Raw genomic sequence first — 125,773 nt, 5'->3', positions numbered from 1 at the left:
GGTTGGTTTGACCCTCTCCCACTCATTCCTGCCATGGTTTCCCCGTGTGTCCTCTCCCCGCAGCTTCACAAGCACCATGGCCCGGGTGTCTGGTGGCACAGCCAGGACTGCTGGTGTGTAAGACAGAGGATGATGGGCACCAGCAATGATGTCTCTGGGGTTGCTCTTGATGGACGATGACAACCCATTCATGGGCAGATGTGCTTCGACTTCTAGAGCCATCGGCTGGCACCAGGGTGGGTATGCCGCAGCTCATGCATCTTACTGAGCTCAGGTCACTCAAGGCAAGACGCTGGAGTCATGTCCAAGGTCAGCTAACAAACCTGGTGTCCCAGCCATGTCCGAGCAAACAGGTTGAGGAACGCGGGAGGAAGGTTTCAGCAAACGCCCGGTTGTCGCTGCTGGTCCCCAGGAGCCTCAGGGATGAGACAACAGGGAGATGCTGGGAAAAGCGCATCATCTCGGGGAAAAAAAATAGGCATGGTGGTTCTTCTATGTAACAGGTTTGGTGGTTTCTCCCAGAAGCTGCCTGTTTGCTGGTCTCCAGCCCTTGGAGCCAGGTGGGACGTAAGCACTGAAATTTTTGTTTCTAGCTCTCAAATTTATGCAAGATCTTGAAAACGCAACCTGAGGGCAACCTACAGAGGATTCATTAATAAACAAACCTACGGTTGCTTTTTGAAAAGATAGTTAAAAAGTGTGAAGAGGAAGCAGGTGAAGATTCAAATGAGTGAGCTGGCCACCTTCCCGGGAGGAGGGTTTTATATGGCCTCAGATTTTGCTGCAGTTTCATTTCTGCTGTGCAAGAGGAGTTTCCGACAACTCTACAAATCTGAAGCTGAGAGGCTGTATAAACTTACATAAATTTCAGTTTCTTTTGTAATGGACTTCTTTTGTGGTAATGCTTCTTCTTCCTACGTAGTTGACATTTCAATGACTGTAGTTTGTCTAAATAACATGCTCTCCGATTTTAGCCTGATTAATTAATTAACTCTGTACTTATTGACCGTAACTTTTGGGAAGATTTCCTTCCAAGGAAAAGGTTTAAGTCTCTCAGCACCTCTGTTGCAAATTGTTGCACTCGGTTTTCTTAGAGAAACTTTAGTCTGATTAAATCCAAGAAACTCTTTGAACTCTTGGAAAATTAAACTGACATCGTTCTCTCAAAACTCATGCTTTCAACCAAGGGTATGCTGCATTGAGTGTTTAGATTGGTGCTGTAAAATGGTGGATGCTGTTTTATATTTTCTCTGCAAATTCTCATGATTTTCTCTGCATAATTGTTTCACTGGAGTATCCACAGGTTCTACCTGAAGCATTTTAGGTGAAAAAATGCCAATCAAAATCACCAAAAAAAAATATGCATGGTATAAAAGAGCAAATATACCCTAATCCTAATTATATTTGTTCTCCTATACTTTTTTTAATAGTCCAGGTTTAAAGTGATTAATTGCCTGTTATCTCTAGGACTATTGTGATTAGCAGCACACATAGGGGTAGCAGCGTATCCAGGATGTGACAATTATAGAATCACAGAATCATAGAATTGTTTAGGTTGGAAAAGACCTTTAAGATCATCAAGTCCAACCGTTAACCCAGCACTGCCAAGTCCACCACTAAACCATGACCCTAAGCGCCACGTCTACACGCCTTTTAAATACCTCCAGGGATGGGGACTCCACCACTTCCCTGGGCAGCCTGGTCGAATGCTTGACAGCCCTTTTGGTGAAGAAATTTTTCCTCACGTCCAATCTAAACCTCCCCTGGCGCAACTTGAGGCCGTTTCCTCTCGTCCTGTCGCTTGTTCCTTGGGAGAAGAGACCGACCCCACCTCGCTACAACCTCCTTTCAGGTGGTTGTAGAGAGCGATGAGGTCTCCCCTCAGCCTCCTCTTCTCCAGGCTGAACAACCCCAGTTCCCTCAGCCGCTCCTCATCAGACTTGTTCTCCAGACCCCTCACCAGCCTCGTTGCCCTTCTCTGGACACGCTCCAGCCCCTCGACGTCCTTCTTGTAGTGAGGGGCCCAAAACTGAACACAGTATTCGAGGTGCGGCCTCACCAGGGCCGAGTACAGGGGCACGATCGCTTCCCTACTCCTGCTGGCCACACTATTGCTGATACAGGCCAGGATGCCATTGGCCTTCTTGGCCGCCTGGGCACACTGCCGGCTCATGTTCAGCCGGCTGTCGACCAGCACCCCCAGGTCCTTTTCCGCCAGGCAGCTTTCCAGCCACTCTTCCCCAAGCCTGTAGCGCTGCATGGGGTTGTTGTGGCCGAAGTGCAGGACCCGGCACTTGGCCTTGTTGAACCTCATACAGTTGGCCTGGGCCCATCGATCCAGCCTGTCCAGGTCCCTCTGCAGAGCCTTCCTACCCTCGAGCAGATCAACACTCCCGCCCAACTTGGTGTCATCTGCAAACTGACTGAGGATGCACTCGATCCCCTCATCCAGATCATCGATAAAGATATTGAACAAGACCGGCCCCAGCACTGAGCCCTGGGGAACACCGCTCGTGACCGGCCGCCAACTGGATGTAACTCCATTCACCACAACTCTTCAGGCCCGGCCGTCCAGCCAGTTTTTCCCCAGCGAGCGAAGAGTATAAAGTGGTTTATTTGGAACCCTAGAACAATTTAGTTTGGCAAAGACCCTTGGAGGGCTGCGGTGATGGCTAACACCGACACTAGGTTAGGCTGCTCTGGACCTTGTCCAGGTAATTTTGAAAATCTCCAAGGTGGGAGTCTCCACTGGGCTGGGTGGCATTGGTGCCCTAAAACCAGCCAGCTCAGCAGGATGCCTCCGATCCTGGCTGGCTGGAGAGAGGGCTGATACAGGAGATGGGTCACATCAGTACGCCAGTCCCTGAGTGACCTTGGACAGGTTGCTAAGATCTGTCCCAGACACACACAGGGGCACAGAGGGGACTGAAATGCTCTCGTTCCAGCAACAGATCCTCCACAGCCCCGTTCAGAGGCTGCCCAAGGCTGAAGGCACCGTTGTCCAACGGGAAAATGCCTCCCAGCGCTGAAAGTCTTCTCCTGCACATGCTCGCTTGTGCCTAAGCACCACCAAGTGGCATTTCTTTCCTTGTCCCTGTAGGAAGGCTTAGCTGGGTAGCAGCTGGCCCTGGCAGGAGCCGTGCTAGCCCCGGGAGCCCTTTACGGTGTCTTAGGGGTCTGCAGATGCGAAGATCTTGACTTGCTTTTTCCTTTCTGAATTGCCTGGAATTTGAATGCAAACTCAACCGCCTCGATGCATTTTGGATGCTCGTCCTCAGGGCTGGGATGTGGAGCTCTGCTCCCTCCTTGCAGAACTTCCTCTCGTTTGATGCGGTCGAGGATGACCCCCTCGAGCAGAGCAAGTGCAAGCCAGACTCTGTAACTTGGTGGCTAAAGCAGCGACCTGGAAGAGAGGGAAATGTGTTGCCTGATTAAAGCCCAATTCAGATGCAACAACCAGGGGATGAAACACTGCAAAAGCACGAGGCAGCTTTATGACTGTGGCCTTGTGGTGGCTGCTGCAGAACATGCTGAGACATGATGCTTCCTACACCCTTGCAAGGCAGCCCTGCATGCCGAGGCAGGGCGTTGCTTCCTCTGCAAGGCCAGATGCTAAACATCAGTGTTGCTTAACCTACGTTGTTGTTAAACCTACAGGTTTAACCCCTGCAGGCAGCTCAGCACCACCCAGCTCAGCTCACTCACCCCTGGCGGGATGGGGGAGAGAATCAGAAGTGTAAAAGTGCAAAAACTCCTGGACTGAGATAAAAACAGTTTAATAGGTAAAGCAAAAGCTGCGTGTGCAAGCAAAGCTGACTCAGGAATTCATTCGCTGCTTCCCATCGCAGGCAGGTGTTTGGCCATCCCCAGGAAAGCAGGGCTCCATCACGCGAAGCGGTGACTTGGGAAGACAAACGCCATCACCCCGAATGCCCCCCTTCCTCCTTCTTCCCCCAGGTTTATTGCTGAGCATGACGTCATATGGTCTGGGACATCCCTTGGGTCGGCAGTCCCCTCCTTGGGCACCCCCAGCCTCCTCGCTGGTGGGGCAGCATGAGAAGCAGAAAAGGTCTTGATGCTGTGCAAGCACTGCTCAGCAAGAACTAAAGCATCGCTGCGTTATCAACACCGTTTTCAGCACAAACACAAAACCCAGCCCCATACAAGCTGCTATGACGAAAACGAACTCCATCCCAGCCAAAACCAGTACAATCAGGCTATAAAAAGCTCGAGATACCTGGAGCTCAGGTCGCCTGGGCTTGCTGTGTAGTGCAGCTCATGGTTGGGCATCAGTCCTGTCCATGCCTTACTCCTCTGTGTTTCCCATCCTGCAGCGAGATCACGGGTACCAGGGTTGTCACAGGACGCTGAAAGTTGTGTGCCCGAACAAGGGGGTGTACGCGTCCCGGACCTTCTGCTGGATAGACATCAACGACTCCCTGGCTCAAACCATCTACGAACAAATTTAACACGAGTTTTGGAAGCATATTCAGGTGAGAGACTCCCTTCCCTGCGTGAAGTCAAAGGGTGCGGAAAGGGGCCTCGAGGTGCCACGGCGCATCCCCTGCCCCACAGCAGGATGGGGGGGTCCAGCCTGCTTCTGATGGGTTTTTGTCCAACCTCCAGTACTGAGGATCTCACACCCTCTCTAGGCAACCTACTCCATCACTCCATGAACCCTTGCACTAGAAAACTTCTCCTAACATCTAACCTTAATGCCCCAGCTCTTTTATTCCTCAGGGTTATGGCTGCTGCTTTCTGCTTCCCAGTGTCCTCTCCTGCATTGGAAGACTCCCGTGTTTCCCCTCAGCCTCCTCATGGTTGAACAAATCCCGGTTTTCAATCCTTCCTTGTAGGGCTTGACTTTTCATTGCCCATCCCCAGCCTGCCTCCAAGTTGTGTTTCCCTGAAGCACAGTGCAAAACCTGGCGTTGCTGCTCCGAGGAGAGAGGCTTGCGCAGTGGGATGCCCACCTCCAGGGTATCTTCCCACTTCGTACACACCCTGGGGCTGTCACCTATTTTTATATCCACGCAATATCCTTGACTTGCTGCTCTTTAAACCCTGCTGCTGCCGGTCAGCTCTTCCCCAGGCAGCATTTGCAGCTCTGGTGCGTGGCTCCATGTGTACCTGCCTGGCCAGAGAGTGCCCAGAGCTATTTGCTTTCCCACCACCTTATAGAAAATTGGATTTGCTTGTAGCCAAAGCCAAATTGGTTGGCGAGTAGCCCAATCCAGCCAGTCCAGCTTGGTGTTTGCTCGTGAATTACCCGTATTTACATGAGTACACACAGAGAGGATGGAGTGAGGTCGCACAGAGAGCAGTCAGGAGGAGGATTTAATGAGAAGAGGGGACAGACTGTGGTGCTCAGGTGCAGGGCTTGGCCAGACAAGTGTGTTGAGCAGCACCTTGCACTTGATCAGTCCCTTTTCTCCCCCTTTCTCCCCATTTTCTCTTGCTTGTTCTTCCCCATCCACCTCGATCCCTCCCAGACTCCTCCCAAATAAATTACTCACCCCAATTACGTTTTCCCTAATGATCCCAGTTTTGCTACCTGGGTATCCAAACTTGGTATTTCTGATGTCTTTACCTACGATATCTTGGCCTTGTACGGTGTTGCTGATATGGATACCTGGTCACTGCTGCCTTGCAAGACTCTGCTCCACCAACGGTCCCCCAGACTCCCTTGGGGTTCCCAGTGAAGTTTGACCGTCCCCCTCAACCACACATGAAATTTTAGGGTGCTCTCTAACTTTGGTCGGCTTCTCACCCTCTCAGGTGCCATGTTCAGCAGTCTCTCCTGCCGTGCCCAGCAGCTTCTCATGGTCTGTTCAGGCGGCAGAACCTCAGACCGTAGCTGTTTGCCCACATACGTTCACACCAAGCATTGTCAACAATGACATAAAACCAGAGACAGTTCATGCTTCAGGCAGCTTGAGATTTGCAGAAAAAGGTTAGCAGACAGGAAACGGGAAGATGGAGACAGAAAAGAGAGGCGCTAGAAGGAGGTGAATAACCAGTGAACAGAGCTAAATTGAAGACAAGTTTTCACCCGGTCGCTTGCTTAACCTGAAGAGCATTGTGCCTCCTGTGGCTCCTGACTGCCCGGTGTCCAGCAGACTTGGGGAGCAGGGAAATGCCACAGCACCCCAAAACCTGGACCCATTGCATGTTGCGAGTGACTTCAGGTACCATCAAGTGGGACGTGAACGTCATCCCAACCACTGTGTCTTGGAGGAGACCTGCTCAGGTCATTGCTGCAGGACCAGGAAAGCTTCCTCCAGCCAAGATGGACCAGGGTAGCATTTGTATCTTCAGGCTTTAGAAAGGGACGACTCATTGTGTCCAGCATTTGCTCCTTTTCAAAGAAAAAAAATTACTAAAGCCACATCCTCAGGCTGGACTATCTAAAGGAGGTTTCCCCTTTCTGGGACCGTGGAAATCATGCTGCTCTGCTTGCTTTGTCCCACCCTGCATTCCTGTGGCTTCCCCTTGGCTTCCTGCTCCATCAGGGTGGGGAGACGGTGGATGATACAACGCCTTTTTCTCTGTCCTCGATGAATTTATTACCCCAACAGGATCCAGACGGGCGCCTGCCCCACACTGAAAGCCTGCCTTGACACGTTCAAAGATGCCATGCAGCAGCAACTGCAGAAAGCCATGATGAAGTACCCGGTGGCTGACATAAAATAGAAGGTCAGGTTCCTTCAGCAGGAGGTGTGCTTGCCTTGCGAGGGGAGAGGGAGGATGCCTGCCAAGGGCTGTGCAAACAAGAATGAGCACTAAGAGAGGGGACAGGGGGAAAGCACAGTCTTTGTAGGACCTGTTAGAGTGATTAGCTCTGTTTCAAGGTCCTGTAGAGGTGAGAAAGGGAGATATGAGATGTTCCACCTTGTATTTAGCAAGCATGGTATTGAGGAGGGTGTGGACTCCATGCACTTGTTCTTGTATCCAGGCATAAAACTTCCCAGCTGGACATTAGAATAGAGTAGAATAGAATAGACAGAACAGAACAGAATAGAATATTTTCAGTCGGACATCTTCCATGTTAGGTCAGAGCACGATGGAGAGGTGATGCCCACCGGCACCAACTGTTCCAGTCATCTGTTGAATGCCACACTTTAATTTAGATCATCTTTATGAGATTATTATTATCAGGTTGTCAGCGTAGATCATTTTTTATGACCCAAGCGATGGTGGCAAGCATTTGAAGCTATTCTTGCAGACAGACTTCATCATCAGGGAGACTGAAAAAGTCATCCTCCAGAAGAAATCTACCACTCCCTTACCGTATCCATTCAAAACGACCTGCTGCCATGCTATGAAGGTATGACCAGGCACCTCATCTTTTCTTCATTTTATACTGAAGGTTCTTCTGATTTTTACAGGAAAAAAACCAATACAGGCTCAGAAGAAGAGTCCAGGCTTACAGTCTGCCTGTTGAAAGGCTGGGAAGAAATCCACAGGGCAATAGGATTACTTGGTCATCAACTCAGAGAGATTTCTGAAGTCCAAAGTAGATCACGCTCAAATACAGAAAATTAGCTGCCTGTTTTACTCTAATTCACTAATTCTCGCAAACTATGGATTTTTTCTAGAATTAATTCATTGTTATTTGTCTATCTTTGAAGGACATCCTTCATGTCTCCTTTAGCATCCTAAAGTAATAAGCTCATGAATTCATTACTGCCTTCTGTATTCATTACTGTATATTATTATTACATTATTATTATTGTTGTTGTTATTATTATTTTATTTCAATTATTAAACTGTTTTTATCTCAACCCACGAGTTTTTCTCACTTCTACTCTTCCAATTCTCTCCCCCATCCCACCGGGGCGGGGGGGGGAGTGAGCGAGCGGCTGGGTGGGGCTCAGCTGCCGGCTGAGGTGAAATCACGACACTTCCTTTCCCATCGGTAGGTGGCATACTCAGAAAATGAAAAAGCGAAAAACCCAGAATCCAGAAGTCACTCACGTTTGCTTTAGGAAGACACCTTAATTACTTGATTAGTTAATTCCGAAAATGGACCGCTGGGCCAGCCAGCCAAGCTTAAGCAGGAAAATGTCCTGGAGATGGGTGACCTCCAATACAGCAGTGTAAAGCACTGCATTTTCCTTTCCCAAACCACGCCACTTGCCCTCCTCCCCATGGGCATCTTGGGTCTGGATCTCAGTGTGGCAGTCGCCACTTTACCAACAGATGCTGCCAGGCAAAGCCGAGTACAAACCTACAACAGGATGCAAACCATCCTTAGCAAGGGTATAAAGAGAGAGTTGGAAAGGGGAATGTTTGAAAAAGCGTAGGTGAGCATGAGAAGGCACTTCCAGGACCCGAAGGTAAGTTGTGCACCTTCTTGTTCCTTGGGGACCTCTCTACAGCCTTGGGCAGTGTTTGGGGGTAGAGGGCAACTTCCCAAAAAAGGATCTGGTGAACACGTGTGTGGTAATGTGAAGGCATCTTCTTGCAAGGCGTTGGCATCAGGAGGCTCTCACGTACACTGGGAAGCCACCGCTGGCATTGCTTTTGCAGCAGGAGTCATCTCCAGTGGTGCCCAGAAGCATTATTAGTGTCATTAATGCATTACGGCTGCTCACCAGTGTTGACCCAACTTAGCTGAAGGCACTGATGTGTGTCTGAGCCCCGTACTCGAGGGTCTGCCCACAAACATCTAACTTGACCAGCAGTTGTCATCCGTAATTGGCACCTACATCACTCCTATCCTCAAATTAATAATGATTTGGGCTTTAGAGTAGCTCAAAGCTGCTGCCTCTGCATCTGAGAACTCCCCAGCCCCAGCAGGCAGTAACAGGGGGGGCTGGGGTGGGTGGCGGGGTGAGGGGCTCCAAGCCCTGTCCCCTGCTTATGTCCGTGTGATGGCTGCAGGTGGAGATCATCAAGAAGATGGAGAAGGACTTCTCTGACATGCTCAGCCTTGCCCTTTGCCCATGGGACCAACTCAACAGCAAGCTGCCAGGTACGGCCCCGGTGCACCAGCTTGGGGGGGGATGTTTTGTGCAGTGCCTGCAGCCCCAGGTCCTGCACCCTTGTTTTGGAGGTACGGCAGGGAAGGGCAACAGGACGACAGGACTCCCCAGCCGTGGCATTGCCCAAAAGCTGCCCGCTGTCATGCAGGTTGCCTTTCTCTTGCTGTGCTCCAATTCCGAAACCTTAAACACCAAATAACCAAACCCCATAGGAGAAATGAGCTCAGTGGATCATTTCAGGAGCAAGGAAAGGTGACAGATTTACCATGAACCAGGTATCTTTAATGGACTCCTCTTCTTTTTTGCAGAATGAGTTCTTCTTCATCCACACCATTCACGAGAACCTGCATTCAGCCAGAGATGCTTAGAGGGCTGCGGGGATCGTCTCAGATGATTCGGTTTTATTATTCATGTCGGTGGCTTGCTCTCTTTACTCTGTGGGTTCATAAGCAATTTTTTCCCCCTATCAAAGCATTTCCGAGGTATTTTGTATGCATTTTATGATACTGCACAAGTAAGAGTCCTGTGCAATCCCCAAGCACCTTTCCCCTGCATGCCATGATGAGTCCCACACCCTTTGGCAGTGACCCTCCATCCCAAGGTTGCTCTGACCTTGACTCTTGTGATGGGTATCACTCTGGACCGCAGGGTTGATGCTCTCCCAGGAGGAGAGGGATCGGGGTGTCTGTGTCTCTGACCAGGTTATTGGGGTCCCCCCAGCCATCACACCTCTGTGCTCCTTCATGCTTGTGGAGACGAGCCTTTCATCCCATAACTCACCATGCTTACATGCCAAACGGATCCCGATTTTACCTGTCATGCTTATATCTCTTTTGATACTTTGGATTTTGCTAGTAAAATAAAAACGTTCAGAACAAACTCACTTATACTTAGTGTGCCGCTGTGAGAGACGCGCTTGGATAAAACAGGTCCCAAAGAGCTGCTCGGGAAGCGCTTCCCTCTGCAAAATGACCCGATGAAATGGGTTTAACGTTTCCAGAGGAAAGCAAGGCAGAACCTCTGGGGTCTTCAACGGAGAAATGGCACCAGCAGACAACCAGGCTCGCAGGGGGGATTTAACAGCAAGGACAACACTTTTATGGCGAAGGAAAAGCTCACGAGAGATGGAGAAATATCTGGAGGGAGCACTGAGAAAAAAGCTAAGTGGGGAGGACAGGAGTCCAAAAGCAAACACGGGAAAAAGCTGTGCAGTACCCTGTGGGAAGCCCCTCGCTGTGCTGTGGGAAGCGTGTGCCCATTGATAATTAACCTGCTGCAGCATCGAGTTTCTTGTTTGAAATCCAGGGCGACTCTTGTACAAGCAAATTAATTAGCGCTAAGGCTGGTTATGGCCCTTTAGGCACGGCGGGATGCTGTGCCCCGGTACAGCGTGGGGATCCTGACCACAGCCCCCAGCCCCAGGGTTGCTTTGGAGAGGAGAGAGTTTAGCAGATCGGCCGTGGCTGGATGGGTGGGCTCTGGCCAAAGAGCAGCCCTGGGCAGGTTTAATTTAGCCCTAGAGCCCTTTCTACGGTGCAACGAGAAAGAAGGAGCCCATGAATGTCTTTTTTGGGGTGGGGGCACTGCTGCATGGCTCTTGTGTAGGGTGGGAACAAGTGATGGCCGAGCCCCCGTGAGCTGGTTTTGCTCCCCTGGATGTTTCCCAGGTGGGGAACCAGCCTGCCCCGGCTTTCTGCTCGCTGAAAGGAGCTCCAGGGCTGACCCTGCCTTTGCACCTCAGCCAAAAACCAAGCAGCCAGATTGCTGGGGGGGTGGGTCCAAGCTTCAAGCATCCCCAGGGTGGTCTTGGAGGCAGTGGGGATGCTTGGTCATGGGTCTTCTGGACCCCAGCCGAGCACACTCATCTCCTGGCTGGTCCACATCAAGGAGCAAGCCTTCTTCTGGCTTTTCACCCTCAAATCTTGCATATCTTTACCACCGCCCTGAATTTCATAGGGTATAAAATCATTTCCCCTGCTCTGCTGCTGATCCAGCACCCCGGGGCAGCTGTGCTGGAGGCTTCCTTGACTAACGAAGCTGTCCTGTGCCAGGACCAGCCATCAAAGGGGTGAGCGGTGAGCACCGGTCACGCTCCAGTGCCTGAGCGATGACACAAGTGACATCATCTGGAAAATGTCTTAATTATCTTCTTTTTCTCCCTCAAGCGGTTCTTGAAGCACAGATGTCTGAGGTCTCATCACCGCTCCTCTGAGCACAGTCTGGTTGTGGAAAACCAGGGACAGCCCAGGGATGATGAGGACTTTGGGACAGGTCAACTGAAATGGCAGAGGCTCAAGGCGAGAGGGCAACCTGTGCCATCATCTCCTCTGCTTCTGCAAGCATAGGAGGGGAACCTTCCCCAGGCTTCTGCTGACCTCCACCCTGTCCAGGAACAGTGTGGCCAGCAGGAGTAGGGAAGTGATCGTGCCCCTGTACTCGGCACTGGTGAGGCCGCACCTCAAATACTGTGTTCAGTTTTGGGCCCCTCACTACAAGAAGGACGTCGAGGTGCTGGAGCGTGTCCAGAGAAGGGCAACGAGGCTGGTGAGGGGTCTGGAGAACAAGTCTGATGAGGAGCGGCTGAGGGAACTGGGGTTGTTCAGCCTGGAGAAGAGGAGGCTGAGGGGAGACCTCATCGCTCTCTACAGCCACCTGAAAGGAGGTTGTAGCGAGGTGGGGGTCGGTCTCTTCTCCCAAGGAACAAGCGATAGGACGAGAGAAAACGGCCTCAAGTTGTGCCAGGGGAGGTTTAGATTGGACGTGAGGAAAAATGTCTTTACTGAAAGAGTGGTTAATCATTGGACCAGGCTGCCCAGGGAAGTGGTGGAGTCCCCATCCCTGGAGGTATTTAAAAGACGTGTAGATGCGGCGCTTAGGGACATGGTTTAGTGGGCATGGTGGTGTTGGGTCGACGGTTGGACTCGATGATCTTAGAGGTCTTTTCCAACCTCAATGATTCTATGATTCTGTGATTCTATCCTTCACACCAGCTCATGCCAAATTATTCTGCTTTCACTCACTTGCAGCTTTCTGAAGGATAAAGCTTTCCAAGTTTAACCAGATGCCAGGACCTGGGAAGTCACAGCATCTTTTAAACTGCATTTCCTAACAGAGGAATTGGCTTTTTAGAGTTTCTCCACTTTGCTCGGGGACAAAGCATGTGATCACTACAGGAGGAGCGGGGTTGGGATGCCTGCACGAAGGTTTCTTCACCCAAATATACCATCCATTTTAGGGAGCTACCCTTGTGGTAGCATGTCCATCGTGCCGATCTTGCTCTGCTCTTTCTGCTCTTTCCTTAAATGTCCAACAAAAGCCACAGCCAGGAGCAGTTTGCCTGGCTAAGGGGACTTTGGGGCTGATCCAAGGTTTGCTATAGTCTCTCCCCTTGAGCAAAGGCTGTCCTCAGGGATTTTGGAGACCTGAATTCAGGCCTGTGTCAAGGCTGATTAGAGAAAATGCCTCGGAAAAGACTTTCAAAGTGGAGGGATTTTGACACCCACGCATTTTGGGTGTGAAGAGCTGTGCTGGCCATCCCCAGCCCCTGGGATGCTCCTTGCAATTCCGGTAAGAATGGGCAGCAGAGTTTAGGCAGCTGCCTGCGCTGAAGTAGACATCTACCCCAGGTCAGGTGAGCCACCACCTAGACCTTACCTCCAGGGATTATGAGGGTAATGAGCTCAAATGTCCAAACCTGGGTGATTTGACTTTCATCCCTATACACCTTCAATTCAGGCTTCGGACACTGATTTCTCCCAACGTCAGTGATAAGAGAACTTAGATGATTTACTATGAGGCTTCGTAACTCTGTTCACACCTGGTGACCCTGTGATAATGAGGATGTCCTTTCAGCCTCCAGAGGCTGAGGGCTTCCGTGCCGGACACCCTAGAACTTCAATACGAACTGGATTCGAAGGCAGCCAAGTGGTATGCCACAACTGATATCGCTAATGCGTTCTTCTCAATCCCTTTGGCAGCAGAGTGCAGGCCACGGTCTGCTTTCACAGTCTGTTCCAGGTGTACTGGACAGGTACACCTGTAACCGACTGTCCCAGGGGTGGAAACACAGTCCCACCATTTGCCATGGACCGATCCAGACTGCACTGGAACAGGGTGGAGCTCCGGAACATCTGCAGTAGATTGATGACATCATCGTGTGGGGCAACACGGCAGGAGAAGTTTTTGAAAAAGGGAAGAAAATAGTCCAAATCCTGCTGAAGGCTGGTTCTGCCATAAAACAAAGTAAGGTCAAGGGACCTGCACAGGAGATCCAGTTTTTAGGAATAAAATGGCAAGATGGACATCGTCAGATCCCAATGGATGTGATCAACAAAATAACAGCCATGTCTCCACCAACTAGCAAAAAGGAAACACAAGCTTTCTTAGGCGTCGTGGGTTTTTGGAGAATGCACATTCCAAATTACAGTCTGATTGTAAACCCTCTCTATCAAGTGACCCGGAAGAAGAACGATTTCAAATGGGGCCCTGAGCAACGACAAGCCTTTGAACAAATTAAACGGGAGATAGTTCACGCAGTAGCCCTAGGGCCAGTCCGGGCAGGGCAAGATGTAGAAAATGTGCTCTATACCGCAGCCGGGGAGAATGGCCCTACCTGGAGCCTCTGGCAGAAAGCACCAGGGGAGACTCGAGGTCGACCCCTGGGGTTTTGGAGTCGGGGATACAGAGGATCCGAGGCCCGCTATACTCCAACTGAAAAAGAGATATTAGCAGCATATGAAGGGGTTCGAGCTGCTTCGGAAGTGGTTGGTACTGAAGCACAGCTCCTCCTGGCACCCCGACTGCCGGTGCTGGGCTGGATGTTCAGAGGGAGGGTCCCCTGTACACATCATGCAGCTGATGCTACATGGAGTAAGTGGGTCGCACTGATCACACAACGGGCTCGAATAGGAAACCCCAGTCGCCCAGGAATCCTGGAAGTGATCATGGACTGGCCAGAGGGCAAAGATTTTGGAATATCGCCAGAGGAGGAGGTAACGCGTGCTGAAGAGGCCCCAATGTGTAATGAACTACCAGAAAATGAGAAGCAATATGCCCTGTTCACTGATGGGTCCTGTCGTCTTGTGGGAAAACATCGGAGGTGGAAAGCTGCTGTATGGAGTCCTATGCGACAAGTTGTAGAAACTGCTGAAGGGGAAGGTGAATCGAGCCAATTTGCAGCAGTAAAGGCCATCCAGCTGGCTTTAGACATTGCTGACCGAGAAAAGTGGCCAGTGCTCTATCTCTGTACTGACTCATGGATGGTGGGAAATGCCCTGTGGGGGTGGTTGCAGCAATGGAAGCAGAGCAACTGGCAGCGCAGAGGCAAACCCATCTGGGCTGCCGCATTGTGGCAAGATATTGCTGCCCGGGTGGAGAACCTGGTTGTAAAAGTCCGTCACGTAGATGCTCACGTACCCAAGAGTCGGGCCACTGAAGAACATCAAAACAACCAGCAGGTGGGTCAGGCTGCTAAGATTGAAGTGGCTCAGGTGGATCTAGACTGGTAATATAAGGGTGAATTATTTCTAGCTCGGTGGGCCCATGACACCTCAGGCCACCAAGGAAGAGATGCAACATATAGATGGGCTCATGATCGAGGGGTGGACTTGACCATGGACACTATAGCCCAGGTTATCCATGAACGCGAAACATGCGCTGCAATCAAACAAGCCAAGCGGTTAAAGCCTCTCTGGTATGGAGGACGATGGTTGAAATATAAATATGGGGAGGCCTGGCAGATCGATTATATCACACTCCCACAAACCCGCCAAGGCAAGCGCCACGTGCTTACAATGGTGGAGGCAACCACCGGATGGCTGGAAACATATCCCGTGCCCCGTGCCACTGCCCGGAACACTGTCCTGCGCCTTGAAAAGCGTCCTATGGCGACATGGCACCCCAGAAAGAATTGAGTCAGACAACGGGACTCATTTCCGAAACAACCTCATAGACACCTGGGCCAAAGAGCACGGCATTGAGTGGGTGTATCACATCCCCTGTCATGCACCAGCCTCTGGGAAAATTGAACGATACAATGGACTGTTAAAGACTACGCTGAGAGCAATGGGTGGCGGGACGTTCAAACATTGGGACACACATTTAGCAAAGGCCACCTGGTTAGTCAACACTCGGGGATCTGCCAATCGAGCAGCCCCTGCCCAGTCAAAACTTTTACGTACTGTAGATGGGGATGAAGTCCCTGTAGTGCACATAAAAAATATGCTGGGGAAGCCAGTCTGGGTTATTCCGGCCTCGGGCAGAGGCAGACCCATCCGTGGGATTGCTTTTGCTCAAGGACCTGGGTGCACTTGGTGGGTGATGCGGGAAGATGGGGAAATCTGATGTGTACCTCAAGGGGATTTGATTTTGGGTGAGAATAGCCAATGAATTAAATTGTATGATGTTAACTGCTATATAATACTGTATAGCATCACTTCTATGGTGGCTATATGCCATATCAACGGTATTACAGTAAGAATCACCCAGATTAATGAAGAATGAACCTTGATGAAACTGAGCAAAGTGCAGCGATGATAGAACCGGACAAATGCAACGATAATGCAACCAAAACTGGCTTCAGCCTGCAACAATCCAATACCACACACCATCCCTCCTGCGCTGAAGGACTGTTATGACAGATGGAGCCCAAAGTCATGGACTAAATGAACTCAACGAACATTTTAGAGGGATGGCCCACAGACTAAGGGAATGATATCGGTGTGTATGTATCAAAAGACAGGAAAAGGGGTGGTGATTAATGGGAATGCATTGGAAAGTGGGGGACCTGGGCATGACATAGATGGTATAGAATAGGGGGTGGAAACTGTCCTGGTTTCGGCTGGGATAGAGTTAATTTTCTTCCTAGTAGCTGGCACAGTGCTGTGGTTTGGATTTAGGAGGAGAACAAAGTTGATAACGCACGGATGTTGTAGTTGTTGCTGAGCAGTGCTTACACTGGTCAAGGGCTTTTCAGCTCCCCATGCTCTGCCGACTGAGAAGGCTGGAGGTGCACAAGAAGCTGGGAGGGGGCACAGCCAGGACAGCTGACCCCAACTGGCCAAAGGGACGTTCCATACCATGGGACGTCATGCTCAGTACAGAAACTGGGGGGAGTTGGCTGGGGGGGCCGCTGCTCGGGGACTGGCTGGGCATCGGTCGGCGGGTGGTGAGCAACTGCATCGTGCATCACTTACTTTGTATATTCTTTTACCATTATTATTATTATTATTATTTTCCCTTCCTTTTCTGCCCTATTGAACTGTCTTTATCTCAACCCACAAATTTTACTTTTTTTTCCCCCCGATTCTCTCCCCATCCCACTGCGGGTGGGGGGGAGTGAGCGAACGGCTGTGCGGTGTTCAGCTGCCTGCCGGGTTAAACCACAACAGGTGCAGAAGGTGAAAATGCAGCTGAAATACCCCAAAAGCAATCGAGAATGCTGCAGGAGGAACAAGAGGCTCTTAAAAACTATGAGTACGAGAAGCCAGGAGTGCGTGCCAGCACCGGGGCAGGCCAGGGACGTGCCTAAAGCACGACAAGGTTTGCAGAGGGATCATAGCCCTGCCTGTAGCGGAGGGAAGAGAGGCAAGGAGGCTGCAGCAGCGTGCAGCCATGGCCATTTCTATGGAGAATCCGGTCCCCAGATCCCGACGGAGCGATCTCGGTGCTGTCCGAGTAGCCAGAGCATCCCATACTGGTCTCCCACGCCTGCAGCAAGTCATTCTGATTGCTCCCTGGGAAAAGAGCCCCTTGGCCCTGGGTATCTTCCCTACCAAACTGCAATGAGTAGAAATAATGGGAGCTTTGCAAATAATACAAATCTAGCTCCAAGGTTTAGCCGTGCTCGGAGGGTTTGGCGGAGGCTTGTTTCTAGAGAGAAAAAATAAAACCGGGAATTGCCTACTTGGATTGATCCAGAGGGGTGCATAAAGCAGATTTGGCTCTCCGACAGCTTCCTGCCATAAGGAAAATTAGTTGTCCTTCTTGGCATCCCATGGAAATATCAGAGGAGGGATTACAGCTTGCAGCAAAGTAGAGGGAAGTCTAACAGGGTCTCCTGGGACAGAAGCCAGGAGCGAGTGGAGAGCTGTGCGCCATCTCCTGCAGAGCTCCCTGGGAGCTTCTCCCACTTTGGAATAGGCCAGCCAGGGTTTGGAGCAGGGACACGAGGGAAGGGTAAGGATGTTAGAGAGCAGAGGCCGTGCTGCAGAAATAGCTCCTTTGGGAGGTGTTGATGGTGGAATTACTGTATCTAGCAGGGAGAGAACTCCCCTGATATTTGCATCTGCTACAGTGGTTTGCATTCAGACTAGATAGAAGGAAGCAATTGTTTACGCTGAGGGTGGTGAGACACTGGCCCAGGTTGCCCAGAGAGGTGGTGGATGCCCCGTCCCTGGAAACATTCCAGGTCAGGCTGGACGGGGCTCTGAGCAACCTGCTCTAGTTGCAGATGTCCCTGCCCATGGCAGGGGGGTTGGACTAGATGGCCTTTAGAGGTCTCTTCCAACCCAAACTATTCTATGGTTCTATGATTCTATGATGCCAAGAAGCTGGGTGTGCAATCCGGACGGCAAAGAGTTACCGGTGTGAACGGAGCGAGCGCTGTGTGCCCAACTGCCAAGGTCAATTTATGGCTCCCAGGCAAGAAGCGTATGTCGACTACTCGCTTTGCAATTAAAGATCATCATGAAAATATTTTAGGTCTTGATGTTTTAAACGGCCGAACCTGGCGCCTGCCGAATGGCAGCGTGTGGTCCTTCGGCTCAAACACCGATCCCAAGCCCGGTAGAAATCGGGGGGCCGCAGTGCGCGCACTTCGCACAGCCCCTGCCCTCCCCGAGTCAAAAATCACTAACGTACCGCAATACCCGATTTCTGCTGCGGCGCAAAATGGACTTTCTGAAGTTATAGCCTATTCGGAGAAATGACAAATCATCTCCAGAACCCACTCCCCAAACAACTCACCTGTCTGGCCAGGTCGGAAACCAGACGGGAGGTGGCGTTTAACAGTCGATTATGGGCGCCTGAATGCCAACAACAGCCCCGCAAACAGCTGCTGTACCAAACACTGCACGCGTAGCTGCTTTGCAAGCAGCTGCGCACCCATGGATGGCGACGCTAGACGTAAAGATGTTCTTTATGGTTCCCTTGAAGGAGATTCCACACGGAAAATGTCAGGGACCCAGTAAAGAAGTAGACTTTTTAGATACTTGGTGGATAGCAGGCAGTGCAGCGATTCCTCCAGATACCTTAAGAAAAATCGAAGAGCTGCAAATGCCCCAGTCGAGGAAGGAGTTGCAACAATTAATGGGAACTTTAGGATATTGTAGGGAGCATGTGCCTGGATTTTCTATCATTTCCCGTCCGTTATACTCACTCTTACGGAAAGGCAAACCCTGGGAGTGGAAATTAGAACATAAAGAAGTGGTCAAACCTCCAACTGAAGAATTAAAAACATACCAGTCACTGGGACCAGTACACCCCCGCGACCCTATTATAGCCGAATGGGGTTTTGCCGAACACGCTACTTACTGTACCCTGTTCCAAACTGGCCCCGATGGGCCAAAAAGACCTTTATTGTTTAGGTCACCCGCATTTAAAGAAACAGAACAACGATACTCTGAATGGGAAAAGTGACTTTTATCTTTAGTCCGAGCACTTAAACAAGTTGAGAAAATACATCAGGGACAACCTGTGCAAACTAGAGGACCATTTAATTTACTAGAAGCAATCCTAAAGGGGACTGCTCCCCCAGAAGGAGTTGCACAAAACCCCACTATCAGAAAATGGTATGCTTACCTAACAGGAGTTGCAGAAAACATGCAATTAACTGACGGACACACTAAGGTTTCCAAATTGCAGATGCCCGTAAGCACAGACCCTTTAGCGTTGCAACAACCTTTTAAACCTTCGCCCATTCTGGGTGCACCGCCCCTCACTGAGGGTGCACCGCCAGAAAACGTTTGGTTTAGGGATGCTTCAGCAAAAAGGGTAAACGGTAAATGGCAATACAAGGCCTTTGCATTAGATATTACCACCGGCAAACAAGCAATAGAAGAAGGTGAAGGCAGTGCACAAGTAGGAGAAATAAGAGTGGTTGTTTTGGCAGCACAGAACAGAGCCAAAATCATGTATGTAGACTCTTATGCTGCGTGGGCCAGTGCCACACAGTGGCTTTGTGTGGAAATGGCCTCAAGTTGCGCCAGGGGAGGTTTAGAATCATAGAATCATAGAATCATTAAGGTTGGAAAAGACCTCTAAGATCATCGAGTCCAACCATTGACCCAACACCACCATGCCCACTAAACCATGTCCTTAAGTGCCTCATCTACTCGTCTTTTAAATACCTCCAGGGATGGGGACTCCACCACGTCCCTGGGCAGCCTGGTCCAATGTTTAACCACTCTTTCAGTAAAGACATTTTTCTTCACGTCCAATCTAAACCTCCCCTGGCACAACTTGAGGCCGTTTCCTCTCGTCCTGTCGCTTGTTCCTTGGGAGAAGAGACCGACCCCCACCTCGCTACAACCTCCTTTCAGGTGGTTGTAGAGAGCGATGAGGTCTCCCCTCAGCCTCCTCTTCTCCAGGCTGAACAACCCCAGTTCCCTCAGCCGCTCCTCATCAGACTTGTTCTCCAGACCCCTCACCAGCCTCGTTGCCTTTCTCTGGACACGCTCCAGCCCCTCGACGTCCTTCTTGTAGTGAGGGGCCCAAAACTGAACACAGTATTCGAGGTGCGGCCTCACCAGGGCCGAGTACAGGGGCACGATCACTTCCCTACTCCTGCTGGCCACACTATTTCTGATACAGGCCAGGGTGCCATTGGCCTTCTTGGCCGCCTGGGCACACTGCCGGCTCATGTTCAGCCGGCTGTCGACCAGCACCCCCAGGTCCTTTTCCGCCGGGCAGCTTTCCAGCCACTCTTCCCCAAGCCTGTAGCGCTGCATGGGGTTGTTGTGACCCGAGTGCAGGACCCGGCACTTGGCCTTGTTGAACCTCATACAGTTGGCCTGGGCCCATCGATCCAGCCTGTCCAGGTCCCTCTGCAGAGCCTTCCTACCCTCGAGCAGATCAACACTCCCGCCCAACTTGGTGTCATCTGCAAACTGACTGAGGGTGCACTCGATCCCCTCATCCAGATCATCGATAAAGATATTGAACAAGACCGGACCCAAAACTGAGCCCTGGGGAACACCGCTCATGACCGGCCGCCAACTGGATTGAACTCCATTCACCACAACTCTCTGGGCCCGGCCGTCCAGCCAGTTTTTGACCCAGCGCAGAGTCCACCTGTCTAAGCCGTGAGCCGCCAGCTTCTCTAGGAGAATGCTGTGGGAGACGGTGTCAAAGGCCTTGCTGAAGTCCAGGTAGACCACATCCACAGCCTTTCCCTCATCCACTAGGCGGGTCACCTGGTCATAGAAGGAGATCAGGTTGGTCAAGCAGGACCTGCCTCTCATGAACCCCTGCTGGCTGGGCCTGATCCCCTGGTTGTCCTGCACATGCCTTGTGAGTGCCCTCAAGATGAACCGCTCCATCATCTTCCCCGGCACCGAGGTCAGGCTGACAGGCCTGTAGTTCCCCGGATCCTCCTTCCGGCCCTTCTTGTAGATGGGCGTCACATTGGCAAGCCTCCAGTCGCCCGGGACCTCCCCCGTTAACCAGGACTGCTGATAAATGATGGAGAGCGGCTTGGCGAGCTTCTCCGCCAGCTCCCTCAGCACCCTTGGGTGGATCCCATCCGGCCCCATAGACTTGTGAGCATCCAGGTGGCGTAGCAGGTCATTGACTGCTTCCTCTTGGATTATGGGGGGTTCATCCTGCTCGCCGTCCCTGTCTTCCAGCTCAGGGGGCTGAGTACCCTGAGGATAACTGGTCTGGCTGTTAAAGACTGAGGCAAAGAAGGCATTGAGTACCTCAGCCTTTTCCTCAGATTGGACATTGGTTTAGATTGGACATGAGGAAAAATTTCTTTACTGAAAGAGTGGTGAAACATTGGACCAGGCTGCCCAGGGAAGTGGTGGAGTCCCCATCCCTGGAGGTATTTAAAAGACGAGTAGATGTGGCACTTAGGGACATGGTTTAGTGGGCATGGTGGTGTTGGGTTAACGGTTGGACTCGATGATCTTAGAGGTCTTTTCCAACCTTAATGATTCTATGATTCTATGATTTGTCAATGGGAAACCTTGAATTGGGAAGTAAAGAGATCCCCAGTTTGGAGAAACAAAGATTGGCAATTATTTCTAGATATAGCCAGGAAAACACCTTTCAAGATGGGATGGGTAAAAGCTCATGCTAAGGATAATCAACCAGCCACAAAGTGGAATCAAAAGTAGATGAGCTAGCCAAAATTAGGAAGATCACCTTAAATCCTGAGTGGTATCGATTGGGAGAATGGCTACATCAAAACCTAGGCCACAGAGGTAAAGAAGCACTTTGCTTTGCTGCACAGAGAGAAGGCTGGCCTGTAAACAGGAAAACTCGTGAAACTGTTCTTACAGAACGTCCCCAGTGTAGATGGAAATTACAAACAGATCGCCCTGCTAAAGCACCACCCCTGCATATCAATGAAGGGAAAACTTTATGGTCTACATGGCGAATGAATTATATCGGACCATTCAAATCCTCTGCGGGATATCGATACATCCTCACAGGAGGGGAAGCAGTCTCCGGCTTGCTTATGGCGACTAAGTGTCGGAAAGCCGATGGGCGAAATACAGTGCGAGGGCGATCATTTTGGTTCTCAAATCTACCTACTCCTGATGTTATCGAAAGTGATAATGGCTCACATTTTTCGTGTAAGGAAGTGCAAGATTGGGCAAAACAAGAGGGAATTAAATGGGTGTTCCACACCCCATACTACCCTCAATCAAATGGGATGGTAGAAAGACCTAATGGCTTATTGAAAAGGAATCTCAAACCATACGAGGCTCAATGGGATACGTGACTTCCCAAAGTACTCCATCAATTAAATAATCGATGTGGGCCTATCGGAAGCCCTGTAAGCCGAGCACTCTTTGAAAAAACTGAGCTTAGCGTTCCACTTACTAGGAAAAGAGAATATCCGACGACATTACAGCCGGGACAGCCTGTGATGGTCAATCTACCATCCATCGGTACTGTGCCTATGACTTTAATTAAACCTCGTGGCCCATTTGCCTGAGAAGCTACCGATAACAGTGGTGCAAAACATGGAATTGGTGCAGGATGGACTTTTCCTTCTTTTTAACAGGGTAACCTGTTTGGACTCTCCCCACCGAAACAAGTCTCTGTTTTCTCTTACAGCACCCTGCAGGATGGCAAATGGAAATGCTGTGTTCATGTTACTATTCCAAACCCTAACAATGCCGCTTCTCCTTACCTGTGGTCAAAGAACCCTAGAGTGACCATGGTCTCAAGCTCGTGTTGAGTATACCGGGAGTATGGGAATACACTCTAGTAAGGGAGATTTAAAGCTTTCCACGGTGGTCGTGCACGGAACTGAAACATACTTAGAAAACGAATGGAGCTGGGATAAAGATGAAGCTGATGATAAAGTTCCCCGACTTCGGGGAACGGCAGGGAAAGAAATTAAAATAGGATGCCGGATGGTCAATGGGTCTACCCATGAGAAGGCATCTCAGATTTCTGTGTACAACATTACGTCAAACCCAATAGCAAAAGATACGAAACTTTGCGCCTCTGAACGATTGGGCTGTTGGTATGATGTTAGCTCAGTACAACCTATTTTTGTCATCTGCCTCTGGGCTCACCATAGCGTGGGACTATCATTTAAATTTAAAATAAACATTACTGAGCCTAGTATAACAACATCCACCCCGGTTGTAAAGGATAAGAAAACTCTATCCCCACAAATTTCTGCTCTATCCCCACAAATTTGTGAAATTGGACTGTGTGTGATCAAAAATAGAGGCCAACGACGAGTGTTACTTAATCCACCATGGTCTCTTAAACGAGTAGAACTATTGATGCAAATTAATAGCTCTACAATCAAACCGACCTGTTCACCATTCCTAAGTACGTCCTATGCAGGATGGTTAGCATGGTTACATGGGCGAACCCTCACCTCTCCAAGACGAACGAGGAGAGATGTGACCGGTATCATAGGGATGGGATTGGGAGTTTTAAACAGTAGAGATGCCGAAGTACTTGTAAATAACCTGAGCTCAACAAGTGATTTAAACAAATTAGAACACCCGTTGCAGCCTTCTGTATTAGCATTGGGAACTAACCAATGGCTCTTATCTGATACAGTGCCTCAGAAAGAATTAATGAAAGGGACAACCAACTGACTGCGGACGCCCTTGGTGCAGCCCAAAATAATGTTTCTCTAGCTCTTAGTTGTATCCAAGCTCAACTGTGGATGCAATGTATGGTAGCAATCTATGGTAGCAGCAATTATAAGAGGAGGTGAAGAGGGCACCTTACCCACTGAAATTCAAAAGGTAATTTGGGATAATGCAACTAAATTTGAAAAAGAATTTCAATCGTGGTGGTATTTAGTCAATTTTACTTATGACCCCATCAACAACAAGGCCACAGCTTTCGTCTTAACGATATGCAATACTTCGGTATACACCATATAGCCAATCATTGCGTTGGGATTAAATCACAATACTCTATCCCTTAGAACACAGAGTGTGGGCCCAACGAAACGGAAACAAATAGCAAACTGTTGATGTTAACGCATGCGTTGTACGGGGACAACAAGGATTTATTTGCGAGAGTAACACCGTCAAAGCCCAAGACATTTGTCTTGACACTGAACAAAATGTTTGTCATTTTGAAATACGTCCTGATAAAACCCCTGAAACTGTACTAGTGTATGTTGGAAGAGGATGTGTTTGTGTGAGAACCCTTTGTGATTTTATATTAGTAGATAACGTTACTGTAGATACACGCAATCACTCAAATATTTGTGTTTGTAACTTCACTAAAATTATGGGCTGCGACTTCAATTATTCAGCTGCTGTTACGTCTTATCAATTGCTACAATCTAATTATACACGGAGTCAAGATTTATTGCTTACCCCCATCGGAATGAATCTTACATTGGTGAAGAAACTACTACAACACGGTGACCTGTGTCAACTGCTAGAACGCGTCCGAAACAGTGGACACAAAACTCTAATCACCGTTCATCATGATACAGAAGAGATACGCCATGTCTTGGAAAGAGTGAAGAAGGATGGAGAACACCATCGGTGGGAAACTCTTCTTGGATGGTCACCGACAGCAACGGGAGCTTTTCATTTCATGCTTCACCCAGTTGTGATTTTACTAGTTCTAACTTTAATATGTCTATTGCTTATAGTTATATTGTATATGAAGGTTTGGTACATGATAAAACAAATTAGCCAACTTCAACCAGCCAAAACATACAAATTAACGCATAACAAGTAGCAGTGCTTCACTACCTACTCACCGCCGGTCTGTAAGCGCACAAACTATCAATATACTATTTATGGCACAGAGGCAAGAGGAGGCGGTACCACCACGCTGTGAGGGTAAGATGAATTGACTGTAGTCACGGGGTGGAGTGTGGCGGTGTGCGCTCCCTCCCCGGCTGGAGCAATAACCCCCGGTGGTGGTCGTGATGGCTGCATCCAGCTTAAGGCGGACGCTGGGGAGACAGACGGCAACACGGTAGCCACGGGCTGTCTGGCAAAGTGACCCAGACGTCTCGCTGGTATGCAGATATGACCGTAAGTCAACCATCTTACTCCACAGTGGACGGCCCAGGGCCCGTTGAGCTCTCCTGCGCGGCAGCGGGCTGTGCGGCGGGATCTCCCCTTGAGCAGGGACGCCTCTCAAGGTTACTCCTCAAGGCTGAGAGATTCCTTATTGCATCAGATACTAGGTAAGTGAATTGGGAATAAGCGCGCTGAAATTTGTATTCTTAGCTAAGTGATATAAAGGATTGATTGTGCATATATAAACCTTTAGACATAAACCTTTGGCCAAGTCTGGGACTAGGATTGGATCCAGCTGCACCCAGACTCCTCTCTGAGAAGGAGTCTAGAAAGCAGGAGGGTCCTCTCTGAACCTCATGGCTCAACGGGAGGGTCTCCCTGAGAGTTTTGTCTGACCCTGTCCTCTATGCAGTAAATAATCAAGCGTAGCTTGCCATCAAATCTTGTTAAACCGCTGCCGCATTTACCATTGAACTTTGTTAACTCCCTGTTTTATATCAATAAAATATATTGTTGCTTCTCTCTTGCGAGTGAAGTGCATCACTCTTTCCGCGACACCTGGTTGTCTCACCGTTTGCATACAGCGTAAATATTCACGCAGCCTTCCCATCGCCAAACAAACAAAAAGGCAAATAGGTCCCTAGAGCAAAGCCGATGGCAGAGGGCACAAAGGATGAGAACTGGAAACGTGAAGGAGGTTTGAAGCAGAGCAGGTCCATGCTGAAGCCCAGCAAGGTCCCTGGGAGGAGCAAGGTGGGCTGGAGGTGCACAGGCCGTAGCATCAATGCCCTCTGGTACCCGAGCTGCTGCGGTGATGTGCAGTGGCACGAGCATCCTCGCGCTACTTTAGGGACTGCTCCCTAAGTATTGCATGTTTCGTGTGCTTTAGAAGAGACTGCCCAGCAGCTCGGAGGTACTGAAGAAGTCAGACCTGCTTTCCACGGTCCAGTGCCCAAGAGTACTGGGACTCTGTGGCCCTCACGGAAGAGGAGACGGGTACCGCGGTGGCTGCGCACGCCCCGCAGCTCGGCTTCCCTGCTGCCGGTGCTCGCAGTGCCCTGTCTACTGTGGGCTTGTCTTTGCTTTCCGTTAGCGGCGGGAAAGTAATAAAAGTGCAGGAATTTGTTCCAAATCAGCGTGCTGTTATGAGGATGACTTGCCTGCCTGCCTGCCTGCCAGGAGGGTATTTATTCTTATTACTCAGACCCCTGTTAGATCGGGAGGCGTTAGCTGGATTCAGGGCTCTGGTGCGGGGCACGAGCCTGGCCCCTGAAGGTCTCAGGGTATGAATCAGTGTTTCTTAAATTCCTCAAGATCATGACCCCTGTGCGATTCATTTGTTCCTGCTCCCCGTCTCCTTCTCACCTACTTGCATGCAGCCGCCTGCCCCTTGCAGCGCACAGCACAGCCCGGAGGCGGGCAGACGGTGGGACACGCTGGGACCCCCCCCGTTTCCTACCAGTGACCCTCAGCAGCTCCCCTGGGGGTGTGTGAGCTCTTTGCTCCGTGCTCAAGAGGTGTCGAGCTCCTGCGGGGCTGCCCGAAGGGCCAAGGTGACTGGCTGAGATGCTGCAGTTTGCCCTTTGACCCCTCCACTCCTCCAAAAAGTGGATTTTCCCCACCAGCAACAAGATCAATTGTTTTATCATCTCATGAAGGTGTTGCCTGGCTCTCCCTCAAATTAATTGTGTGCATGACCTGGCTTACTGCCCTTTCCCAGCCAGCCAGGAGTAACTCCAGGTCGCTTTTCTCCATTTCTGTTCATTTTGGGGGTGTGCGGGTCTGGGAGGGTTGTCCATGGCCTCATCCATCCCCCTGCCCGAAGGCAGGAGCAGCTCTCGTCCCCAAGAGTCCTCTTCCCGAAGGCTTGTGGTGGGGACGACTCAGCCTCTCCCTCTCCCATAGCCTGATTGCTCTTGGCTGCGTTTTCAAGCTATGCTTTACTAGGAGAGCCGTCTCTTTTCTCCTAAAGAAATCTGGGATCTTGATACGGACAAAAAACCTGGAAGCTTTGGATCGCAAATAGGACCAATGTTCTCTCCTGTGCTCACCTACGGGGATGGAAAACCCTCCTCCCCAGTATTTGAAATGTCGCCTCTTTACTCCGTTTCGGAAATCTCCAGGCTGAGAGACCACGTCAGGAAGCTCTACCTGAACATGAAGAGAAACCCGATGCAAGATTATATGGAGGAAATTCGTGTCGTTTTCTCCTTGGTGGATGTTTACAACTGCATCCCGTATGACATGGTGTGGGTGGCTGTAGTCTCCAGCAGAGCAGTGCTCGTCCTGGCAGTTGCCCCTGCACGCTGCCGCCTTCTCAGTTCTTCTCTGATCATTGAGCTACGCAGCCAACACCCTCATCCTTCTCAGGAAACAAATGCAAAGCCATTCCCTGTACACTGGGTTGCGCTAAATAGGGATTTGGTGCATGAATAGGGATAATTCTATTGCTTTCCCCTCTGCGGTCCTGGTTTAACTTTGAGCTGCCCGGAAGTTTCCAGGGAGAAAAATGCCGGAGCACGCCGACGTCGCGCCAGGCAGCTGTGACAAGGGTTGTGTCGTCTCGCTCTTGCAGGACCAGCCCCTCCAGGAGGACGGGCTGGATGAGTAGGTGAAAGTCAAGATCCAGGAGCTGATGAAGTCAGGTCTTTGCCCAGATAGAAGTCCCTCTCTCTAAAGGGGTGAAGTCTGCAAGAGGTGCATCCGAGAGAATCCTGGACAAGATCTTCCTGGTGAGCAGCACAAGCCTGATGCTTTCTCTGAGGCTGGATAAGTTGATGTCATTTTCTGTCCTGCAATTGCCTTCACCATCAGCTCGGTTTCTGTCACTCATAGACATCACTGACAGATTCTTTGAGGTCTGTGAGTAAGAGATGGTATATTCTTGCTGCCTATTCAGGGTTACGTTAGCTGCACAATATGACTTTGATGTCCTGTAAAGCCCAGGGATGTTAAAGAGATGCCATGCCTAAAGCAGGTGGTCAGAGACCTGCCCAGGTTGCTCCACAGCTACATGCCGGCAGGATTAGCCAGGTCTTGGGAAGTCTTTAGGTAGTCCTGCGAGGAGCAGGCAGTTGGACTCGATGATCCTTATGGGTCCCTTCCAACCCGAGATATTGTAAAGTGCACTGGACAGGGATGGTGGTGAACAAGGTCATGCCATGGGCCAGAGCCTGATTTCCTCCCACCCAGTAGCAAGTTCTTCCAGGACTTGTCCTTCAGCAGGACTCCTGGAAAGAGAGCAAGAGTATTGCAATCCCGGGACGAGGCTGGAGAGGGGCATCGCATGTCCCCACAGCCGTACACTCTTCTTCAAGGAGATGGTGCTCAGCTGGGGGCAAGTATGAAAACGAAGGCAACCCTGCCCTTTTCCTCTGCGAGCTCCGCTGTGCCTGGGTTTTGTCGGGGATGGATGCTTGGCTTTCTCGCTAAGGCACTGGCTGGGGGCGTGGGGCAAGGCGTGGGAGACCCATCATCTGAGCTGAGCTGGTGGTTTGGGTTTCTCCTACAGCTGGTGAAGGGAGAGGCTCTACAGGCGGTAGTTTTAGCCCTACCTGTTTTAGGACAGGATGCATTATCCTGCGGAGATCTTTATTTTAGGCTCAGACAGGCTGCTAGCGGCCGCAGGAGGCTGCGGGGAGGACGAAGCAGGGGCAGAGGGTTTCTAGCCATCCTTTCCATACGTTCGGCTTTGCTGAAATCCCTGTGACAGCTGGACTGACCAAAGAGACCTGCAAGAAGAGTCTTCGCATTTTTTTCATCAATTTATTTTTTTTTGCCTTTTATCCTTAATTGCTTTTAACCGATCGGTTCATTGCTTTTCCGCGTTGACCATCATGCAAGTGGGAATTTTAGAGACGTTATGGGTTAGATTCAGTAGCTTAAGTGCGGGCTCGTAAGGACCCAGGAGGGTGTGGATCTCTTGTAGGTCCCACGTCACATCTGCCAGCCACTCGTGAAGGGGCTTTTCCCCACGCTGGCCTTGTTTGGTGAGCACTGGAGGTGCCTCAGCTGCTTTGTTGAATGCCTTGTAGGAAATAGGATGATAGATGGTGTGTGTGAGTTTAATTGCCTTTATACTAAAAGTTAGTCGTAGCTTGTGCATAGTTATTACACTCTTTTTATCAGGGTAAATCCCTATTTTCCCTCACGCATTTCAGTTTTCCAGTAGAAGCCAGCACAGCGAGACTCACCTATGCCTGAATCAAACCCAAAACCGTCCAATGGCAATTTTATTGCGTGGTGTATAAACAGAGAAGGCTGTAAAGATGCAAAAGCGCAACTCTGCTGGAAATTACCTGAAACCTAATAAAGTATTAACCTTTTTGGATTACATGTGACTGGTATTTTTTTTTTTTTTAATGCAAAAGAAGTAACCGGATTGCTTGGTCAGGTGTTTTGTATTAAGATGAAACCTTGGGAATACTCCACAATAATTCCCTTTATTTGCTGCAGCTTCAGTTCCATTGGGGCAACGTTTGCAGATGTTTGGCCAGGTCTGAACGGAGCACGCTTTGATGATGCTTTTGGCCTTTCTGAGAGGAAAGGCGGCTCAGCGGTCAGAGCCCTACCCCAAGCTGTTCAGACCTGGAGTTTGTTGTCTTTCCTTGTCCCAGACCTTCGGGGTGTCCTTGGTAGGCGTCCCAAGGAGAACCATAGAATAATAGAATCATTAAGGTTGGAAAAGACCTCTAAGATCATCGAGTCCAACCATTGACCCAACACCACCATGTCCACTAAACCATGTCCCTAAGTGCTGCATCTACTCGTCTTTTAAATACCTCCAGGGATGGGGACTCAACCACTTCCCTGGGCAGCCTGGTCCAATGTTTCACCACTCTGTCAGTAAAGACATTTTTCCTCACGTCCAACCTAAACCTCCCCTGGCCATGGGGAGGCCATTTTGGGCCAAATGCCACTTGAGGCCATTTCCTCTCGTCCTATCGCTTGTTCCTTGGGAGAAGAGACCGACCCCCACCTCGCTACAACCTCCTTTCAGGTGGTTGTAGAGAGCGATGAGGTCTCCCCTCAGCCTCCTCTTCTCCAGGCTGAACAACCCCAGTTCCCTCAGCCGCTCCTCATCAGACTTGTGCTCCAGACCCCTCACCAGCCTCGTTGCCCTTCTCTGGACACGCTCCAGCACCTCGACGTCCTTCTTGTAGTGAGGGGCCCAAAACTGAACACAGGGTTCGAGGTGCGGCCTCACCAGGGCCGAGTACAGGGGCACGATCACTTCCCTACTCCTGCTGGCCACACTATTTCTGATACAGGCCAGGATGCCATTGGCCTTCTTGGCCGCCTGGGCACACTGCCGGCTCATGTTCAGCCGGCTGTCGACCAGCACCCCCAGGTCCTTTTCCGACAGGCAGCTTTCCAGCCACTCTTCCCCAAGCCTGTAGCGCTGCATGGGGTTGTTGTGGCCCAAGTGCAGGACCCAAAGAAGCCTCGGTCAGGGGTGGCTGTAGGAGGCAGCTGCCATGCACTCACATTGCACCGTGGTGGGAGGAGACCTGCAGCCCGTGTGGTTGCACCCCTGGAGAGCTTTCCTCCTGATGGAAGAAGTGATGTGTGTTCTCAGGATGGCACCACGGCTGGAGATGCCTCTGGGCAAGGAGCACTTGCCCGTCTCCCCCCAGATCTTGCCATCCTTCTTCTGGGTCTAGGTCTTGGTCTCAGTATGTTTATGGCTTCCAAAAAGGTGTGTTGCCATGGCCTGTCTCCTCTCCAGAGGCTGCGGTTGCTCCTGCCCGCTGTGAGCTGAGCTGCTCGGGAATTGGGCAGCGGAGGGAGAGCGAAAGGCATGGAGACCCAAAAATGTCTTTACTGAAAGAGGGGTTAAACATTGGAACAGGCTGCCCAGGGAAGTGGTGGAGTCCCCATCCCTGGAGGTATTTAAAAGACGAGTAGATGAGGCGCTTAGGGACATGGCACCCGGGGGACCGAGCGGCTCATTGCGTGATGCAGCATGCTCAGCTCTCCTGGCCCCGTCATCCCTACGGGTGGTGAACCAGACATGAGCCAGCAGTGACCCCACCGTCCCAGTCCGCCCAGTGCTTGCTCAAGCGGCATTCCCAGAAAGGGAGCAGTACCCCCACGCGCACCCACCCCAACGGGACAGCAGTCACCCTCCCGATTGTGCCACCGGGCCAAGCCAGTCTCACCCACCCTGTAGAGATGTTGGAAGGTGCTTTGCTCCGCTCCAGGACTGGGGCCGGGGTGGGGGCATGGGGTCCTGGGGACTGGGCTATGAGCCCGAGTGGCCTGGGTTAGCTGCAAGCTGCAGTGGGGAGCGGGCAGCACCCCACAGGCAGCGAGGGACTTGCAGCAGCACCTTAAAGCTTCCTCCCCACCTTGCCCCCTGCCAGAGACCGATGGTAGCGGGTGCACGGCTTGCACGGCTCACGCCAAGGCTGAGAGCAGCGGTGGTCTGGGGTCAGCTCAGCTCCCTCTGGTCCTCCGTGCCTCTGTTTCCCCGTGAGCGCAGCAGGGGACAAGCACCTCTCTCCTCTCCAGAGGCTGCGGTTGCTCCTGCCCGCTGTGAGCTGAGCTGCTCGGGAATTGGGCAGCGGAGGGAGAGCGAAAGGCATGGAGACACAAAAATGTCTTTACTGAAAGAGTGGTTAAACATTGGACCAGGCTGCCCAGGGAAGTGGTTGAGTCCCCATCCCTGGAAGTATTTCAAAGACGTGCAGATGAGGCGCTTAGGGACATGGTTTAGTGGGCATGGGGGTGTTGGGTCGACGGTTGGACTCGATGATCTTAAGGGTCTGTTCCAACCTCAATGATTCGATGATTCTATTCTATGATTCTATGACCCACTGGAGCTGGGACACGGCCCCCCCCACGCACCCGCCTCCTGCCCCAGGGGCAGGACTTCCAGGGCTGTCCATCCCACCGCTGCATCCCCCCGTGCCCCCCGCCCCAAGCCGAGCGCAGCCGGGGGATGCTCCTGCTCCTGCCCCGGCCCCCCCCCCGGGGGATGCTCCTGCCCCGGCTCCCCCTGCCCCAGCTCCCCGCGGCCGGGGCGGCCCGAGGCCGGCGAATGGGCGGCGGGGGCGGCCCCGGGAGGTGTGTGCGGGGAGGGGGGGGGCGTGGGGAGCCCGGTTCCCCTCCCGTTCCCCGCCTACAAAACCCTCCCGGCCGAGCGGTCCTTGCTCACAGCCTCCCGGCTCCGCAGCCGCCCCGCCGGCTCCGCGCATCACCCACCCCCGGGGACCCCCCCCACCCACCCATGGGAGACGGCCGGGGAGCGGCGGTCCCTCTGCGCCCGTGGGGAGCTGGCGGTGAGGTCGGGGGCTCCCCTTGCCGTCCTCGCCCCCCTGTCCCGGCCACCATGGCACAGCCCGGGGACTGAGCGAGGCGGCGGGGGGAAAGGGCCACGGGAAACTCGCTCCCGCGTGGGTCGGCCCAGCAGGTGAGTGGCGTCGCGGCGGGGAGCGCGCAGGAAACTTTCCGTGGGGAAAGGGGACAGGCAGCTGCGGGAGAGGGGAGCGGGATGGGGTGCGGGGATGGACCGACACCCCCCCCACGTGGGATGGGCGCGGAGGGGCCGGTGTCTCCCCGAGCATCCCTGCGTGGGGACCCGCCACCCCCGGGCCTTGCTGCTGCGCCCGGAGTCCCGACTCCCCAGTGCTGAAAGACGCCCCGGTTACACGGGTGATGTCTCCCCCGTGGGAGTGGGACCGGGGGCTGGGGACGCTGCTCCCGGCCAGGGGGTTCCCTGCCCAGCCTGCTCCCAGCGGGGCTGGTTTTGGCTGGGGGTGGTGGGGTGGTGGTGGTGGTGGCAGGAGCTGGGGTTCCCCACGGAGCACAACGCCCGTGTGCTGACAGCGGGGGGCGGCTGGAGCTGGGGGAGTCGCAGGGGTGCAGGGGATGAGTTTGGGAGCGCTCAGCAGATCCCACTTAGCAGGTGATTTTAACTCCTTCAACACCAGAGCCGGGCTGGGGGCTGGGGGCTGATCCCCCCCCGGCCGGGTGCTGTGATAACACCTTGGCGGCAGAGGAGGCACAACCTCCCCAGGGCCGACTGTATTCACTGCGGGCATGGCCCTGTCCCTGGGACCAGCCCAACTCAAGCCTCCTGACCAGAGAGGCAGTGACAGCAGCATCAGGCCCGTGAGGAGAGCGGGTTTGGCTCACTGTCAGGGTGCTGGCGTAACTAGAGGTGGTGCGGGTGCAGGGGTGCCCCCAAGCCCTAGGGGTGAAACAGGTCCTGGGGGGCTCGCATGCATACACCGAGTCCTCATCTCCCCAGCCCTGGGGAAGGACAGACATCCAGGGCATGCCCGGAGCGGACACCAAGCAGGCTGGACATCCGCAGGGCATGTGGTCAAGCGCGGGTGGGTGGTAGGAGCCCCTCCTTGGCCAACAAGCAAGGGGTCTGTGTTGGTGGTGAGCATTTCACTGAGCTGCAAGCACGCAGGCAGGACTAGCCGGTGGTGGACCCGTGGTCGGGCTGAGCTTGCCCACCAGCTTCTCCCTGCCTTCGCTGAGAGGGTCTGGTCCTCGTTCAGGGCACTGCCGAGCCCAGCCTGGGCCACGGGCAAGTCAAGAAACCACATGCTGAGATGTGGTGGTCAGCTTTGCCAAGCGACCAAGCAGAGGGGTCCCTTGGCAGCAGGTCCATGTCCCCTGCACCAGCCCACACCATGTTGCGCTGCACCATGGTGCCAGAGCTGAGCAGGATTAGTCAGGATTGGGCCCCTGCCATGTCAGGATATACTGTAGCCACCAAGCACCATCTCATGTGCCTGTTCTGCTCCACCAGCAGCAGGAGGATGGAGAACAAGGCCATGTACCTTCACACCTTCAATGAGAGGGAGAACGGCTCCATCTTCGAGGAGCCCTTCGAGGGAAGGAACCTTTCCAAACTGAACCTCTGCGAGGACGGTGAGTCCAGGCTCCGTGTGTGGCTTGGTCTGGGGGGGCTTTGAACCTGGTGGCAGAAACCTGGAGAGCTTCTGAGGGGTACATGGGGATCACCCAGGGAGCAGCTCAGCAATTTGGCCCCCCACAGGCAAAGGTGGGGTCTGGCCTGAGTTAGGAGCTCAGCTCCAGCTGTGGGTCCCCGGGAACCAGAGCAGAGGAGCAGTCCCTGCCCCAGGAAAGGGGGGGGGGGGTGCCCAGGGTGAGGGTGCCTTGGTGGAAGTAGCACCATGATGAGTGTGTGTGTCCCAAACGGAGCAGGAAACTTCTCCTCTCCTGCTGGCACGGCCTCACTGGGAGAAACACTCAGGGAATCCCATTGCAAGGAGGTTTCTGTGCCTCCTCTCCTGTCCCCCCCTTTCTGGTCCGATGGGGGGATGACAGAGCCAGGGCACCATGGGCCTCTCGAGGTGCCCAGGATCTCATTTGGTTCTGCCACTGGCCAGGGTTGTGCTCCAGGGAAAGTCACTTTGCTTGCTAAAGGTTGATTTTCTGGGTTTTGGTTTGTTTTTGTTTTTCTCCTCCAAGCCTCTGGCTCTCTTGCATGTGGTCTTGTCCAGAGATGCTGTGCAGTGTGACGGTAGTACCGGGGCTGTGCAGCGGGGCACGGTGGGACCTGCTTGCATTTCCCACACACCTTAGCTAGCCTCTATCTCCGCTGTGGACCTGCTGAGCTCTTTTCCTTTGCTCTTGCCCCATGAAATGCTGCCCATCTTTCACCAGAACCAGGCTTGGTCCCCAAGCAAACAGCTCTGATAAATTTTTCCCGAGGCCTTTGCAGCCCCGGTGGGAGAGGCCAAGGTGGCAGAGGTGGGTGCTCAAGCAGAGATGTGAGGTCCCCTTTGCTGGCAGCTTCGCTTAGAGACCTGTGGGGCTGCTGGGGAAACTGGTCTTGTTCTGAGCAGGCTTCCCAGCACTGCTGTCCCCCACCACAAGCATGGGATCGGGGTGATAAGGGACTCACCTTCCCGGTTTTAGGCATGTGGGACATCCCTGGGATGTGATGGAGAGCCCTGGGCGTTTCCAGAGCACAGCCTGTGCGCCAGCATGGGCCGCATCCAGGCACTGAGTGAGCTGGGAACACCCAGCCCTGGCCAGATCGCTTTTGGATGCTTGCACTGTGCAGGTGGCTCGCGGTGGTTATTGCAAGAGGAGATGTGATGTTGCTGTGCGGGTGTCTTCTCCTGCCCTCCAGCCCCCGGGATGGGGACAGCTTTGAGTCCGGAGGGTGGATTTCCCATCCGGGTGAAAGCTGAGTCTTGATGCCATTCCCCAAACTTGATGTCACCCTGCAAGGGTCCCCCTGCTCTCAGCAGCGTGTCTGCTCCTGCCTCTGCCCACCTTCCTGCTGCCGGCTCGTAAAATCCAGCACCCACGCCACCTTCCTGCAGGAGAAAGAGGGGCAGGTCCTGCCCACGGGCTGTCCCCGTGCTCTGCCACACTGCAAACGTGGCAGGGAGGTGGTGGAGCCTAGAGGGAGCGATGGTGGAAGAGGTGGGAGGGGAGAGTTGGCGTCTTCTAGGGCCGAGGCCACCATCCCCAGCAGGGACCTTGCACTTGCATGGAGTGATGGCAGGGAGGGTTCAAGGTATCTCCCTGGCTTTGGCATTTTTGTGGCAGGTTGCCCTGGATCTCTCGGGGCAAATCTGCTCATCTGTAACTCACCCCGATGCAGAGCTGGCACTCCAAGGAACCTCATTCCCACGGGAGAGGTTGCTGGAAGGAGACTTGTGGGGCTGTGTCCGGGCTGCAGCCACACAGGACAGGGGCAAGGTCAACCCTGAGAGCTTCATCACGAGGATGAGACCACCCGAGTCCCTCCTGGGCTCATAGAAAATGCTTGGTGTGGGGCTGAGGACTAGCGCGGCAGCCTGCTGCTTGCCACGACCCACAGGACAGCAGCCCTGGAACCCCCCCAGGGCTCGGGGGACGACAAGTCCTGGCTGCTTTCAGCTCCCCCGCTGACTGGGCGGGCCACAGCTCCGGCTCCCCTGGGCATAGGCAGGGGGAAGAAATATTTGCTTTTCCCCTTGGTTACTGGCCGGAGCCCGCCTGTGGGCTCCTCGGAGCGGGCTGTTGTGAAAACCCTGCTTACGCAGCTGCGGTCCCTCCTGCTCTTCCGAGAGCAGCAAAGAGGAGTGGGTGGTTCAGGGCCCAGGGCCAGCTCCTCCAGGAGTCTCCCAGGACCTGATATAAGTGCTAATGTCAGAAAAATATTACAGCTTTCCTCATTCTGAAACTCTCGGCTCCATCTGTTTGGCCGGTGACAGCAAATGGGAACCGCGTGCGGGTAATGAATTGCAGATGGAGGGGTCCCGGAGGAGCAGCACCGCCTTTCGCACCTGAGCTGGGGCGCCTCGAGCACCCCACATCCCCGCGGGATCCCCTCTGGGTGTCAGCGAGCCTGACCTCAGCACTTTATCATTTCGGAGCCCCGAAATGGGGCTGAGTTAGGCGATACACCCAGCGTAACCCTTCACTGGCTGGAGGCTTTTGCAAGCCTCCCTGTCCTCCAGCAGGACAGACACACGGACCATCAGCTGGGGAAGGGCAAAGGTGCAGTGGGGAAGGGTCCCTGCCAGGCTAAGGACACCCCCAGCCTGTTGCACCTCCTCTCCATCTCTGGCACCCCAAGTGCCAGCTTGGTCTCACAGGGAGCTGAGCTCCTGCCCCATGGGATGGGGGGTGGGATGCGGTGAGGTCCCAAAGCCCAGCAGGGATGGTCTCGGCTGGAAGCGGGCATTGCTCATGGCCATGGATGAGTGTGGTCTCCTCCCCAGGAGGTTTGGCTTCGGGGCCATGATGCTTCACCTGCCTCACCCTTTCTGCTGGGTTGATGAAGGCTCTGGATCAGCGCTATGCTGTGCCTCGGGGCTTAAAGGGCAGAAAGCAATGGGTTGGAGCCACACAAATGTCAAGGGGGTAGGAGTTTTGGACTCTTCCTCCACCTTTTGTTGGTGTCTTCTTGGAGACATCTCGGATCTGGCAAGGGGCAAAACCAGGCAGCGCTTGTTGACCTGGCATGAAGTTGCTGGTTCCCAGCTGCTCTCAGAAACCTTGTGTTTCTGCAAGGGTCCAACACAAAAATGCAGGCACCCAATGCCCTGCACCCTGTCCCAGCAGCAGGGGGTCACCCAGAGAGCCAAGGCGTCAGGCTGAAGCCTCGCTGCAGCCTTGGGGCTGGGGACAGAGGGATGCGGGGTCTGTATCCAGATCAGGCTCCGGCTCTCACCTAAGACCACAACCTGGCCCAGATTTCAACATGGGCTCAAGCTCTGAGCACGTGCAAAGCCCCAAACCAGATGACTTCACTGCTGCTGGGTTCACGGCATGGAGCCTTTCCTTCCCTTTTCTTTCCTTGCATTTTCCTCCCGGCTATTTTATTCATAAAACCCCACCTCCTTGGCGCACAGCTCTTGCTGCTCGTGGCAGTGTCGAAGAGGAGCTGGATCGCAGCTAGTGCAAGAATGGGCAAGCAGGGGCTGGCAGGGACGTCAGGATCCAGGCATCTTAGAGTCATCGGACCACAGAACGGTTTGGGTTGGAAGGGACCTCTAAAGGCCATCTAGTCCAACCCCCCTGCCGTGGGCAGGGACATCTTCAACTAGAGCAGGTTGCTCAGAGCCCCATCCAGCCTGACCTGGAATGTTTCCAGGGATGGGGCATCCACCACCTCTCTGGGCAACCTGGGCCAGTGCTTCACCACCCTCAGCGTAAACAATTTCTTCCTTCTATCTAGTCTGAGTCTCCCCTCTTTTCGTTTAAGACCATTCGCCCTTGTCCTGTCTTCCTGCATCCCCTTATTGCTGCCTGCCTCCTGCCCGGCAGGGAGAGAGTCCCAGGGCTGCAGGCAGGGAAGGCAGGGGATGGGGTGAAGGGTGGGAGCTGGAGGGGTGACAAGGGTGGGTGATGCTGATGTTTTCCTACCCGAGATCTTCACCGGCCCCTTGGCACCCCAGCTCTGCCCGTGCAGGAGGGGAGATGTGTGCACGCTGAAACTGGGCTGCCTGCCCCCAACCCAGACCCGCAGGATCAGGCCTGCCCCTGCCTACTGCATTGCCGATGGTGTCCCGGCTGCATGTGAGCCTTTACCTGGGAGCGTGGGCTTGTGCCAGCATCGACGGTTCCCAACTCGGGGAAAGCCGTGCGGATCGACGCCAGGGCACGGAGAGCTGTGCCTGCACCCACGAGGCATTGCCTAAATTATACTTGCAACGTTTTCTCCTGGTGGGAGATGGAGCCCAGGCAGGGTGGGTGCATGATGCTCTCCCTGACACCCTGCTCTGTCCCCCAGGTCCTGGGCGGAGGATGAAGGCAGCAGGACGCTGCGGCCGGCTGGGCTCCTTGGCAGCATTGAAGTACGCCGTGGTGGGACTCTACCTCCTCGTCTTCCTCATCCTTGTCGGGGTCTTCATCCTCGCAGGTAAGGGCTGAGCCTGGGTCCTCCCTCCACGGTGCAGCGGTACCCTAGGGCGATGCTCCCCTGTGCAGGAGCTCAGAGAACCGAGTCTGGCTGTGGGCATGTTTCTGCTGCCTCTGCAGAGGTGTTCGGGAGGGTTTTCCATGCCATCCACGGGAGGAAAATACGGGATCCAGCAGAAGTGGGGCGCAGAGGCGACGCCTGCCTTGGTTTGCAGCCACCGCTGAAAGCCACAGCTCCTTGGGGACAACGACATGAGCCCACACCGGCTCCATACTGCACGTCTGGAGTGGTTTTGATTTAAGCTTTGAGGCTGGGATCGCTGCAGGGCCCAAGCATCATGTGCTGGGGATGGTGAGGCTCAGGAGAGGCTCAGGAGCCCCATGTTTGGGGCTCAAACTGTTTGCATCACTGGGTCATGGCTGTTGGGTTTGCACCGACCCCTGCCATTTTCCTTGGGTTAAGGATGAGCCCCGGCTCCATCAGCGATGGAGATGCAGGCAGCTCGCAGGCTGGGTGTTCTCCTTGCACAGCACATCCCGCATGTGCCAGCGGATGCACGTCCTCCTGCCTCCCCTCTCCGGCTTTCTGGTGAGCGCAGGGATGGGAAAGCTGCTCGCAAATGCCCGTAATTGCTCCCAGCCCCAGCTCATCCCCGCGTACACATCCCACGTGGTCCGCCTCGCCACCAGCTTGTTTTCCCCCTCGTCAGGCTGGAAGCAGTTTGGGAAGATGCCTGGTTTAACCCACGGTCCTAGTACCACCCCTCCTCGCACCCGTGCCACCCCTGCGTGGGGCCCTGCTGGAAGGGGGGGCTTGGATGGGTGCCGCAGCGGGCGCGGGTGGAAAACGCCACCACCAAGGATCAGCTCCTCAATTCCCACCCACCTCCTTCCCAGCTTTAACCCCAGCATCCATGGGGGGGGGGGAATATGGGGGCCCCCTCCCCCCGTTTCCAGCCCCAAATCCCCACTAGCTGCTGGGCAGGGCTGAGCGTTGCCCCCGCACCATCCCTTCGGGATGATTTTCTGTGCCTTGCCTGCCGCAGGCAGCTGCGGGGGTGACGGATTTCATGTTTAACTCCAGCTGCGGTAATGCCAGCACCGCGAAGGCAGCCTGTGTCTTTTGCAAAGGGCGGATTTAGCTTTTTCCTGGGCTGGGGAAGGGACAGAGAAGGTTTTGCTGGAATTTTGAAACCTCTCCCACTTATTTCTTGCATTACATTGTTTTAATGTTGTTGTTGGCCTGCGAAACCCTGAGCGAGGGATGCCATGAATTGTGCAAAGAGCTCGGGACAGGCGCTCTTGTCCTGGGCTGAGCTACAGCTGCTCACCCAAAAGCAGCTCCAGCAATAACAATAACATTATGGCATTGGCTGACAGCGGGGAGAGCTGGAGGCTCACGGTCACGGGCATCTTCAAAGCCCCACCTCCTGGAGTCCCGTGACTGGCAGGATTTCAGCTTTCAGTAAGACCCCAGTAAAAGCACCTTACCCCCCAGGTTGTGGACCACAATCTTGAAAAAGAAAGGCAAAATGAAGAGAAAAATCATCTCTTTCATTACTGCTTTCTGCATGTCTTGAACTTTAAGCCAAGCCTCTGGCTTTGGATGTAGCTGACTCAAGTGCTGGAGCCAGCCGTGCCGACCGCGGTTGCCCGGAGCTGTCTTATCACATCAAGGAAAACCACAGGCACAGGCTGATCTTGCAACATGGCGAAGAGCAGCTCATCAACCGGAGACCACATCCACGTGTAGCCCAGGGAGACGGCCCTGGTGGTCCCTGGCTTCAGGTGGCTGTGGCTGAAACGTTGGAGCTGATGGTCCTCGGATGGTGGGGACTGGGTAGTCATGCGCACCCTTAACCATGGAGGGCTTGGTTTTCCCATGGAAAATCCCACTCTCTGCTACTGGAGACCAGACACCAGCTTGCCAGAGCTGAGACCTTCTGCCCAGCATCCCTCATCTCCCATCAGAGGGGAAGGTGCACAGAAAGATACAGCATTTAGTGAAGTAGAATCATAGAATCATAGAATAGTTTGGGTTGGAAGGGACCTCTCAAGGCCATCTAGTCCAACCCCCCTGCCCTGGGCAGGGACATCTTCAACTAGAGCAGGTTGCTCAGAGCCCCGTCCAGCCTGACCTGGAATGTTTCCAGGGATGGGGCATCCACCACCTCTCTGGGCAACCTGGGCCAGTGTCTCACCACCCTCAGCGTAAACGTCTTCCTTCTATCTAGTCTATATCTACCCCCCTTTAGTTTAAAGCCATTCCCCCTTGTTTTGTCGCAACAGGCTAAAAAGTCTGTCCCCATCTTTTTTCTAAGCCCCCTTTAAGTACTGACAGGCTGCAGTAAGGTCTCCCCGGAGCCTTCTCTTCTCCAGGCTGAACAACCCCAACTCCCTCAGCCTTTCTTCATAGCAGAGGTGTTCCAGCCCTCTGGTCATCCTCGTGTCCCTCCTCTGGACCCGCTCCAACAGGTCCGTGTCTTTCCCGTGCTGAGGACCCCCGAGCTGGAGGCAGTGCTGCAGGGGGGGTCTCACCAGAGCAGAGCAGAGCAGAGGGGCAGAATCCCCTCCCTCGACCTGCTGGCCACGCTGCTGGTGGTGCAGCCCAGGGTACGATTGGCCTCCTGGGCTAAGTAGACTTGCTCTCACCTGCTCCTTGGGCTGGGGAGAGCCAACGGCGACGCTGTAAGAGGAACATCACTGTTTGATGCCATCCCTGTCCTCCCATGGCCGCGGTGAGGTCCCTGCTCAGAGCAGGTCCCACCTGGAGCGGACACCATCCCACCTGGGGCATACGAGTGCTGGGTGTCCAGCTCATTTCCAGACCTGATGATCTTTGGAGAGGGATGCGGAGCTGTGATACCCTGGCTGCTCCCCGAAAAGCAACTCTCACCACTCTGTCCACTGCCGCTGGGGATGCGGGACTGTGCCCCTGGTCCATGCCCTCCGCTGCCGGCATCCCTTCATCCCAGGGCCAGCAACACAGAGCAGGGACGCTCCGCCTGGCTCGCTCTGCTGCTTCCCATCCTGCCCACGGAAAAGGAGGAAAATTCCCCAAAGGAAAGCGCGTACGCGTGCCAGCACGCGCAGAAACGTGGACGTGCGTGCAAACACACACTTGCACACCCCACGGTGCTTCCCGGCAGGGCCGGGGCATTGCAGGGGATACCACCCCCCTGGAGATAACCCCCCAGCAGGTGCTGGTGTCTCCGGCACACGGACCTGGTGTTTTTGGCGAGGCAGCTCCCCCAGGCATCGTTTTGAAGCCGGCTTGGGCAGGTGTCCTGCGACTCACAACACACTCCGTGGAAATGGGTTAGAAAATGAGTAAACTGCTAAAAATACTGCGAACCACCTCGGAGCTGCGGAAACAGCATGTTTTCAGCAACAGAGCCGGGGTGGTTTCAACACAGCCTGCTTTTAATATCCTCTCTTGCAAGCCTGGCAGCAGTTTTCTGGCTCCTGGGGATGCACACTCCCTTTCTCCCTGTCCATGACCCCCCCTCACCCACTAAAAAGGCACCTAGCCCAAGGTTAGGACTCTGGTTTTGGCTTTTTTTGCAAGGTCTGAGTTAAATCCCAGCCGTCTGCGTGCTCAGACCTGCACTTTGGTGTTTGAACCCAAATCCCCGCCTGGCCCCATGCCCGTGCACCCCGTGCACCCTGCCCTGAGCCGCTCTGCAGCAGCAGTGAGAGGCCAGGCAGGGCTCGTTAGGACACGGCTAATGAGCCAAGCAATTTCGGTTGGGCATCTGAACCGTGCATACGGATGGGCATCCGACCTGCACCCCGTCTCCGTGCTCATATTTGCATTGAGAGGGGGCCATGTTTCCACGCTTGGCATTCCTGGTTGCCTGGCAGAAGCGTCCAAGGAAAAGAGCACCCTCCATTTCAAGAGCTGTAGCCCCAAAACTCATGCTCCGAGGAGGCCAGCGGAGATGAAGACAACAGACCCAGCCCCACGGCCAGCCATCGCATGAGCGCTCCCCGATCAGCTCCAGCGCAAACTCCTCCTGCTCCCCGTGAGCTGGCTCCAAAGCAGGTCTGTCCCTGCAGCCGGTGTCTCCCTGGGGCACGGAGCAAAGCTGAGCTGCCGAAAAGCTGCCGGCAGCGGGGCCCTGCATCCCCGTGCCTGGGCTGATAAGCCCTGACACTCATGCTGGAGCCAAGTGCTGGCTGCTCCCCGTCCTGCCCGTCCTTATCCAAATCCTGCAGCTGTTTTCCCAACCCAGGGCTTGGTTTCCACCCTTTCCGAAATGCTGGAGGAGATGCTCTCGCGCAGGGCTGGGGCGGTAGGATGTTGGGCTCGTATTTGGGCTGGAGGTTTGGGATGCCCAGACCCGCCGCCGTTGTGCATCCAGTCGCGTGTTGAACCTCATCTGCCCGACTTCCCCGTAGAAATAAAACCCAGGGGAGCGAGTAGCAATACCTCGGGGCTCACAGCTGGGTCCAAATCGTCAGCAGCGCTTCCAGCTTGGGGACCAAACTGAGTCCTGCAAGACTTTGCCTGCAGCCTCTTGGTTTTCTGCAGCCGCAACAGTTGGATGGCCAAGGATGGTGAAAACACCCATGTTCAACATGCACGTGTCTGCTTTGCAGCATCACCTTGGCTATACGTGAGCCTAAAAAGGGGGAGATTCTGGGTGCGGTGCAAGGGTGCGGGTGCAGGTGCAGGTGCTCATGGTGCACAGCTGCACCCGTGAGCGGGGCCCGGCGGCAGTGACGGTGTGCAGTGCAGCGGTGTGCATGCACGGCTGTGCATGTGCGTGCTTGTCCCCTCTGCAAAGCTCCCCCGGGACAAGTCACGTGAAAATTATTAGCAGGAGGGCGAGGGCACAGGTCACATTTTTCATTAAGCCCAGCAAAGCGGTGGTTTCCGTCAAGGCCTGATTACCTCTGCCAGAGCCGACGGCCTGCAGGCACGAAACGCTCCCCTGGCGTAAGCTGGGAAGAGCTGCCCGTGGTCCCCGTTGGGCAAAAATGCGTGTGAGCGTGAGTGCGCGTGTGTGTGCACAGCTCAGGGTGCGCGTGCACGGGTTGCAGTGCAGATGTGCAGGGAGGGCAGGGGCGCGCACGGACATTTGCATCGTGCTGTGCGCATATATGTATGCATTTATATAAATACACGTATATTTAGTAACCTCAAGGCATTTCCCTCCCTGTACTTTTCCAACCGTCCTGCAGCGAGCTGTTCCCCAGCTCACCCACGTGAAACCCCCTCCTCCTGTCTCTCTAGGGCTCTCTCTTGCTGCCTTCGTTCGATGCCCGTTAGCTTTTTAGCACCTTTCACACCCGCATGCGCGACCGCGGGCACATGGGCAAGCCCTGACCTTGCACGGGGCTGGTGCTGCTCTGTTCAGCAGCAGCAGCAGAAGGACCTGGAAGGGCTTTTGGGGTAGGACCATGGGGTTCTTGCAAACCTTTTCTCCGTGAAACGGCGGTAGGGACAGCAGCCAGGAAGACGGCATGTCCCCAAAACAAGTAGCGGGAGGGTGCAGCTGCTTGCGGAGCCCTTTGGGGACCATTGGCTCACCCCCAGCGCTGCCAGGCCTCGGGCTGCAGCTGGTGGGAGGCGGTATTTAGGGTGTCCATAGCAGGGAGTGTGTCTGTGCTGGGTGCGTGTGTGTGTGTGTGTGTGTCCCCATGTGTGCCTGGGCGTGCAGCTGTGCTGGGTGCACGTGTGCATGTGTGCGTGTGTGTGTGTGTGTCTCTCTCTGCTGGGTGCACGTGTGTGTGCATGCATGCATGTGTGTGCGTGTGCCGTGTGTGTTCGCATGTGCACACCATGTGCATGCGTGTGCGCGCGTGCTGTGTGCGCGCTGTGTGCATTCAGGTGTGTGCATGCATGCGCATACGTGCATCTGTGCCGAGTGCGTGTGTGCATGCGTGCTTGTGTTCACTGTGTGCATGCGAGCGTGTGTGCTGCGTGCAGGCATGCCTGTGCGCATGTGGATAAGCATCTGTGCTGCGCACATTCTTGACCAACCTGATCTCCTTCCATGACCAGGTGACCCGCCCAGTGGATGAGGGAAAGGCTGTGGATGTGTCTACCTGGACTTCAGCAAGGCCTTTGACACCGTCTCCCACAGCATTCTCCTAGAGAAGCTGGCGGCTCACGGCTTAGACAGGTGGACTCTGCGCTGGGTCAAAAACTGGCTGGATGGCCGGGCCCAGAGAGTTGTGGTGAATGGAGTTACATCCAGTTGGCGGCCGGTCACGAGCGGTGTTCCCCAGGGCTCAGTACTGGGGCCGGTCTTGTTCAATATCTTTATCAATGATCTGGACGAGGGGATCGAGTGCACCCTCAGTCAGTTTGCAGGCGACACCAAGTTGGGCGGGAGTGTTGATCTGCTCGAGGGCAGGAAGGCTCTGCAGAGGGACCTGGACAGGCTGGATCGATGGGCCGAGGCCAACTGTATGAGGTTCAACAAGGCCAAGTGCCGGGTCCTGCACTTCGGCCACAACAACCCCATGCAGCGCTACAGGCCTGGGGAAGAGTGGCTGGAAAGCTGCCTGTCGGAAAAGGACCTGGGGTGCTGGTCGACAGCCGGCTGAACATGAGCCGGCAGTGTGCCCAGGCGGCCAAGAAGGCCAATGGCATCCTGGCCTGTATCAGAAATAGTGTGGCCAGCAGGAGTAGGGAAGTGATCGTGCCCCTGTACTCGGCCCTGGTGAGGCCGCACCTCAAACACTGTGTTCAGTTTTGGGCCCCTCACTACAAGAAGGACGTTGAGGTGCTGGAGCGTGTCCAGAGAAGGGCAACGAGGCTGGTGAGGGGTCTGGAGAACAAGTCTGATGAGGAGCGGCTGAGGGAACTGGGCTTGTTCAGCCTGGAGAAGAGGAGGCTGAGGGGAGACCTCATCGCTCTCTACAACCACCTGAAAGGAGGTTGTAGTGAGGTGGGGGTCGGTCTCTTCTCCCAAGGAACAAGCGACAGGACGAGAGGAAACGGCCTCAAGTTGTGCCAGGGGGGGTTTAGATTGGACATGAGGAAAAATGTCTTTACTGAAAGAGTGGTGAAACATTGGACCAGGCTGCCCAGGGAAGTGGTTGAGTCCCCACCCCTGGAGGTATTTAAAAGACGTGTAGATGAGGCGCTGAGGGACATGGTTTAGTGGGCATGGTGGTGTTGGGTTGACGGTTGGACTCGATGATCTTAGAGGTCTTTTCCAACCTCAATGACTCTATGATTCTCTGATTCTATGCCTGCACACGTGTGCGAGCGTGTGTGTGCACGCACATGAGCTGGTGTGCATGCATTTCTGCGTGTGCTCCAGGTTCCCAGCAACTCTACGACTCGCCAGCTCCCAGCTCTTGATTTCATGCAAAGAACAGAAACCAAGGAGGGCGTTATGGGCCCACAACGCCCACGTTCTGCTCCTCTGGCTCAGCCCTGCGCCTGCAGCCCTGGCCCGCAGCTTTTGCCTGCTGAGCGGGGCGATGTCCGTGCCTCTGCCTTGCGGCAGGATTAGTCCATCCTACCAACCCGGCAAGTGGAAAATGGGAGGCAGAAGATTTGGGAGGCAGGAGAGCTGCTGGCACGCACGCACGTGCACGCACAGAGCAGTCCAAGGCTGGAGGTGTTGCTGCTTGGAAGCTTCCCGGCGTGGTTTTGGCTGCGGGATGCTCCGGAGCAGCCTTGGCTGCCCTCGGGTTGGTGGCTGCGGTGCCAGGGCTGGGCAGAGGAGAGCCGCTGGGATCCCAGCTGGTTATTGGAAGTGATTTATGGGAATTTGGGGAACTCCGCAGGCTTTGCAACTAACCGCAGGTGCAAAGGAGGGGAGCTCGCCCGTGCTTCCCAGCCCTCGGCCACCGCAGGACCTGGGGTTGGGGTTATTTCTCCTTGTGCTGGTCACACAGGGCTGCTTTTCCCCTTGGTTTCGTTGCAAGGAAGCCGTGGTTGTCTCTGCACCCATCACAGGCACCCTGGGTCAAGAAACGCTCGGCGGAGCAGCTTTGGTCACCCACGCAGAAGGCAGCAGCACCCAGCCCTTCGCCAGCCCCGTGGCGATTTTTGCCAAGGTCTTTCCTTGCCAGTCGTCCCCTCTCGGGGTGGCTTTGGGCACGTTGCTTGGTTGCTTTCCCCGTTGCGAACCCCCACGGGCAAAGGCTCCCCCGAGACGGTGCCCGCTGGGCGCCTGGCACAGCAGGGACAGGCGATAACCCGTGACATTGAGACGTCCCCCCCTGCAGTGATGCAGGTGACAAGCAGGGACACGCAAGAGGGGACCAAACAATGTCACCGTGCCCCAGGAGGAGAGCTCCGAGCTGGCACGCTGCAGCCCAGCCTGGGAAGCTGGGGCAGTCCAGCAGCGGGACTAATTAACAGAGGAAAGATGCCTTCGGTGCCTGGAAGATGCTCAGCTCCTCCGTTACGGCACCCGCTGGCCCTCCCAGAGCCCCGTCCCTGGGCACGGCTGGTCCCCCTGGTCCCCTCCCGGGCACCCAGCGCCTCTGCTGCGGGTGGCCCTGAGCCCGGGGCGGGGGGCTGGAGCCCTTCGCATGTGCACGTCTGCTTTCGCCCTCTCCTTACTCCTGCGATTTTAATTCAAACCAAACGGCTTCGCTCCGTTTCTCCTCCGTGGAAATGAGGGGGTGAGCTGCCAGGCCGGTCCCGCGCCAGCCCCCAGCATCGCGCCAGCCGAAGCCCCACCACAGCTTCAAGAACAATGGGGATTATTTATTTAGGAAAAAAAAAAAAAAAATCCCATTATTCGTGTGGGTTTGGCCTTGAGTCCCCCACCCCAGGCTGCGTTGGAGACCCAGCGTCGATGCAAGGCGGAGGGAGAAGATGTTATCCCCTGCCTGGATCAGCGTTTTTGGGGTGCACCAAGGCATGCAACAGGGTGCCGGGGTCCAGGATCAGGCTTTACCGGGTGCCGCTGGGCTTGCTGGGCAGGGGGCTGCTGAAGCAGTGGTAGGAGCCGCTGAGAGCAAGAGGTTCCCCCCCCCCCCCCCAGATTTCCAGGTTCCCTCTCCGAACCCCATCTCGGTGCTCTGGGAGCTGGCGCGAGGCCAGGAGGAGTTTGGGGTGGGTGCCTGGATGGCCGGGAACTCTCTCCCACCAGGATTGCAGAGGTGGGGGGTGAAGGATGCTCCTGAGCCAGGGTGGGTTTCCTCCCTCGCTCGGGAAGAGCCCTGGCAGCCCCGGGATGAGGGATGTGGATGCTCCTGAGCCGGGGTGGGTTTCCTCCCTCCTTCCCTCCCTCGGGAAGAGCCCTGGCAGCCCCGGGATGCGGGATGCGGTACTTAGAGGCTGACAGCAAACCGCACCCAGCGCCGTGGAGACCTGCCGAGCCAGCCTGATGGTCTTCATTATAGAGCAAGGGGCTGAGCTCAGGCCCGGGATCAGCAGCCAGAAGGGAAACCTGATTGTTAAAATTAAAATTAAAACCTCAGCGGGGGAATTTAGCAGTTTTTAAGGTCTGTTTTCAGGAAAGGGAAGCGGATGCTTTTAGCCGCCAGTCCTCTGACCAAAGGCAAACACAAGCCGGGCAAAGCCACAAGGTAGAGCTTTGTAGCACCGTGACCCATCTGGCAAAGCCCAGAGCCACCCCGAAGCCCAGAGCTGCTGGGAGCTTTTGCTGTCCTTCCCGAGCGAGGTGTCTCCTTCTCCAGACCTTCAACCTCCTTCTCCAACCATGGAGAAAACCGTGGGGCCAGAGAGGGGCTTTTGGGATGAACCTTTTGGGGTTTGAGGTAGGGCTTCCACCTCTGAGCACCAAGGAACAGGGGGATGTCCAAGCGCTCCTTGGGAGGAGGCGGGGTTGCATCTCTCAGGAGGGTCCCCGCTTCCATGGGGTGGCTTCTGATGCCCTCTCCTCTCCATCCCTTGCAGTCTCCAGACCACAGACTTCCCCCGAGGACCTGAAGGCGCTGATGGGGAACGTCAACCGCCTCAACGAGAGCTTTAGGGACATGCAGGTGAAGCTGCTGCACCTACCCCTGAAGGGCGACATGCTGGACCACATCTGGAGGCTCCAGGACCTCCTGCAGAACCACTCGGACTCCTTGTTCCTCATGACGGGGTCACTGCAGAAGCTGGAAGGGCTTCTCTGGAGCCTGCAGACCCAGGCCAGCCAAACTGACAAGGCGGTGTCCAACCTCTGGGACAGCTTGACCCAGCAGAGCGACGCAGCTCAGCAGGAGATGTACAAGCTCTCCGTGGAAGGCAACAGCAGCCGGCTGCTGCTGCAGCACCACGACCACCTCCTGAGCCACCTGGGCAGCAGGGTGGAGAGCCTGAGCGACCAGGTGATGGCCGTGAACGGGGCCATGGACACCATGAACAGGACCTTCTCCTACGACGTGAACATCCACCATACCCGCATCCAGGACCTGCAGGTGCTGATCAGCAACGCCACCGAAGATGCCCGGCAGATGCGCCTCATCCACATAGCCATGGAGGAGCAGCTGAAGCACGAGCTGGCCATCCTCAACAACGTGACGGAGGACCTGCGGCTGAAGGACTGGGAGCACTCCGTTGCGCTGAAGAACATCTCCATGATACGGGGTAAGCCGAGCACCTCTTATAAGCAGCTCCCTCGCCGGTGCATGAAGCTGTCGTGAGGAGGGGGGTGTCCTCGGTGCTTTGGGTGGTGGTGGAAATGGTCCCTGTGGCATGGGGATGTCCTGTGGGGATGTCTCAGGTACTCTTTGGTGTATCAAATCCACCAGGCACCACTGCTGAGGTGTCTGCGGTGTTCAGGTGTCTCCATCACCTTGGACTCTTGGACTCTCCAAATGCTCCTCCGTCCATGTTAGGAAGAAAGCTCCCAAGGTTCCCTCAAAGATGCCAGGAAAAAACTCTGCCAGGTCTCTCCTGACCATGAAAGTGAACCAGACCGGGCGCGACAGAGACGGTGGGTTTTTTGCCCTGCTTCGTACTGCAGTGATCAAGCAGCAGGCTGCCCACCAGTTCCCTCAGTCATCATCAATCACATAATTTGCTTTACTGTACATCCCCTTTACTCCATTTCCCCCCTCCCATCTTCTCCTCCTTTACCACCCTCAGCCCCTCCCAAGTCATAGAATCACAGAATGGTTTGGGTGGGAAGGGACCTCTAAAGTCCAACCCCCCTGCCGTGGGCAGGGACATCTGCAACTAGAGCAGGTTGCTCAGAGCCCCGTCCAGCCTGACCTGGAATGTTTCCAGGGACGGGGCATCCACCACCTCTCTGGGCAACCTGGGCCAGTGTCTCAACACCCTCAGCATGGTGAAATAAACAACCCATCCCTGCTAACTCTTGACCATTGATTCTAGTTTTGCTGATGCCCTTTTTTCGGTATTTAATATGGTTGCCTCGGTAATCTGCCCCCCCCCGCCCCCGCAGTCTGCTAAGCATCTACTCCCTTTTTCTTAATTATCTGCAAGGTCCAGCCATTTGTCACACCGTTATCTCGTGAGCGTAGCTGTATGGCCAGGGTTAACCAGCTACTTGGACATTTCTTCCTCTCTGATGTCAGGAATTTCCAGCTGTTTCATACCTTACTGTCTTGCTGCCGTGGGATCACCCACTTCTCTGCATCCCACAGCACTAGATCTCCTAGGACAGCCCAGCTCCAAGGGGACCAGCTCAGGTGGAGATGCCTGCACTGGAGAAACCCACGTCTGCTGTGGTGGACCCCGGTCCGGCTGCCTGATGTGACTGGGGAGCGGCAAGAGGAGGGTCCCTCTGTGCTGCACCAAGGGAGAGGTGGCTTTTGCTTCAAAGATCTTAGAGGCTAAAATAGGAGAGGGAGCGAAGGGAGCTGCACTCCTTGGGAGCAGCTTGGCTTCGTGGGATGATGGGGAAGGGAAAGGGTCAGGCTCTTTGGGAACTGGGGCAGCCAAACAGGGCTGTGATGGGAGCCAGCAAAGTCATGAGCATCTTCGTGATTTATGGCACAAGAGCAAGGGGGAACCCAATGAAATGGTGGGCAGCAAGCCCAGGAGAGGCTCAGCCCTTTCCCACATGCCACCTTTTCACCCAGCTGGAGCCCCTTGCTGCAGGACTTTGTGGAGGCAGAAACCCAAGCGGGTCCAAAAGGAGCTGGACAAATTCATGCAGGACACATCCATGGCTGTTAAACGCCATGACCTGATCACAGTCCCAGCGAATGGCCATGGGAGAGGGAAAAGCCATGAAGAAACACAGAAAAGCCCAGTGCAAGCTCTTGGGGCAGAGCAAGAGGTTGGGGGACAGTTGCTGTCCCACTTCTAGGCTGTTGGTTTGCACCTGCAGAGATGCAATGAGCTGTTGCTCATTTCTGGTCCTTCCAGCTGAAATACCAGATGGGGAAGCACTTGCTCCCTCTGGCCGTCTGCTGAGCCGAGAGGGGACAGATGTAGTTCGAACCGCAGCAGCTACATCTCCCCATCCAGGCCAACCATCACCCTCGGGTACCAGCAGCTCATAGGGGTCATTTCCCCGGTCCTTGGGGGACGTTGGCTCCCGATGCCTGGTTCGGGGCTGCTGGGACTATGTTGCACCCGCTGCTTTGAGGTTTTCGTAGCTGCCTACCCACCCCCGTGGCCTCTCTTGCCCCCACTGCCATGGGGAGGACATCACCGTCTCTTGGATGAAGCCACTGAGGAAGGGGACTGTCGTGGAGCCCGACACCCATGCGCCATGTTACTCCAATTAACATGAGCAGAAAGCAAAACAAATCCCCTCCCAACGGGCCAGCACCTGATTTATCAGCCGCTGCTCTGACACATTCCTGGCAGCCCCCACCTCCCTCCCTCCCCATCCCTCCTCCCTCCCCGCTTTCTGTCGGCAGCGATGGGTCGTGGATAATTTAGGAGCCTTGTGCTCAGCTGGCTTTACCCCGGCTCCAAATGTCCTTGGATGAATCCACCATGCTTCTGGCTGGATTTGCAGCAGCAGAGCCAGTCCTGGGCGATGCAGGGCTGCCTGCTCGGGGGTGCATTTTCCTTCCCCCGAGACCTTAGCTACCCCGGGCTCTGGCTTTTTGAGGCTGTCTGCTGGTGATGGCAGCCTGGGGAGGTCCCCAGGCTCGTCTCCAGCAGCCGACGATGCCAAGCAGCTTGTGTGTCTCGAGGGCTTGGCCTCGCAGCGCAGAGGGGCTCTGGGTCTTAAATAATGGTGTCACCAGGAGGGAGGATGCCCGGGATCATCCACCGCCTGCCCGGAGCCGCTTGCACAACTCGCTGGGTGGGATGTGCTGGCTCGCAGCGGGTCTGGCGGGGTGATTGCAACGGTCCCATCTGGCCGTCAGATCTGTGCATATCATGAAAGTCCTCGTCCCGATGGTTTTGGAGGGTTTTTCTTCTCCGCTGATGCAGTGAGCAGCCCAGCCCTGTGCAGGCAGGAGGGTGAAGCAGGGGTGCATCTGGGCTGGGGTTTTCTTTCCCGAGTGCAAACCTCAAACACTGTGGGGTGGGGACCAGCTTGGCACGGTGTCTGCAGTGCTGCTCAGCCTCTCCCAACCACCCCTCCCAGTGCTCATGCATCCTCCACCCCAGCTGCTCCCTGTGTCCCAGCCCACCAGCTGTCCCTGGGAATGGGACCATCTCTGCTCATGGAGCTGCCTGGATGTAGCCAAGAGGTGTTCTGGTGGCTGATGGACCACAGGGCTCACTACTGTGGGAATAGCTCTGAAGGATGAATGCCAAAACCTAGGAGCCAGCAAACAGGATCAGCCTGACAATCTGCCCATCCCCAAGCCCTGTTTCTAACCCCAGGCATTAGGGAAAGGGACAACATGTCTCTTTCCCGGCTGTGTTCTCCCAGCCTCCAGCTCTTACGGAGCAGATGAGACTGTCTGTCGCCCATGGTCATCCTCCATGAAACTTAGTTCCCTTCTTAGCCTGTCCATGCCCTTGACCTCCCCGATGTCCCTTGGGACAGTTTTCTGAGATGATAGATGGGATGGGATGGGATGGGATGGGATGGGATGAGATGAGATGAGATGAGATGAGATGAGATGAGATGAGATGAGATGAGATGAGATGAGATGAGATGGTGGCAGAGGACTGGGGGGGCTGCACTGTAGCAGCTGATTTTAAGGAGGACGGGCAGCTCCAACCCCCATCCCACCGAGAGATGCCCCGAGCGGGCAGATCCCATGGCCCTTCCAGGGTTAACAGAACTGAGGTGGGGCCCTAGTGTGGGTTATTTCCCAGTGTGCTGATAAAACCAGAGCAGATGGAAGTTGTCGGAGCTGCCCCTGCACAGGGGACCTCGGCCGAGCCATGCTGGAGCCGGCATGGGGGAAGAAAGACATTTTGTGTCAGCAGTAGTTTTGCTCCAGTGCCATTGGTGTGGGACCCCTTCCCTTCGGAGAGGATGCTTGGGGCAAAGTCAGGGTGACGAAATGGGAGACCTTTCCTCGGTGGCTCCCGCCACAGATGTCTCCAGGGCTGCTTTTAGTTTTGCTCGCGGTGGGAAAGCATCTGTTTTGTTTAGGCAAGTGGTTTTCAGCAGCCCAACCTTTGCTGTGCTGGGGTGCCGCAGGGGAGGGAAGAACTTGACCTGAACCCAGGAGCATGGCTGCGTCATGCGGAGTTTTCACTGCTCATCCTGGGACACGTGGGGCCTTCAGGCAGGAGATGGTGCTGGTAGAAAAACCCCTTTGCCTTGACACTCCCACTGCTACCCATCAAAATCACCATCACCTCCATAAAGCCATGGATCTCCAGCAGGCTCTGCTTTCTGTAATGCCCTGTAGGCTGAAATTAATGGTATCGACTTATTTTAATACATTCTCCATTAGTTCTTTATTTCAGAAGGGGCTGGGTGATATGGGGCAGCCTAAACATACCCACATTATTCCACTTTAACAAACTGGCACGATTTGACCTCCCTCTTGCTCTTTTGGGGCACTGAAAATCAATGGCTGTACTTAACACCCTCTATTTATGCAATCGGGTGCTTCCTATTGCTTATTTATTTGCCCATCTATTCAGTTTTTCAAACTCCAGCAGGCAAGTAGGCAGATTTAAGAACATGTAGTTTTACGATGCGGGTGGTGAGACACTGTCACAGGTTGCCCAGAGAGGTGGTGGATGCCCCATCCCTGGAAACATTCCAGGTCAGGCTGGACGGGGCTCTGAGCAACCTGCTCTAGTTGCAGATGTCCCTGCCCGCGGCAGGGGGGTTGGACTAGATGATCTTTAGAGGTCCCTTCCAACCCAAACTATTCTGTGATTCGATGATTTAATGTCTGAACACCCTTCTTTAGTGCTATGGGGATGAAAACTATTTCACCAGCCACCCCAGCACCTTCGTACAGCGCCCACCTCGCCTGGCTCCTGCCCCATGTCCCTCTGTGGAGCAGCTCTTGAACGTCGCTGGACCTTCTCCATCATGGAGAATCCTGCCTCTCCTACCCAGGGCCAGGCAGTGTCCCTGCTGCGCGTGGTTCCTCTTGTTCCCACCCAAAAATGCCTCCTCATTGTACTCAGCTCTCCCGGGGGGTCCGTTGTTCTTTGCATCCTTTTGTTTTGCCAACCGGGAACAGGAGACATGCACCCAGGGTCTGGGGTCCGTCCCCACGTCCTCTCGGCGCCCGGAGATGTGCATCACCTAGGGAAGAGGAAACCCAGGGCAAGCTAACGCAATAGTTCCCCGCAGTCCTCTCCTAGCCCCTGGCCATCTCCAGCTCGGGACGTTTCCTGAGCTTGCTGCAGTTCACCTGCTCAGGAACCTGCTGATTTCTGCGTAATATTTGCAGATTCTAATTACTCGTTCATTAAGACCGCTAAACATCCCCCCTCTTCCTCTCCTCATCCTTTCGCGTTACCACGTCGCCTGTAGCCCTGGCTGGTTGTTTGCTTTCTGCACAACTGTGAGATTACGGCTTTTGGGGTTTCTAGGAAAAGAGTGTTTAACAGTTTCCAATTATCACCCTGGCTTGGTAGGACAAAGACCAAATGACCCCTCGGGGCCTCTCTCTGCCCTATTTTCTATCATCCCATGAGTCTTTTTTTTTTTTCCCCTCTGTTCAAATTCTTTCTTTCCATTGATTTAGCTCATAATTGTTTTCAGCTTTGCGGACTTGGCCTTTTGCAGGCTGAGGAATATAACTCTATTACTGGGTTGGACTTTCTGCTCGATCACGAGAGTTTGCACCAAAAAGCAATCACTGATGGCCAGTTCCTGATGAGATCAGTGATGCAAATCCTCTCCTAAAGGTTCACCTCAATATTTCCAAAATGCATTTCTTTTTTTTTTTTTTTTTCTTTTCTTTTTTTCTTAATGTTATTTCGTTGGAGATGTCACAACTTTTGGTCAAAAGGAAACTCCAGGAGACTGGAATTTCCCATGGAGTCACGCTCAAGGTGGAACCACAGGAGCTGCAAGGTGAAATTTGCTGGCACGTGAGACAGGTTGATGGAGTCACGTTTGGCCTTCAAAATCCATAGATCGTGGAAGAAGGCTGCTGGCAAGCTCCCTCGCTGCCACTTTGCTCCTGTCTGCGGGGGTCTGTGTTTATGAGAGGTCCCTGGACACCTGATGAATGCTAACGGCTGGGGAAGGGTGGGTGGGTGCATGCACTGGTGCATCTGCTGCACAGCTGCGAAGCTGGGGCGCGATGGCTGCACTCCGATACCTGTTGTGTTTCAGGGCCACCAGGACCCAAAGGAGACCAAGGCAACGAAGGGATGGAGGGTGAACCCGGTCTTCCCGGCCTGCCTGGGCTGCGAGGTAAGGAACACCACATCCAGGGTGCCCATAACCCTGCAAGCCTTCACCCAAAGTCCATAGAGTCAACGGGACACCTCCTGGTGACTTCCCAACCTGTCCCCTGGGACCTCACCGGCTACGCACAAGTCTTGAAGAGCAACAGGATTAACCTGCTGCCCCCTCTCCTGCCAGACTGCCGGTCTTTAGGGGCAAAAAGTCTCCCTCGTCTCCCAGCTGGCCCCAGGACGGCGAGAGCTGCAAGGGTCCATCACCTGCAGGTTGATGCCCCCAGGCTCCTTTGACACAGCCACCCAGCCCAGGTTTGTGCAGGAGCTGGCCACTACCCCGTGCTCACTAAAACCAAGCCCTTGCAAAGCGCCGGGGCTGGCCTCGCTGCCAGCACATGGAGACCCGGGGCAGGGTCCCTCCGGCCTGGCAGAGGGGACTTGGCCACCGGCTGCAGCTCTGAGGCTTTTCATAGGACACTTTTTTCAATGTCAAGAATGCCAATTTTTTTCCCCTTAATTCCAACCATTGTTTTTGAGAGAAATTCAATTTAAAAAACAACAGAAGACACCCCCTGCCCTGAGAAACAGGACTCGGCTTGAGCCTGTTTCTAATTTTAAGCCAAACCTAGAAATACTGGCTTTGCATCCAAGAGCCGGGGATGGCACAGAGGTGATGGAGGATTCCCTTTGGTGGGGACTTTCTGTCCCCAGGAGGATCTTTCCTATTGAGGCGACAGGATCCGTCCTGCCTGGGGCATGGACCTCCTTCTCCATCCAGGGTGTCCAGCCCTGGCTTCACCTTGACTGCTGAAGACATGACCCCCATAGGACTACCAGTGTCAGAGCAGGAGGGTTCAGCACATCTGAGCATCTGAGCTGCTGGTCCTGGGCTGGGCTTAAAACCTCATATTTTGGTACCCCCTTTCCCCTGGCTCCCTGGCGGGCGGCAGGACCAGCCAAGTTAGGCAGAGCCAGCTTGGAAACCCGATCGCTCTCCGAAAGCCCTCCTCAGCGCTGGCTGCCTGTGCTTGTTTCACCGACGGCTATATTTCTTTGCGTTGACAGATTCATGGCTGTTTTTCTTGGGTGTAACAAGCATCAGAAATATATCGTCTGGCTTCTTTCCTTTTTTTTTTTTTTTTTTGTTTAAACAGAAAAACAAAACAATCTCTGGAGGGTTCACCTTCGGGAAGAGTTGCTGAAAGGGCCGCTATTTTAGGTCTTTCTCCATCTCGCTTTCTCTGGTGCTTTTCTGGGTGTGGTCACAGCACCAGCCCTTTGGGTATGAGAAGGTCAGGTTCAGGTGTAGCCGGGCGTTGTAAAGCATCCCTTGATAAATCCCCTTTTGCGCAGCGAATCTACCATCCTGCCTCTGCCCCAGCTCCTCTACCCAAATCCATAGCCAGGTCCCGACACGCTGCAGCACACCCCCGGGGAGGGAGGCGAGGCGTTGGCCGGACGCGGCAGGGAAAGAGTTAAGCCCCAGACCATGTCCGCTGGAGCTGGTGCCCAAATTCCTCCTGGCAACTTTTTTTTCCTCTTAAACCAGAGGAAAATATTGACTAAGTTTGGAAAAGCCCAGCCCAGGAGGGGCGGAAGGCACAGTGCCAGGGGAATTCAGGGCTCCCTCAGCACAGGCAGGGGAGACAGGCAGCATCGCGCCAGGCAGGGGGCCAAGCTCGGGTGCCGGAGGAGCTCCATCTGAAGGACTTCTCCCCCAGGAGCTTCGGATCCAGCTCGGGCTCAGGCTCGGGCTGAGTCTCTGCTGGGTCAGTCTGGTGGGACCACTCCGCAGGTCCCACCAGAGCCCATCACCATCACAGGGGTCTCTCCCTCCACCTCCCCTTGCTGGCCCACATGGACGGAGGTCATCTCTGGGGCTTGGATGTGTCCCCGATGAAGGGAGCCCAAGCTCCCAAACTGCAGCCCCCGTTTCCCACCTCCTGGAGGTCAGGGGTGCTCAGATAAGGGGGTTTCATCCAAACCCTTATCCAATAAATAGCAAACCCGCCTGGTCAGCGTGCGTGGATGCAGGGGACCTGCAGCTAATGTCTCCTTGGGGGTCTCTGCTCCACCCTGGCTCCTCGCTCTTCCTCCTTAGTCTCCAGCTTTGGAGCCCAGTTACCTTGATCTGAGCCCTAAGATGCTCAGAGCTGCATTAGCACCAGCCTGTCTCTGGGTTAAATCCATCCCGTACCCGGGGGCAGGTGCAGAAAGAGAGGATGGGCTGGACTCTCAGGTGTCTCCTGATGGTCCCCGACTCCTGGCAAAGAACCAGAGACCGACTGGCACGTCTGCTGGCAAGCAGGACACGTGTGCGTGCGTGCGCGTGTGTGCGCGCATGCACATCTGGTTTTTGTAGGTCTCCGCTGCAACAGGGTCATTTTGCCTCTTTGTCCTCGCTCCAGGGCTACCCGGGGAGAGAGGGCCACCAGGACCACGTGGCTTGAAAGGGGACCAAGGAGATCTTGGCCCTCCGGGCCCAGTGGGGATGCGGGGATTCAAAGGTAAGGACCAGCCTCTGCGCATGCTCCCGGCTGGGTCGTGGGGTCTGGCTGGGCTCGTTGGGCAGCAAACTGTCTCTAGAGACCACTGGCACGAGGGGCAGAGGCACTGGTCATGGGTGTGAGAGGTCCTTGGGGCTTGGGACCCACCTGGAGCTCCTGGGGGGAGAGGAAACCTTGCTGAGCTGTGAGCCTGCACGTGAACGACCTCTGCGCCGATGAACAACCTCTGCACCGAGACCTTCCCACCAAGGCACAGCGGTGGAGAGAGTCCAGGGATTGGAGGGAGAAGGGCAAAACAGTTGGGTTGGTGATGCTCCTGCCCTGCCGTGGGGCTCAGCGCAGGCAGGCGGGCAGCGCTGCCTGCACCAGGCACTCGCCAGAGCCCCGTGAGGACCTGCCGGGCTACCCTCCGACGCTTGGCTCTGGCCAAGGGCTTTAGGAACAGCCTTGTGTTTGTTTGCTGGTGACCTTTTCCGGCTCGCTGTGGTTTTGCAGCGCCTCACCACGCCCCGGCTAAGAGCAGGGAGAAGCTGTGGGTGTAGGAAGTGGCCACACACCTATTTAGCAGGACAGATCTGTCCCAGGAGAACTTCTAAAAGAAGTTCCATGCTGCAACCTAAACCAGGATGGATAATCCCAAAACATGCTCTTTCTGCCTCAAAATGCCTTGTGGTCAGGGGGAGGCAGGAAGAGCCCAGCCCAAGGAAGGGACACCACCCCGGGCAGAGCTGCCCTGCCTGCAGCCTGCCCTGGTCACCGGTGGCCAAAGTGGTGTATTCCCCTCCTCTCATGCTTGTGGGTGATGTTGACCTGGGACGTGGCCGCACTGACCACCAGGACCTGGGACCGTGGCCACAGACCGGTGTCCGGGTCTGGAAAATGCCCGGAGCCCTGCAGGCAGCGCTCCAGGCAGGAGGTGTTGCTGTCCCTTCTTCTGGAGGTCCCGTGTGTTGTCTTGCAAGTTCTCGCTTTCATGCAGCGAGCTCCTTGGGCGAATTACACGTGTGAAAGCTGAAGGAAAACTTCCTCTTTAAACATCCTCTCTCTGCTCTATCTGCAGACTTGGCATCGAGCTGGCCCAGAGCTGGTGTCCAGTTTTCTGTATGTCCTCCAAAGAGCTGGTCATTGCCAGGGGCGGGCGTTGGGGTGAGACCCCCATGCCGTGTCTGGTGGCCCATCCTTCACATGCGGCAGCCACAGCGGTGGCCATCTCCTGTATCTTGCATGCCACCAGAGAGCCCCTTGTAGTCTAGGGGCAGGAGCACATCTTCCATCCCTTCTCCGCTTCATGGTGTCTTTAGGAGAAGGACCTTTCCTAGGGACACGCCATCCGCCTCCCAGTGCCAGTGCCTCCCGGTGCGGCCCCAGGAAGCTTTAGATCCAGGTAGAAAAGAGATGCAGGAGATGAGACGCTGCCAGTGGCCTCCTTCTGTAGCGAGGGAGCAGCGTGAAGCTCCCAGAGCTGCAGCCCAAGGCAAGAAAGTCTCCTGCAGGATTAGCACCTGGCTGGTCCTCTTTCCCTCGAGCCATCGCTGCTGTGATCACCCGCCCTACTGACACGATGGCTCTGTTCATCCCACCGCTCGCCCAGTCACCCCAGTCCGGGCACAAGCTGACCTCCTGGGGCCCGTTAGCTGCTGGAGACGGCTCTCCAGGCCACGTGGCTGGTTAGATGACATTTATGCAGTGCTGCGTAGTCTTGAAGAACGCTGCTGGGTGCTATTTCCATCACCCCGTCCCATCTAACTGGAAGCCCAGGGTTTCTGGGCTGATGTGGCTGGGACAAGTCTCCGTCCTCCCACCAAGGCAGAGGCTGCCAGCGGGGCGCAGAGCCCTGCGCGCTGCAAGAATAAAGAAACCAGCATTTCATGCTTGTTTTCCAGCGCTCTCTCTTGGGTTTTTTTTGGAGGTAACTCCGGCCTGCAGGATTGCAATATCGTGTTGTGGGGGTGCAGGACTTTATCAGAGCTGCGGGGCAAAAACGCCTGGTCTGATGCTGCAGGAGGTCAAACTAACGCCTGGATGCGTCCCTGAGACAAGCCTTGCAAAGGCGTGAGCGCTGCAGGGATGGGTGCTAACGCAAGGGAGACATCGGCGCCGAGATGTTCCTGGCAGCGCATCAAATGCCGAGGTCCGCCAACCAAAACCACAACGTGCTTTGGGATCGCGGTTTCCTCTCCTTCCCCGGAGCAGAGGAAAGTGGGCTTTTCTCACTGGCCGGTGCCAAGTGCTCATTAGACGAGCAAATTATCCTGAGGAGCCTGGGCAAATTGAATTGGGCTCCAGTAGAAGACCGAGCCCTGATGCCAGATTTGTTCTGCAAAACGCATCCCCAGGGGACGCGTCCCTTCCAGAGGGAGGAGGCTGATGGGCTCCCGCGTCACATTTCCACCCCTAAGACAGAGATGTTAATAGCTGCTGTGCTGGGTCAGCGCTGAGATGTGTTAACAGACCCCATGGTGGGCATCACAGCTCCAGCAAGGAGCTCTCTGGAGACACAACAGTGAGGACGAAGACTTTCTCCAGTGCTTACCAGCCCAGGAGGTGGTGGAGACCACCCCCCAGCACAGCCCCTGCCTCCAGGGGAGAGCCATGGCCACACCGCAGTGGTAGAGCACCAACCCCCACCAGCTTGGTGACCCTTCCCCAAAGCCGGTCTCCATCTCAAGGAGATGGAGACCTCATCTCAAGGTTCTCCCTTGCCCAGGGAGAAGAAGCACTTCTGCTCTTGGTTTTGGGAGGCAATGGCTTGGATGGCGCACCAAAGGCAGCAACGGGGGTTAGCAGGTCTTTGTCATGCGGTGCATTGCTTCTAGCTATCGTCCTTTCGCTGGCATAGAGGAATCTCTGTATCTGAGGAGGCCTCTTGGCATGAAGAAAGTTTAGCCATCTCGGGGCTCCACGAGCCATGGACTGGATGCACCCCCTTCCTCGTGCATTTCTTGGATGTGTCATTGGTTTGGGGTGAGGATGACTCCACAGCGGCAAAGCCATCAGGCGTTCCCCCCGGGGGGGATGGACCACCCCCAGGTCCCACCAGAGGCCATCACCAGCACAGGGATCCCTCCCTCCACCTCCCCTTGCTGGCCCCATGTGGATGGAGGTCACCTCCAGGCCTTGGATGTGTCCCCTACGAAGGGAGCCCCAAGCTACAGCCCCCGTTGCCCACTTCCCAGAGGTCAGGGGTGCTCAGATAAGGGGGTTTCATCCAAACCCTTCTCCAATAAATAGCAAACCACGCTGGCAGCAAGCTCTGAATTTCTACAGTTTATGGGATTCTCTGAAATTTATAGGAAACAGACACCGAGTGAGGCAACGGTCCAAGCCCGGGCTTTAAGTAAAGGCCTGTGTTTCTGCAGCACTAGTCTTACACTTCTATAATGACTTTCTTCTGAGCGCAGGAGAGCTATCGGCTCCCCGGGAAATGCAGCCTGTCCTGGCGGGGGCACATCTGGGGTGGATGAGCCTCCTCACCAAAAATCCCGGGTCAAACCATCTCGCAGAGGTGGTCTGACCCGGTCGAGGGACAGCTTCTCCTCTCCACAGCAAAGTCCCGTGTATTTTCCCTTGTTGGCGTTTTCCTATCCTTGATGCATTTTCCCTCAAAATTACCCCAGTGGAGTATTATTTTCCTCATTTCCAAATGGGGAAAATTATTCTGGAAAGTGAGTGTACATCAGTCTTCTTCACTCTTCCATGGAGAACATCACGCAGGGAACACGCTCAGGAGGAAACAGCAGTAAATGGGCCAAGGTAGGGATCGCTAATTTGTAGATAAATTCAGGGCAATGAGAGAAGTCCCCTTCCTAAACACCATGTGCAGGCAAGGAGGAGGGTTTTGGCATGTTGCTGAAGGCAGAACATGTTTCTGCCTGTGAAGATGGGGGTTTGGCAGCTTCTCCTGGGACTTGCTCCGAGACCATGGTGGTCCACCTCACCCTGCAGACCCAGGAGCTCTTTCCACCCTCCTCCAGTGATGTCCTCTCCCGTGAGCTTTGCAGGTTTTGTGCCCTGCCTCTCTCAGCAGCGCTGATTTTTGGAGCAGAGGTGATGCCCAGGAGCAGGACGTCGGTGGGGACCAAGCTTCTGCCATGGGAAGGGCTGAGGGTCACTCGTCGTGGCATCTGTGCCAAAACTGCGTGCACAGTCCAGAAAAACCAGACTGAGCTTCACTGATTTACCCGCAGTGGGAACCAGCCGAGCAAGACCTTGACACTTGTTGGGTGAAGGCACTGGGCAGGACCTCCTGGCAGGACCAGCGGTGATGCCAGCAAGGGGCTCTCCTGAACTCGCGGGCTTGGTCCCAGCCCCGAGGCTCTCTCCGGCTCACCGGGGCTTTGCCCCCAGCTAGGGATGCTCTCCAGCCCTGACACCTCGGGGAGCTGGGCTTGACCCCGGGGTGAAGTCAGCGAGTTGTGCCGCTGAAGGGGCTGTCCCCTCTGCTCGCTGTGGAGAGTGATGGGAAGAAGGGAAAAAGAGAAAATAAGAAGAAAAACCTTCCAGGAGAGTGAGGAAATGAAGGAGCTTGGAGGACTGCACGGGAAAAGCCAAGGCAGAGGGGGAAGGATAAGGCAGAGGGGACGGGATGTGTTTTAAAGCACCCTTGTGAATCTGTTGGCATCGTCCATAAAACACTTCTTTCTTTTAAAGGGTCTTTCCTCTGCCAGATGTATATGAAGCTGAAAAAAAAAAACACAACAAAAAACCAACCCAGCTTAAGCCTAATGCAGTAGCACAGGTCGGGGATGGGGAGGAGAAGCACATCCAGAACGGCGCGCTTTTGGTTAGACCCACTAACCCATCCCGAAGCAGCGTCGGCTCCGATGATGGGCTGTTCCCCAGCCGCGTTTGGGACGGGTCCAGCCACGGAGCCCATTGCACCAGCTCTTCCTTCCCCATCCGTAACCGGTTCCTGCTCCTCAAGAGCCCCTGGACCCATTTTTAACACCTCGGCATCTTTAAGCTGAGCCCATCTACTGCTTTTTGGAGACCTGGATGCCCCCCGTTGGCTAATGACATCAGGGCTCCCAGGAGAGCGGCACCTGGCCCTGAAGACGTGCTGCTGGGCATCTCGCTCTGCCTGTGCCAGGAGCCCCTGGTTTCCCCCGCAGCATTCCCGGCTGCTGGGGAGGTCTCACCACCGGCTCCGCTGCCTTCTGCCAGCCGTGCCTCTTCATAGAATCATCGGATCACAGAACGGTTTGGGTGGGAAGGGACCTCTCAAGGTCATCTAGTCCAACCCCCCTGCCGTGGGCAGGGACATCTTCAACTAGAGCAGGTTGCTCAGAGCCCCGTCCAGCCTGACCTGGAATGTTTCCAGGGACGGGGCAGCCACCACCTCTCTGGGCAGCCTGTTCCTCTTGCAGCAGTGCCATACAGTTTCAATTTGTGCTGAATTTTTTTGCCTTGGTCTTTTTCTTAAGGGTTTCTAACCATTTCTGAGGGTTGAGGTCTCCCATTGTTAGAGTATTTCCTTCCCGTGCAGCACCTCTGAAGTCCCCGACTCGTCCCAGTTGCTGTCACCTCCCTAATGAGACCAGCAACGATACAGCAGTTATTTACTCCAGGAGTTTCAGTCCACGACTTTTCTGCCCAGCACAGCTGATATATTCCTGTTCCTCGAGCTCCATCTTTCCACCTTCACCTCTCTCCATCATTCCTATAGGATACCCTATAGGATGCAGCCCAGACCCCGCAGGGAAAGCGTTTCTGCTCCGGAAGAGCCGGATTTTTGGGGACGAACACAAAAGAACAGTAACTGTTGCTTTCCAACCCCCTTTCCTCTGGGCTGGGGAAAGAAGGTGGTGGACAGCACGGGCTGCTCCGGCATCCCAGTACCATCACGTGCCGGTGAGCAGCATCTCTGGCCTCTCTCCCGCTGCTCGGGGGGCTGTTGTCATCTGGTTCCCATCAGCGGGGCAGGCTGCAGGCAGCTTTCCTCCATCTGACACAGCTGCGGCTGCCCAGGGGAGCAATCTCGCCTTCCCAGAGCCTCCAAGTTAAAGGGCAAGAATTTCCTGCACGCTCTTTTTTCCCCCCCTCTATTATTATTTTATTTTGTAAGAAAGTTCTGAGTGCGTGTGTGTTGTTTGTTGTTCTTACACGGAGACAAAAGAGGAGGATATGTCGAAGCGGGGCCGTGCCGCAGGGCTGGGGCTCGCCCGGAGCATCGCCGGCCGGAGCAGCCCGGAGCCTTCCCCGGCCCCTTCCCTCTGCAGCCTCGGGGGCAAAACCAGGACCAGCAAAGCCGAGCCCACGGCCCCACTCAGGACGGTGTTTTCAGCGGTGCACGCCACGGGAAAACGCGGCTGCTGCCGCCGGCCAGGAGCAAAGCCGGAGCGTGGGCAGGGGTTAAGGGAGGTGGTGGGAGGCAGGCAGAAGGCAGGCCACGCTCGCGAGCCACGGGGAAAGCCAAGCCGTGACACAGATAATTATTGAGCTCATTATTTTTGTATGGAAATAGGCATGTTTTTGAAGGCAGCCTGTTTACCCAGCTGGCCTGAACGCCCCCTGCCCCCAGCATCGTTGCCTTTTGAGGGATACAGGGTTTGGTTCACCAAATCTGCTCGTGAGGAGGTGCCAGCTGGGTGTGGGAAGGGGTGATGCTCCATCAAGGCTGCAGGAAGCCACGTCCCTGTCCCTGACCCCTGCAAAATGAAGCCTTTTTAGCCTTAAATAGGATTTTTTTAGCCCCGGATTCAGGGTTTGCTTTCCTTTATTCCCGCTCCGCTGCTGCCCGGCAGCCAGGGCTTGGCTGTTCGGGGTGGGGGTGTAGCAGTGTGGGTGGGATGGTTCGAGGGACCGCCAGCCCTCCGTCCTCCCTCTGCTACGGGACATGCACCCCGGGAGGATTTTTGAGGGGTTCCCCATTCTCCCATCCTTACCCTGCACCCCGAGCTGGGGGGTATTGCACAGCCCCAACCCCCCCCCCACCGAGAGGGTACCCAGGGCAGGGCCCACCCCCGGCCCCGGCAGATCCAGGGGGAAAGAGCCACTTTGGGCATGAAATACAAACACAGGGAGCCCAGGGAACGGCTGGCCCCACGCGGGATGAACCCTGCACGAAGCCGTGTTTTCCCAGGGCTGGGTTGATTTTGCCTTTAAAAAGAAGCATCCCAGGAGAAGCCGGGGGAGTGAGACGGTGGGTCCCATTGCCGTGCAGCACGGCCGAGGGGTCAGGAGAGGGGCCGACAAAGTCGTTTGCCTCGGTTTCCCCAAACTGATAAAGCCCCCCAAGAGCTACAGACACACAGCGTTGCCTAAGAGCAGGATATCCAGTAAAAATCTGATTTTAGCAAGATTTATGCCCCCTGCTCTTTCTTTTACCAGGTGACCGAGGCCCGAAGGGAGAGAAGGGGGACCGAGGCGGCGGCGGCACGGGTAAGCGCTCGCTCGCGGTCACCTCCCCGGTGGTCCGGGCACGGTTTCGGTGGTGTTTGGGGGGGGGGGTTAGGAGCCCGCGGGAGAAATGCCTGCTGCAAAGCAGGCAGGAAAGCAGCGGTCGCTGCTGGGACAAGGCTGCTGAGCCCCGTGCTTGGGTTTTCCTGCCTGGGCAAGGAGGAACCAGAGCGGCGGGGAGGCGGGAGGGATGTTGGCAGCATGCAAAGACCGAGGATCCTCAAGGGAAGTGACGTTAAGGCAGAGCAGTGGGAAGCACCTTGCTCTGCAGCCCCAGGAGCCCTCGGCGTGCCGAGACCCCGGCCAGGCCGATGGGGCTGGACCGGGGATGCCCGAAGCCTGCCGGGACTTTCCACTCCCGGCTCCTTCCCGCGGAACAAATAGGATCAAGCTCAGGGCTGAGCTCGCCCGCCCGCCCGCCCACGCGTTTTGCTGGCAAACAGTATGGTCGCCAAGCCGGGGACAGCCCGGAGCTGGCAGCGAGAGGAATGAGGGGTTGGAAAGACACGTCTCTTCCACCCCTCGCCCCATGGCAGGATCGGCCCGAAGAAGCATTTTTCCAGGGCTTAAAGATGGAAAGACCCGTTTGGATGGAGGCACCCGGGCCACGCCATGCTGCCGACCGCAGCCGGGCCCAGCAGCGCTGCCATTGCTTTGGGGTTTCCTCTGGGGCCGAGACCAGCACGTGCCCGCCGATCCCCAGCTTGCCGTCCCCTGGCAAGCCAAGAACTGCCAGGGAACGAGCCCGGGGCTGGATCCTTCCCACCCTCTGCTGCACGCTGTGGCTATGCCGTCCCTGAGACCCCTGGAGATGCTGATGGCTTCCTCTAGGCTTTGGACATCCCTCCTGCCTCTCCAGGGACTTCCCTCCTTGGGGACATCCCTCCCGTCTCCCCGAGGACATCCCTCCTGCCTCTCCAGGGACTTCCCTCCTTGGGGACATCCCTCCCGTCTCCCCGAGGACATCCCTCCTGCCTCAGGCGCCCCACACAGGGCCTCCCGGTCCCTGCCACCAGCCGCCACGACCCCCAAACGGTGCCACGCAAGAGCGAGGATGCGGCAGGGTTGGAAGGGGAGCAGCAGCAGAGGCGGCCGGGGAGCACCACGGCGGGATGCACCAGCACCCCAGCAAGGACCAAGGACCCCAGCCCCCTCCAGCCACTGCTCGGTGGGCGAGCACAGCTGGTTCCCATCCGCAAAGTACAAATGATGGGCTGTATCACTAATTTCCTGGGATAGACGTACCCCACATCTCCCCACTGGAAACTTGACGTTTGCATCCACATTCCCAAACCAGAGGGACCCGAGCGGAGCAGGGGCAGCGGGAGAGGGCGGTGGGGAGCCCAGGGAACCAGGGGCAGATGGTCTCCATTACCAGGGGGGAGATGATATCTCAGCCCAGCTGCAAAGAATCAGGCCCTTGTTTTCTCGGCCACCAGAGGTTATTTCTCCTCTTTAGCTTTTCCTTTCTTGTTTTGCTGTTTTTGGGGGCTGGGCACGGGGGAGGTCGAGGGTTTTGGAAGTAACTGCTGCAGCAAAAACAAATGCACACGCACAGGATGCGAAAGAAATGGTGCTTTCGGGGTTTATTTGGTATGTTGGAGAGGGAAGGGGCCAGGGAGCTGCTCTGAGACAGACGGGGCCAGGCCACTTCGCAGGCGGGGGGTTGCTGCAGGCAGAGAGCACGGCTGGCATGCTCCTGCACTGCTCTGGAGCTGCAGCCCGGGAGGACCTGATCCTGGACAACCTTCTGCAGCACGACGAGGTGGAAAACCCGCTTTGGTCCCGGTGCATCTCCCAACGGCTCCGCCAGCTCGCCAGGGCCAGGACCCAAGCACAGCCCTGATTCCAGCTGCAGCTTTTGCAGAGTCCCCAGGGCTCGTGGGCACCGAAACAGCCCCTGGCTGGGCTGGACTGAGCTGGGCTGCGGGGCCGTTACGGGCAGCTGGCACTGGTTTGGGAGGAAACTTCTGGGTTTTATTAGCTTTTATTAGCCCTCTAAGCAACGCTTGTTAGAGGCTAAGTGGAAGGGCTGTGGCCAGGACTCATGCGGCTGAGCTCTGTGGCTTTATTAGCCGCCCTCACCCTGCTGATTAATGGGAACATCCCGGTGGTGCCTGGATCTGCGCCCCTGATTGCGCATCTCTTCCCCTCCTTGGAGAAGCGGTCATCGTCCTCCAGCACGCACGGGCTCTGATGAGCATCCAGCGGAGAGCCGGGGAGAGGACGGGCTCGCAGGGGGAGGAGTGAGGACGTTGGGGTGAGCAACTGCCTTGGGTTGGAGACAGGGAGCTGGTCCTGGGCAGGATGAGCAGCCAGCTGATGTTGGATGTAGGGAGCTGGTCCTGGACCGTTGGTCACCTGCCTGCTCTCCTGGCACCAGGGAGTGCCGGTGGCTTTGGAGGCAGAGCTGGACGGTTTCATGGAGGGGATTATGCCTGCCGGGATCTCCGTGCCCCGTTTAGCTATTGCTTTCCCGTAGCCGTCACAGACATGAGGTGACAGCACCCAGGGAAGGATCCCCTGCCCCGGGATGCTCCAGGGTGCAAGAGGGACAACAGTCCCAAAGCCGCAGCATTCCCTGGTGCCGGGAGAGCGGGCAGGCAAGGGGACCCCCCCCCCCCCAGGTGCTGCAGTGCCGGTGGCTGGGGTCACCAAACGTGTGGAGCTGAGAAGGTGACACGGCGTGGCTCGCCACCTCGATCTGAGCAGTGGAGGAGAAGTGCTGGACCCTGGGTTTCCCTGGCCGGGACCCTGGGTTTCCCTGGCTGCATCCCGCCCTCCACTTGCTCGCCTGGAGCAGGGAGGCTGGGCTGGCTCCCTAGCAGGGGACACCGGTTTTGGACCCGGCACAAGCTTGGCTTGGCAGGAGCAGCTCCCCTGGCAGCTCCGGGCAGCGTCCGCAGCTCCGGCACCCGCGTTCACCTCGGAAGAGTCACTTCATCCAGCCCTCAGATGACACCATCCCTGGGGTGAGCCAAGGCAGCTGCCTCGGCAAAGCTGCGCGACGGCTGGGAGGAGACATCCCATCCCAGATCGCAATCGGGTTTCATTACCAGGACTCGCTGAAGAAGACAGCCGGCAGCATCCCAAACGAGCCCCCCTGCTGAGATGCGATGCCACCCCTCCGGGTCCATGGCAGGGCTGTGCAAAAATATCAGCGAGATGGTTCGGGGACAGCACACGGGATGTTTCCTGGCTCCTCCGTGAACCTGATGCTCTGCCCAGATCCAGGAAAACATGCTCAGGGTTTCCAGACCCCTTCTTGAGCCTGACCCCGAGTGGGTCCTGGAAGTGGGAGAGCGGCCAGTGCCGAGGCCAAGCAAGGACTGTGCTTTTGGGAGGTCATTGGAAGAGGTGGCCTTGTTCCCGCTGGGAGCGAGCCAGGGAAAACCCAGAGCCTGAAACATGAAGAAAAAAAAAAAAAACCAACAACTTTTGTGCAGGTCCCAGCCAGCCAGCAGTGCCAAACCCCGTTGCATCTCTGTGCAGCAGGTCCCAAACGCTGCTCCGGTCTGTAAATGTCCCGTTAACCCTGCACCTCCCAGCCCCGAAAGCCTGGGGCAGGCTGGGACCCTGCTTTGCCCACCTTGGCCAACCTTGCGGTCACCAGCTTGGCTGGCCAAGGTGCCCGAAGAGACCTCGGCCAAGCACGGCTGCCCGCGACATCCCGCCACCGCGGAGTTAAAGCAGATGTTGGACCAACGTCAGATTTTACCCAGCTCTTGGCAGCTCCCTCTGCACCGGTCGCCTCTTGGTGAGGTGGAGACCTTTTGGGTTCACCACCGGAGAAGCTGCCGTGGTCCCCGTACCGTCAAAAATCACAGACGAGAAGTTTTCGTTCCCTTTTACATTGCTGGGACTTCGGTGGCGCGGAAGCGGGGCGCAGCCCCCCGACCCCCCCCCCCCTCTCCACCAGGGACCAGCTTGGGATGTAGAGGATGAGCTGGAGCGTTGACGGCCATCAAGGAGGAGACCTCGGTCTGCCTGGAAATGCTTCACGCAGCAATCCAAACCCCATTTATCTTCGCGTTTGAGAAGTAATGTCATTGAGCATTTCCAGCGGGAACGTGTGTTTTGAGGGGGGGGGGGGGGGGGAGGGGAACCAAACCCAAGCCCTGGCTTTGAGAAAATGTCTTTAAATAACAATCTCCGAGCAGCTGCAATACAACCTTGTTCGGGGGAGTCCAGCTCCACCCTTGGCTGCCGTCCCAGCCCACGGTGAGTCACGGAGCGAGCCCAGCTGCCTGACAGCGATTTTCTCCGTTCAACCCCTCTCTCATCCCAAATAACGGGATCTGCGGCGTGTTCCTTTCGCTGGGTTTCCTCGGCTGGGGGTGGAGGAGGAACCGCTGTGGTTTGGTTTTGGTGCTGAGCTCCTCGGTCATGCCCCTGTCAGATAAACTACCACCAGCCCGTGCCTCTCCCTGGCTGAAGGATGAAGGGCGACCGTGCTGGTCTCGCCTGGTAGGAGGGCGGTGATGGAGGGGAGGAAGGCTGAGCAGCCACAGAAAGGCAACTGGGAGCGGAGGGAGCAAAGCCACGGTGGGGAGGGGGACAAGCCATGTCCCCCCACCCCAGTTTGGCCTTTCGGACCGACGTGAGCCTCCCCTCAAGCACGACGTCAGGGTCCACCTGGGCAGCGTGGACTCGGTCCGGGGTCCTGCCTCCGGGCTGGAAGAGCCTCCCAGTCACCTGAGATTCCCTTTTGGAAAATACTTGTGCCCCGGTTTCGCCGGCGTCTTCCTCCTCCCGCGTGGTTGTTCAGATCTCTCTTCTCATCGCAAGCCTGAGCTGTCTCCGTTTGGGAGACGTCCCTCACCTTGATGGCTTCAGGACTGATCCTCGCTCGGTGCCTGCCCTCCCTGCAGCACTTTTAGGCTGCAAACGGGTTTCCCATCTTGGCATGACCATTGCAAGGCTCAGCCTCCTCCAGCAAACCCCTGGGTTTGATGGGACCCCTCCAGCACCATATCCAGTGGTGACGGGGTGTCCTCAGGTCACCCGGTGGTCCATCACCCAGCGCTTTCTGCAGCCGCGGGCACCACAGGGAGGGCACGGGAGGTGGTCCAAGGCGGGCAAGGGGCAGCACTTGGAGATGCCACCACACCCCCTCTGACCTCCCTCTCTCTTCCCGGCAGCCACTGCTGAGGAGGGGATGATTCGGCTGGTGAACGGCTCCGGCTCCCACGAGGGACGGGTGGAGGTCTTCTACGACCGGCGTTGGGGCACAGTGTGTGACGACGGCTGGGACAAGAAGGATGGAGACGTGGTGTGCCGGATGCTGGGCTTCCGAGGCGCCGAGGAGGTGTACCGCATGGCCCGGTTCGGCCAAGGTAAGACCCTTCCAACCTCTACCCCCACCTCATCCAGCAGCAATACCCGGGGCCAGCCCATAAATAAACCAGAGACCCCCCCAAAAATGAGCCTGGAGGCATCCAGCACGTCCCCCACGAGCAGGACAAGGGGCTGTGGTGGCCCGAGAAGCTTCAGTCTGGTCGAGCACCGGTTTATTCAGCACGGCCGGCCCCGGCCGGCTGCAAATATTTTGGCGTTGGCTTGCGGGACCGCGTGCGAGCGCGTCGCCGGTGCTGGCCCCGGGCGGCTCCTTCCTCCGCTCCGGCCCCCTCGGTGCGCACGCCCTGCCGCACGCTGACCCAGCGCTGCAGAACCGGCCCCGGGGCTTGTGGGTTTTGAATGGCCGCTTTGGGTTTTTCAGCCGGAGGTGACTTTTGAGATCTATTTTCTTTTTAGAATAACAAAAGGGGGGGAAAAAAAAAAGGAAAAGCTTTCAGAAACATAGGGGAAATGTCAGGAACGCTTTGGTGGGCGGAGGGGTGGCCTTTGGCCCCAAACTGTTGGGTCGGGGTGTTTCTGCCCAGACCAGCTCCCCTTCCACGCAGGCTTTTTAACTCCTTGAGTTGCCTTCTCTCCAACTGCTCGGGGCTGCCAAGGAGACGACGGATCCCAAAAGCAGGTAGCCACCACGGCCATCATCTAGCCACGAAGAGGTTGGCCAGACCTTCTCCGCGAGCACAGCTGGGCCCCTCCAAGAGTCGGTGTCCTTCACACCAGCCTTGGGAGACCTCAGAGCTTGTTTCACCACCAGTGCCCTGGTTGCCCGCTCCTGGGTTTCTTCCCCCTGTCTCCCACCCTGGTCCTCCACCCCCACCCCCCCACCCCCCCCCAAAGCTGGTAGAGCCGCTTGGGATCCTGGCACGCCGTCATCCAGAGCCTGCAGTGGGGGGACAGGCTTGGCTCGGGGTGTCCCAACTGGGAAGAGCCGCCGCTCCTCCACCCGTGACCCCCTCGGCACGGCAATGAAAGCGCCCGAAAGCCCCCCCGACCCAGCAGCCTGCAGGTGCCCAGCAGATGCAGAGGCACAGCCCCAAAAGGTCCTGCCACACCGCGGTGCCGCCTTCGGTCACCCTCGACGGGGCAGGAGAACCCCGTCGGTGCCCCATCGAGCGTGGTGTGGCCGCAGCCCCCCTCCCCCCCCCCCCCCCCCCCCCACGCTGGCGGCTGGCGGCCTCCCCGGGGGTCTTTCCTCCAGAACAGGGGTTGTGCCGTCCCCGGGGGCTCGGTAGCCCCCGAAATCTTAAGCATGAAAAATACGAAGATCTCCAGCAAAACCCCACCACCTCTTTACGCTACAGCGTGTAACGTGAACTAATGTATTTTAACGAAACTAACGCACGTTACTATAAAGAAGGCTCGACACAATAGTTAGGGGAGGGAATTTTCGTAACGGATGAAGCCTTTTGTTCGGGAACGGCCGAATTATTTCTGCCTTACCCTGGCGACGCGGGGATGCGCGTGCATCCGTGGCTGGAAGGGATCCGCCGAGGTGCCGGTGCCCGCCGGTGCCGGCGCCGCTCACCGGGTTCCCCCGTTTTTGCAGGCACGGGGAGGATCTGGATGGACGACGTCTCCTGCAAGGGGACGGGAGGAGAGCCTTCTGCGCTGCAGCTTCTCCAGCTGGGGCAAGACCAACTGCGGCCACGCCGAGGACGCCGGCGTGAAATGCCTGACGCCGTGATGGGGGGGGGGGGGGGGACACGGGACACGACGGGACACCCCCCGGTCTGGCTGCGGGGGTCCGGGGGTGGTGGGGGGGGTGGGGGTCTCGGCCCACCCCCACGGATCTCACCTGTGCTTCCTGAAATGGTTTTATTATTAGAGAAATAAATGCCTCTTTATTATTCTCCACCGTGCTGGCGCAGCCGTACTCGGAGAAGGGGGGGATGAGCGATGGGGATTCATGGGGGGTCGGGGGGGGGGGGGCGTAAATACAGACCCTGGGTCTGGCTCAGCCCTGGTTCAAGAAGCCCCTGCGTGTTGGGTGGGGGTACAGAGCACCCCAGGGTGCCTGAGGCCCCCCCCCCCCCCCCAAGCTCACCCACAGAGACACCCTCCCCCCAGGGCTTGAGGATCCCCCCCAGAGGCACCCCCCTGGGGCTCAGGGGGCCCCCCAGAAACCCCCCCCCCCCCAAGGGCTTGGGAACCCTGCTGAACCCCAGAGACGCCCCCCACGCCCCCATGGCCTGGGGGCCCCACAGAGACACACCCCCCCCCAAGGGGTTGGCAGTGCCATGGAGACCCCGCCAAGGGCTTGGGGACCCCAGTGACCCCCAGAGGTCCCTCCCAAGGGTGCGGGGACCCCATGAGAGACCCTCCCCCACGGGCTTGAGGACCCACAGAGACACCCACAAGGGCTTGGGGACCCTGCTGCACCCTAGAGACCCTCCCGAAGGACTTGGGGACCCCCTGCAGACCCTCCCTAAAAGCCTTGGGAATCCCATAGAGACCCCCCCCAAAGCCTGGTGACCCTGGTGCCCCCTCCAAAGCCTCGAGGACCCCTCGCAGGTGCCCCCCAAGGCCTTGGGGACCCGACAGACCCCCCCCAAAAGCACTTGGGAACCCATCCGCGCCCCCCCCCCCCCCCCGCAAACTCCCCCTCAGAGCTTGGGGATCCCCGAGGCTCACCCCAAAGGCGCCCGCCCCTTGGTCTGACCCCGCCTCCCTGGTCTGACCCCGCCCCCCTCCGCGTTCCGCGGTGTTTGTCCGCCCGCGGCCGCCGTGCGGGGGGGGGGGGCGGAGTTCCCGCGCGCAGGATTCAAACGGCGGCGGCGGCGGCGGCAGGTAACGGCCGGGGCCGGGCTCGGTGTTGGGGGGCGGGGGCCGCCCCCCTCCCCTCGGGGCCCGGTTTATGTTGCCGGCCGGGGAGGGGGGGCGCCTCGGCGTTCGGGGCTTGCCCAGCTTCCCCCGCCCTCGCCGAGGCGGGTTCCGGCAGCCCCGGCTCCTCCTTCTGCCCTCAGGCCCCCGGCCTGGGCCCCCCCCCCCCCCCACTCCTCAGGTGGGACCCGGGAGGCCTCTACCACCCCCCCACCACCACCACCCCCCCTCCTCACCCCCGGGGGTGGGACCCCGCAGTCATCCTCTGCCCCTCCCACCCCGCCCCAACCTCAGACTCCCCCCTCGCTCCCAGAGGTGGGACCCGGGAGGTCCCTCCTGCCTCCCCTCCCCCCCGCGACCTGGGAGACCCCCCCCTCACCCCGAGAGACGGCACCCAGCAGTCCTCTCCTGCCCCCCCCCCCCCCCCCGCCTGGGACCCCCCATCACCCCCAGAGACGGCACCCAGCAGTCCTCTCCTGCCCCTCCCCCCCCCCCCCCGCTGGACCCCCCATCACCCCCAGAGACGGCACCCAGCAGTCCTCTCCTGCCCCTCCCCCCTCCCCCCCCCAGCCTAGGACCCCCCTCACCCCCAGAGACAGCACCCAGCAGTCCTCTCATGGGACCCCCCTCACCCCCAGAGATGGCACCCAGCAGTCTCTCCTGCTCCCCCCCCCCCCGCCTGGACACCCCCAAAGGTGGGATCTGGGAGTCCCTCCCCTGTCTCCCTCAACTGGGATTCCCCCCCCATCACCCCAGAGGTGGGCCCTCGGTCCCACCCCTGCTGTGGTGCTGGCTGTGCTGGGGGGAGGAGGGGCTGTCCTGGGGGGAGCAGCCTGGGGACGCCCCCCCCCCCCCCCCCCCCCCCGCCACCAGCTCCTTCCCTCGGTGCCACGTCACCTGCCAGTTCCCTTAGGACACCGGTCCCAGGGCTCTTGCCTGACTTCAGAGCCGCCCCCAGACCCCTTAGGGGGTTCGTTCCCCGCTGCGAGCCGGCCCCGGGGGCGATCAGCCCCGCGGGGGACACAGCGGTGACAAGCTGCTGGGGAAGGAGGGAGCCCGCGGAGCCGGGAGTGCTGGAAAGCACATCCCTGCTTCAGCTGTCAGCCCGCTCGCTGAGCAGAGCCGGGAGACGCCAAATTAGCAGTCGGGGACTCCCAGCGGGTGTGATTTCTGTAATTAATGTCCTCCGCTCTACTGTCGTGGTGTCCGTAATGCCCCTGCGTGGGTTAGGGCTTGAGCCCCGCGCAGCTCGCGCTCCCCGGGTCCCTCTGAGCGGTTTCCTCCAGCGTTTTTGGGGGTGGAGGTGTAATAGAGCCTCTCCTCTGCTCTAGGGATCGGGACGGTTTGCGGCGATGGAAGCCTTCAAGTCTCAAAACAACCTGGCCCACAGGGAGAAACCCGGTGAGTCACGTTCAGGCGTGAGCCCCCAATATTTCCAGAGGGGTTGGCAGGGAAACTGAGCGTGGGCCCGGTGCTCCGCTGTGGGGAGGCGATGGGTGTTAAACCGGCCTGTCGGGGTGGGTGTCGTGGTTTAACCCCCCGTGGGCAGCTCAGCCCCACCCAGCCGCTCCCTCGCTCCCCCCCCCCCGGCGGGATGGGGGAGAGAATCGGAAAGGTAAAAGTGAGAAAACTCGTGGGTTGAGATAAAACCAGTTTAATCGGTAAAGCAAAAGCCACGCGCGCAAGCAAAGCAAACTCATGGTGCGGGACATCCCTTGGGTCAGTCGGGGTCAGCTGTCCCGGCCGTGTCCCCTCCCAGCTCCTCGTGCCCCCCCAGCCTGCTCGCTGGTGGGGTGGGGCGAGAAGCAGAAAAGGCCTCGACTCCGTGCCAGCACTGCTCAGCAATAGCTAAAACAACCCTGTGTCATCAACGCCGTTTCCAGCACGGATCCAAAACGCAGCCCCGTACCAGCTACTGTCAAGAAAATTAACTCCCCCCCAGCCCAAACCAGCGCGAAGCTGCTGCTTATGAAGAAAATAAACTCTGTCCCAGCCAAACCCAGTACGGGTGCTTAGCCCGGAGAGTAGACAGGACCAAAAAGCTGCGCCTAAGATCAGGCTTGAACATAAAAACGTTGCACAACACCTCGTAGAAAGTTGTCCTGGGTGAGAGACCTAAGGAGGGTGGCGGCTGCAGCTCGGTGGGACCGGCGTTTTGGTAAGGTGCTGGCAGGCGGGGGCGGGGGGAGGGGGTGGGCGAGGAGCTTTTCTGAAATCTGAAGCGGTTCTGTAACGCAGCGCAGCACGTGCGGTGGAGTCACACAGGTCATTTGCGATCAGGGCATCAAAGCTGCCAGCGAGAAGCTGCGAAGCTGCTGCTTGCTGTTTGATCTGCTGCAAGGGCTCGGCAGCGGGGCTGGGTTTCTCTTTTCTTTTTAGATGGGGGGCCGGTTTCCGTCACTATCCCAGCCTCTCCCTTCATGCAGAAGCTTGGATACGGCACTGGGGTCAGCGTCTACTTGATGAAAAGGTACGTGCGAGAGCACAGGCGTGCCGTGGGGCTCGGGAACGGGGCTTGGCATCTTCCCCCCCCCCCTAGAATAATATAGGGGATGGAAAGCGGTTGAGCTCTGAGCAAGAAAGTGCTGCCTTCGGATGCTGCCTGCCCCCCTTCCAATGGGCACGGTGTCGGGGAAGGGGTGTGGGATTTCCAGCTTTCCCGTGCGTGCTGGAGGTGTCGGTGCTGGGAAGGAGCCCGTCGTTTTGGGATAACCCCATCAGCCATTCCCCGGCCTGGAATTCAGGCATTTGGGGTCCGTTCCTGGCTCTGCTTTGGCCTGCTGGGCAAGGTGCTTCCCTCCCCGTGCCTCGGCTCCTCCACCTGAAAATGAGAATCGATACAGTCTCCTTTTCTAAAATGCTTGAAAATTCGATGGAGCAGCGCTGTGTACGGGCGAAGCATTGCTACGCACCTCTGCGGTGTGCACGATAGCAAACTTCAGTTTATTTTAGCGTTGTTCTTTACAAATTCCACAAAATAAAGGCAGACGCTCTCCAGAACAGCTCCTCAGTGCCCTGTGTGGGCTTGAACCGTGGCGCCGCTTACGAACAGAGCGGTTCTGAGGCGTGTGGGTTTTCCCAAGCAGATCTCCCAGAGGTTTGTCTCGCTCCCCTTGGGCTGTGAAGAAAGTTGATTCCAAATGCAACAGGAGCCAGCAAAGCATCTATCAGGAGAGACTGAACGAAGAGGCCAAGATCTTGAAAAACCTCCAGCACCCGAACATCGTGGGTGAGTTTCCGGCACGGCCTGCGTCGCTTAAATGGCAAATCAAGCTGTTGGAGCCGACTCCGGAGCCAGCTGATGGGACACGAGGCTGCTGCTGGGTTTCTCTGCCCTCCCCTGCTCGGGGCTCTTCTCGCACCGAGGGCTGCGGCTTACAGACCTCCCCGTCTGGCTCTGGAAGTCTGGAGCCCCCGGGGTGTGATGGCTGGGAGGACGCGCGGGGGGGGGGAGGATCGCTGCATGCTTGCCCTGTCCTTGCGCTTCGGAGACAGGTTGCTGGGCCGCCTGCGCCTTTGGTCAGGCCCACCATGGGACCTTATTAAATTAAATTTAGTCTTGCCCTGCGTGATGGGGACTTGGAAGCGCTCCTGGACTGCCAGGGCAGCGCGGTTGGTGGCAGAAGACGCCCCTTGGTGCTTCGTTGCCTGTTGACATCGGCGTCAGTCACTGAGAGGTGGTTATCCGGGTGAGTCACCCGACAGAAACAGTTACGGTGGGACTCCCAAGCGGCTGCTGTGCTGGGGCCGCCCCCGGGAGCTGAGAGGTGCCTCGCTGGCGGCTTCGTGCTGCGGGGGCAGCCCCGGCACGAGGAGAGCCGCAGGCCGGTTCTGGAGAAACCACCGCCCGCCCCGGGGCTGCGCCTGCACGCAGCTTTAGCTTGTGACCTCAGGGAAGGGAGAGGCCACCGTGTGACAATGCAGAGGACAGGCGATATCTTAGCGATATCTGGGATGGCTTCCGTGTACGGAATAAGGCTCCGGATCCCACCCTGGTGACACACCTTTGTGAGTGACAGTTGAGGCTCAGTCACGCTCTTGGCTCTCAGCGGTAGGAATATTTTGAGAAGCTGCTTTAGTCCGTGTTTAATTTCTGCTCTTACCTTGTCTACCATCTCTCCTGCCAGTCAGAACAGCAGCTTTGTTTGACTTTCCTTTTATTTGTGCTTTAAACTATCTCGATGCGGTCGCTTGTTTTAGAAACGCTGCGTGCAAGGAGCTTCTTCTGTGTCCCTAAAATGGCACGTCTTGCTTCTGGCAGGAACTTAAGAGCAAAGATAGTCTCGACCTTCCACACTGCAAACATTTCACTGCTTTTTTTTTTTTGGTAAAAGGTGCCGTAAATCATTTACAGGGCAAGACTCTTGCTATGCCGTTATGCAAGGCTTTGCCATTTATAACTCCACCTGAAGAGTATTGTTTACAGATAGGAGTAAAACGTGGAGGAAGAAAGATTACACGGCGGTCCGTACGCTCGTTAGCCTTAACCTTGTGGAATGGCCCCCGTGAGACGAGGGCTTGGCTTTCCCGAATGTCCCTCTGCTCTTTGTCTCGCTTCTGCGGCTCCTTATTTTTGCAACTGGAGATGTCGGGTCCTGCGGATCTGCCGCTGCTCTCCTCCCTCCTTTTTCCTGGTTCCCTGTCCTGCAGAGATGGGGGTGAACCTCCCTGCCCTGGCACAGGGTGCAAAGGTGACCTGGGAAGCAACAAGGGGGGGGTGTCCGTGGGCCCTCCTGGAGGAGGGAGCTCCTTTACCTCGACGAGGTCTGTGGCTCGTGCCCCTGCTCGGGGACACGCAGGTCTCCACGGACGTTCCTGTGGCTTCACCTCACGACGTAAAGCTGCGAGCCAGGGTCGTGTCCCCCCCCCCGGGACGTGAATTTGTTTGGGGTTGGTTGCGGCCGCCGGGAAAGCACCTGGGTACCAGCCCCAAATGCTCTGGCTCCACCGGGCTGGCAAGCACGTGGAAACGCTCGTGCCAGCTTCGGCGCTCTAACAAACCAATCTTTGTTTGAAGGTTACCGTGCGTTTGCCGAGGCCAACGATGGAAGCATGTGTCTGGCCATGGAGTACGGAGGAGAAAAATCTCTCAGTGACTTAATTGACGAAAGATGTGCAGAACACTTGGGCCCTTTCCCTGCTGCCACGATTTTCAAAGTTGCCTTGAGCATGGCGAGGGGGCTGAAGGTAAGTTTAACGTTAACCGTAGCTGTTCTGCGTGGAATCGTACGCACTGGCGACACTGAAAAAACCAAATGAATTTGGTGTGCGAGAAGGCCGTGCCGGCAGATGGAGAGCAGATGCTGTGACGCTTCATGTGAGGCCTTGGTGGTTTGGTTTTGGTTTGGTTTTGTTTTTTTTTTTTAACCGGGGTGCTGTACAGACTCGGCTGAAAACTGAGCCCTGAAGCTTGAGATTGAAGTAATGTAAAAAGAGATGCAAAGGGGTTTTTTTTTTTTGGTCACGACTGTCCTGCTGCCCTCCCCCGGCGCTACCCGCTGTCCCTGCTTGCCGGCCGGCGAGGAGGCTGGCTGCTGGCTCCTGCATCCTTATTGCTGCGCCAGGCAGCTGCAGGAAGCTGGTCTTGGCAGTGAAAACGGTTAGCTGATGCCCGCGGCTGCCAGCTGGTGCCGCTTGTGTGCCTCCTCTCGCCGAGATGCGGCAGCCGTCGCGCTGAGGTTGCGTTTAGGGGAAAAAGCCGGGGGGGGAAACGGAGACCCGGCGGTGGTCTGTCTAAACCGGAGCACGGGTTCTGAGCCTCCCCCGCCCCCCGGCTACGCCAGGGGTCAGGGTAAAGCACAGGCTGCCCCGGCCGTGGCAGCGAGTCCTGTGCTATCGCTGCCGAGGAGATGCAGCTCTGAGCTCCCGGGATAAGGCAGATGTGCGCTTGGCCATCCGCTAACGCCCGCGCTTCGCAACCGCTCTCAAGCGCTTGTTGCCAGAGGCGCTTCTCGCGGCCTTTCACTAGAAGGCAGCCGTTAAACCTCCGAAACGAGGCCGGGTGGAACAACCCGCCCTGTGTTTTGTACGTGTTACAGGTAGGTGTTGACCCATCCTCCAGGTTCTAAGGCTAAATATGTTAAAGATCAAGAAGCCGGTGCTTTGTTGTCCAAATCTCATGGCTCCTCCTGCCTCTCCGTAGCTGTGTCTGTAAGCGGGGGTTAACGGCTCCTCTCTGCCTCTTAGTATCTTCACAACGATAAGAAGCTGCTCCACGGAGATATCAAGTCTTCAAACGTGGTCGTTAAAGGCGACTTTGAAGCCGTCAAGATCTGTGATGTGGGAATGTCCCTGCCCCTGGATGAGAACATGACCGGTAGGTCGGGCGGCTGGGAAGGGGACCCGAATCCTTGGTGGCTGCCAGAGTTTGGCTCCGGGAGCAGAGCGAACGCATTCACCCCGCCGTGTCCTCGGAGGGAAGGACCGGCTCGTGGTTTCCGCCGTGCGTGGGTGAAGGGGATCTCTGGAAGGTTCGGCTTTCATTCTCCAGACCTGTGACGTCTGCCTCCTGCCCTTCCACGCTCGTAGGTTCGCTCCCGTGGGCAGGGGTGCCGTTGTACACGGGAGGCCGGATCAGGCCCTGCTGGACCCTGTTGAGGAGATGCTCTTGCCAGAGAGTTAAGTAAACGAATCTTTCTCGTAGGGCTAGAAGGAAGCCCGGGCCAAATGCAAGCGTTGTAACGACTTCGTGTGAATGAGAAGCAGATGTCTAATGGCGTCGTGGCTTGGCTGTGAACAGCAGGAATGTGTTTGGGTTAATTACAAGAATGCTTTTCTCCGCCGCTTTACACAGCGCTTGGGCCTGCCACAGCCTCATAATTTATAAAGCTGCTCTATTACATTTTTATTAGTAGCTGTTCCCTTTTATAAGGAGCGACAGAGCTGGAGGCAGGGCCCCAGCGTAATCTCCCGGAGAGGAGTGTGGTTAAAGTATCGGTTTCTGGGCTGGTTTAACAGGAAGAAGTCCTCTCCGCCCAGCCCTGATTTTGGCTTTGCCTCCTCGTGGTCTTGAGGAGGCAACGGGCACCCACCGACGGCGAGGGTGCCGGGTCCCCGTCCGTGTGGTAGCCAGGGATTAAAGCGCAACAGGCCGTGAAGTGTTGAGGGATTTCGGCATTCGCTTCTCATTACAGGCCGGGCTTTGAAGATCAGCCCTGCAAGAGAAAAGTTTCTTGAACAGCTGAGGTTTGCTGACAGCTCAGGAATTTGCTAGGGAGAGCGGGGGGGAAATGTGGCACCCTCCTCCTGGGAGCGGTGGTGGTAATTGAGAGGGGGATATAAGGGATCGAGTCAGAGCTGGTGTTTCCTTCGTCAAGCTGAGCCCCGATCACTTCAGCTCTCCCAAGGCTAATTAAGATCAAGGAGGCATTAAATTGAACAAACTGGTGAGAACTTGGTTTGGGCTGGAGTAAAGAAAACGGAAGGGCTGGGTGGCTGGCAGGAGGCACTGCGTGGTGGAGGCTGACGGAGCCTCGTGAGGACCGAGGTTGGGTTGGCTTTGTCCCCTGGCTTTGTTCCCTGGCCTTGTCCGGGGAAGGTGCCCTGTGCGTGCTGTCACCCCAGTCCTGCCTCCCTGGGGGGGACCAAGCTGAGGAAGGGAAACACCTGGGTAAAACAGAGGTGAATTCTCACCCCTTCATTGCAGGGTGCTTTACAGCGGGGTTAAGTTACGGAGCACAGCTCTGACCTTCAGTTCTTCTCTCCGTGTTCGGCATAACCTCAGACACGGCAACGCGAAATCTCCTCGGGGAGGTTTCTCCGCAGTCCCTAACGTGCATTGCCAGGCCCGCGGAGGAGAAGCACGAGCCCTGCTGCGTCTGGCGCTGCTGCGGAGCAAACCGCAGGTTACGGGGAATTTGAGACTACGCGGATGTGAAAGAAAAAATGGGTTCAGGCTCCCAAAAGATCCTGCTCTGTGGCTTTAGCAGGCCTGAGCTAACCGACAGGCTAAATCCCTGCTGCGTGACGAGCTGTGACCGTGTCTTGCTGTGTCCACAAGTCCCAGCAGACACCAGAGCCGTGTTTCCTTCCAGTGAGCGACCCGGAGATGTACTACGTCGGCACCGAGCCCTGGAAGCCCAAGGAGGCTCTGCAGGATGACGGCGTGATCACCGACAAGGCCGACATCTTCGCTTTTGGGCTGACTCTCTGGGAAATGATGACCCTCTCCGTGCCCCACATCAACCTGGGCGATGACCCTGATGACGAAGGTTTGTTTCTGTACCTTGCCTGGGGAGCAACTCCTGCTCCTAGAAATGCTTTCCTCCCTTAGGAGGATTGATTTTCACAGCGTGGGTTAGTACCCCCACAGTGCTGGGTCTCCCTTGGATGCCATCTGAAGGGCTTGCAAGCACCTGCCTGCGCCCGCTGCGTCTCCCAGCCCTGCCTCTCTTCACAGGGAGTTCACCGGGGAGTTCGCTGCAGCACGGAGATGCTCAGCACTACCCCGAGGCCGCTCTGCAGCGGGTGCCTGTCGGCATCCTTCAGTGTTTGTGCAGGGCGCTGGGCTGCTTTCAACTTCGTTTGGCTTTTTGACTCCAAATGAGAAGTTGATAAATGACGGTAACTAATCATTGCGAACCAGCGCTCTTTGTAAGTGCTCCAGCTGCTCGTCTAACAGCTGGAGAGAGCTGCTCGAAATTCCCATCAGCGCGGTTCGGTAGGTTTAAAAGATGTCCCCGAGCCCGACTGCTGCTCCCCCCGAGCGCCCCGCCGCGCTCCGGCTCCATCCCACGTCCGTGCAGCGTAGGAGCAATCTGCCAGCCTGTAGGTGCGTGGTGGATGCTGCTTAGATACCACCAAAATGATGTGGCCAGAAAAGCTTAAAATGATATCGTGCTTGAAACGGTACACAAAAATACCTGAGGCAGCCGAGCCTTTTGGAAGGGAGAAGCTAAAGGATGCTGTTGGCCTTCTTGGCCACCCCCTCGTTCAGGGTTACACCGAGCAGACAAGGTGGGGGGGGGGGGGCGGATGGGATGGGCAGGCGGTGCTGCAGCTGCCTGCGGGCAGATCCGCGCCCCGGAGCAACATAAAGCTAAAAATCATACGGGCTGTGCTGGGAAAACTCCTCTTGCTCCAGCCTTCATGCTGGCACGGACCCGCAGGCGGGCTTGTGTTTTCTAACTTGGTCTCCAGGCAGCCGGGGGATTTTTCCTCGCTTTCCTGCTCTCAGCATCTCCTGGCTGCAGAGCTTTTTCCCAGCCAGCTCTGCAGGGGTGACTCAGAGTTATTCTGCTGGGAGAAAGGGGTTAGATACAGCTTCAAAATAAGTGACTTAAGTCAAAGGGAAAGCAATGATGTATCCCAGGCGGTAATTAGTGCTAACAAAGGAATAGCTAAGCTGACACAAAGGCCACATCTCACCGCACCCCTGCAAGACTTGGGGGGACTGGTGGGTGAAAAGCTGGATGTGAGCCAGCAATGTGCGCTCGCAGCCCAGGAGGCCAATCGTACCCTGGGCTGCACCACCAGCAGTGTGGCCAGCAGGTCGAGGGAGGGGATTCTGCCCCTCTGCTCTGCTCTGCTCTGGTGAGACCCCCCCTGCAGCACTGCCTCCAGCTCGGGGGTCCTCAGCACGGGAAAGACACGGACCTGTTGGAGCGGGTCCAGAGGAGGGACACGAGGATGATCAGGGGGATGGAACAGCTCTGCTATGGAGAAAGGCTGAGGGAGTTGGGGTTGTTCAGCCCAGAGAAGAGAAGGCTCCGGGGAGACCTTATTGCAGCCTGTCAGTACTTAAAGGGGGCTTATAAAAAAGATGGGGACAGACTTTTTAGCAGGGCCTGCAGCAACAGGACGAGGGGGAATGGCTTTAAACTGAAAGAGGGGAGATTCAGACTGGATATAAGGAAGAAATTGTTTACGCTGAGGGTGGTGAAACACTGGCCCAGGTTGCCCAGAGAGGTGGTGGATGCCCCATCCCTGGAAACATTCCAGGTCAGGCTGGACGGGGCTCTGAGCAACCTGCTCTAGTTGCAGATGTCCCTGCCCACGGCAGGGGGGTTGGACTAGATGGCCTTTAGAGGTCCCTTCCAACCCAAACCATTTGGTGATAGTTGAGGGGCAGCCAGGGAGCAGAGCAGTTTCCATCACCCTTCCCAACACCTTTTCCACCTTCTTGTCCAGATGAGTCTTTTGATGAAGACTGCTTTGATGAGGAAGCGTATTATGCAGCACTGGGAACCCGCCCGGCCCTCAACATGGAGGAACTGGATCTGTCCTACCAGCGCATGATCGACCTCTTTTCTGTCTGCACCAGTGAGGACCCCAAGAAGCGTCCCTCAGCCGCGTGCATCACGGAAGCCTTGGAGGCAAGTCTGTCCCAGGAGTAAAAGCATCCAAGCTCCCCCACCCACACCGCGGAGCTTGGGGCCAGCAAAAGCTCAGTGTTTGTGTTGAATTAACAACAGTTTTGTGACTGAGATGTTAAAAATACATTTTTTTTTTTCTTAATCTCAATGTGAAAGTGGTGCTTTTCTTTTCCTAAGGATTGCATGTGTGTGTGTCTGCCTGCTATGTGGAAGCTTTAGCGAGGGCTCTTGTGTAAATATTTGTGTTCCTGAGGTGGCTGGGGGCAGCAGCCCCCAGGTAAGAGGAGAACATGACCAAGGGAGAGCAGCTGCAAGCTCAAGGAAGAGGTTTCCTGACACAACAGATTGTTACGCAGAATCGTACCGTGGTATAAAAGGGTGTAGGGTCAAGGAAAAAAAAAAAAAAAAAACACCAACAGTTTCTTGGGGATTTAGTAACAAAACCCCTGCCGGTTGGGGAAATTCCTGCCCTCAGCTGGCTGGAGACGAAGAGGGCACAACACATGCTTGTCCTGCTCCCCCACGCAGCCCTCAGCTTCTGTTTCAGCCACTGCTGCCTCCTCCTCTGAACTCCTCAAATTAGGAGAGCGTTGGAAGCGTTCCCACATCTCTTCTGTGCACAGAAACAACCTCGAGCAGCAGCAGTTCACACATTTTATTGAGCGGGCAATCCCCGTGACAGCTTCCCCTGCAGCATAACACCACGATGGTTCCCGGTCTTACACACCGGGGGAAATCCTGCCGCGTGTCTCGTTTTGAGACATCTCATGCTCTGTGCATAAGTTTAGCAACTGCTTGTACTAAGGCTTCTACCCTGCCCTTTACAGCGTGCGCACTGCAGAGCTCAGAGTTACATACCCTACTTCAGGGAGAAAACAGCCACCTTTATATTAATTAAGCCTTTTAAAGAAATTAAGTTACTTGCAATAAAATTTAGTTTCAGGAGAAACAAACCTACCGGAAATCCAAGCAAGGTTTCACAGCATAGACTAAAATATAACACAACTCTGTACACAAAGTGACACATTCTCCCCCAGCTCACTTGCAAGGGGAGGAAGAACGAGGGCTCAGCAGGAAAAACAGCGTTTAGCCAGGTAACGACGCTTAAGTGTTAAACATCAAATTATTTTAGATGATTTAAACGAACCTCAACTTGTAGTAATCAAGTCGAATCAGTTGTTATACATAAAATTGTAAACAAGGAAGTTAAGGGTTTGGCAGTATTTCGTTGCGAACAACTTGCCGTCCGGCGTCGGGTCAGAGAAGGCGATTTCGTCGGTGCTCAGGTAGCAGCCGTACATGAAGGTGCTCCTGAAAGAGAGAGCGGAGCCATCGGCACGCTGCAACCAGCCGGCTGCTTCATCCGACTCCCAAAACACACCACAGGGGAGTTCCCCCCCCCCCCCAGCCCTCCTCTGCAGGGAGCTGTTGTTATATCTTCTGTCGCTTTGCTTTCAAAGCGGAGAAGAGAGCTGTGAGATGCCAGTTTGCCCTCTTGGATTCTGGCATAATCAGGAACCAGGAGGCATTTTAAAATTAGCGGGAAGGATAACGTAAGACCGAATACAGGCATAAAACCCCCAAATACAGTTTTAGGTGGAAACCCAGAGGTTTCCGTTAAATATCTCAGAGCAGTTCCTGAGTGAAGTCCACCACGGCAGTGCCAGGACTCTCGTGGGCACCCGCAGGTCACCCAGGTCCAGCTGGCTCATGCAGCCAGCGGGTTTGGAAGGCACCACGGAGGCAGCACATCAAACGCGAACCACAGGAGGAAGCGGAGACCCGACACTGGCTGATGAATTTTCCTAACACTGAGCTCCAGCTACAATCACGTACGATTATAAATACATAAACATATATATGTATGCACTCATACACTTTATATGTCTGTATTTGATATACATATAGTGAGCAGATACGACATAAAGAAGATACATGCTACTACAGGCTCACGGACTACCACGCTCCCCCTCAAGGCAGCCCATACTAACTGACAAGGGGAAGTTTTTAAGTCTTCCTCCCAGTTTGGACCGAGCATGAAAAGCTCAGAATTTCCTGCCTGGAACAACTCAAGTGTTTGGGCCCGTCAACTTGTCCAGTTAAAAAAAAAAAAAAAAAAAAAAAAAGGTATTTTTCCCCCCAACCAGCACAGTTTCTCTTGGGAAATCCAGTCCCTCTAGCTCCGTGTTGCAGTTATACCCAGCAGTTAACAGCTTGGCCCACGCTCGCGTCAGACTTTAAATCATAGAATCATTAAGGTTGGAAAAGACCTCTAAGGTCATCGAGTCCAACCATCGACCCAACACCCCCATGCCCACTAAACCATGTCCCTCAGCACCTCATCTACACGTCTTTTAAATACCTCCAGGGATGGGGACTCCACCACTTCCCTGGGCAGCCTGGTCCAATGTTTAACCACTATCATTAAATATTTAATTAAATATTACTTAAATATTAGATATACACAGAATATCTGTCCACTTGATATCCTTCCACTACGAAGTGGGGATTTCAGACTTGCTTAATGACGCAAATTTGTCTCTGTCCATAAGTTCCTTCTAAACACTTTTTGCTGCAATCATCGTTTTTCCTCCCCAAGGACAAGCCCCAGCTGGGATCCCGGCTCCCCGCCGCTCCCTACCTGACCACGTCCACCATGCGACGGGCGATGCCCTTCCTGCGCCTCAGGCCGAACACCCAGATCCTGCTGACGCCGCAGACGGCGGGCTCCGGCTCGGTGGAGCAGCGCCAAGCCCGGTGGTGCTGCAGGGCGTCCTGGCCGGGGGACGGCGCGGTTCCCGGCTCAGACAGCACCCGGAAAGCCTGCAGGGACGAGCAGAGGCATCAAACTGCTCCTTCCCGACGGGACGCGGAGCCACGGACCTTCCCGTGCTCCCAGCCTTGCCTCCTGCTGCCTCTTACGGGGCAGACCATCACAGAAACCAGCACCCAAACCAGGGTCTGATGGAAGCTCGCTGCAGTATCAGCCGTGCAAACTCAGCTAACTCCTGCCAGCAGCATCTCACCCTGACAAAAGCACAAGCTTTTCCTTAATTTCTTTTTTTTTGTTGTTGTTGTTGGGGTTTTTTTGGGGGGGTGGGTTTTTTGTTTGTTTGTTTTTTATTTCCTTAGTTTTATTCTCCCCGCTCCTGTGCTAAGCCAGGATTTCCGATACACAGGCTTACGCAAACAGCCCCAGTCACCAGCCTGCAATTTCACCCCCTCCCCATGCAATTAGTAACACATACCTGCTTGATCGATTCAGCCACCAAGCACCCAACAATCATCTTCTCGTTGGACACAAACAAGTACATTTTAGTCTTGGCTGGGCAGCTTAAAGAAACTTGCTTAAATCCCAATTCATTATCTACAATTTCTCGCACATCTTCTGCCTAAGAAAACAAAACCGGAGAGAGGTGCGTCAGGAACCGACACGCACATCCTTTGACTCTGGCATGAAACCTGCCAGAAAGGGGACTCATTCTCCAAAATAAGCCTATGCTTACACAAGATCGGGCTCTAACTGTGTAGAGAACATTAAAGAACAGGCTCTCACTCGTGTCTTGATCCCCCTACACCTTTCGCAGAGCGCACCTGCCTCTCACCCCAGTCCTTGGGACGGAAAGGATCGGGTTATGTTGGTCATTTAAGAACAAGAGCTTCAGCGCAGACAGCAGGGTTCGGATGTGTCAGGGCGGGTGTCCACAGCAACCCGGGTTGCTGCCACAACCCCACTCAGCTCTCCTGTTCGCCCCGTGCACTGGCAAGCGACGTATGATCACACACTGAGGTAGTTCTGGGAGCTGAGCCAGCAGAAAGCTAATCTACAACATAAACCCCAAAATAAACAAACATGTACCTTCTTGACGGCATATTTTGGGTCATTTGGAAGAATCAATACAATTTTCCCATCCCAGAACTCTGCCACAACCCGTTCTTTCTTCCAACCCTGCCACAGAGGGGGGGGGAAAAAAAAACAAAAAACCAAACAAACAACAAGTTAGCGGTCTAGCGAGAGAGGAAGTGATTCAGTGAAGACTGGCAGATGAAGCTGTAATCCGAACCACTTCAGCTTTCAGGAATAAAGTCAAGTCACATTCATCAAACTGATGAAGGCAGACATTTGCTGGAACTGCCTGACTTACACTTTAACCTCCCCTCTGGATGACAAAACATTTGCCTGCAGCTACCTCGACTCTGTACCTGGATATCGCGCACCATTTCTCCCCCCCCCCCCCACCCCCCGCCCCATCTTCTTCAGCTGAGCTGCGAGCGCAGCCATCGCCTTACCACATATCTGAGTCCCTCGAGGAACCTCTCGTGGTGCTGGATGTGCTGGGCTTCATCCTCCGGGCTAGCGGCCGTGTAGATCATGCCGCACGACTTGCAAACTATGGCACCAAAATGCTTCTGACCGGCATCCTAGTGAGAAACAGAGACAGCTAAGCGCTCTGAAGCTGTTCAAAACCATGTTCATTTTAAGGAATGAGGTTGAGAATTGGTTCTGGGAACAATCATCAGAGATTCAAGTATTTGTTTTCATCTGAATTTGCGAAGAGGAGGACAAGCTTTTGCTTATTTGCAGAATATTCGGAACTACACAGCAGAAATTATCCAGGGAACACAATGAATGCATTATTTGGAACAAGCCTTGAAACAGATCAGCAGCATCCTCACTGAGGAAACAATGTAAGAGCACCACAAAAAAAACCCAAAGGAAAACTCTATATAGTCTTTTCATCAGTTATCTAAAAATAACCTCATTTTTATCTGTCAAGACACAGGGAGGGGAAGAGAAGGAACTGAATGCCAGTTGTGCAAGCAAACAGCAGATTGCTCTCCGAGTACTGAGGGGAAGCGAAGCCTGGTTTCTTAAAGACTCATCTTATTTCCCTGCACTGGCTGCTACTGCAGCAGCTGCTTTCCCTTCCCCACGTCCCAGTTCGGGCTTCCCCCCCTGTGTCACAGCACCCACAGTCTGTCCCTCGTGGGCCCAGCAGTTAGACACCCAGCCGAGCCGGGCCAGGCAGGATTGGAGCTCGTGGCTCACCAGCCAGGCGTGTTCAGGGTAGCGATGACTGCTGAGTACATGCTGCTGCTTTCCTCTCAGCGCAGGCACTCATCTGGGTTTCTCCCTTCCACGGGGACCAGTTTACAAAACACTCAAAAATTTGTATCTGTGAGGTCTCAAAAATTTAACAGAAATCATCTGAACGACTCCAAAAGGTCCTAGAAAGGGCAGATCAGCAGACAAGAATGATCACATAAGCCCTGCTCCCTCAGGAAACGGGCCTGAAAAAGTCTGCATGTCACCAAGTGAGAACAAATGGTTTACTAAAAAATTACTCATCGCTGAGGGCGTATTTTCTGGAAACGCGTACGCGTGATGGCTACATGACACGCGAGCCTCAGCGAGGCCGTTCGGCCTCCTCCTGCTCCGAGATCAGTACTCCACACTGAAGGGCAACAGCAGGAAGGCAGACACGGAGCTACCGAGGAGGCACCCGCCCGTTAACAGAGCGAGCTCCCTTCGGGCTCAGCTCCCTGTCGCACATTCCTGCTCCCGGGCTGCCCTGGCTGAGGTTCGCCGCTGGGGCTGCAGTGCTGCGCTGACTCCGCTCGCGCAGTGGGCCAGAAAGCTGTGGGAAAGGAAAATTATCCAGCCAGCTTCACTCCTATAGCATCCATACAGGCTTGGCCGAGTTTCCTTTTGGGCTTTTTTTTTTTTTTTTTTTTAAATATTATGTTCCATAAATCTCTCTTGAATTCTAGAACATAATAAAGCGCTAGTCCCAGGGAAACCATAACAACCTATTTCCTAGCTACTACCCTGTCCTAGTCTAGTGCTAAGTATGTTACTCACTGCCCTGTTACTGTCGTCACAGCGTGGTTGGTTTGAGGTTTACACGTAAGGAAATTAGGATAATTATCGAATTAGGACATTATGCTCACATCTCCAGGCTGTGAGCGGGGCCGGCGGGCAGAGCCCTGCCCTGTGCCTTCCCTCCTCCCCGGGGTAATTTTGCCTTTTAGAGTTTGATTTTTTACCTTTAGGGTTTGACTTTTTGCCTTTAGGGGTTGATTTTTTGCCTTTAGGGGTTGATTTTTTGCCTTTAGGGGTTGATTTGTATTTTTTGGGGGGTTGATCAGTTAGCCTCAAGACATATTTCTTGCTTCCTCACCACCAAGCCGCCCCGAGGGGAACCTTACAATGATCATCTGATCTCTGGAGCGCTTGCAGAGCTTTTTCGCCTTCTGCGAGGTGTGAGATGTTTTTGCAGGTGGGCTGGACCCAAACGGAGAAGTCAGTTCATCCAGCGCAGCCTGTGTCCTGAAAATCATTTCAGAGAGATGAAAATCAGTCACTGCAGACGAAAATTAACATTACGTGTCGGGTACAAGGGCAGGGTAGTGACTCTTATTACAGAACACCCCAAACTAAGCCAGGTACAGCAAAGCTTGTGACAGTTGTGGTGCCAGCTCCTCGGGGGGAGGGAGGGAAGGCGAGAGGCTCTAGGAAGAGCCACAATCGCATCAGAAGTTAAAAAACTCCTGATCAAGCACCTCTCCAACTTCCACAGCCATCCTATTTCCAGGACATTGGAAATTCAGCAGCTCCTTGAACAGTCAAAGGGATACACAACCAACTGAGAAGCAGAGGGCCAGGTCCGTGAAGCATGGAAGCTGCGGGTGAAGAAATAGGTGCCCAAGTCCAGCAGCTCCTTCCTCAAACCGCTGCTTACGTGCATCGAGACATCCAAAATGCTCTTGCGCAGGCTCAGAGTCTTGCGGCAGCAAGCTGCTCAGCTCCGGCAATCTGGCACCCGAGTCTAACTGGGACCCAGAAACCCCAAAGTCTCGCCTAAACAGTCCCACAGACATCCTCCCGACTTGTTTAACTCGTGCCTAAAATTACACACTTAAAACACGTCTACCCTTGGAAGGGTTGAGGAGCCCTGTGGGTTTGCGAAGTCCCCAGCGGATCGAAGGGCTCAGGGAGATGAGCACAGGGAGATGTGGCTATGAATACCTGGGACCGTCAGCACAGCTGGCAGAGGGAGCACGTGCCCTGCTGCGTGACCACACTGCAACCCCCAGTACCACAGCTTGGTCTGGGCAGCTCAGGGATCCGTGCCAGACTTCTGGACAGTGTGACAGGAGGCAAGGATAAAACTCCTACCCTGCCAGACTCAGCAGGGGAAGCAGCAGCATCCGAAGTCATCTTACAAAGCTTCAAGTGTTCCCGTTTTGTGAGCAACGCTGACTATAAAGCGCACACCACATCAGCACCACTCTCCCCTCAAGGAGGGGGGGTGCGGAAAAAAAAGGAAGAAAGTGAAAAATTGAACTCCAGTAACCTACAAAGCATTTCATCTGGGTTTTGATCAAGGTGTACAAGAACTTGTGACAAGGTTTTGGCCGAGACCCACCACAGCTTGGTCTCAAGCCCACACTCTGTCTACCCCGGGGTCCCAAGACCGCCTCCCCGCTCAGTTGCTGTTTCACCACCACAAGTCCCGGCCCCTCACGCCAACACCACCGTTAGACCAGGGGATCGGCAGCATCTCAGGGAAAAACCCTCGGTGCTGGGGCTAAGCTCTCCTCTGCCATCTATCAGGGACGGCTTCCCAAAGAGGGGAGCAGAATGAAGCAAGGCCAAGAGGAATTTTTCACATTCAGATCCAGACATGGAGGCTTTACATGAATTTTTAAGTTTACAACATGGGCTTCAGCTACAGGGAAGCACATTGTTAGGGGTGTTAATAATTGCACAGTTTTTCTAGCCTACCTTTAGGCTTCCGTATGTAAGGTGGCATTTCTTAAGCAATCTTAAAGTGGGAAATTGTAACTATTGTGCAGTGAACCTTAACATGGAATTAATTTAGAGATACACCAAACAATTTTATAGATTTGGATACTAAGAAGAATTTCCAAAGCAGAAACTTCATGTAGGAAAAGCTTGTGCTCATCAGCTTCCCAAGAGACAACTGCAAATCCAAGACTGATTTTCAGCTAATCACAAACACCAGGATTTCCACATATTCCAGGGTTCCACTTGCACCGCGGAAGGTATTTGAAAAGCCACATGAGGAAGCAAAGCAAACATTGCAATCAGATTTCTCTTTCAACACTTCTGTGGCAGAGGACGACAGTAGCGCGACAAGTCTTGGAAGGTTTATTTTGGCTCTTTTAGGAGCAACTTTAAGTGGGTTTTTTATGGTCACAACAAACTCAGCTCAGAATGCTTTTACTGTTAAAAAAAATGTATCAAGAAGTTGATTCAATATGGGAGAGGGATTAGTAGCTCTGGTTCTTGCGTGGGAAAACAAGTCTTTTCCCACTAGAGGCCTACAAGTACGGCAGCAAATTAATTGAAGAAATAAGCTAATCAGAAGCACAGACACCAGGTAGCACAATTACACCTTACGAGTAAACAGTCCCAGTGCCTGCAAGTAATTTAACGGTATCGTGCTTTTTGCAGAATCAAAAAGCAAACCTCACATGCTTGTGCTTCATTTCCAACGCACTAAATATCAAACATCGCCCAGCACACTTAGGAAATACCCGCTCAGGTGAGCACGGGAAAGTGGAAGAGAAGCAGGTGCTTCTGTTAATTCTTTTTCACCCCTTTTTATTACAACTTTTGTCCTGCCTGCAGCACCTGCATCAAAAGGCAGAACTTCCGAGCGTGCTGCTACCTAGTGCTGCTGTACTAAAATTTCTCAGGTTAAAAAAAAAAAAAAAGGCAACACAAAATGCACCTGACCAGTGCAGTTACGGATCTTTGCATTTTAAGTGATTTCTGTATAGCACACAGATACTTCCCAGAGCGCTAACGTTGGTCAACGTTAGCCACAGCACTGGGACGGCTACAAGAGCGTATCACGGGAAGAGTTACTACGGAAAAGCAACGAACCCGATGGCAGAGAGAGACGGGTTTGACACTACATTTAAAGAACACGGGGATTCTACAACCCCAGCACAAGGCAGGTAAACAAGCCTTCTGAAATCTTTAGCTCCGTACAACTTCAATAAGCCCGTGCCTTCCCAAAGAGTGAGTCATTTCAACCGTTTAAAAGTTAATGCTGTGGGCTTAACTGGTAAAGGAGGTTGAGTGTGACAGAGACAGAGAAGCTGCCAGCTCCCGCAAGAGCCACAGACTGGCCTGAGCAGAGTTACTGACCTGCCCCGTCAGCCTTTCCAGCGTTACTCAACGAGGGACCCGCAGTTTAACTGGCCCAGTTAAACGTAGAGTCGAATTTTCACACGCTGCAGCTGATGTACACAAAACTTAACTCAAAAGGTTGCTTGCAACACAGAAGTGCTTCAAACGTGGCAAGAATGCCCACGCCAGAGGCATCGCTGCCGTGTAGAAGGCATATACAGAAAGCCGCACCACTGATTAGATTCTAGGGAGGGACAGCAATGCCTCCTGGCTCATTGTACGGCCAGCAACGTTACACTCTGCCACCACACCTGCCAAACTGAGTAAAGACAACTCGTTTTGACAACTCTGGTACCAACTCAAATTCGTAGCTACTGCTGTTGAGGGTCTCTGGCCGATGGGAGGTGCAGGTCCCTGATGAACGGCCAGTACATAAAGACTGCGAGTTACTGCTCATTAGGGACGCTCCAGGGACGGAGACAGAGGACAGACAGACAACAGTAGTACAAATAAATAAAACCCCCTCTACACGGCTCAAACACCACCAAGGCTGTGCCATTCTTGGTGATGAATATATCCTGAAACAGCCCCCCTTGTTCTAAAGATTTTATCATTAGCAACAGCTAAGAGAAAACTATTGTTAAAAAAATAAATCAGCTCAATAATACGCACAAATTCACAAGTAAAAATGTACTACAGACAGTAAGCAAATGTGTATTTCCTTATTCACGGGCTAGTATCCCCCTAAACCAACACAGCTTTCATCTTTCATCTTCCCTTTAAAGGAGAAAAAAAAAAGCCAACCCAATAAAAACCCCAGACTCCCAAACCTCACAAGGACTGGGAGAAAGCTAAGCTATTGTTTTTAGAATTAGTATAATTTTTTTCTTAAATAATAATAATGATTCTGCAGATATGACACTTCTGATCATTCTTGGAGAGACTTAGCAAAGATTAGCCTACCTTTTCTTGCTGGTGGGGGGTGCACTGAATATGGGGTAGACAACAGCATTTGAAGGAGATGCTGGAAAAGATGAGTGAAGTTATTGTGCTTTAGAATCCTTTTTAGTTGCAGAACACGTCAACACATGGAAACAGAAACTCAAACATCAGTGAGACTTCACAGCGCTGAAACTGAACGCTACAGACAAGACCTTATAGGAGTACCGGGAAGCTGTTGATGCTGCAGGATATAAAAGTTATGTCCATGAGTGGTATCCAGCCATAATTACCTTCAATCCACTTAAGTGACACCGATCAGGCTACCTGGTGCTTTCCCTCCTCACACTGGAATTACGAAGAATTACATCAAGCAGAAATTTCTGCTGCAGTAGTTTAGTGTTTCCTTGGCTATTAATTAATTACGAGTGTTAGTCAAGCAGGGGGTTCTCCGTTTTCCATTATTTTGGCTAAGGCAGCCTGAACCTCTACCTTTTTCATCCTAGAGAAGCTGGGAAGCGACAGGCTCAGGACTAGGTTACAACACACAAGCTGCAAGTTCTAGGATAACTTAACAAAGACTTTGGTAAGTAAAACCAAGCCAATTACTAGTTAGGAATATATTTTCCCTCAAGCGTAAACAGTTTAGGTACTAGACTGCTTTATGCTCTCATATTTTGACTGCATTCACAAATAGACAGAGACTTCTTAGGAATTACAGAAACATAGCAAAGCACGTAAGCAGAAAAATGGCCCTAAAAGCCTCCAAAAAAACATACCGTGAAGATGAACCAGTTGTTTCTAGGAAATAGGACACAATAAAAAAGTCTCTTGTTAATATCAGTAGTGGAAAAGATTGTGAGGAGTCATGAAGAAGACACGAATAAACAATAATAAGCCTACGGCTTCCTAGAAATGCAGGATCTTCGAGGGCCAAGACACTTCTTGGGAAAGGCCCCAGCAGGCAAATAATGTCAGGCAATCTTTGGGAACGCGATGGCAACAGCTTTATAAACAGGTGGAAAACACAGTAACAGGAGTCTTTTCTACAGAGCTGGAGATGGGAGAAAGAAAAGTGGCCGGCAGCACAGGGCATGCCGCTCCTCAGAGCACGAAGAGGAGGCATAGCAGAGAAAGGGTGACCTTCAAGGAACCAGATTTCGCTAAGTTCCAAAAGCGGATAAGTAAGTTCCCATGTGAAGCAAGAGTAAACGGGCCGGGGGGGGGGGGCGGGGGGGGGCTCAGGAGTGCTGGCCATTTTCTTTCAAGAAACAGATTAAGACCAGATGTGGCAGAAAGAAGTGGAGCAGGAGACAAACGCGGCTAAATCATGACTTTCACTGGAAACTCAAGGAATCACAATGGGAATAGAAACCACGGGGAAGCAGAGCAGCGACGTGAAGGACTGAAAGCAGAAACGCCAAATTGCAAAATGAGCTCTACCTGGGAAGGCCACGGTACCAGGAAAGCATCCTGTAACAGCAAGGGGAAAACCCAGGAGTTTCAGCTACCGAAAGGGGAGGAAACACTAAAACCAGATGACAAACGAGGACAAAACATTTAGTGCATTTTTATTTCAGTCATCAATAAAAGAATTGGTTGTGATGAGATCGTTAGCACAACTAAGACACAAAGGAGATAGGAACTTCCACAGCTGGGGAAAGATGTAAGGAGAACTCAGATAAACCAGACCTTTTCAGACTAGCAAGGACTGAATTAACCCAGGGCTGCTGAGGCTAGAATAGCAAACGCTGCCTATTTTTAAAAGGGAAAAAGGGAGAAACCAGGAGATTAGGATAAAATAACATGACCTCAACTTCTGCAAACATACTGGCACATGCTATTGCATAATTGGAAGATGAGGCAGTAGGTAGAGGCCAACACATTACTTTGCCTTAATAAAATAATATTTAAGCAACATATTTTCCTTTTATTATCACTTGTTATTCCCAAGAGGAAAAATAATAAATGTCTTAAAATGAATATATTAACTCCCGAAAATTCCCTTGCGTTAGTAGGGAAATATGATCTCTGTGAACCAACCATAAGAAAAGGGGCAAAGCTGACTAAGGGAAAAAAAAAAATGATACTCAAATAATTACTGTTAGTAATTCACTGCCAAAACAAAGAGTATAGAGCGGAGTTTCCTCGGTGACCATCAGGAGCAAACAATAATATATGCTTATAACTTTGTAGCTAATAGCTAGCACATAGGGGCATTTAAGTGTTTAATTTAAAAAGCAGTCTCGCATTGAAAACGGTCGGAAACAAACAGACTGAAATAAGGCTAAGGGGAACCACTACACTTAGCAACAAGCAGGGGCAAAATAAGAGATCGGGATCAACCCTCTGGGCAGCGGCTGCGTGTAAAACACTTGGGTCATCGTCTGCCTCAAACCAAAGGCATCTCACAAAGATTCCTGTGGAAATGAAAAAGCCAGATGCCTAAAAATCAAGATTTTAAGAAGGAAAGCGGAAAGAATCGGGGTAACAGTCCAGGGAGAAAAGAATGGGGAAAGACCTAATAATAGGATTCAAAGACAGCGATTTCCCAAAGCTTACTGGGAATGGGCTACGCAGTGAAGCAAAGAGGAAAGACAGGTCAGACATCAGGACAAGAACAATTTACACACTGCTTAACATGAACACAGATTTGTCAGGGAGACAGCAAGAATCTCCCTCATTACTGTCCAGCTCATTAAAACACTGAATGATAGGAGAAGATGGGAATTCAGCAGAGGCAATCCCACTGGGGCAAAGTGGGTAACCTAAGAGATCTTCAAAGTCTCTTCCGCCTCATTTTCCCACAGCAGCAAAGGTCATAGACCAAGATATGTCTAATCCAACTTACCTCGCTTATTCACCTTACGCTGAGATTGGCTTGAAGGAATAACACAATCATCAGACTCACAGGTTGTAGAAGAACTGATTTCATCAACATCCTATAAATTAAGACAAATTTTTATTTTAGGGCAAAAAGAAAACTCTCCAGTTGATTAAGTTCTCAGACAGCAGCTACAGAATCACATGCAGGTCAAGTGACCTTCACAATGAGCGTTAATTGACATTACAAAGCGTTACTAACGGCCATATTTTCCAATAACAAAACGCCATCTTAGCAGACTACCCGTCTCACCGTAATTCAAGTTACACCCGAATGCTGAATTTGAAAACGTTGCTGAAAATGTTGCACCCCAGCACTGAGGAAAAATTCACTTCCTGCAGGTTACTCGCCGCCTTAAGGAGTGCCATGGACATTTCTCATCTACCTGCCTTTGACTACTGCAAGACCAAGTTGTTGACAAACAATTAGCATGTTTTCTGATTCCCCACACCTTAACGTCTACTTATGCCCCTGCTTTTGTTTTAGTGCGGGATGGGGGGGGGGGGGGGGGGTGTTCTTTTGTTTTTAAGTAAATCTTAACTGTAGAGGTTTGTATCGTTTCTTCACCTTAGCATTTCTGGGACTCTGCTTTCATTCTCTGTCTACAGCTATGCACTTGCACAGCTTTTGGAAGCCTCTCGCAAATGTTCTGTAAAAATGAAAGTTCGCCAAACTGACGTTTGCCTTGAACTCTGCTCTTTTTGTCTGTGACAGTGTATTGTTTCCCCATCTCATCAGGAACCCTAGACAGCCATCGGGTACGGCAACCGGCTCTAGCAGAATCTGAGGCTAGATGAAGGCCCAGCCTTGGCCTCTATTCAGTTCGCAGTAACAAAGCCGCTAAGTTCCCTTTTCAAACATTCCGTGCTTCTGGTTAACCTCTGAGAAATAGTTTGCCAACCCAAAAAATTGCCATCACAGCAGAATCAAATGCTTTCAGGTTGTATTTTTTCTTACTGCACATGCAAGATGAGATTGCACAAGCTAACATTTGTGTTTTATTAATGCTGCATTGTAAAAACGTATTGACAATCAAGTCAGGCATGTGAGAGAGAAGCTAAAACAGAGGAGGTGAACGAAGGAGGCAATAAACTGTCCTTTATTGAACCCACACAGGAATATAAAACACATTAGCCCTATAAAAACAGCTTCCCATCTTGTTCACCGCTTCCTTTCAATGCCCAGTATAAAATACCACGACAGTATTCCAGTGGCTTTTCCTACTTTCCTACATTTTAGATGCCAGAATGCAACAGCAAAATATGACATTAAGTGTAATGAAACAGTTTGCAAACCTGTTCCAAATTTGTATTTTACTGCTGCACTCATTCCATTGCCACCCTTACCTTTCACACCTAAGCACTGCGTTAGAAAGCAAAATCCACATCCCAAGCTAAAGAATTCTCTAACAAATCATAAAATTAAAAGTGAGGTCTGGCAGGCATTAACGGGTCGGGAATAAGTGAGACTCATCACAAAGTTTAACCATTCCAGCACTGCTAAACATATTTGCACAAGAATCAAATGCACGTTAAAAAAAAACCAAAACAACCCAAAACCACTTTTCTATCACCAGGAGTATTGACTGCTAAGGTAGCATCAGATAAAAATTGCTTATACCTCTTCAGTGATATACAAAAAGGTTACAGTTCTTCAAACACAGCCCAGCTCAGAAAACTCATTGTTGGTTTGTTGAAGCATGAGAAACCGGGGCTCAGTCTCGCTTCCTTGGAGAAGGGAGCTGCAGAACTAGGGCACATAGCTCCTGCTGAGAAAATAATCACCAAAAAGATAAGCCCAGGCCAGACCAAAGCCTGCTAGCGCCGCTTGAGTTACAGCGCAGGCCGTACCGGCAAGCAAGATCTTGTGACCTGCAAGAAATCTCTAAATAAAGACGCTCTAGAAACAATTTTGCTTTCTCTGTCCAACTCCTTCACTGGCTGAGAAGCGCACGGCTGGGGAGAAACAAGAAAGGCTTCAAGGAGCACAGCAGCAGAACTCTTGAGAAGCGCCTCCTTCCTCCAGCTTTGAGCAGGCAACGTTTTGCAGAGAGACACATTATCTATGGAGAACGCCCAGGGTGCGGGCTCACGACCTCCCACAAAACTCAGCAAGGTCAGACTTGGCATTTGTTACATTTATTAAAACAGAAGAAAGGAAAAAAAAAGTCAATTAAAAACTTCTTTTTCAGCTTTGCCCTTCATCACACACACAGAAAGAGAGATACAAATTGTCTTTCGGAAAAACCGTGCAGAAAGCTTTCCTTTCGGCCATCATAAATTGATTATTTCACTGCAGCTGAGAGCTAGCGACAGACAGGGATGCTGACAGGAACTTCCTGAAAGCTTACCACAGTTTTATGCCTTCATAAGGCAGGAATAAACCCGTAAAAGTCTTTCTAGGCAAAATCCACTAATATATCTAAATATTAAACACCCTATGTCCAAACTAACTGGCACGTGTGTTACTTCCACCTTCCTCAGCGAGCTCCATGCGGGTCACCTGAACACCTCCACAGGTCCTGGTGGCACCTCTACTTACCACGTTCTCTGCATCGCTGTCCCCTGCGGATGCAGACCTGGAAGTACAAAGCGGACCGGAGACGCTTCCACTTTTCTGCGGAGACGTTCTTCCTTCACGTGCCGGATCTCTCTCTTGAGAGAGAGAGACTTTACAGCTTGTAAAGTCCTCCCTGTTTTCATTTTCCTTCTTCTGAGGCACGGAAATACTCCTCAATACGCCACCCGCCTCAAGATTTTTGTTTCTATCAGCTGAATTAGACTCTGTAGTTGTCGGTGGTCCGGGCTGATCGTTTTCTTGCAGAGATGCGGGGAGACCCTGGAGAGACTTAGCGTCTACGACGGGTTTTTTAGAGTGCGATTTCTTCCTGGCAGAAAAGAACGCTGCTCCCAGCTGGAGTTTCAGGGCTGGTTTAACTGTCATGCTTAGGACTCTGAAAGGTGAATCCATCTTCTTTTTAATTAGGCAATTTACATTCTCTTTCTCCACGCCGGGTTTTCCCGCTGGTATCTCTCCCTTTGCCTTCTTAAGCGTTTTGGGGACAGTTTTGCCGTGCTTGGAGCTGGTTGGGTGCTTGGTTGGCTTTGAGCTTGCATTCCTGCTCAAGTTCACGTTCGTCTTCTCAGTCCTCCTGGCAGCTGGGAGATTTTCATCCCTGTTCCTCTCACCCAGACAGTGGTTCTCGTTCAGTTGTTTCCTCTCAAGAGGAGTAAGGTATCGCTTTTCCTTGCTATAAAAAGACACCACAGGCACAAGGGGCTTGTACGAGGAAGCGGTCTTTGGGGATGATTTCCTGGAGAACTCCCTCTGCGCAGCTGTGGGAACACCGGCTGCCTGAAGGGGTGAAATATCCAGCCTCCTCAACAGCGCCGGCTTCACCAGGACAGCCTCGTTTTCTTTCACCTCATCGCTGGAGCTCGATGACCATTTTATTTGAGAAGCAAACCAACTATTTCTCGATTTCTTGAGTGGAGACAGACCTTCAGCAAAGCCTATCATCGTTTTTTTCACAGGAGTCTCAAAGGCTAGGAATGAACTGTAAAAATAATTATGGAGCAAAACATCACATACACACTACTGAAAGCTTTTCAGTTATTGTTTTACTTAAATAACACTTAATTTTCACTCAGCCTAGTTGCCTGTACTGGTATATGCCCTGGAGCAAATACAAATATCAAATACCAAAACATAATATACAAATATCAAAAGGCCTAAGACTGTCTCGCCATTCTTCACATTTTTTTTTTTTTTTTTTAAACAGCAAATCTATTTGCCTGCCTGAACTTGTTAAAGCACCGGGGAACAACAGCCATTCTACTTTCTGGAAGGCTGCTGACAGGATCAGCGCTATTCATGATTAAGGAGGGAAAAAAAAAAAAAAACCCCGCATTTGATTTGTTTCAGGTCAACTCGGATTTGTGACTCTGAAAAAGCCTGTGCATCCCCCACCCCCGTATGCAAGACTGATAAAGCTGGGGGGGGGATCTCACAATATTTTACAGCAGTTTCTGAAGGGCACGCACTGAAATCTCACTCTGACAGCTGTTTCGGAATCTAAAACCTCATCAGTAAATCACTAATAGCTTCTGAACCTACTGCCCAAAAGGCGAAAATACATCTATATAATGGACACGTTCAGCTGTTCCTGGTTGTAACGTATTTGGCGCACACCACAGCGAGGCGTTTCCTCAGCGAGTATTTACACCCTATCTCAGGAATTTGTCCTTCCAATTCAGAAATCCAACCTCACTCTTGGTCTCCCCCCCACCCCAGAAATATTTTTGTGGGGGAAGTACAGGACAAGCACGAGAAAAATCTGTTCAGCTGGTAGAGTTACGAAGAATGAGAAACAAGCTATTCTTTTGGATTTAAAGCTCAGCTTTTTGTTCATGGCCAGTGGTTTCTCCTCCACTAGATTTTGGGGGGGGTGGGGTGTGTCTATAAGTTTTTAGGTATACATAACAAAAACTATTTTTCTATTAACACTATAAGACTATTCAGCTAATTTGCGCAGGCCTCAGTGTTTCTGTACTGTACGTCAAAGTCTTTCCAAACGGGAAAGACTGAGGCTTTACCACAAAGAAATGCAAATGTCAGGGGTTTTATATCTTACGTTTCTAAACAATCAGTTTTTAGGTTTCCACTGGTTTTATGACCTACTCAAGTAGGAAGCTGTGGTGAATGGAGTTACATCCAGTTGGCGGCCAGTCACGAGCGGTGTTCCCCAGGGCTCAGTTTTGGGGCCGGTCTTGTTCAATATCTTTATCGATGATCTGGATGAGGGGATTGAGTGCACCCTCAGTCAGTTTGCAGATGACACCAAGTTGGGTGGGAGTGTTGATCTGCTCGAGGGTAGGAAGGCTCTGCAGAGGGACCTGGACAGGCTGGATCGATGGGCCCAGGCCAACTCTATGAGGTTCAACAAGGCCAAGTGCCGGGTCCTGCATTTCGGCCACAACAACCCCATGCAGCGCTACAGGCTTGGGGAAGAGGGGCTGGAAAGCTGCCTGTCGGAAAAGGACCTGGGGGTGCTGGTCAACAGCCGGCTGAACATGAGCCGGCAGTGTGCCCAGGCGGCCAAGAAGGCCAATGGCATCCTGGCCTGTATCAGAAATAGTGTGGCCAGCAGGAGCAGGGAAGTGATCGTGCCCCTGTACTCGGCCCTGGTGAGGCCGCACCTCAAACACTGTGTTCAGTTTTGGGCCCCTCACGACAAGAAGGACGTTGAGGTGCTGGAGCGTGTCCAGAGAAAGGCAACGAGGCTGGTGAGGGGTCTGGAGAACAAGTCTGATGAGGAGCGGCTGAGGGAACTGGGGTTGTTCAGCCTGGAGAAGAGGAGGCTGAGGGGAGACCTCATCGCTCTCTACAACCACCTGAAAGGAGGTTGTAGCGAGGTGGGGGTCGGTCTCTTCTCCCAAGGAACAAGCGACAGGACGAGAGGAAACGGCCTCAAGTTGCGGCAGGGGAGGTTTAGATTGGATGTGAGGAAAAATGTCTTTACTGAAAGAGTGGTGAAACATTGGACCAGGCTGCCCAGGGAAGGGGTGGAGTCCCCATCCCTGGAGGTATTTAAAAGACGTGTAGATGAGGCGCTTAGGGACATGGTTTAGTGGGCATGGTGGTGTTGGGTTGACGGTTGGACTCGATGATCTTAGAGGTCTTTTCCAACCTTAATGATTCTATGATTCTACTCAGGGCCAGGTCTGCGCGTGAATGTCATGCACAGGGATACACACTTGACAGAGGTGACTGCCAAAAAAACATACCTTTCTTTAATAAAATTAAAAAAGAAAAAAGAAAAGCCCTGATGCAACCTAGTAATGCGGGCCTGCAGCGTATCAGCTCAACGTAATGGCTTTTCTCAGTTCTAATTCTGTGCTGTGCTCTAGATTGAAGATCATTCTTGGCTTCAGTTTCCCTACACATTAGATGAAATCTCTCAAGATGCTCAGTACAATATAAAAACGTTCTAAGTCACTGAATAACAAACATGGGGTGATGCTAACTGCGTCTCGGAACCATCTCAATATTTTTTCCACTTTACATTGAAAGCTCTCAAGGATTTTAAACATCTATTTTATTCTATGTGCAGCAATTAAGTTTTTTGTTTTTTTTTTTTTCTAGAAAAGCATCTATGAAAAGGTAACATACCCATCGTTATCAGTAGAACTACGGCTCCTTTTCTGTGGAGTAACAGCTGCCATGTCTTCACCAGAGCGCCTACAAGAACACATTTTTAATAGCCTGAAATAGATTTCCAGTTAAAAAAAAACAACAACAACAAAAAAAAAAACCCAAAAAACAACTACGTAAAGAAGGAAGAGAAGGTGGAGGACTGGGGAGAAAACACCAAATAGAAGCAGATCAGGCATGACAGAGACTACAACAACACAGGGCTGTGTTTCAGTTGAGCATAAGCCGTAAAACAAGGGCACACAGAAAGGATCTTCCAGGTCAAGTCCAATTCTGTCATCATGGACAAATGCATCCTAAAGTCCCCTTTCTAAAATGGAGTCAGACAATTCGGAAACAAGTTTTACTTTCCGCCTCTCACATTCCTCTCGCAAAGCTCATTCCAGACCTCACCAACGTGGTTCCTAGACATCTGCTTGCTCCTGCCTATATTCATGGTCAGTTTGTTCCCGCGAGGATTTCACATGGGCATTTACCTTCCAGCCGAGACAGCTCTTTACCCAACAGACTTTTAGAGTTTCTCTCCCAGCTCCCTTCTTGCCAAATACCATAAACCACGCTCTTTTAGCCTTCATTAACACAGAAGCCATTTAAGCCAGTTTAACACTCGACACTGTTTGTTCCATCTCTTCCAGTTTGAGGTAGTTATGGTACAACATTCACTTTTGTGTTACGCGGCGTTTCACAACTGAAAACTCCAGAGTAAACAAATATCCTGTATCCCAGAGAACTGATAATGAATATTCGTAAACTGCTAGAACACCACAAAGAATAATTTATTCAATAATCTGCCAGTAGGGGGAAGTTCCTCCTAACCGGCCCGCGTTAGCACGTTGCTGTTTTGGGGAAGCAGTGGCTGATGACAGCCCAGACACGACAACCTGTTGTCAAGCCCAGGAACACCAAGGACACAAGCGGTGGCAGAGGATCGAGCCAGCAGCTGCGTAGCTGCAGCAGGAGTCGTACAACCTCCGCGCAGAGCAGTGCTGGCAGAGGGGAACTTCAAGAGAGGGCAGGCAATGCCCTAGAAGCACAGGGCAACGATAACAAGCCTGCAGGTACCTGGGAAATAAGGCATCAGGTGCAGATGAAAGGAAGAAGATAAGACAAGGACACGCTGTTGGCAGGAAAGTCAAGGTGCGCGTGTGGGGGGGAGCAATCCTTGTAACTTGCACTGTGAACCTGAGGATCCCACAGACAGCTTCCTGCAGAGCAGCTCTCCACCGCCGGCCCCAGCCACCCACACCCCTTCCCAAAACGTTCGTCGTCCAGTTCCCGGCCAGCCCCTCGGCTCAGAGGCCCCGCACCTCAGTATTGCATCAGACCTTCATCCTAGCACCCCACAGGCACCCTGCACCCTACCGGGGCACCAGCCCCTTACCCCAGCACCCCACACCTCTCCCACCCCCCAGGACCTAACCAAAGCGCCCCACACCCGCCCAGAAGCCCCCTCCCCACACCTCCCCCGGCACCAGGGCCTGGCCCCACGCTGCCCCCGCATCACCCCGGTCCCCCACCCCACCTGCACCGCTACGTGGGGCCCGGTGCACCTCAGCACCAACCTCCCCAGTCCGGGGCCCCGCAGCCCTCACACCACACACCCCCCAAGACCACGCCAGGCCCTGGGCCCAGCGACTCCCCCCCCCCCACAGGCGCCTCAGAACCGCACCAGGCCCTGACACCCGCACCCCTCCGTCCCTCTTAACGCAAGCCCCGCGCCTCGACACGGCACCAAACTCTCATCCCCCGCCCCCCACACGCATCCGAGCAGCCCCCGGCCCCCGGCCCGGCCGCGCTCCCTCACCTCAGCGCCGCCTCCGCCACCAACGCTCCCGCGCCTCGCGAACCCGCGCGCCTTCTCCCGCCCGCCCGCCCATCCTCTTTCCATTGGCCGAGCGCCTCGTCACTCACATGTATTTCATCGCCATTGGCTTAGCGACGGCGCGCCGCTTTGCACCCGCCCTACCCGTTTTCCAGCCAATCAGATGGCAGAGCTCGCCACGCCGCCTCTCCTCCCAGGGAGACTCCAACTCCCAGCGTGCCTCGCGAGCGCAGGGCCGCCTCCGTGCAGCGGGGACGCGCGGGGGCTGATGGGAGCTGTAGTCCGTGCGCTGCACAGCAAGGGCGCGGGGGGCTGAAAAAGGCGGGGGGGTGGACTTTGGCATATGAAGGGACGGAGTGAGTGGAGAAGCGTTTGCAAAGGTTAAGGGGGCGGTTACGGGGGTGCCCAGCAGTGCTTTTGTTTTTGAATGCTGTTTGCTTTTTTGCCTTCCATTCGGAGCCTCGGAAAATGCCGGCGGCGACACTCCTCGGGGAGGCCGCTGCGGCCTGAGGGGGGCCCGTGAGGGGTCCCAGGGCGGGGGCAGCTCCACGGAGGCTCCTCGCTGGGGTCCTCCCGTGGCCCCCAGGCATACTCCGAGGGCCATTTACGCCTATCGAGAAGAAATAAATTAAAATAAACCGTCCCCGGGCCCCCACGCGCGGCCCGCCAAGCACCCCCCACAACCCCGCTGGAGGACCTTCGCGCATGCGCACACGGCGGGGGGGGGGGCCGTGCTACAAAGCTGCGCATGCGCAACGCGGAGCGCCAGCACTGCTGGGGCGGGCGCCGCATGCGCAAGACTCCCTGTGCCGTCGCCTCCCGGGTGCTCCGCGCATGCGCAAAGCTCCTTCTGGCTTCACCGCCCGGGGAGGTCGGCGCGTGCGTGCGGGGAGGGCGATACCGTGCGCACCGTACTGCGCATGCGGGATCCCCCCCGCGCGCATGCGCCGTGCTCCCTGGGCTCCGGGCGCTTGCTGGAGTGGGAGAGCGGCAGCCGTGTGGAGCCCCGGGCCGGGCGGGCTGAGGAGCCGCCGCCGCCGCCGCCGCCATGGTGTTTTACTTCACCTCCAACGGTGAGCGGGCGAGGGGAGAGCGGCTAGAGGCCCGAGCGCCCGCGCGGGGTGGGGCGGGGGCGGGGGGGCGCTGTGGCGGGCTGGGTCCCGCCGCTGTGAGGGGAGCGCTGGGCCGCGCCCCTGTCCGGTTCCTCAGTGAGCGGGGCCGTCCGGCAACGGCGCGTCCTCCTGCCCCTGCCCTTCCAAGCAGCCCCGTTAGTCCTGCCGGTGCCTTTTTGCGAACCCCGGGGCTGGGCTGAGTGTAAAGGACCCGGGTTGGGCCGGAATCGGCTGCAGCTTAAAGTCGTTTCGGGAGCTGAGGGGTTCCCTGAGGTGCGGAGCCTCTTGTTACTGGTTGGTAACAGCATTGAACGAACAGCGGTACCGGTGAGTGACTCCTGAAAAGCTTCCTCAAGCGTGCTGCTGTCAGGAGTTTGAGGGAAGGCATAGCGCATAAACTGTCTCGTTATTTTTCCTTTAATATAGACAGATCTCTTTCCCTTGCCCATATGGAAAGGTTAGCCACTTCTGAAGCATGCGAAACCTGTGGTTTGATGCAGTATGGGCTGATGATACGGAGGATGGTACAGGAATGTTCCTTTTTGGTTTGCCACCAGTTGTTTCACCAGCGTATAACCTGCTTGTGGAAGTTGCCGTACGGTTTCTACCCCTTGCCCGCTGTATCCGCAAGCTGGAATTTTACAGCGTTGCTTTCCTCAGTTCTAGAGATGAAGTGCCTTAATGAGACAGATTTGAGTGTCTGGCTGCTTGATTTTCCTTGGGCAAGGCAAGACTTAACGGTCTTGTGAATGTTTCTTCAATAAAATTGTTCTTGGGATCTGTTTAAGAACTCTTTTTTTCCCCTCTGTTGCGGAAAGTAAGGCCCTTTACACCCCCAGAGACCAGATACCCTGGCTGTGTTGATCACTTAACCTGACACTCGGATGGAAACATTTTCTGCTGCTCAGCAGGCTGCTAGCGAGAAGTTCAGAGACTTTTCCTGGATGTGGACCTTTTAGTGGGGAGAAAAGAGCCTGGTACAGTGCCTGGCAGACATGTAGGGTGACTTGGGGGGTACTGGGAGCAGACAGGCTGCAGTTAACTCTGCTAATGACGCGAGCAGTCTCCTTTATCTTTAAATGATAGTCCTGCAGAGGGTTTCTGACACGTTGTAATCAGTTTTGCTGCCAGAGAGAGGTCTGTTATAAGAGGGCTACTGCAGTTTGCCTAAAATATGTTGCACTGTTACTGGTGTGCGTTAAATCAGGTGGGTTGGAAGTAATCTCCTGCTCGGTTATGTTGGCCTTGCCCCACTGTTTCGGCAGGATGGGCTTCATTTTCGTGGAAGCATCACTAACGCAACTTTATTTTTGAGCATTTAATTTTACGCTTATGGGTAGTGCCTGTGGTCATGACCTCACATTCTCAGGACTCTCCTATGTGTCCAGGGTGGATTTTTTTTCCGATCTTTAACTCCCGCAGGCATATAATCCTTTCATATTTTTGAATTTCCATTTCTTATCGCCTCATTGCTAAACGTAATTAAAACAGCAATAGGTTTCCTTTGAAAAGTGTTACCGGGGCTTTGTGCTAGCGATGTTGGGTTTCCGATAAAAATGCCCTCAGAAAGGACCGGGTCAGTAAGCGGTTTGGGATCCAAGTCATTGCACTGCCAGAGTTGTAGCACGTAAGTGAAGCACGTCTACTATTTTAGTGACTTTGAAAGGATGAGATTAGACACCCTATTTTCAAAGGATGCTTTTTGGAGGCAGATCTGGTCACCTGCATTTCGTTTTCTCGCTCTTAGTCTTGAATTTGTGCGCTATCAGTGAGCGACTTTAGAAATCCCGCTATGAATTCTGTTTGTTCTGCAACAGTATGTGAAAAATACAAATCTGTGTTGCTGCAGCAGGTTGTTTCAGCCACCGGCTGTTACGGCGCGAAGCCGTCTGCCGAGAACCCACTCTCAGTAATCCTTCGTGCCAAAGTGTGCAGGTGCTGTAGGTCCTCATGAAGAACAGCTGAATTTCAGTGCGGCGCTGAGGCTTGTAGCTATGGCTGGCTGCAGCATTTGCTCACTCACAACATCACTGTTAAAAACTGGAAGCTAGAAACGTGACAAACTGGTAGATAGCGTTGCTGTGAAATCGGGCTTTCCCTGCTGCCACGTACAAGAACGGAGTGGTGGGGTTTTTTTTAAGAAGGTTGCTCAGTGGTTTCTTCGACAGGCCTTCCCTGACTGCAGCACCCTCTTACTGCTCTGTGTCTGCCTCCCGGCTGTGCTGGCCTTTGGTCCAGACGCCGAAGGGACGCTCGTTTGGTTTCCCAGAATCGGCAGTGTCTTTACTGCGTGATGGAATGAGCCCTAAAGAGGAGAAGGACGTTGTTTTAAGTGCCCCAAAAAGGCACAGACGAGACAAACAAGTCACCAACTGCTGTTTATGCAACTTCAGTCTTTCCGTTGAATTTTAATCTTCCCAGGCTACCTGGGGGAGGTTCACGTGGGGCTTCTGGTACTTTGGGGAAGCAAGGGCCGGGCAGATGAGCTGTTTCACTCAAGGCCACACAGAGAGTTAATCCCAGACTGTAAATACGATGTCAGCCTTTCTGGCTCTCAGACGTGTGCTTAATTGAACAGATTATACAATTACACAGCTACATTCTGAACCACCTGGATGTTGAGGGTGTTTTGCCCAGAAAGCTGTTCCTTGCTGGATAATCTTCCATGGAAAGCAGTGGAAACACCACTTTCCGTAGTCCTTTGAAGCATTCGGGACAAAATCTGGAGGAAATGCAAAACAATCTTCCTTTCACCCCGAGGAGGGAAAGTGGGATGGATGGATGGATGGATGGATGGATGGATGGATGGATGGATGAAGCAGTTTTCATTCTAATTTCTGTGACCAAGACTGGTGTGTTTGTCATTCCTTGCACAATTTGTCCAGACCCCTGTTGATTTGTTTTCCTCTTTCTATCCCTCAGTTGTTCCTTCCGTTTACACCATTTACATGGGAAAAGATAAGTACGAAAGTAAGTACATTAATGTAACAATGCCTGATGGATTGGGTTTAGATTTGTGGGGATTTAAGGTCATTTTGAAAGGACGTCTTTGTATGTGTTAACTTGAAATATCCTTTGAAAACTTCTCTACCCTTGCAAGTGATTCTGACTTGCCCCTCTAAAATCCACTGTGTTACTTTTAGTTAGGATAAATAAATTTTGTAAACCCTCTAGGCAGAGTAACTGCCTTCAAATACAAGTGAAAACTAAATTAACTGAAAAAAATCTGTCTAGAGAAAAATACTGTTCCCTGACGGTGAAGGTTACGGTTCTGCTGCGCCTCCTGTTTCCACAGCAGTAGTTGCTGTGAAACCGGGTGTCTCACGCCAAGGGAAAAGTGTTAGTGTGACTGTTTTGAAGACTTGCCCCGAAAGTCTCCCCCCATTAGACTGACATTTGAAGAAACGTATTTTCACTTTAAAATGTCAAAGTTCTGTGACGGAGGTGTTCCTGGCATACCTGTTTTCTGCCATACCTGCGAGCAGGCAGGCGCGGCGTTAAAGCCCTTTTCTGTTTCTGCCCAGTCGCCGGGCAGTGGCTGACCAACAGCGGAGGGTTCCTGCTCTCGGCAGGTAGCTTGGTTTGTTGTTGATGTTCGCTCATTGATACTTTTATTCCTACAGATGAAGACCTAATAAAGTATGGCTGGCCTGAAGATATCTGGTAGGTACTGAAACTCACTGAAAAAAATTGCCTTTCGTTATGCAGCTGAGTCGAATGATCGTAACAACCCTCTCGCTTCCACAGGCGCTGTAGAGTCTCTTTTTTCCCAAGGCCACTTAGCGGTTTCAATGCAATCCCAGCGTGGAGGTGGATTGCAGCAGACCCAGGTGCAGCTGCTGGGAGCCTGTCGATTCTGAACTCATTCCCCTGCATCTCCCCCTCCATCCCTCGCTTTGTTCGTCATAAGAGCTGGCCCCTTTGTGAAGCTTTTTGGGGTTTACCTGTGCACGGAGCTGCTGGGGTAGCAATAACTCCGTACACGGATATTTGCGTTTCAGAATGTAGGCGCTAGCTTGCCGTTGCTCTTAGTGTGTTTGGGAAATGGGCAGAGTTAAACGAGAAGGGCAGCTTGGTATTTGTAAGAGAGCACCTCCTGAGTCCAGCTCATGGATATCGCTGCAAAACCAGCGAAAACAAAAGACTAACAGAGGACGAGGAGAGTGGAGGCACAAACGTGTGAAATGGTGGAGCAGTCAGACGGGGCCTGGGGATGGAGCCAGGAGTTTTTTGAGCAACAGTAAATGCCGTGCCTGGAAAAAAACGTGTCTGTTGTCTCCCAGTGCCTTTTCCTCTGTGTGTGCTTCGTGTCCTCCCCCTGTGCGCCGTGGGCAAGTACTGGCCTGTCCTGTAAAACAGCCGTCGCTGTCTCAGGAATGGGAGTCGGTGAGCAGGAGCAGAGGAGTCTGACATTTTGATTCCTGTCGGGTGAAAGCCGTCTCTGCGCTAAGCAGACCCGCTAGAGCTGTGGCCGGGCAGGCAAAAGGAAGCGCTCTGACGCGTGTCGATTGGGTTTGGCTGGTAAGATCTCATCGGAAGAGAAAAACAAGAGAAGGGCAGTTCCCAATCCTTTTAGTAGCAATTGGTGGCATCTTTGCTGGCTGGATTAGTCCATAAACTTTCCAGACTGATAAGGTTTTTGAGATTTTTTTTTTTTAATGAAGGAGTTTGCTTGCTTCCAGGCATTGTTGCACAGGCCAGACGTGTCGCAGCTGCTGCCCTCTCCCACGCCAACAGTTTCTAACAAGAATCACCATGTGGACTGTGCTCCTTCTCGCCCTTCAAGGTGGCCTTTGCCAGGATGAGCTGAGGTGTCTTGGCAGAACTGGCGGTCGAATAGGTAGCAGCTAACATGCCCCGTAGAGGATGTTTTGTCAGCAGTCAGCTAACTGGCAAGGGAATATTATTTTCTTTTCTAGCAGCAGAGATTGTACTTCAGCTGAATCACACTCTGTTGTAGCGGTATCGCTTTCATCTTCTGTCTCATGTTTGTCCTATCACTACATAATTTAAGGTATGTCTATACTGTTATTTAGGAGAGACCTTGAGATTCATCCTCAAATTGCCTGAGCCATGAAAGTCGTCTCTCCCCATCTCTTTCGTATCTCGTAGCTCACACCGACATCATCCACGTTGTGTTTTTCATATCCTAGTGCCACCTCAACAAAGTATCATAGGTCCTCTTGCAGAGGCCTCCTGGGAATTGTTCTCCTAACGGTGTCTGGCACCTTTTAGACTTACTCCTGCTTAAGAGGGGACCGGTGGAACGAGGGTAGGAGGCTCAGGAGGTACAAGTGAGAGTTCACGTGTTGGTGCTGGAGCGTTTTCTATCTTGTAGCAGGAAGGAAAAAGTCCCGTTATATTAAAAAGAAAGTGGTGGAAGGAAAGGTTGGGAGGTGACATGAGATCGGTTCCCCCCTTCTGTCCTTGGAAGTTTGCAGGGTTGGGAGTGAGTGTTGATCAGGACAGGGCTTACAAAATAGGTGATCGTGGTAAAAGCACAGTCAAGTTAGAAAAGGTCTGGAGAAGGGCAGTGGAGCCATCAAGGAGATGAACAGCCGTGCTGTAAGGAGGGACTGGAGAGGAGAGCACTCCTCAGTCTGGGGGGAGAGGGCCAAGGGGGGGTGATCGGGGCTTGTGAAGTCTCGGGGGCAGTGAATGAAGTGAATGCAGAACTGGTGCTCACCTGCTGTCGGGACTGGTACCCACTGAAACCACGAGATCCGGTGCACGTCCCAGACAGCATCGCCTCTTCCTGCTGTTGGAGGCAGAGCGCTGGGCTCCGCGGACCATTCTACCGACCACTGAGGAGCTGGGGTTTATTTTTTTTTGCTCTATGAGCTCGAGACCAGTCACGTAAGCGGTGTAAGTAGCAATGCCTGCTGCAGAGTCCACGAGTTTGCTGTTTCTCTTAAGAATAGATAGACAGACCAAAACACCGCGTGCGTAGGCTCATCCTCTGAGTGTTGCCTGCATGTAGTATAGCATTTAAAAGACAAAAAGAGAGGGGGGAAGGGGTTTTGGGTTTTTTTTTCAGTCTCCCATTGAGAGGACTGATGTTTCTTGAAGGATAGGCTCTGACTCCCTTGCCTGCTTTTAAACGTGTGTATCGTGAACATTTCTATACTTCTGTTGCCCGTGGAGTGGCTGTTCTGTCACTTGTTAGGAAGTAAATCTTTCGGAGCAGATCACCATCTGTTATCCTCTGTTAAACGTGCTTTTTTTATTCTGTAGGTTTCATGTGGATAAGCTCTCTTCCGCGCATGTGTACCTTCGGTTACACAAGGTAATCCTGTGACACGTATATTTAAAAACATTAATATTCACCCGCGTAGGAGCTGCACGCGCCCGTTCTGCAGTCATTCCTGCGCACAAGACCATCTTTGCTCACGTGCAAAGTCCGCAGGGCTCCTTCAGGGTGCAGGTAACCACCAGTGTGGGGAGACTGAATTTACAGCCTCCGTTACCAAATAACCTGGGGAGGAGCGGGAAGTTTAACGTGGCCCGACAGAACGATTGATTTCTGGCTTGACACCAAGCGTGTGCCTAGGAACCATCACCCCCCCTAAAATGGGGAGAATACCTTGGAGAAAAGCAGGGTGCAACTCGCTTCTGGTGCTTCAAGCCTCTCCTTACAGATGCCACGGAAGACTCCAGTCTCATAAAATCTGGAGCGTAGAGGTCCTGGGTGCGTTTGCAGGGCATCGTGCCTTGCGTCCCGGCCGTGGCGGGTCTTCGTGTGCTCCTCAGTCCCTGCAGCCCCCCGCCGCAAGCCGCTCACGTTGCCTTGCTCTGTCACAGGGGCAGACGGTGGATGACATTCCTAAAGAAGTTTTGATAGACTGTGCCCATCTAGTGAAGGCGAATAGCATTCAAGGTAATACCGATTCCCGGGAGATCGGTGTGAGGTGCTCGTGGCGAGTGTTTCTGGTCCGCAGGAGCACGTGGTTTTTGGATCAAACGTTTGTGATGTTTCTGCTGTGGTGCTCTCTGTTAAGCCTCTGCCTGCAGGCCTTGTGGGAAGCAGATGTCACTCGCAGCTCCTGGGGCTGCCCGTTATACTTTCGTAAGGAGGAATCTTAAATCTCTGAAATTCCCGTTTGTGCCTCCATATTGCTGTCTGAGCCGAGGAGGCCTTGCAGTCTCTTCTCTAACACCACCTTGGGGCCCCCTTCCACAGTAATCGCTCTTCTGGCAAAGACGGTCTCCATCTGGAGTTCGTTAGCACTGCTGCAGCGCTCCTGTTACTGCAGAAAATGATGTCGTGGTGTTCTTCCGTTTCACTGTAACGCTGGAAGGACTTCTCCGTTTTCTTCTTTCTTGCCTAGCTAGTAATGTTTGTGACAAGAATAACTGCCAGTTTCCATGCACGTGGAAGACTTTTAAGACCTCTTTCAGCAGGGAGAGAATTGAAACATTTCCCTCCTTTCTTCCTCCCCTGCTTCCTAGGTTGCAAGATGAACAACGTCAACGTGGTGTACACGCCGTGGACTAACCTGAAGAAGACTGCAGATATGGATGTGGGGCAGATCGGCTTTCACAGGCAGAAGGATGTAAGTGTTTGCTGCGAGCCAGTGACGGTGACCCGGTGGCAGACTGTAACGTTTCTGTGTTAGGAGCTGGGTGGATTGTCTTCAGCACTTGCCCTAAAGCCAGGGAATCATCCACTCCTGAAGCGTGAGAGAGAGATCCCAGGGGCGTGTTTGGACTTGCCTGAACACCATCTGAAAATCCGTGGTTGAGCGTCAGCCTGCAGCAGAGCGTAGCCTGCACAGCGTGTGTTTCCAAACTGCAGCACGGTGTAGCTGATGAGTCTTTGCTGATGCCGAATGGTATCACGTGTTAGTCTGTGCTGTTCGCTTGAATGTATCTCCACTGAAATCATCTCTTGCTACCGCTGAAGGGCCTGCGTATGAGCGCTCGCTTTGTATCAGCTCACAGACGGTAGTGTAATCACACATCTGGAAGGGCTCAGGACTTGAACTTGCTGTGCAAAGGAGGGCTGTGTGGGGTCCTGGAGGTGTCTGTCGCTGTGTTTGCTCTGCTGCCTGCTCCCAGAGCTGTCTCACCCTGGTGCCGCCTCTGAATTTGTTAAACTTGCTAAAAGGCAGAGCTGCTTAGCTCTGGTGTAGGGTCAAGCCAGTGTACTGAGCTGTTCCCACGCCTGACCTACTGTCCGCAGGTAATGTTATGCTTAAACTGTAGTTACGTAGCTTGGCTGCTGGGAGAGAAGGCTCTCTAGAGGTGCAGTTGTTTGACTAAAACAGGTCTGTACCAGGGCAAGAAATGCTAAAATCCCTGCAGTCAACAAGCAGCACGTGAGCTTCTCTTCCCAAAACGGTCTGCAGAGACCACCTGCCCCCTCTTCAGGAGTCGGCCGAGACCGGTTCTTGTCTCTTGGCCTCTTTGTTGAGGCATGTGCCAAGAAATGAAATTAGTAATGCTTATGTACTTAGCAATGCTTATGCTTATTAGCTATGTGCTTCTGAGCGTTGGGAGTGGGCCTCTTTTCGCTGTTACGCAACCTGCTGAATAGACCTCGGTGGCAGTGATTTTCCTTAGCATCTGTTTTTGTGGGATTCAGCCATGTGTAAAGTGGAAATAGGGTGTTTTCTTTCCGTTGAGAAAGTGCCAGAATAAAAGTATTTTTTTATAAGGATCACAGTTCTTTGCCCTCCAAAGGTGAAAATGCTGACGGTGGAGAAGAAGGTGAATGAGATCCTGAACCGGCTAGAGAAGACAAAAGTGGAGCGCTTCCCAGACCTGGCTGCTGAGAAGGAAGCCCGGGACAGAGAGGAGAGAAATGAGAAAAAAGCCCAGATCCAGGAGATGAAGAGGAAGGAAAAGGAAGAGATGAAGAAAAAGAAAGAGCAGGAAGAACTTAGGTAAGTAATAAAATGTAGCGCCAACTTCCTTCTGACTTCTGCAGTTTTCATCGGCGCTGGGAGAGAGTCATGGGTCAGCAGTTTCTGTTTAATGGTCGGCCTGGCGTTACTCAGTGTTCAGCTGACCTGCTCTGGCACAGCCGCCTGCATGGCCCAGTGATTTCCTTTGTCTTTAGAATAAATGCATTTTCCCCATTTCTCCCAAAATAAACCTGGATGTTAAACCATTGTTAAAAGGAAGGACTGTGTCTTTTCAAACCTGTCCCTAACTTGGGTGAAACTGGGCAAGCCACTTGGCTCGCTCTGTCACTGGGATGGGAGCAATTGCTTCCAGCTTTGCGCGAGCCTTGGAAAGCACTGGGCCTTCGCTAGAGTCCTTCAGCTTCCTCTTGCGTCACTGCTGTTAACTAAAACACGTGTGAGTCCTCAGTCGCACGCTCCTTTAAACACAGAGTGAGGGATGGTGTTTTGAAAGGTCATATTGACCTCTCTGTCCGTGCAGCAGCACGTGCGAGCTTGTTCCTTAGTACTGACGGCCCCGTACAGCACCGGACGTATCCGCTGGCTGGCCCCAAAAGCTTCCTTTTAAGCTTTAGTAAGTCGTGTTTATCTGTAAATGACAGCGATACCGGAATTTGAAAAACTCCGTGATCTCCTGAGTGATTCAACACGTGGAGAGCTCAGAAAGGAGAGCTCAGAGAAGCAAACTAAACTGAGGAGCGGTCCCCAGCAGGCATGTCTGCGCTGCAGACTAGGGGGTCTGCCTGCTTACCCAAACTTGCCCCAGAGCTGCCTCTTGGCCGTCCCCCAAAGTAAAGGATTTTCTACCTCCTGGGATGATCGAGCCGGTAGTTCCTGAACAAAGCTGTGGAGAAGCAGGCTGCATAGCGCCTGGGCTTTCTCCGGTTGTTTTAATTAGCCAAAGAGTAGGAGATAAGCAAATACTTGTCTAGCCTGCCTGAGTTCAGAAAGGAAAAAAAAAATTGTTTTTCTGGTACTTGGTCCTGTTTTATCAAAACGCCTCTCTGTTGGTGGGTTTTGAAAACATATCATGCAAGATAATGCAATTTCCCTTCCAGGAGCTACTCGTCACTAATGAAGGCTGAGAACATGTCCTCCAATCAGGTAAGAGCCGGCTGATGCCTACGGAAACCTTTCGGAGACGGCTGAAATTCAATGCGGGCTCGTGGCGGTACAGCTCCCGCATTGCAGTCCGGTTTTGGTGACTCCTGCGTGACGGAGCACATCTCCATCGCCCCGTCTCGGTGAAGGACGTTGCCGCTCTCCTCCGCTTTCTGAGAGGGCCCTGTTGCTTGTACGTCAGCCAGGTGGAGCCTGTGCTGCTGGAAATGTGTGCAAAGTCCTCCCGGTCCCCTTCCCACCCAAGTGAAAGAACAGGCAGAGCTTTAAGTGGGGCACCAGACTTGACTCTCCTCATGAGCTGTTTGGGCATAACCTGGCTCGTGAGCGGAGGAGGTCTCCCCAAATGGCAGCCATCGCCTGCGTATGCCGCCTTGTTACTTCAAGGGAGGAGGAAGACGCACGTTTTTAACAAGAAATAAACCGGAGGTGTGCGGACATCAGTTTGGGGAGGGACGAATGTAGGTGCTGAGGGGCAGGAGAGGAAGCTTGAAGGGATGTGCTTGCAGAGAGCAAGCAGGTGTCAGCCCGGGGACTGGAGCAGCATAACATGGCTGCAGTCTGACGGTGGAGAAGGAGCCAAAGCGGAGAGGAGCACAGGCCAGCAGGAGGGAAACGAGGAGGTGGATCACGGGAGGGCTGGGGGCTGAAGTTCGGAAGAGGTCCTGACGTGCACTGGATGCACCTGTGCTTTGCCTGAGGTCCGGCGCATCTGCAGCTTCCTCCTTGGTGGGACCTTGGGCAAACAGATCTCGGAGCTCCTCTGAGCGACCCTCAGTTTAAAATCCACCTTTTGCATCCTAGTCCCTGACTGACTGTTTAGAGGAGCGTGTGGTTTTCAAGAATTCTTGATTTTCCTCCTGGCTGGCATGCAGAGCCCCTTTGAAACTTAAACTGGGTTGAAATATGAGCGTCTCCTGACACGCACAAGCAGGCTGCGCCCGATTAGTGACACTTGCCAGGGAGAGTTTTTTCAGTAAAATGTCTTTACTGAAAGAGTGGTTAAACATTGGGACAGGCTGCCCAGGGAAGTGGTTGAGTCACCATCCCTGGAAGTATTTAAAAGACGAGTAGATGCGGCGCTTAGGGACATGGTTTAGTGGACATGGTGGTGTTGGGTTGACGGTTGGACTCGATGACCTTAGAGGTCTTTTCCAACCTTAATGATTCGATGATTCTATGAGAGGTGCGGTGGAAATGCTGTGCAGGGGGTTTCCTCCTCTCAGCACCTGCCCCCCCGCATGATCCCGGACTGCTTTCCTTCTCCCAAGTTGGAAAGAAGCTCAGGTTGTGATACGGCGATGGCCCACGAGGCTGCTGGTGAGAGCCTGGTCTCTGGTTCCTCCCAGGTCACAGCAGATGGGCTGCAGTTTCAGGGAAGTGATACGTCGCAGGGACAGCAAACAGCCACTGCTGTTTCACAACGCAGAGCCTCACACAGGGCTGTTCCCGCTCCAGAGCTGCTGTTATGCGTCTGGTCTGATTTCGTGGTGTTTGTACTGAAATGGCAGGAAACCAGAATAAATGGCAGTTCTGAAATCCTGCTGAATGCACCGTTTCGCCATTTTCCATTTTAATGTGCACAATGATCCTGATTTGTCTTTCTTCCCACAGGATGGCAACGATTCAGATGACTTTATGTAAATAAAGTCTCTCTCCTTTCTCAATCATGAGGTGGTTTGGGATGTCTTAATATGTCACCATCGCTAAGAATGCCAAAAAAAACCCCAAAAAGGTGAACTCTGACTCCATTTCTTCAGAACCTGGTTGGTTCTCCCGGCAGCCTGACCAGCTCTGTGCCATGGACAACTTCTGAAAGGAGGAGATCTGTACGTCTGCACATACATCTCTTTTTCAGGGACGTGGGCGGAAGGAAGCAGGATTGACTTTCAGTTCTATAAAGACAATGATATTTATTCTAGGGAAGGGGTTGGCGTAGCTTTTAATCCAACGAGATTTAAAGAAAAGAAAACGAATCGTACTGTCTCACCGCTGCCCCGGCAGCGGAGTGTCTCAGAAACGGTTGCCATTAGCTCGCTGTCACCGGTACGTACACGAGCCCGAACGCGACGCCGCTGACCGCATAACTCTCCTCTTCACGCTGGCGATGGTCAGCAAAGCTGGGGGATCCCGCTACAACTGGGGGGGGGGGGGGGGGGGGGGGGCGTAAATTTGGACAAGCTCACAGCTGCTTTGCAGACCTCCCCAGCCCGTGCTGGCAGTAAATCTGGTGGCTCCTCATTAAATACAGAGCTGCAGATAATGAAGACTGAGCTCGGCTGATGTTGCAGCCTACTCGAGCGCATGACCGCGGGCTGCGATACGTGCCTTTAGCACAGAATGAGAATAGCCCCACGGTGTATTTTCTTTTAAATCATGCTTGATTCCTGGGCTGTTCCTTGGAAACCTTCTCCGGAGAGAGGAGTTTGTGAAGAAGAGTTGAGTTTTGCCCAGCGTTTACGCCTGTCCAGGCCAGAGCTCTTGCCTGAGCGCTCTGTAAGGTTTTGTGGGTAAATCTGTATGAAACGGTCATGGTAATCCTTCTGGCCCCTGTATATATGTCACGATTAAATTCACACCATGCTGGTAAAACGGGCTGCTAGGTGGGAGTCGCCTGGTGTGCTGACACCTCGGGGAAGGAGCTGGGGCTGTGAGGGTCCGCGGAGTTGCTCCTCGGGCAGCAGATGGCCATGCGGAGCACGGCCGCGCTGAGGGGGGGGGGACAGCAACAGTCTACGTAAGTCTGCGTTTGGGGTGCGTCTCCGGGTGCTGCAAACTTGCCTGCAGCCTCGGCAGGGCAGGAGCCGGGGGAAGAGCATCCTCTGCCTCTGGTCTCGCTTCTCCCCAGCGCAAAGCGAGGGTGTCTCCTGGTGCAGGGGGGGATTGGGGAGGCGGAGGGGACAGGCAAAAGCGGAGCACACCTTAATGAACTGAAAGGAAGGCCCTTGCTGGGAGAAGGAGGAGGAGGATGGTGGGCTGTGCATCCTCTTGCTGCTTGTGTCCTGTCTCAGCTCAGGCTGACCCGAACCCAGGGTGACTCTAGCTGATGCCACCCCAAACTCTCCCCAGTGTCCCACCTCTTTAGGGACCTGGCGCGCGAGCTGGCCCAAGGCCTGTGGGACGTAAATCACCCCGGGGCTGATGGGGAAACCGAGGCACAGTGCAGAGACTGGTTTTCTTCCCCTGGCAGAGGCAGGGGAGAAGCCAGGAGTCTGGGAGGCCCCCGCAGGGCAGGGTGGGGGGCGAGGAGCCGGGGGGACCCCACCTCGTCCCGCAGACTCGACGCTGCCGGGCCTCCCTCCTCCTCGCCATCAATGGGCCCTTTCATGGGACGCGGGTGTTGGCCGGGGCCGGCGACCTGAACGCTGGTCCTGAGCTGCGCTGCCATCGGCAACGCCCGCAGCCCTGCAGCTGCAAACTGTTGTGCTTGGCTGCAGCGCCCGCCACGGCGCCCGCTCGGCGGCTCCCGTGTCCTCCGGCGTTTTATCGATGGGCGATGTCCCCTGTGCATCACTGCCGTGGGCTGTGTGTCCCCGGGCACCTCGTGCGTGGCTGCCCATGGGCTGCGTGTCCCCAGCGCCCTGTGCGTGGCTGCCCATGGGCCACATGTCCCCGGGCACCCTGTGCATCGCTGCTTGTGGGCTGTGTGTCCCCAGCGCCCTGTGCGTGGCTGCCCATGGGCCACATGTCCCCGGGCACCCTGTGCATTGCTGCTCATGGGCTGTGTGTCCCCGGGCACCCTGTGCATCGCTGCTCGTGGGCTGTGTGTCCCCGGGCACCCTCTGCATCGCTGCTCGTGGGCTGTGTGTCCCCGGGCACCCTCTGCATCGATGTCCGTGGGGCTGTGTGTCCCCGGGCACCCTCTGCATCGCTGCTCGTGGGCTGTGTGTCCCCGGGCACCCTCTGCATCGATGTCCGTGGGGCTGTGTGTCCCCGGGCACCCTCTGCATCGATGTCCGTGGGGCTGTGTGTCCCCGGGCACCCTCTGCATCGATGTCCGTGGGGCTGTGTGCCCCCGAGCACCCTCTGCATCGCTGCTCGTGGGCTGTGTGCCCCCGAGCACCCTCTGCATCGCTGCTCGTGGGCTGTGTGTCCCCGGGCACCCTCTGCATCGATGTCCGTGGGGCTGTGTGTCCCCAGGCACCCTCTGCATCGATGTCCGTGGGGCTGTGTGTCCCCGGGCACCCTCTGCATCGCTGCTCATGGGCTGTGTGTCCCCAGGCACCCTCTGCATCGATGTCCGTGGGGCTGTGTGCCCCCGAGCACCCTCTGCATCGATGTCTGTGGGGCTGTGTGTCCCCGAGCACCCTCTGCATCGATGTCCGTGGGGCTGTGTGCCCCCGAGCACCCTCTGCATCGCTGCTCGTGGGCTGTGTGTCCCCAGGCACCCTCTGCATCGATGTCCGTGGGGCTGTGTGCCCCCGAGCACCCTCTGCATCGCTGCTCGTGGGCTGTGTGTCCCCAGGCACCCTCTGCATCGATGTCCGTGGGGCTGTGTGTCCCCAGGCACCCTCTGCATCGCTGCTCGTGGGTTGTGTGTCCCTGGGCACCCTGTGTGTGGCTGCCCAGGGCGGGAGGCGCTGCGTCCACGCCGTCCTGCCGTGACACTGTTTAGGACAACCTGTCGGGAAGGGCAGGGACAGCGAGAGGCCGTGCAGCCCCGGCCGCCCCGCTCCCCTCCGTGCCCACCCCGCCGGCCAGCAGCCGCCAAGAATAACCCCCTCGAAGGCAAGCGGTCCCGGCTGCCGTCAGCACTTCCCACCTGGCCTTTCCCAGCCTCTGCTCCTCGTTTATTTATTAATCCTTTTGCTCCCAGCTCTGAAATCCTGCCGCCCACCCTCGCCACCTCCCGGAAAGCACAGCTCTGGCCGGTGCTGGGGGAGAAAACCCTGCCCTTGCACATTTTTTTGCAGGCCCAGGGGAGGCGGCGGCAAACCCATCCACAAACACTGGCACAGCTGCTCCCCGGCCAGAAGTGCTCCGGCTTTCTGCAGAGGCAGGAGTTTGGGAAGGGGTGAGGAGGTCGGGGTGGGGGTTACAGCATGGCCGGGTCCTACCTAGTTGGGGGAAACTGAGGCACAGAGCGGTGGTGGGCATGGCCGAGGCTCCGGCGCCCCGCTGCGTGCCGGCGGCGGGGGCAGACGCGCCCCGTTCCTTAAGATCCCGCGTGTGTGTGCTGGGTGCTGCGGGTCGGCGTGGCGGAGGCAGCACCCGCTCCTGGCACCTGCACCCCGAGCAGCGCCCACCGCCCCGCCGTACGCCCACGGCGCGCTCCCCTCCAGCCCTGGTGGCCACGTCCTTGCCACAGGCGCGGGTGAGAATCGCACGGGGACCCACCGCGGTGCAGCACCAAGGGCCCAGGACCCTCAGATGGGCTGGCACGGCCCCCAGCACCGGGCAGGTTTGCATCCCGTCCCTTGTCACCAGCTTGGGACTGGGGTAACCCCCCCCCCCCAGCAGCCCCCTCCCCAGGGAGGGGGGCTCAGGGCTTTCTCCTGGCCCCCAGAGCCCCAGCAGGATGAACCCAGCCCTGCCCAGCCGCTGCCCAGCGGCCTGTCAGCCCGTGCCCCATCTGTGTAACGAGCTGTCAGGTCTCTGCTCCCCCCACTGCCCCCCGCTCGGAGCCCTCCCCACCCTGCGCCGCCTCTCCAGCCGTGGCAGCTACGAACCAGGGCCAGGGCCGTGTTGGCCCGTGTTAATAACCAGCCCCGGGCCGTTTCTGCGATGAAAACAGGAAACCGCTTTGCCAACAGCAATAAACCGCCCGGCCGGCCGGATCCTGTGCCCCGGGCAGGGCTGGCCGGGCAGGGCACGGGGCTCCCCGAGCTGGGGCACCCGGCGGATGGAGGTGACGGGGCCGGCAGCGGGGCTGGCCTGGCTGTTATCCCCAGGGCCATGATGCTCTTGGCACCGCGGCCCAGGCTCGGGTACCCGGGCCTCCGGCCACCCCCCCACCCCCCGGCTCCGGTGGTGTCCCCACACAGCCGGGCCTCGGGGACCCCGGGTTTGGCTCACGGAGGAGGTGACACCGTTCCCTTTGACCTTGGTGGCCCATCTTGCCGGGCAGCCCTGTTTGGGAAACTGAGGCGCGGAGCAGCAACGCACCTTCCCGGCGCTGGTGGGGGGTCCCGGCTGCAACCCCCTCCCTCCCCGGCAAGGTCAGCCTGGGGCAGGGTATCCCCGGGGCAGTGGGGGGGGGCTCCGGTTTGGGGGAGAGCCGAGATCCCTGTTTCTCACTGCCAAGGGCATGTGGGGGGCCCATGGGGGGCCCTGCAGGGGGGGAGCGTGGCCGTGGTGAGCCGGGAAGGGGCTCTGCTGGGGCGGGGGGGGGGGGGCAAGGCGGGGGATGGGGGTCCCCATCAGAGACCGCGTCTCACACGGCACACGTGCACGCTTGCACGCACCTGCATGCACGCGTGTGCACACATCTGCGGGCACCCTCTGCATATGCCCACCCGTGCAGACGCACGCACTCGTGCCCACACAAGCACGTGCATCCTCACTCGTGCAGCTTCTCACTCATGCGAACACATGCACGTGCGCACACAGTCGTGTGCGCACGCAGTCGCGCGCACGTGCCCGTGCCCGTGCCCACGCACGCTCCCTCCTGCACACACACGCGCACGTGCGCACGCTCATGCAGATGCACACCGACTCCTGCTCACTCGTGCACGGGCATGCTCACTCGTGCACGCACGTGCACACTCGTGCACATGCGTACTCGCTCAAGCACGCACGGGCCCGACACGCTTGCACCCCGCCACCAGTGGCAGCTTGGCTGTGGGTGCCCCCCCCCCCCCGGCGCACCCTCGTCCTCCCACCCCGGTGTCCCCAGTGCAGAGGCCGCCTGTCCCCATACAGCTTTATTGTGCCGGGAGTACAATGGGGACACAGCGCGGGGTTGGGGGGGGATGGAGGTGGCCACCGGGGGGGGGGGGGGGGGGGGGAAGGGCACAAACCAGCTGCACCCCATCCCGCGGGGATCCCCCCACCCCAGGACCGGGAATGGCCGAGCCCAGAGCCCGGAGCCGGCAGCATCCCTGAGAGCCGGGGACCAGCCCTGGACCCTCGCACTGGGGGGGACCGGGACCCCTCCGCGCCCCCGCCTGTCCTGCAAGGCTCTGCCTCGCGCCCCCGCGGGGGATGCTCTGGGGATCCGGGGTGGGGGGGGGCGGCGGTGGGGACCCCCCCCATCCCCATGCCAGCTCAGCCGCCCTGGTGCCCTGGCTGGCAGCAAGGCTGGGTTACTGTCCTGGGGGGCCGGGGGGGCCCGGCAGCCCCGGGGGACCTTGCAAACCAGGGTCTCCCTTGGGCCCCGTAGGGCCAGCCTGGCCCACAGCCCCGGGGGTCCCAGGGAGTCCCGGTTTGCCCTGCAAGCCAGGGGGTCCCACTGGCCCCGGCACCCCGGCCGGCCCCGGGGGGCCGGGGTCTCCCTTGGGTCCCCCCTGTCCCCGGGAGCCGGATTGCCCGAAGCTGCCCTTGGCACCCTTGAGGCCGGGGAAGCCTTTCAAGCCCAGGAGACCCCTTTCGCCCTGGGGACCAGGGGGTCCCGGGGGGCCGGGGGGGCCCTGGGGTCCCGGCGAGCCCAGGCTGCCCACGTCGCCCTTCTCTCCTTCGCTTCCTGGGGGGCCCTTGACGCCCACGTCGCCCTTGAGGCCGCGGGGGCCCGGGAGGCCCGGCACACCTGGGGGGGGAGAGGAGGGGGTGAATAGGAAGCACAGGAGGGGCAGCACCCCAAAGCAGGGAGAGAGGGAGATGCCCCAGCCCTGCAGACCTTGCTAAGACCAGGATCAGCTGAGCCTGGCTCCCCCGGCCCTGCAGACCTTGCTAAGACCAGGATCAGCTGAGCCTGGCTCCCCCGGCCCTGCAGACCTTGCTAAGACCAGGATCAGCTGAGCCTGGCTCCCCCAGCCCTGCAGACCTTGCTTGGGCTCCACTGCCTGGGGGCATGGTGTCATGGGGGCCACTGCAGGGCTCCCCCAAAACCAGGCTCATTAATTAGGGCAGCCCTGTAACGATGCAGATGTGGTTGCCATATGGCTCCAGGCTGGGTGGTCTCTAGCGGAGCAGGAAGCTGCCGGGGTGCCGGTGGGCTCCGTGGAGCCGGGGGTGGAGCCGGGACAGCCCTGCTGCTCCCCTGGGTGGATGGAGATGTCCCCAGGCCACCTGAGCCACCGGGAGAAGCTTTGGGCATCCTCGTCCAGGGGCAGCCATGCCCTCTCCACCAGGAGGGGTCACTGGCACCTTCCAGCCGTGCTGGAAGGACATGGGTCACCTCCCCGCTGTCCTCGTCCCCCCCACGCAGGGACAGCTCTGCAAGCCGAGTGCGCGCAGCTCCATCCCCAGGACAGCTCTGCATCCGTGGGCAAGTGTCTGCGGTGCCTTTGTGTGCATCCCAACACCGCCTTGCCCTCGGCAATGGTGGTTTGGGTCCTCCACGGTGCAGGACGCTCCCAAGGAGCCCAGATCCCGCCGTGCTCAGCCACAGAAGAAACAGCCCCCAAAATCACCTGCCGAACACGCCTGGCCCCAACCCATCCCCGGGCAGGGCTTAGGCTGTGCCCACCAGGATGCGCCTCACCTCGTAAGATGGTGAAGTTTTTCAGCATCTCCCCATGCCGGACGTCCACCACCTTCATCTCCTCCATGACCATGGACAGGTTGCGGATGTCAAAGTCCAGCCGGGCGCTGAGTAGGCTGTAACGCTCCCGCAGCAGGTCCGTGGTGCCCTGGACCAGGCCGAGGGACTTGTTCAGGTAGTAGAGCTCCTCGGCGTGGGTGTGGAAGCCCAGGGTGCAGGAGAGCCGCACGTCATCCAGGTAGCGCAGCATGCTGTGGACGTGGCTGTCAGTGGCGTTGATGTTGGCGAAGATGGTGCTGATCTCGATCTCGTGGGAGGTCATGCGGCCTTCCAGGGTCTCGAAGCGCTCGGCCGTGCGGTTCTGCGTGTACCTGTTGTGGTAGCGCAAGTCGTTCATGTTCTCCTCGTGGTCATCCAGGAAGGAGGAGATGTTGTCCAGCTGCAGCTGCAGCCCCATCACCTGCAGCACCAGGTCGTGCATGCTCTCCGAGTTCTGGCCGACCTGCCGAGCCGCTGCGCCGACGCTGCCTTGGATGTTCTTCACCAGCTCGCTGGTCTTGGAGGAGGTGGCCCGCAGCCCGCCGAAGAGGCGGGTGTAGTTCTGCCACTCGGTGACGATCTTCTGCAGCATCAGCGTCTCCTCGTCCGTCTTCCTCTGGATGACCTGGATCCAGTCGGAGGTTTGCCCCAGGGTGAAGTTCATCTGCTGCATGGCTGCTCGGACATCGTAGCGCTCCTGGGCCAAACCCTTGAGAGAGTTGTCTAGCTGGGAGGTGACCACCTGCCAGCCCCCAACCTGGGCCAGGAACCGCCCCAAGCTTTCGTTGACCTGCCGGATGGAGAAGGAGCAGTTGTCCACCTCGCTGGTGATCTTGTTGCTGGTGGACGAGAGCTGGTTATGGGTCTGGGAGGTCCGGTCGAGCAGGATTTCTTGAACCAAAAGCATCTTCTGGATCTCCTCCAGCTCGCCCTGCAGCTTGGTGATCTCCTGGCCCAGCTGTCCCGTCTCGTGGCACAGGGAGCAGTTCCCCGAGGTCTTCTCATCTGAACGAAGGGCAGAGGGGTCTGTTACCCCACCCTGTCCCTCACTGGGCCTGGAGTCCCTCCCGCTGAGGACCAGAGCGGAGGAAGGAGCCTCACCATGGTCCATCCCTGCAGACCCTGGAGATGGGCACCACAGAGCCACGGTTGGGACAACCCTGATGCCACCAGCCTGTACCAGCTCCCACCCTCATCCTGCTCCTGCCACCTCTGTGCAGCAAGTTCCCCAAAAAGCCCAACACCACCAACCCCACCCTCGGGGTCGTACAGTCGTCCCTCCCCAAAATCCTGGGAGATAAGTGGGGTTTTGGCTCTGGGGGAGCCCCGGGACCTGAGAAGTGGAGATGCTTCAGCCCCTGGCTGGCAGCACCGAGCAGCTGAGGTCCGCTCAGCTGGAGGGACGCGCAGTGCCAAAGCCCGGAGAAGACCTCCAGGTCCAGGTGCGAGCGACTCACCCAACCCCTGGAGGTCCTCCTGGATGGATACGATCTTTTTCTCGTAATAGGTCTGGGCTGAGCTGATGTCGTTGGAGATGGAGTTGACTTTCTTGAACACTGCGGAGGAAAGGTGGGGGGTCAAGGGAGGTGGACAGGGGCTGGGATGTGATCGGCCCCCACACCTTTCCTCCAGGCGCGTTCCCTGGCGAGGAGGGTGGCCAGGGCTTGAAGAGTCAGGCCGGGTGGCTGGTGGGTGCTGGCTCTGTGGGGTGGGTCTCCCAAGGGTTCAGGGCTCGGCTAAGGTCTACAAAGCATCTCCAGGGGTCCGGCCCCAGGGAGCACGCCATCCCTCCGCTGAGCCTGGGAGGCTGTTTCTTGCCTGTGGAGGTGATGGGGTGGCAACCTCTGGGCTCCGGGGTGGTTCCTGAGGTCCCCGTGGGGGTAAAGCCATCCCCCAGCGAGGTGGCATCACGCACAGGGTCCCACATGCAT

General features: G+C 54.8%; 5 protein-coding genes across 6 annotated transcripts in view; 3 read left to right on the top strand and 2 right to left on the bottom strand.

Annotated features, from left to right (window-relative positions):
* Positions 1-31,919: 31,919 nt before the first annotated feature.
* SCARA5 (scavenger receptor class A member 5) lies at positions 31,920-71,612 on the top strand. The gene is given in 10 exon segments (XM_076335376.1): positions 31,920-32,093; positions 33,447-33,568; positions 37,899-38,027; positions 47,868-48,542; positions 54,601-54,681; positions 57,077-57,175; positions 64,505-64,555; positions 69,715-69,909; positions 71,475-71,518; positions 71,520-71,612. Coding segments are annotated over 9 exon segments (1,479 nt in total). The 5' UTR covers positions 31,920-32,093; positions 33,447-33,456.
* Positions 71,613-72,688: 1,076 nt separating this feature from the next.
* On the top strand, positions 72,689-83,203 carry PBK (PDZ binding kinase). The gene is made up of 8 exons (XM_076335375.1): positions 72,689-72,715; positions 74,080-74,149; positions 75,128-75,218; positions 75,835-75,977; positions 77,766-77,935; positions 78,935-79,064; positions 80,782-80,958; positions 82,877-83,203. Exons 2-8 carry the CDS (start codon positions 74,101-74,103, stop codon positions 83,080-83,082), a joined length of 966 nt encoding a protein of 321 aa, XP_076191490.1. The 5' UTR covers positions 72,689-72,715; positions 74,080-74,100; the 3' UTR covers positions 83,083-83,203.
* Positions 83,204-83,701: 498 nt separating this feature from the next.
* Positions 83,702-104,151, bottom strand: ESCO2 (establishment of sister chromatid cohesion N-acetyltransferase 2). Its single transcript, XM_076332497.1, is given in 12 exon segments — positions 83,702-84,372; positions 85,703-85,884; positions 86,310-86,453; positions 86,921-87,010; positions 87,352-87,483; positions 89,272-89,392; positions 93,191-93,251; positions 96,018-96,108; positions 98,592-99,606; positions 102,222-102,290; positions 104,068-104,105; positions 104,107-104,151. Coding segments are annotated over 12 exon segments (2,127 nt in total). The 3' UTR covers positions 83,702-84,233.
* A 900-nt stretch (positions 104,152-105,051) lies between these two features.
* CCDC25 (coiled-coil domain containing 25) lies at positions 105,052-117,198 on the top strand. Its single transcript, XM_076332496.1, has 9 exons — positions 105,052-105,158; positions 108,120-108,167; positions 108,821-108,860; positions 111,432-111,483; positions 111,999-112,074; positions 112,647-112,750; positions 113,880-114,082; positions 115,162-115,207; positions 116,837-117,198. The coding sequence occupies exons 1-9, from the start codon at positions 105,134-105,136 to the stop codon at positions 116,864-116,866; spliced, it is 624 nt and encodes a 207-aa protein (XP_076188611.1). The 5' UTR covers positions 105,052-105,133; the 3' UTR covers positions 116,867-117,198.
* Positions 117,199-122,440: 5,242 nt separating this feature from the next.
* The window catches only part of SCARA3 (scavenger receptor class A member 3), a 5,101-nt gene continuing 1,768 nt past the window's right edge, over positions 122,441-125,773 (bottom strand). For both annotated transcript variants that reach the window (XM_076335372.1, XM_076335373.1), the window contains 3 exons: positions 125,300-125,398; positions 123,804-124,847; positions 122,441-122,906 (listed from right to left, as the gene is read on the bottom strand). In XM_076335372.1, the coding sequence (XP_076191487.1) occupies positions 122,467-122,906; positions 123,804-124,847; positions 125,300-125,398 (1,583 nt within the window). In that variant the 3' untranslated portion in view covers positions 122,441-122,466. The remainder of the gene's footprint in view (positions 122,907-123,803; positions 124,848-125,299; positions 125,399-125,773) is intronic.

Source organism: Aptenodytes patagonicus, chromosome 3, assembly GCF_965638725.1.
Source record: "Aptenodytes patagonicus chromosome 3, bAptPat1.pri.cur, whole genome shotgun sequence".
NCBI lineage: Eukaryota > Metazoa > Chordata > Aves > Sphenisciformes > Spheniscidae > Aptenodytes > Aptenodytes patagonicus.
Note: the sequence above shows the minus strand (reverse complement) of the source record. Positions and strands in the feature narration are given on the sequence as shown.

What these genes read in the sequence shown, in the direction of transcription:
- PBK (XM_076335375.1), top strand. Translation starts at nt 74,101, where the DNA reads ATGGAAGCCTTCAAGTCTCAAAACAACCTGGCCCACAGGGAGAAACCC. An exon ending in CCAGCACCCGAACATCGTGG is followed by an intron (nt 75,978 to 77,765) that starts GTGAGTTTCCGG and finishes CTTTGTTTGAAG; the next exon opens with GTTACCGTGCGTTTGCCGAG. An exon ending in CCTGGATGAGAACATGACCG is followed by an intron (nt 79,065 to 80,781) that starts GTAGGTCGGGCG and finishes GTTTCCTTCCAG; the next exon opens with TGAGCGACCCGGAGATGTAC.
- CCDC25 (XM_076332496.1), top strand. Translation starts at nt 105,134, where the DNA reads ATGGTGTTTTACTTCACCTCCAACG. An exon ending in GTTTTACTTCACCTCCAACG is followed by an intron (nt 105,159 to 108,119) that starts GTGAGCGGGCGA and finishes TCTATCCCTCAG; the next exon opens with TTGTTCCTTCCGTTTACACC. An exon ending in TGTACCTTCGGTTACACAAG is followed by an intron (nt 111,484 to 111,998) that starts GTAATCCTGTGA and finishes GCTCTGTCACAG; the next exon opens with GGGCAGACGGTGGATGACAT.